At 38.7% G+C, this 121,896-nt stretch overlaps 4 protein-coding genes and 4 non-coding genes across 13 annotated transcripts; 6 read left to right on the forward strand and 2 right to left on the reverse strand.

Moving 5' to 3' along the window:
* The first annotated feature begins 33,362 nt into the window (after nt 1-33,362).
* Nucleotides 33,363-33,434, forward strand: TRNAD-GUC (transfer RNA aspartic acid (anticodon GUC)). The gene has a single exon. It is a non-coding gene; the product is annotated as a tRNA-Asp (tRNA).
* A 108-nt stretch (nt 33,435-33,542) lies between these two features.
* Nucleotides 33,543-33,614, reverse strand: TRNAD-GUC (transfer RNA aspartic acid (anticodon GUC)). Its single transcript has one exon. It is a non-coding gene; the product is annotated as a tRNA-Asp (tRNA).
* A 455-nt stretch (nt 33,615-34,069) lies between these two features.
* On the forward strand, nt 34,070-34,141 carry TRNAW-CCA (transfer RNA tryptophan (anticodon CCA)). The gene has a single exon. It is a non-coding gene; the product is annotated as a tRNA-Trp (tRNA).
* A 6,716-nt stretch (nt 34,142-40,857) lies between these two features.
* On the forward strand, nt 40,858-62,080 carry TMPO (thymopoietin). Of its 5 annotated transcripts, XM_088165085.1 has the most exons (10): nt 40,858-41,272; nt 48,969-49,095; nt 50,703-50,858; nt 52,390-52,490; nt 56,625-56,744; nt 56,855-56,950; nt 57,490-57,600; nt 58,402-58,491; nt 58,796-58,887; nt 60,187-62,080. In XM_088165085.1, exons 1-10 carry the CDS (start codon nt 41,030-41,032, stop codon nt 60,476-60,478), a joined length of 1,428 nt encoding a protein of 475 aa, XP_088021211.1. In that variant the 5' UTR covers nt 40,858-41,029; the 3' UTR covers nt 60,479-62,080. The 5 variants fall into 5 exon arrangements, with proteins under 5 accessions (XP_088021211.1, XP_014745030.1, XP_014745038.1 ...); XM_014889544.2 differs by lacking the exon at nt 58,402-58,491; XM_014889552.2 differs by lacking the exons at nt 56,625-56,744; nt 58,402-58,491.
* A 5,565-nt stretch (nt 62,081-67,645) lies between these two features.
* SLC25A3 (solute carrier family 25 member 3) lies at nt 67,646-77,298 on the forward strand. Its single transcript, XM_014889600.2, has 8 exons — nt 67,646-67,676; nt 67,836-67,992; nt 72,623-72,744; nt 74,962-75,141; nt 75,259-75,440; nt 76,144-76,316; nt 76,745-76,855; nt 76,966-77,298. The coding sequence occupies exons 2-8, from the start codon at nt 67,842-67,844 to the stop codon at nt 77,124-77,126; spliced, it is 1,080 nt and encodes a 359-aa protein (XP_014745086.1). The 5' UTR covers nt 67,646-67,676; nt 67,836-67,841; the 3' UTR covers nt 77,127-77,298.
* On the forward strand, nt 75,613-75,852 carry LOC148223598 (small nucleolar RNA SNORA53). Its single transcript, XR_015804215.1, has one exon. It is a non-coding gene; the product is annotated as a small nucleolar RNA SNORA53 (small nucleolar RNA).
* Nucleotides 77,299-82,673: 5,375 nt separating the features above from the next.
* IKBIP (IKBKB interacting protein) lies at nt 82,674-89,885 on the reverse strand. Of its 2 annotated transcripts, none has more exons than XM_088165087.1 (5): nt 89,606-89,885; nt 88,984-89,083; nt 88,438-88,666; nt 87,633-87,750; nt 82,674-83,696 (listed from the first exon to the last, which is right to left on the reverse strand). In XM_088165087.1, the coding sequence occupies exons 3-5, from the start codon at nt 88,629-88,631 to the stop codon at nt 82,941-82,943; spliced, it is 1,068 nt and encodes a 355-aa protein (XP_088021213.1). In that variant the 5' UTR covers nt 88,632-88,666; nt 88,984-89,083; nt 89,606-89,885; the 3' UTR covers nt 82,674-82,940. The 2 variants fall into 2 exon arrangements, with proteins under 2 accessions (XP_088021213.1, XP_088021212.1); XM_088165086.1 differs by having other exon boundaries at nt 82,674-86,759.
* Nucleotides 89,886-89,939: 54 nt separating this feature from the next.
* APAF1 (apoptotic peptidase activating factor 1) lies at nt 89,940-118,774 on the forward strand. Its single transcript, XM_014889612.2, has 27 exons — nt 89,940-90,032; nt 91,189-91,330; nt 91,610-91,799; nt 92,839-93,036; nt 94,040-94,220; nt 97,133-97,245; nt 97,763-97,894; nt 98,296-98,534; nt 99,087-99,254; nt 100,039-100,170; nt 100,790-100,903; nt 101,464-101,642; nt 103,021-103,147; nt 105,018-105,143; nt 105,743-105,874; nt 106,522-106,647; nt 107,674-107,835; nt 108,102-108,230; nt 108,944-109,069; nt 109,937-110,056; nt 110,692-110,817; nt 111,162-111,287; nt 112,691-112,810; nt 113,143-113,268; nt 114,024-114,149; nt 114,577-114,723; nt 117,134-118,774. The coding sequence occupies exons 2-27, from the start codon at nt 91,193-91,195 to the stop codon at nt 117,275-117,277; spliced, it is 3,747 nt and encodes a 1,248-aa protein (XP_014745098.2). The 5' UTR covers nt 89,940-90,032; nt 91,189-91,192; the 3' UTR covers nt 117,278-118,774.
* The last annotated feature ends 3,122 nt before the right edge of the window (nt 118,775-121,896 follow it).

Genomic DNA, 121,896 nt, shown 5'->3' on the forward strand with positions numbered 1-121,896 from the left:
CTGATGTGGAGAAAGTATCAGGATATTGTCATACTCAATAAGAAATAAATGAAATCTCTAGAGTCACTTTGATGTCATTAGTATTGGCAAAAAATGTTAATAGTAAGAATTTATATGATGATTTTGCTGCATTTTTAAGTCAGTCTATCTCTCTAACATTAAGCTGTCTTCGTGATACCGTAAAAGTTACCACACTGAAAAATTCCAGTCTCATTTTACATACTATTTCACAGTGTCTCTGGATCACTTCTGTGTTTTGTGACGATATGCTAAAAAGGGTATCTTTCTAAGAAAATCTTCCTACTGCCACTTTAATTTTTGCAATTCCACAGGAAATACATTTCTCATATCCAAACACCTCTCAAAAATAAGCGTTAAGTGCCCTCCATCTTTCTGTCCTGAACTCACTCCCAAGTTTTACTTTTGGAAGCATTGTTCTTCAGTGTTTTCTGATTTTCCTTAATTTCATTTTCTTCCTGAGAGCTCACTGTGTGCTTCTGTGGGGAGAGTATTTTAGAACTGTCTTCTTTGGTGACAAGGAGAAAATTACTAATTTATTTGACTTACCACAAATAGTGGGGGAAATGTTACACTTTTAATTCAGGAGAAGTCCTGATGATCTCCATAAGAGGGTTGCTAAAATGTTAAATTAAAGGTACCATTTCTAGAATTCTGCTTAATCTGATCCCACCACAACATACTTCAGATAAATGTTTGGTGCTGAAGACTTAAACCTGCATGATTATCTTTAAACAAATGCACAGTTAATTCAGGAGCCCTTTAATAACTGAAGGGGTACACTGGGACAACTCTAATTGTGATTTGTGTCAATATGTAATCTGCCCTGAGTCAAGGCCTCAAAATAAAATATTCCATTTTTATCCAGAGATACAAATGTTGATGTTTTTGAAAAAGAAAAAAAAAAAACGTAATTTTAATCTTTTGTTATTTCAGTAGCACAGAATATTCTCATGTCCCTGACAAAGGGGTCCTATCTGATTTTAGGCAGGACATTGAGACTAAAATGTTTATACATTATCACTATTTACCTGTTCCACATACACAAAATGTGCAATGTCAGTTCCTTGGGCCAGATTTAGATGCATGGCTACAACTCTATATTAGACCTGAACTCTCTTGGTTCAATAAAATCATTAACTTAAAAAAGTCAGGCTCTAGGTATTTTGAGTAGGGTATATAAGTGGCTGTTGAGTGCTATTGAGACTTACCCTTTCTGTATGACTGACCTACTGCATCAGCCAAGAACCCGAGCTCTGAGGCTGTCAGTAGATACTTGTTAACAAAAACTCCTTATGATATACCCTGTAAAACATATTTTGGTAAAATGTTAAGGGTTTTAACAATCTGTTTTCATGCTTTTTTATAATTTTAAAATATTTCCCTTTTTGAATCATTTACTTTAATATATCCGAACTGATGAAAGTCCTGTCAAAACAAATATTCACACTCAGATTACTAACACCTGAAGCAATAGTTCCTTAGAGAAATGGTGACCTTATTAATGCATTTCAGTGACGCAAATGGTATCACTATGCTACTACCTAGACTAGGCTACATCATTTTCTCAGAATGGTCTAGGCAATGTAAGTCTAATTTATATGCTGCCTTACTGCCTGGCTATAGCTCAGTTTTGTGTTAAAACATACTTTTCTGGCATGTCACTGTTTATGATCAAAAAATGTGGAAGTGCCAAATTTGAAAAATTTTGATCAAATACAGATTCACCTTCTGAATTTAGCTGTACACAGCAGCAAATAAAAAGAAGTGGTGTGCTTCCCAGACAGAAGCTTGTGTACAGTGTGAGAGTGCCTGTCAGTATCAGAGAAGTAAAATATAAGAGCACTTTAACTCTCTAAGAGAGACATTACAGTGTTAGGGTACGTGTTATAAGACTAAACTGAGAATGCTTGAAAGAGGAAATGATCTTCAGGTGTAGTTCTAATCTTAGCTCTCTTCCGCAGCAATACCAGGCTTTCAGTCCTCCCCTCTGTGTACCTTTTTATCTGTTACACAAAAAGAGCTAGGAGCATTCTTTATGATCTGCAGAAGTAAAGCAAAGGATTCAAAGGTTGTGCCAATATAGGAATGAGATTGGATTTTTCCCATATAGAGCTATTCTGAACTCTCTCAGGGCAGGTATAAAAAGCTTGTTGCTCAAAACCAGTGGCAGAGTAGAAAGTGCATCCATTCCTGGATGATTGCAGCATCAAGAAATATCTCAAGAGACAATCGTCTTCCAAAGGAGCCGATTTCCTCAGGTGAAGTAAACACCGTACCAAATTGACACAGGCGGGGAGGAATGTACTGTAAACATGATTCCCACAATTACTACTCAAACCTGCATCAAAACAAGAAACAAAGATTTGTGGATAATTTCTTTTGCACTGTGATTTTTGGTTTGCTGGCCTGGCATATGGCATATCTGTCAGATATGTGCTGGTCAGCAATAGATAACAAGAGCAGGTGTATGAAGAGAAAGGAGGCTTTTGCAACATGGTGTGTGAAGCAAAGTAAATAATATCATCAGTGATTTTAGTGTTTTGATTTTTCACAATGAGTACTTGTAATGATCAGGATTCTTCAACTTTCTTATCTCATATTGTCTGCCAATGTTACTTTTTTTTTAAGGAGTAAAAAAACCTAAGTGTATGGCTATGCCTCCTTAATTCTCTAAGCATTTAGTATTTTCTTTTTGAGCTGTGCTGGTCAGCTTTAATTTGCCAGCCAAGTCACCTGATTTGTGCTGTGCTTGTTTCCTGGCTGAATTCAGGTGTAAATGCTTTCAGCATGAATACTGACAGATGAGTGTAAAAAATTGCTTCCTCAGAACACCTGCACCTGTCACTGTGTTACTTATCACTAGATTTTCATTTTCTGAAAATGTTCAGAAATGTTAGGTGGATTTCACTGCAAGCAAACATAAGGAAGGAAGGGTAAATTCAGCTGGAGGAACATCCCGCTTTACTCAATAAACCCTACAGATCCCGCCTGTGTTGTTTTGGCGGTCTTGAATTTCATAGGAAGTTTCAGAGAGGAGACACTGCAAAAAGTTTTATACGCTTTAACACCTGAGTGTCCACAGACATGAACCAAATAAACACTCTGCTTAACTTATCTGAAATGGGAACAAAACGTCTCTCTTTGCTGCTCATTGTGGTCCCAATATGTGAAAGAGGACTAGTCTTTACTGAGAATTTCAGAGTTGAGGCCAAGATTGAGTTTATAATGGAAAACAAGTTTCGACCTTAGCAATGCAGAGCCAGTAGCCTCTCCATAATACAACTGTCAGTTCAATTTCTGTCAGTGACACAAACATGGAATTGAAATAAGTGTTAGACTAGGATTTGGATGAAAGTTTTAATCAGATGAGCACCTGCACTCCAAGTCTTATTAAACCATTGAGACAGAAATTGTGTGTGAAACATTGCCATCCAGTGGTTGCTTGTACAATTTCCAACCTGCCACAAAAACATTTGTGGAAGAGAAAAATATTGCGGATTATGTCATTGCTCTTCTCTTTTACAAAGCCACAGTGGTCTCTGCATTAGCATCACAATTCTAGGCAGAAAATTCAAAGAGTGATAGACTGAAGTTCCCTGAAGTTTTCATTTTAAGTAAACATTTGTTTCTTACAACAATTAATGATATCAACATTTTTGTCTCAGAAAAAAATGTTACTAATGCATCTACAGTGTATCCATCAAAACAGGAGTTTGCAACTAAGGGGTGAAAGCCCAAAGGAATGAAGCATCAAAGGCCATGCAGCCCAGATCCTGAAATCACAAGAAAATGTTGCTTTTCTAGCTGAATGATATTGCCAAATCCCCTTTATGCCATACTGTCTGTGCCTTGGGTGTCCTGGTATTTCCTCCTTTCTTGACAGACCCACTTCTGATTTTTTTCCTTATGGGGGTTTGAAACTTTTGAAAACTGCACATGCTGCTGTAGGGAACTAATTTCTGCTTTACCAAAAAAGAGCTAGAGCGTAACTGATATTGACTTTTCTTCTGCCACCTTGTCATCCACACTTAGCACTAGTCTGATGGGAATAAATTTGGACTTTATCTCTTTTAAGTCCTCTATCCCTCTGCTACCGTGGGATTTTCAGATGGCCAGAGTGAGGCACAGCTGCAGAAATTCAACCAAGGGCTTAATTTCTGTGGAGAACACTGCTGGTTATCAATAAAAGCATCTGCAGCAGTAGCTACATTTTTGCTATGGGGGTGCTAATCCAAAGGAAATGAGATGGAGTGTAGCTGTATTAGTTATTGCTATGACTCAGTTTGTTTGAGTCATGGCCCACATGAGGTGGAAATTAAGAAGCTCTGCTCCTATTCCACATCCATAAACCACTTGGTTCTACTTTCTTATCACCACATTCATCTGATGTCCACCAGATTGTGCAGATCTGTTTTCTCACCCTACGTCTGTTGCTATTCCTGGAATCCCATGACAATGAAGACCTGATCCCCATTAAGGAAAGCTGATGCCCACAAGTACAAGCATCATTTCACCCAGGTGAAAAGCAGTCTTTGTAGCAGAAGATTAGCTTGTTCCTCAGCTCTATAGAGTTGCAGCATTCAGACTGGATTCTACAAAAGGACATGAGACCTTTGAGAATAAACATTTTGCTCTCTCTGTCCCACCAGGCTGGATTGTGTACAGCAGCTAAATTAAAGGTCACATTTATTACTAAAGAAAAGAGGGTTAGTACAAAAATATAATTGACTTTATTAAAAATAAAAGTCACTACAGGATTGCAATACCCGGGCAAGTAAAACAAAGAAATTAGAATCTTTTAAATAGACCTGAACTCCCAAACTGTTTTAAGGTTTTCCTTTTGGAAGTCTGGCCATGGCTAGCCAAGCTCAGGAACAATCTGACAATCCTATTAAATGCTATCATAACAGAATAAATCAGAAGGACAATAAATAACATGTAGCTCTGGGACTGATTCATGAAGAATTACCTTTTCTTATAAATATACCTTATAGATTATTTAACTAGGCATTTAAAGAGTCAAATTCACCAAGCAGTAACCCATCCCCTTCCATAAAGAAGAGGAACCCACAAGTCTTGCTGTAAATCTGCAGAATATCAGAGGATTATAGTATTTAAACAAAACATCAGAGCCTTTCAGGCTCTCTGCCTTCTTTGCTTTGCTAATTAACTTTTATGTAACTCATTGTATCACCTAGCTGCAACAGGGAGCCGGCACACTAATCCATCTGCAAGGTGACCCCTGTTGTGTGCTATGCAGATTGGGATATTGATATGCTGTTGTGGACTGCAAGACATATCTGTTTCTGTCCCTTGCCTGTCATTTGTAGATACAAAGGGAGGAATGGCTGAGTGTTTAACAAGAGAGTTTGATCCCACTGTGTGTCTAGGCTAATGCAGGGAAGAATAAGGCTGGGATAACCATCCTCACTTAGACATTATGGTGATTGGCTTCGATGCCTTGCCTACAATTGATCTGTGCTCTGAGAGACTTAGTTAAATCAAAGCTCTAAATAGATACAGCTTTTGTGATTGTTAATTTTAAGGCTGGACTCAGTGTTTTTAGCTCCTAGGCTTATCTTTGCTCTCTCTGCATTTGACTCTATATAATCAAAGTCCCTCTGGGAGCTGTGACTTACTGCAGTCAGACTCACTGCAATTATGGAGACCCACAGAAAAGATCAACACTTTTCCTTAAGTCCTCTGGACTTACTGTAAAGGCATCTGAAATGATGATCACTATAAATATTTTTCAGCAGGATTTACTCTGCTGTGAAAAAAAAAAAAAAGCAGGTGCTAAAGTTATTAGAAGTACGTCGAAAGTTTGCCACTTAATATCAGCCTAGAGGTATGTTTACCAATGATAACACCAAAAATGAGGAAAAAAATTCTGCAGGAATTAGGATTTGTCAGGTTATTTCAGAAAGTTTGGGATCATTTAGGGAAAACCAATTTTTAGCAGAGAAGGCTGTATGAAAGCAGCATTTCAGCAGTCAAGACTCTCTAAATCCAAAATGTAAGAAATCTTTCTTGCATGAAATAGTGTGTTTCAGTTTCTAGTGATATCTTTTAAAGAGTCAGTCAAAGATTATAGAGTTTACTTGCCCTGGGATCCCCAGGTGACAGCAGAAATGTGGACAATGACTTGTAAAACGTCATCTTTCACCCACACAGATCCTGGGCAGAATCAAGACTTTCCTGCCATTTCCAACACACAATTTAAAATATACACCTGAACATCTCTCTTGTTTGTACAGCATCCCACCTTTATGCCTGCCAGAGAAACAGGAGTAGTAACAGATCTGAGAGCCTGTTTATAACTACATACAGATTATTCTCACATATATTATACCCCATCAAAACAGTACTGCATATTCTTCTGTCCCTAGCTCAATAAAACCCACCTCTTAGTTTATTAATTCCAAAAGAGCTATGCACAGATTTCTAGTAATGACTTTTGCTCCTGCAATTGCTACGATGGTCTTTTGAGTAGCCAAAATTTTGTAACCTATTGGAGTGGGGGGAAGGGAGTTAAAGGCCAAAGTGATGCAAATTAATTCTCTGGAATGTTTTGAAGGAGGGTTTGAGTGTAGATTTCCAAGAATGTGCTCTTTTAGAGAAAGAAGTGATTTTTGCTGAGAGCAGTGAATGTTACTGATTTACTGAAGTTGATATTGACTAAGCTGCCTGGTTACAGTCCCAGGCGCAGAATTATTTGCGTTCCAGGCTGCCAACATTAAGTCCTTCAACTCATCTCTATTTACTTCAGACACAGTCCAGGAGGTAGGAAAAGAGATGCAGACTTTCAGAAAGAAGTCAAGACATAAACAAACAATGCTTACATTCACTAGAAGTTCCAATTTTCACAGATTTGTTCCAAATGCCACAAGGCCATGTCCGGATCCTATGGAAGAGGATACAGGGGAGTATTGCAGGGTCTCAGATTGGATGTCATGCAAGCAGTTCTTTGTAGGTTGTGTTTATTATGGGAACTGACTTGGTAGACTGAAAAATCTGGTAGCTTGATTTTTTTCCTGATACCTAACCAAAGTAGTGTTTGCTGAAACTTCTGCTGCCATTTTTCTTGGTTTGTGGTGATGAGCAGTGAGAACAATTATTATTGTTCTCTTTCCTTATAATAATCTTTTAAATTTTGCTGAGTTAAAGTTTATCAGCATTATCTCTCTCCAATTATAGTTATTTCTCTTCCAAAAGATAACAAATCCTTTTCTCTTTCATTTCTCACAAATAACACTTTTAAAATGCCTCTGACTATTCTCATTGCTCTTTTTGGGCATGTCTTCCTTTTAATGTCTGGTGCTTTGACCTCTCCAAATAATGTCACACCAGCACTGCAAAGAGCAAATTCTGCTCAGTTCAGTGACACTCTTGCTAATACATCCCAGAGGGAGATTGATTTTCTGTATCACAGTATCTCACTAACTGGCTTTTTTTTCAATTTGTGACCCAGTATAAGCACCAGACCCTGTTCTGCAGCTCTGCTACCTTGCTAGGCATTGGATATTCTGTGCTTGATTTCATCATATTATCATCTTCTACACTTACTTCTACTAAACTCCACTTTGTTGACTTTAGATCATCAGTTTCTCCATCCAGGGTGGCTCTGCATTTGTTAAATTGAAACATTTACAGTTGCAGGCACTGTTTTTACCTGTAGAGATTCTGCCGCTCAGCAAGTGACCCAGAAAAGCAGAACCAAAACTGGAGCTGGGCCCTCCAGGTCTGGGGTCCCTCATTAAGGAAGACCCCTTAGGACCATGTAGAGGAGAAATGGCAGTAATGTTAGACATGTAACACTCTCTATGATTATATTTGTTTTCTTTTGTTATAACTCTAAGAGAAAAAAAAATTAGGAAAACCACCCAAACCCCACCTTTGTTCTTCGGCTGGCAATGTCCCTCAAGTGCTTTGGTCTTTCAGATATTAACATCTGCCTGCAAACCAAGGACTGGGTCCCATGCACACTCAGTAGGTCACAGCTGAACGGACCCCTTTTAACTGGCAGCCTTCTGAAGGCAGTTCACACACTCATGGAAGAGAATGTCTCAGTCCAGGAAAGTCTTTGTAGCTTGATAGACCTACCAGCATTTGACAGCACACTTTACTGCACTGAGTAGAGCAAGTTGCTTTTAAAATACAGCTGTTGCTAAGACCTATAGATACCAAATGAGACCTAATGTATGACTTTTAAAAGTGTTTAAACCAGCAGATGCAAAAATTAAAAATAATGCCAATGCCTGTATTCACCAGATCCTTGGATTCTAGGAGAAGGTCATTTCCACCAAGGACCAGTAATAGAGAAAAGGTACTTTGAACTTCTTGAAAAGACACAGCTGGAATATGTTACTGTAATAGGCAGGAATCAGTCTAAATTGCTGTCCCAGTGGCCAAGTGGTGCTGCTAGTAAAATGCCTGCATAGATACCCTTGTCACAGCAGGTGACATGAATATTTCAAGTGCTGAAAGGAATGTTCTGTTTCTCCACCCCCCAGCAAAAAACAGACACTGTTTACTGAAGTACTTAATATATTTGAAGTACACTCACTCCTGACTAAAGAAGAGCCTTTTCCTCTTCTGACTTATCCTAACCTCCTTATATTTTCTTTAATAATAACTACTTTCAAGCATATCTTGTATATAAGAACTTGAGCCAAGTGTGTTTGGCTAAGTGGGTCTTCATTTTATAAAGACAATTTATAAATAGAAAGGTACATATATGTTTCTTTTCATTTATGAACTGTGCCACAACTGAGTTTTTTCAAACTACGTTACACTGCTTTAAGATCCTACAAGTGAAAAACTATCCAGAACTGCATTTTACTTTATTACAGAGAGCATCTCAGGCATAGGCAGGGAATTTCCCACACTGTCTCTGTTTCTCTTGACTTCTTTTCATTCACTGTCTAGAATAGACAGGGAAGTACTTACATATAATATTATTCTACTTTTAATTTCCTATAGCTTGCTTTGGAGTTTGGCTCTTGTTTGGATGATAGACTGAATTCTCTGTAGCTCATAACAACTGAAATTCCAGTCCAGCCAAAGGAGAATACCTACTTTTGCTGCAGCCAAGGCCTTAATATGCCCCATGAAAAAATTACTCAGACACTTCTTGATATGCCTGCTTTGTACACACACCATCACTGCTTCTAGTTAGAATGTGCATTAAGAATGGTATGAATTCTATTTTATGGATCAATAGTTACTAAAAAAAAATTACACAGCGTTAGGCAGCAGCTACTTCGAAAAATGTCATTATCACAACTGCTGGATTAATCTAAAAAGGAATACCAAAGTGATTCATTTGTATTAAGGGGGAATAGGCTGCAGGCTTTGATTTCAAAAATCAATTTTTTCATACACAGAAATAAAACAAATGTATTAAAATGCAGAGGCTTGTTACAAAACAGTCTCACACAGTTCTGGTGACATGTTGTTAAACCACAGATGGACAAGAAGAGCTTGGTCAATGGTACTTTCCAGCCATCCATACTCTGGGACCAGCAGCCATGGCAAGCATCTCCTGAAAAGTTACCCTGCAGGTTCAAATATGCCAAAAGGCATATTTGCAGTACATGGGAGTTTCATTCTCATAGATCTGTGTTATGACTTTCAGGGAGATTCTTGCCCACAGGTGAGGCAACAGCAGCAGCTGTGTGGTGGCTCTCAGCCACTGCACTTCAGACTCTGGTACAGCAGCTTCTATCTATCCTTGAACACAAACTGTGCAAACTAATGTATCAGGCTTTAAACCAGCTGGGAAGCCACAGCATAGCAGATCCTGAGCTACACTGTGCCCACCAGTGCACTGCCTACAGCACCTCCTACATCGCATGGGCAAGGCAGACAGTCCCAGGCAGCGCTGCTGGAACAGCCACAACAGCTTCGCCTGCTGTGGCACTGATAACACTTCATGCTTTGGACTCCTGTGCTATTTTGGTGGTAAGAGATAGCAAAGGCTACAGGGTGGATGGAATGGAGGTCAGGTTGAAGGTGAGATAAACCAGTGTAGTTATTTCCCCTACCAACAGTTCAGTGTGAGACATTGTTTTTTCTGTGAAAGCACAGACTCAGAGTGCATACAACTGTGCCCTGCAGATATTTGAATTCTGTCTAGCTTTGATTCATCGGTTAAATATATTACATAACACACAGAATCTGTTATACAAAACCTGAGACAGAACTGTCTAATTTCATGCATTCCTTTCAGTGTAAATGTGTGAAACCCAAAGAAAGCCATTCCCAAACTGACTGGGGTATGAGATAAACCTAAAGATACATTTAGGCCATGACTGTGCAAAATAAGACTATTTTCTGTTGGAAATGTGATTAGACATGCGTTAAATATGTGGTTATTGTTAGATATGGTTGGTATGTTAATAAATTGAGCAATAACAGACTAGCAGAGGATCATTCTCTGCAGCTGGAAGAACTTTTATTTCATTGCAGTTTGGCCTGGTTTCACATTTGTTTTTCTAGTTCCTACAGTTGCCCTCTTTGCGTTGGCAAAAAAATCACCTACAATTACTTTTATTTTCTTTCATTATGAAAAATACAATATCTCTCTCTCAGAAGAGAAACATATACAACCTGCAGTAGAAGCCAATTGTGCAGATTGACAGAAAATGGTTTAAAACAGCCACTGGAAGAATAAAGTAAAATAAGTCCTGGAATTTAAACTGATCATGGAGAAAAGCACACATGGTTTTGGAGACCCTACTCTATAATAAATGTAGAGGACAATAAACAAGAACTTGTTAGTGGGATAGTCTTTCCACCTGAAAAATACACTGAAAAATTCTAATTTTAAAAATGCAAGAATTAATGTTCAAAGATCAAAGTCAAACCAAGGAAATGTTACATTTCAATGTCATATGAAGAGTTCTAACAATAGCAAAAGGATAAAAAACATATCTATATATAAAGCCTGTAAAAGGAAGCAGAAGAAAATGCTCATAAAACATCATAAAACAAAATTGTCCGTGTTCCTGTACTCATACCAGTATCAGAGGCAAGTGGTTTTTGTCTTCCTTAAGCTGTATACTGAAACTAAATCCTAGATGGAAGTAGACTAAGCAGAATTTTTTTTCATTAGTATCCCCATATATATTTTCCAGACAGATTAATAACAGCTCCTACTTCTTCAGCAGCCTAGCTGAAATCTGTACAGAATTCTGAAGAAAAGTTCAAGTTATTTTAAGCTACAAGGATCAAGGTTTCAAGGTGGTCTCTTAGGCAGTAGCAATCTCCATTAGAAAACTGTCTTAAAATTTCTGTCCACAACTCTCAGCTGCACAATGCCACAGGAGCTGGACATGCTGCTAAGGGTACATCACATCAGCAAAATTCATGGCCACTAATTGCATTACTGATGTTCCTGTAATTACTTCTGCCCTACTGTGGTAGTGCCTGTAGCCTCAGGATCTCATTACATTCAATAGTGTATAAGAATATGAAAATTAGATGGCCAGGTGTTTACATCATGTTAATAGAGGCAGTGGCAAAGGGTGCAAGGAAAGAGTTAGGTAGTAGTGCTCACTGGTAAAACAAGTGTGCACAGAACAATGGGTGTCATCCCAGTCTTGGGATTTGCAGTGAAGAGCTTAAAACAGAATTGTGGTGTAGAAGTTTAAACAAAATACCTTTGGACAGCAAATGAAATAAGTTAGCAAAATATTTATTTATATTATAGTGAACTGATATATCAAAACAAATGTTTAATTTCAGTGATTAAAACTGTAAGGTGCACATCTGTTTACCCCATCTACAGAATTGAGATAAAACACAAGGGTCTACATTTTCCATGCTAGTCTTTGTCAGATCCAGAAAAAGCAGACTTTACCAAGTTCAGTCAGCATGCCCTTCATGTGATTAATCTCACCCTTCTACAATAGAGTGTCAGCCGATCATATTTATCTATTTTAGAAATAGATATAAAACTGCGAAAAATCAGCCTTATTGTGGTAGACTTTGAATAAACACAATGTGCCGGTTTAGTAAATACCTTTTAAAGTGCAGAGCAGGGCTTTCTCCTGCCAGCCCCCAGAAAAGCCCAGTATGCTTTACATTGCTGTTCCTCGATTTTGCTCTTTTCCTCCATCCTTCCGTAGCCCTGGTTAAAATGACAGTCATTTTTGATAGTGTGTTTTCCCAGATTCTCCTTTTCCCCTTGGACACATTTCCCTTTGAGGATTGGCTGTGTCTGGGCAGACAGAACTGTACAAGCTGTGAGCAGGAATCTTAATGATTCCCCATAGTGTGAGTGTACCGTGCCGGTCCCTGTGCAGTGTCCGTGCAGCACAGGTTCAGCGTGTCAGACATGAGCAGAAACAGTACTTGCAAGAGTCTCTCTGCCAAGGGCATCCCAGGCAGGCACGTGAGAGTCCATCCTGATAAATTATTATTTTTATACTCCTGTTCCTGATGCTGCAAAGAGCCCAATGCGTGTCCCTGTGAGGACAGCAGGACAACGCAGAGAATTGGTGACACCATCAGCTCTGATCAACCTCTGTGGGCAGACAGCCCAGAGCCCTGCTGCTCATCCCTCCTTATCCACGCCACCACACAGCACTGCTTCCAGTGTGTCCCAGCTGCCTCCTGGCCCTGGTTACTTCTGAGGCACGTGAAGGGGCCCATTCAGGCTGCTCCCTTTTCAGCCTGATCCTCTTTCATCCTAACCCCATTCAGCTCAAAAGCCTGTAAGGCCAGCCTGAGTACGGCCTGTGTGACCACACTGCGGGCTCCATTCTTGGTTCACAGGCACACTGAAAGAATCACAGAATGATTAATGTTGGAAAAGACTCTTAAGGTGATTGAGTCCAACCCTTAACCCAGCACTGCCACCACTAAAGTTCAGCACTAAACCATGTCCCCAAGTGACACATTTATATGTTTATTGAATGCTTCCATGGATTGTAATTCCACTGCTTGCCTGGGCAACTTTTTTCAATGTCTGACTACTCAGTGAAGAAATTTTTCCTAATATCCAATCTAAACGTGCCCTGGTGGAATTTGAGGCCATCTCCATTTGTCCTACCACCTGTAATTTAGGAGAAGAGACCGATCTTCATCTTGATACAACCTTGTTTCAGGTGATTGTAGAGGGAATTAGGATCCCACTTGTGCTTCCTTTTCTCCAGGCTAAACCACCCCAGCTCCCCCAGTGTTCCTCATCACACTTGTGCTCCAGCCAATTCACCAGCTCCATTGTCCTATTCTGAACACACCCTAGAACCTCAAAAACTTGTCTTGTTTAGAGGGGTCCAAAACCAAACATGGTATTTGAGATGTGGCATTCAAATCACTGAATGCCAACAGCATCCAGCTTGAGAGGCTTTGTTGTGCTCCCTGCCTTGGGCTACATTTCCAAGGCAGGTTTTTATCCCTGTGTCCTGATGCAAGTTACACCCTGTAACTTCCCTGCTGTCACAAAATACCCTCCACATGGAGCAACTTTCAAAGACTCATAAATTAAGCTGAATTGGAAGGGACTCGGGATCATCGAGTCCAACTCCTGGCCCTGCACAAGAGTCACATCACGTCTCTGAGAGCAATGCCCATACACTTCTTCAGCTCTGTAAGGCTTGGTGCTGTGACCACTTCCCTGGGGAGCCTGTTCCATGGCCAAGCACACTCTGGGCAAAAATCCTTTTCCCGATATCTAGCCTGAACGTCCCCTAACTCAGTTTCGTGCCTGAACTTTGCTGAGGCTGATGGCTGTCGCTCCCGGATGTATGTCAGAGAGAGACTAAGTCTCTGCCAATGCACACCCATCGCAGAAACGCGATTTTTTCATAAGCCCTGGACTCTCACAGCTCGCCCAGCTCAGCTAGGAGCAGGGAGGTGTCTCCTGCGTGTCCAGCGAGGCCGGGCAGTCCGGGTGGTCCCAGGCGGTGCCTGGCGGCGGGCGGCCGGAGCGGGCTCCCAGCGGCCGGAGCGGGCTCCCAGCGGCCGGAGCGGGCTCCCAGCGGGCGGAGCGGGCTCCCAGCGGCCGGAGCGGGCTCCCAGCGGCCGGAGCGGGCTCCCAGCGGGCGGAGCGGGCTCCCAGCGGCCGGAGCGGGCTCCCAGCGGGCGGAGCGGGCTCTCCGAGGCCGGAGCGGGCTCCCAGCGGGCGGAGCGGGCTCCCAGCGGGCGGAGCGGGCGAGCTGCCCGCGCTGCCCACCAGGTGTCCCCCCGCGCCCGCACAAGGCCGGCTCGGAGCCGCCGTGGCTCTGCAGGTCCGTGCTGGGGATCACCTCTGCTCACTCCGCCGTCCGGCTCCGGGGCCCGTGTGCTGAACCACGGGCAGCCTCTGCCTGGCGGGCTGGGACTGCCAGCGGGGCCTGTGCAGTCCCCGCAGCACCGCAGGGGTTGTTCCACTCTGGAGTGGTGCTGCTGGGCTTTGGATAATGAGATAAATGAAAGGCTTTATACTAGAAACAGTAAAAAGACAGAGAGCAAAAAGCGTATTTAGCAAAATATTAATCGTCTTATTTATTAATTGACTCTGATTTCTATTCATGCCCAGATTTTGCAGATCAGGCTGGTAGGAATCCTTCCAATTGCTCTATGCTGCTGTCAGCCAGAGAGACAATAATTTCTGTTCAAAACCGTAGGCAACATGTGACAGGCAGAGGATACAGAACAGAACAAACCAAAGCAATGCCACTGGTTTGTACATAGGGTCATATCTCAGCCAGAGCACGAGGGTGACGAGCAAAGCCACGGGAGTGTGCTGAAGGTCAGTGCCAGCATGGGGCACCATCTGTTTTAAATTCTCATTTGAAGCTAACACTGCTTGGCCTCTGTACTCAGCAACCAGAGTTTTCTGTCCCTGCAGGCAGATACAAGTGGGTAGAGGAAAGTGCATCAGTTGGTTTTGGATATGGTCCAGTGAGCCCAAGCCCAAAATGGATGACCTCCAATGACTGTGAACTGATCAATTTCATGTATTCAAACAAAAAAAAAAGGTAATCCTGCCTAACCTTTCCAGATTATTCACCTACAGCTATGGAAATGTCACCACATTCTATTTCTCTCCAGTGCAAAGTTCACATGACATTACATGGTATTCACGGCATTGGCTTCCTTTAAAAAACGTATTTGCATTCAAGGATAGACAAGGGAATACATGTCTCACTAAAATAGGAAAATATGTCCAACTGTTTTATAATTTGGGAGTCAAATATCCTTCACTATTGAGAAAAATGCAGAAATGTGGTTTAATCATCCCAAATTTAAACTAAAATTTGAATACAACTCTCAGTATTTCAGCCGTAAAAGACCAGTAGTAGCAACACTTATACAAATGCAAGAGTACTGTAGGCAATATGAAAATGAACTATTTAAATACTAGAAAGATAGAAGGGAAAGTTATAAAAATTTGAACATTAAAGGCATCCACTCTAGTTCCTGGTATGCCTGTATTAAATTCCACATATAATTAACCATTAAGGATCATAAGAAGTTTTCTGAATAAGTACTTTCCAAACTCCTGGTTGAGAGTAGAACTTCACGGCCTGACACAGACTATGAAAATTTCGTGTCCAACGAAAGAAGAAAATCAAGATCAAATGTGAGGTACCCCTATATACTCTTTACTTCTCCAAACAGGCTTCTACATTTGTAAAAAGATAGAATACTTCTTATTTTAAAGATCAGTATCATAACAACTCTGTCTTTACACATTCATAAACTTCAGATTCCCAGAACACAGGAATATGTATTAGGAACTGCAAATCTACACATGCACTTTTCTCACATTCCTTTCCAATTTCTCATAAACAGATGTATTTTGACCAATCAAGAATTAAAATTCTTATGCTATTGCCCAGCATAGTTCAAGGAATGTCTGATAATCACAGCAGGATTTTCAGTGTGATTACTGGGAAAGTAGCACAAAGTTTGAATGAACTGGTAGCCAGCAGCCTCGAGAAAGTGAGCAGCTACATTTTGATAATTGTTGCTCCTCGCCTGAGCTTACTCATCCTACTCTTCCTCCTGGCACTTTATAGGATGTTTTAGATAGCTAGGGCAGGTCCTGAAGAATCCTGAATATAGACACCAAAACAGTAAACTGAACTGAACACTATAGAAAGTGCTTATAAGAGACAGGAGGCAGAGTCTGAAAGGGAGCACTGATCCATCCTGTATCAATCAAATTTTCATTCTTTACTGATCAGAGTACCTAAATCCTGAAAGTTTCAAGTCCTAACAAAAACAGCACTGTAAAGTAGCCAAGATTTACATCATTGTGTCACTTTAAAAAAGAGTTAGAACTTCGGGGGGAAAAATAAAAAGCTTATCTTGTGTATGTTATACAAATATTACCTTAGCAGTGTAATTATAGTACTGTAATTGTGTAGAGAAATATTTAAGTTATCTTCGTGTCTCTCTTATTTTATATAACTCTTCAGTATAAAACAATATTTAAAGCAATGCTTTATAGTTTAAAAATATCTTGAATAGGAGCTTGTGTTGGCTGCCAAGCAAATTACAGAGATGAGTACTCTCCTTGGGTAAGAACAAAAGAGGCAGTTCAATAGCAAGCTTGTTCAGGGAACTGAGAGGAGTTATTTCACAGCTTCTGACCCTAGATCTTTAGCATCACTGTTCAGAGGAACAGAGAAGATGCTCCGCTTGTGCCTTGTGCAAAGGCAAATACAACAAGGTGAAACTGCAAGTCTTAAATGCAGCAACCCAGAGATGGAGAGAGCAGGACAGGGGTGTGTGTGTACCCCAGAACTTCTGTGAAAAGCATATAGTAATGCATGCATTCTTAAATTCCTTTAAAAAATTGTATAACTGCAATGTGGGATTTCTATTTGGTAAGTCCATACCATGCTGCTTGTCAGCATTTTCCCCTGGTGACTGCTGCTGTGTTTCTCATAACCTCTCTTTTTATGTCTGAACTAGATAGGGTTTAACAAGCCCTGTGCAGACAGCTGAGGAAAAGGGAAACTAATGCTGTATACATACATTTGCAGCTATTACTGTCTAGTCACAGGAATTTTTCTGGTGAGAGAATGGAAAAAGCCTCTTCTCTTTCAGACTAAAAACTCAAATTGTCACAGCAGAGAAATTTCAAAATCATGTTTTTCAAAAGTACAGCTCTCTTTGTGTTTTTATCTTTCCACAAAGTTCCCTCATGTTCCCCAAGCCTTGCTACACCAATGTTTGGGGTGGCTGGGGAGTTCAGAGCTGAACACTAAGAATTTCCCCACTGGTGGTTCCTGGCAGTCCTGAGGTGGGTTTGTAAAAGGTGAGAACAGAAAAGCCGAGTTTGCAAAGAGCCACGTGCCTGGCTCCAGAGCTCTTCTCAACTTTCCATTGCCCCTTACTCCATCAAACTGGCAGATTCCCCTCATGCCTCCTCAGCAGACAGTTCTATTCAATTTTTGCTAAAACGCCTTCCCACAAAACACTCCAATTCTGATAAATCAGCACTTTTAGATGAAAAGTAGTTCTACCTAAAAATAAACAACTAGCTTCAGCTTTGAGAGCTGTAGATTAGTTAATTGTATCAGCAAGTGCTGACTTTGGAGCTTAGATACAAACACTTCTTTAATACCCAACCAAGCTCTGCTAAGAAGAAAGCATGGTTTATAGAGCAATGCAGAAGCTGGCAGAGCCTGAGGCTTGAGATTAAAGCCTCTCTTAATACTAGTTGATAATACTGCATTCTGTGACACCCAGAAGGGATGATACAATGCAGCAGACAGGGACCAGGGGCTTTTGGTCACAGTGTTTTCTGTTCCTGTTAATTATCTCCTGGGTCGAGGTGTATGTACTCTGCATCTGCATCTGCTAATGACAGAATATGTTACAGTCACACTAAAAACATTTTGCAATCTGACCTGAGTAATAAGACAGGGCAATGTTATGCTTTGTTTCACAAAGAATGTCCTTCTGTTTGGTTTCATTTCACCAGTTACATTCTAAATGCTTTTATCACACTCTATTGACTCCTAAAAATAAACTCTAACATTTTGGATTTTCTGTTTGGATAATATGCAAAAGTCTACTCTACAAAGTGTATGCTAATCATCCGACATTTTAAATTTGTTTTAACTTCAAAATAAATGAAATTAAAATTAAATTTGGCAATATCATATTAATCATATGCAATATCTTTTACATATATTATTCAATGTGCATAATATTTCAGAGTCTTTGAGCAGCATACCAAAATCTCCACATCACAAAAGGCAACCCTCTTGGCATCTGAAGGGAGGGGACATCAGCACAGAATCCTTCTGTAGCCCTTCAGTCCCGTCACATTGCTCTGGTGGCTGAGGGTCAGACCACTGCACAGACACAGTGCCATTGCTAACCCATCACACACAGCGTGACACAGTAGCAGCAGAGCAATTTCAATGGCTCATGAATTGCCCAAGGCTCTCAAATCCCACTTGAACAGAGGATATGAATTATGAGAAGTTTGTGAACTTAAGTCAGTGTTAGTACTCACCAATGAGCAATCTCCCACCTGAGCACTAGGTGAAGGGACAGGAGGCATTCACTGTCCCAAAGTGTCCTGTAGTTCAGCCTACCCACAGAAGCTGTGCTGGTCTAAAAGCTGGAGTAGTCATTTTGGTGATATTACTTATTTAGAAAATACTCAAGGGAATTTCATAAGCCTCTCTGGCCCTAATCACCCCTAAGTTTGTCACAAGACTATTTTCTTCAACTCCTACAAGCTGTGGCAAGGCTGCTTAGGTGACACCCATATGCCAAGGCACCTCAGGATGGTGCACAGTAGCCTACCTTGCCTTCATTGCACAGCAAAGTCACATCACCTGCTGCACCTGCTGCAATCATAAAGAACTGCTTGCCCCAAAGCATACTTTGATCTCTATTACTATTTTTTCTTTCGTTATTCAGAAATCTGTTTTTCTTTCTCCCAGATCTCTCCTAACTTCTATCTGCAAGAATTAGCTACAGAACAATTTAACTATCCCTCTGCAACATTTTTGGAGCTATTAAAGCAGGCAGAGATACAAAAAAAGGAAGAAAATCTGGTCCAGAGAATGGAAGAACTGTTGAAATCATGGTGCTAACGTTTCGAAATTCTCCTTGGAAGATATACATTGCTGGGAATACCAAATATATGTGCTGGTTATTTAAGAACTCCCTTCTTACCTATCTTTGCCCCTGCCAGTTAATGCTTACATTTTTGTTAAACACTGCTACTTTCTTGCCCAAACCATGTTAAAACTTAATTGGCAATGTTTCTTATTTACATATTTTTATTTACCCTATTTTTCTCTTCCTCCAGGCCAGCTGGGTTTAGCCATAACGCCTCATTCCACTAACGTCAAAAACAACCCATTCCTTTTTACATCTTCATTTTTTCCTGTTATTGTGCTGTTTTATCCTGTTGAGTTTTTATTCCTCTCCACCTACTTTATAATTTTTCCTAAGCACCAGCATTGCATAGGCTTGAATTTTGAGGTAAATGTAATAACTCCAAAGAGTTTGTACAGGTATATCTGTGTTCTGAGGCCTTAAACTAGAAATGAGCACCAAAGTTAGATCAGATCAGTTACACAAATCAGATTTTTATGTAATTTTTTTGCTGGTATCCTGAGTATCATAGTACCCTGTGGTGGCATATGCAATCAATAGAAGCCAGTTATGTCTGTAACACTCACTGCAGGTTAATAAAAAACAGAAGGAACACACTGAGATCTCATTGTCTCATCATTGTCGTCTGTGTCAGTGGTGAAGACCTGGTTGTAATTAGAACCCTTAGATCTTCTGAATGTAAGTGTTGAAGGGCTCTTTAGAGCTTTGGAAAGACTTGCCTGGAAGGATCTGAGAAAGATCTGGAAAAGAGTCCTTCCTCCTTATAGCTTGTTAACATAACCATTATGGAGTGAATGTATTCTGTGTTGGTAAAAGTCTATACCTTCTGTTCTATCCAGACCTTTGAGTGAATATTAAATTCCTGGCTCAGACACAAAGGGAAATGGTGAAATTCTTCAAAACATACCGGAATCCACTGGTACCTGATGAGCTAAAGGCTTTTTCCTGAGCAGAACGAAAAGCAATTAATAAAATGTTACATTCAAAATACAATATAGGTAAAATAGTTACATGCAAAACCTTAAGACATATTTATGATACAAGGCAGGGACCCACATATACACAAGTAAAATTAGGATGTTTTCTTGTTAAAAAGCTGCAGTTTAGTTCAGTCCAAGTTATTTGTGTCTTTTGTTTTGCAAATCTTGATTACAAATGGCTTTTCCCTGAAGAATGCTTGACTATCCTTGATCATTTATTTGCCTTCCAATATTCTTCAAGGCCAAATGCATTAGCTGTTTCCCTGAGTTAAAAATCAAAATGGTTCTCTCTTGCCTCCAAATAGCCAAGTTGCAAGAAAGATGCTGCCTGACCGAAATGCCCTCAACATTTGGATCAGAAGAAAGAATTTTGGATGCTGACCACAGTCTCACCAGTAAGTATTTATAGACTGAATATCTAGTTGGATTTGTAATGGTTGAACATGGGTTGGCTTCCTTACAATTTGTCTTTCCATCATTTCCATTAACATTTTGTTTGCAGGTTAAGCATTAGCATATGGTGCCCTATCACACATTTGCTGCATAGTGAGGCTAATGAACACAGAACTATTTTATCAACTTCATCTATTGTGAATTTACCAGTTGATAATTGCCATAATGGGGCATTTGCTATTTTGATCTTGTAGAGCACAAAGTCCCATTACATTCATACACTAATCTGTCTATCAGTCCCTGCTCACACCAATAACTGTTTGCAAGCTCTGTTCCAAAATACTTTGCCCCATGCTCTTTTTTCCTGTGGTTTCTGCTGCTTCCAGCACTCCAGTTGTCTAACTCTCATACTTTTCCCAAACCCCTCTTCCTCTAATATGTACTCCTCCTGTGAGTCTGTCATACCTGGCTGTGTATAGGAGAAAATGATGCTGTTCGCAGAGCAACAAAAAATCCTCTCCCACCACAGACTGCAGAAGAGCAAATAGTGGGTATATGAAAGGTCAGCTATTTTAAAGCACTTCAAAAGATGATGAAAAATGTCTCCCTTTCAGATAAATCTGGGAACCATAGCCAGACGCATGATAGAAGAACTCCTCCTAATAAAAATATTTCCAAAACCTTTTTGAGTCTTTCTTCTCATGCTACCTTCTGCTACAGACTTTTTCTCTATTCCAGTTCTCCTGCATTTGGATTAGAGTCATACAATAAAATTAAGTCATATGACATCTTTAGTTGCTTGACAGCAGTCTTATCTATGAAACTCAGCCTCATGTATGAAAATGTATCTTTGCAATTTCAAAAGTTGATGAGATGCTTACATCTTCTGGAGAAAAATGCAGTTCAGTGACTTCAGCAGCTACTATTTAGGCATCTGCTGTACAAATGACACAATCACTGCATGAAAAAATTAGTCCAGCTGGCCAGAGTTTGTTGCATAAAACGATCAGTTCAGCTGGCCAGAGTTCCTACGTCCTTTGGATAGGGTCTTTGATGAACAGACCCTCTAATTTTTCATCTCCAATCTATTATTAATAACATTCTCTGTGATCACACAGACACAAAGAATTAAGACAATAACTCTCTAAGTGAATAACAGAGCCTTAGCTTGCCCAATGGAATAGCAGCCATTAAGCTTCTGCCAAAAGATCATTGCTTCAGACACAAGGATGAGTAATTGCCATAGAGGCTTGGAAAGTGTTCATACATAGTATACTAAGCTAAAACATTCCCTTTTCTTGGGAGTCCCTTGTGGTAGCACAAAATGCATCAATTAAATTACCTAATGAAAAGCATTTCAATATTAAACAATCTTCATTCAATGTAACTGTCTCTGTTGTAATAATATAACAAGAATATACATTAAAGTTTTGCTGTATGACAATCTTCCTGCAGACAAGCCTAATGAAAAAAAAAGGTCAAGGTAGATAATATTTCTGCATCACTAAGACAATAAAAAATTCTAGAAACTAACTTATTGGGACAAGGAGGGATATATGAAACAAGAAACAACTATTTGCTTGTCAACAAGCTTTCCTTTATCCTACCTGGCTTTGGACAGGCAGCCCAAAATAGCACTCTGCTAGCCTCACACTGAAATGCTGCTTCTGTCTTTCTGCAGTGTTGTGGTTTAACCACAGCCAGTAAAAAAAGCACCATGCTGCTGTTCACTCAATCCCTCACAGTGGCAGGAGGGAGAGAATGGAAAAAGTGAGAAAATTCAGGGGTTGAGATAAAGAGAAATATTTTAACAGATAAAGCAAAAGCCACAGACACAGGCAAAGCCAAACAAGGAATTAATTCACTGCTTCCCATGGAGGTATTCAGCCATTTCCAGGAGAGCAGGACTCCATCATGTGCAAGGCTTCCTTGAGATGACACCATCACTCCAAACGTCCCTCACTTCCTCCTCCTTCCCCCAGCTGTTTATGTGACCATGATGCCACGTGGTCTGGGAATACCCCATTAGTCAGTGGGGTCAGCTCTCCAATTGTATCCCCTCCCAGCCCCTTGTGCACCCCTGGCCTTCTCCCTGGAAGGGTGAGAGTCAGAAATGGCCTTGGCTCTGTGTAAGCTCTGCTCAGCAATAACAAACACATCCCTGTGTTATCAACGCTGTTTCCAGCACAAATACAAACCACAGCCCCACAGGAGCAACTATGAAGAAAATTAACTCTACCCCAGGCAGAACCAGTGCAAGTGCCCATACAGAGAGGAGTGTTCACAGTGCTCTCATCGAGGATTGCAGTTAGAAGCCAGGACAGGAGCAGCCACAATGTGGGCATCACATTGTCATGCAGAGAGGGATGAGGAACTGAGATGTGACTTCCTGACAGTGTGCATGGCACACCTGCTGCTGTTGGACAGCCCCAATACCACCACACATCCCATCCTTGTTTTGTACCATATCCATCCATTTAGGACTAGCCATTAAACTCCCCATTCTTCATGTGTAACTTCATGCTGTTTTCCCTTTCAGAAACTGGCCTGTCAAAAGGAGAGAGCACACTGCACAACAATAATTTCTTTTGTATTATTTGAACACGTGGAGGAAATACGGTTTATGGGCTGCAGAAACTGGAGTTTCAGCCTTCCAAGTTTCATATCCTCTTCACATGAATTCTGCATGTATTTTCCTCTTTATAACTTTCACTACCTTGTCTTTTTAAAACCCATGAATCCTTTTTATTTCACTCCCCAAAACCTCAAACTAAGCAATTGTTTCACCACAGAGGAAGTTTAAATAGGCAACTAGCACAAGGCAACACCCAAATTCAGAATGCATCCTGAAACACAAAGGTATTAGAATCTGAGATACGTATCTATCCACAACATCCTTCTCCCAAGTATCTCAGCCAAAGTTCTGCATCCGGTCTGCAGAGCTGCAGTGCTCTCCTGACTCTCCCTAAATTGTAAGGAAACTCAGGTCTAGATTTAATCTTTACACACAAGCACGTTTCTTGTTAAGAGAACAGAAATATCACGGGCCTGGTAGTTCCCATTTTTGAGTTGTTCTTTCACTTGCAAATGTAAGGAAAACAGATTTCTACACTGCAGTTACAGGAGGTGGTAAATGATAAGAACGAAAGCTGTAATAGAATGTTCATAATTAATTTACCTTTAGTAATTAATATTACTTTTAGTAATTAATAATTAATTACTAAAAACCCCCCAAACCTGTATATTTCACATTTTAATCTTTCATCCAAAGAAAATACAATGTAATTCAACAAGATAGTCGAACTTCAGGAACTCTCTCCTGTGCATGCAATGGGTTTTTTCTGAATAAGAGTGATGACCAGAAGACTGCTCAATGAATCCATTGATCTATACAGCTTCTGCCCTGAATATACATCTTTTGGTCACATTCCCGGACTGATCTACATAATCTCACAAAGTTGCATCCCGTAAACTTTTAAATGTTCTATGGGGTTGTACCAGTTGATGGGCACTGTAGAAATTATTTTAGGTTTAGAGATTGACACATCCCTAAGAGTTAAATACTTTTGTGCTTGTCTTCATGTTTGCCACTTATCCTGAAATTATCCTTAATATAACCCAGGTCAATACAGAGCAAAAATGAAAAAGCTTGCCTTCAGCATTGTACTGGAATTGAGCCCCTATACAAAGTGTTTGTTTTCCCTCCTTTGCTTGAAAAAAATGCCTTCAAGAAAATATACATTCTGAATTTATTAATCTTTATTTATTTGATGGGGAGGGGGTTTGTTTATTAGTAGTAATAAACTACTATTAAAAATACTACTATAATTATTCATTATAAGTAAATTTTAAAGTATTACTAGTTTACATTTTTAAGTCTCTATAGGAGGCAGAGTTGCTTTACAAAGAGTTGCTGACAATTTTACCTATTTTAGTTCTTTTTGCCTGCAATTTTACGATTTTGTGTATCTGAGCAATTTAGACATGCTTTCTTGTTTCTAAATATTATTTTCATTCTTCTTCTCTTTTCTTGCACTGTACAGGTCTCTATAACATGCACCTAACCTAGGAGTGCACTATCTATCAGGTTCTCTGATTAATACATATTGCTCTTGACAGTGCTTAGCTGAAAACCCAGCTTTTAATCATGCTATGAATGTTATAAATGACTTTCAATTTTTAATGCACAGTTGCAGTAACTTTTGCCTTTTAAACACAGCTGAAATTTCTTACATACTTTCTTGGCACAGAAGCTAGATTTATTTAAAAATTTGTAACTTATGACTGGTTCAGTTGATTTTAAAAATAAAAAGGCATTGTCCAAAACTAGTGAGGTTTGTAAATGTAAAACAAACATTCACTGTGGAAATTTCAGGTAAAGAATTTGCTGAACAACACAGGACTTCTGCATAAGAAGAAACAAGACTTAACATCACTAAAGTCTGTATCAAATGTTTGAGTTACATGTTGACACATGCAATATATTACTTATCTGATGTTGTGTGTCTCACAGGTTGAAGAAATGTTCCACGAACTTTGAGGTGTGCAGAATTATATACACTAGTCACAGCTCTTGCAGCTCTTACTCATAATACTGTTGATTGTGGAGTTCTTGTGAAAACCTGAAATAACCTGTTGGAAATAATTCTGAAAACTGAAGTTTCAGACTCAGTAGACCAATAAGTTAATTTTTAAAAGTTATTAAATAAGTTTGTTTACATTATTTTACTTGAACAGAGAAGTATGTAGGGTAAGGATTTTTCCCATATCAGACTGAGCAAAAATTTGGTATCTTCAGCAGAATTTTGCCAAAAGTGTAAAATATTATTGCTATTTAGCACTGAAGTCTTCAAACAGCTCACTTTTCATGCCACTTAGAGAACAATGGTTCTAAAAAAATCTTCAGCATTTCCCTTTTTACCTTTCTTAAACTATGTCAGAAAAGACTGTGGGCCTCTCGTCCACATGAACAGAGGAACCTATATAGTTTCTTCCAATATGAACACTTCATCTACAGAAAATGTTGACTTTTTCATGTTTTCTTTTCTCCAAAGTTTCCAAAGTACTATAATTAAAAGTATATCAGTGTGTCAAGCTGAGAATGTTTATAGAGCAGAGTGAAATTGACAAAAAGTACTCCCTTTCTTTAGCTCCAGACAAGAATTCTTGAACCCTTGGTAACTATTAAAGGCAGGAACATACATTAATTTGGGAAACCTATCATGTCTAGTAATGAGGACTTACACTGCAGAGACAGGGGACTGGAATGGAGTGATGATGCAAGTTTAAGCATTGTTTTCCTCACTGTCAGTCTTGCTACACTGAGAAAGGGCAACCACACAGTTACTCAACTCTAGGTGAAAGGCTTAGTTTCATTTTTTTGCAAGGTCCTCAGAAATGTAAGTCCTTCCCACGTGAATAAACAGGGGAAATAGTCTAACAGTTTCCCCATTTCCTGCTCCTCTTTATCCTTTCTTTTCTCTTTTCTATATTCACTATTAATAACAAATGGACGAATGAGCTGCACATCTGGTTCAGCTCTGGTGAGACCTCTCAGGATGCAAGTGGCAACTGCTGCCAAGTGACTTAATATCAAAAAGGAAATTCTCCTATGAAAACTTTCTGTGAGAGACTGACTGATTTTTGCTGCCAAGTGAAACAGGCCAGTTCCATATTTATGACATATTATTTAACTACTTTCCTTTCCAAACACATGCTAGCAAAATGCTATCCATGATTTCAGTTAAGAGAATGTGAGGGAGGGGAAATGAAAGCAGTTTTCTCCAGCCATTTTGATCCAGATTGCTAAAATTTCATTCTATGAGCTCATTTTGTGTAAGTGGAATTGGATTTATGAGATATGATTCTCTTTTTCCCCTATTTTTAATGTAATAATTATATAAAACAGTAACCTCACTTATCGTCTATCATACTAAGTGTAAGTCAGTAATTTTACTGGACTGTAAAGTAGAGCACTTCGGAATTCCACCAGAGGGAGCCAGTGCGATTGAAAACTTGAAAATACAAGTTCCCCCCCCCAAAAAAAAAAAAAAAGCGAAACAACAACAAAAAAACTCAATCAAAACCGAAAAACAGTTAGGGAAAGATCATTAACCTGCAAAATAGCAAATAGCAGACTGTAAAGAAATAAAAACTGATCTTCAGAAGCATCGTTTTTCTGTCTTTTGAGGCGAAATTCTTCACATTCAAAATAACACTTACTGGAGATCGATAACATAAACTTTAAACAACCATGCTTATATGTTTTCCCGTGGGAAGTGCATTATTTTGAATTACACCTCACTTTAATAGCTCCTTATTTTGATCGTTTATTATCAGCTTGACAATGTCACCCTTCATATTTTGCCCCACACCAATTCCTCAGCCTTTTTCTCACCTCTTAAAACAGGCACCTCCTAGCCGGTGGTGGCTGATCACCATCTCCCCCACATCAGCTGTGACAACGCTGTAAAATGCCCTGTGACCCTACCTAGCAATGCATCTGATATCTTTTCTTTGAACACTTTTTCTTTGATTTTACTACAATTACTTACAATTAAGAGTATTTTGGTGATACATTGCAAATGCACAGTAAAGATCTGATTTCAAGTAGCTGTGCTCTAAGCACATAACTCTCAACAGTTCCTCATTTTTTTGTTTTGGATATTCAACTGACTTTAAATATTCATCTCTTCTTTCAAATTTAAAGTGCACTGTAATCAATTTCTTCATGTTTTTTTAAGTGTTAGGCTTTTTACAATTGAGCAAGATAGTTAACCAACAGTCACATCTTGAGCCACCTTTGGTGAACGTGCATATTTGGTTTTCTCTGCCATTAATAACTTCGGAAATAACATTTAATTTCTCTAATGGATTTTTAATATTTTATTTTATATTATCTTCATTTTTCCATATGCTAAATGTAAAACCTATTCACTTCCCTTCTACTACTCATTCAAAAATTGTATCAGTAGCCAAAGAAGCCAATCCCAGCACTGGCAGACTGAACAGGACCAGGAGTTTCTTCAAGCCTTCAGGTCACACTTTTGCACTCTCATGACTTAGATAAGACATAGGGCATTCTGGTTTTTCTGAAGGAAATAGAGTCAAACAAAAAAAAAAGGAGGAGGCAGAGGAAGAATTGTGAAAAAGAAGATGAAAAAGCTTCTCAATGGAGAAGTCAGAAGTAGGAGTAATAGTACAATACGTGGTAAGGATAAAAATCAACTTCTGAAATGATATTGATGCCTGACTGGTTTTTACTAGTTATGAGGACCACTGGGGATTTCTCAAGGTTTCCCTGTGCATATGGATTACCACAATCATTGGAGTATACCCCTAAGTAAGGAAAAGAAGAACCTGGTATCCATGCCAATGTGGTTCCTGTATCATAAGAAAGAAGAAGGGAGGAAATTCTTACTACCCTGTGAAGCCACGGTTTTGTCTAAAAAGTCTAAAAAGGGAGTGCTCTTCTCTTCCCCGTGCACAATACAATGAAGTAGCAAAAGGTGGAGCCTGGAGGACCAGGAATGCACAGTGAAGAAGCCTGCACTGCAACAAATTGCTAGAGTGCTGGTAGCTTTGACCTTGTTCGGTTGTTAAATAAGTTGTCAACTTTGCCTTTTGCTGAGACTGTTCTTAGCACTTTTGAGCGTTTTAACATTTTTCTTTTTTCCCCAAAACATTGATCAAATTCCAAAGGTCTTCTTTAGTTGAACTCCTAAAGCAAGATTGGTAACAAAAATTATACTCTTTATATAAGCTCCACTAACTCATATACCATGCAGAAGATTCCAAACTGTCATTTGTTATGCTTTCTACTTTGTGTTCAATGTTTCCACAGACATGTACCTGATGATGCACTGTGATGTTACAGTATCTGCTCACAATCCTGCTTTCTCTCTCAGCTCCAGTGTTTTCTAAACTCTGAGTTTTGTGTGCCCATTAATATATTTTTCAGTGATGCACGCCTTTCTGTCATGCTAGAACTTCTCAAAAACTTTACCAAAGCAGCAAAACATACAGAAATTTCCCTTTATACTTTCACTACACATTCTGACAGTGTTTTCAAGGTGAGCTCAGTTTACCTGAACTAATAAAAAAATAAAAAGATAAATTAAAAAATAGATAAAAATCAAACTAATTTCTATTCATTCTTGGCTTTGCACCTTGATTTTTCTTTACTCTCTGATTTTTCAGTATTACAGCAGGGCAATCTTTCAAAGTTAGAGAACAGCAAGCACTGTTTAAGATCTGGAACATTAGTACATTCTGAAGTGGCAGAATGTGTGGGTTTTTTTCCTGTCTTCTGCAGGGTCTCCTGTGTAACTATTACTTTGGACCTTAAGCAAGCACCAAGGTTTTGATTTTAATAGCAACTCCTCCCTCCTCTCTATGCTCATCTTTGTTTACATTGACCTGTTTCCCCATTGTAATAATTTAGCCTGTACTTGTCCATGAGGTCTTTATTGGAATGCATGAAAGTGTGATGATTTCCAAGTTAAATTCATTGCATATAGACTCATTTATAATTTTGTGAAACCAGTATATTTAAAAGCCTCCCCTTGCTCTTTACAGTATAAATAATTTCTTTGCATGTGCCTTTATCTCATGACATCTTTGTTGCATTACCTAACATCAATATATGATGCTTTTTCCTGTATTACTTTCTGTGGGTATGGCTATCCCATATTTTTCCTGTCTCTACACTTCATTTAGCTTTATTATTATCCATGAATGACATTCATGATTCCTTTTTTTTTTTTTTGAATGACAGTTTTTTACTTCTAGAATGGATATGATGTGAAAGTCAGTCCTGATTGTTATGCTATAACTGTAAATTAGAGTATTTGATTTTTTTCTCGTTTGTCCCTAGAATTTTCCTTCATAGGCATTATTTGACAGGTCTATTTTGAGGCTAATCATTGACAATTTCAAGATTCTAAGAAATGCCATATTTCAAACCAAGTCAGACCAACAGTGTAATTTTTGAGTTTACTGCAGTCTTTCATCACAGCTAGAAAGTTATTATTATACTTGTAGTCATTTGGTAGACATACTGTGGTATCCAGACCTACATTACACAGGAACACTTAGATCAGTACCCAATCTATTTGCATTTTGGAGTGTCCTGATATGTATCTAAAGATTTTGCTGCATAAACCCTCTTTTGAGATTATTCTGAAACTATGAAATTATTACTATGAAATGTATCTCATAAACAAAGAGAGGTTTATTCTGCACACAAATCCTCTTTGTTTTAATTACCAAGTCTTATCATTCTATTTCTAAGCAGGACCTCTCACAGTTTTTGCTATTGTAAAGTTGAAATTATTCATTAAAACCAGCCAGCCTCTACTTTTCCTGGCTTTCATTTTCCAATTTTTATGGTATTTCTTTAGCATATTTGTTTGGCAATCCCTCCTGAGGACAAGTGATGAGAATGCAGATCCCCTCTGAGAAGGAGTTTGCTCTTATTGGAAGTACCCACTGGATGTAAACCATGTGATGTGAATAAAAATGGCCAGGTTCAACTGTTCAACTTTTTACCTGAACAGAAAATGCAATTCAGCATGGGCACTTCTTTTCTATTTAATTTTAAAATTCTTAGGACATAAATATTGAAGCCCTGAGATTTCTCCAGCAAGTTTCTAAAAGGCTTCATTTGTTAGACAATTCACGACTCACCATGGAGGGGAAGCTGCCCAGCTCTGTGGCTGCATTTAGTACTGAACAACCTATGCTAGGTTAATAGGGGAAAGCCCCTTAAATCCCTCCTCCCACTAATCCCCCAGGCACTGACGTACAATGTCACAGTCCTCTTTAGCCAGAATTTTTTCAGCTCTTCAGCTGTTAATTTCATGTGTGATGTCTGATCATTCCTTCCTTTAAGAGATGTAAATTGATTTTTCTAATAACTTCTTAAACTTCATTTTAGTTAAATCAAAATACATTGGCATGGAAAGAGATCACTGAGCCTCACAGTGAGGCTCACAGAGCCCACTATAAACCCATTACACTGGACAGAAATTGTGTAAGGCCAAAACTATACAGAAGGAAGCCCTGTAAGTTAAGATGCCATTTGATAACTCATATGTTCTTACTGAAAAGCTCATTAAATATTGTGCTGTGAACTTCTGTGAACAGATAAAAATAAAAAGCAAAATAAAACACAAAGAGCAGATGGAGTGTTGGATATGTGTGAATGGGCAGGAATAAGAGCATACAAAACAGCTATGAAGATTAATCAGAATCAAATATATTCAAGTAGCAGCAGCTGTTCAGGATTGTGGCATCCTAAAGACCACACCCAATAAAGGGTTTCCCTCTTAATCTAGGATTTGTGTTTTTTTCATTGATTTAGAATAATTAATTTCTGCAGCTACAGAAGGCTCCATCACTGATCAGTGATGAACCTCAACATGCCCATACCAATGCCTGTTATTTGCCAAGGCAAATAGGTATTGGCAGGTGACTCAGGTGGATGACATCAAACTGGGGGAAGCAGATGATTGCCTCAAGGCCAGGGCTGTCATTAGCAGGACTGAAAGGCTGGAGACGTGGGCCAGTATGAATTTCTTCCAATTCAATTAATGCAAACATGAAGTCCTGCACCTTGGATAGAATAACCCAAGCAGCCAGGAGCTGACTGGGTAAACAGCAGCTTCACAGAAAAGGTCCCACAGGTCCCAGTGAACAATGAGGACAGGCCTGAGTGAGCGACTGCTCTTATAGCAATGAAAATTAGTGATACACTGGGAAATATCAGTAACAGTCTAGCTAGAAGATCAAGGGAAGTGATTACAGTCCCCATTCCCTTCTGGCATTTGTGAGGCTGCCTATGGAGAGCTGTGCACAGTCTGGGGCAGTGTGAAACAAGAAAGATAGCAACAAATTACAACGAGTCTAATGAAGGGTCACCAAAATAATAGAGCTGGAGCATGTGAAACAAGGAGACACTGAGACAGGTTGGTTTGTTCAGGCTGAAGAAGAGGAGGTTACAGGATGATCTGACTTATGTCTTCAGCTACCTGTTGGGAGGGAATAAGGAAGATGGAGCTAGACATTTCTTGGAGGTGAACAGCAAAATGATCAAATTGCAACGTGGCAAATTCCAAGGAGGGGGAATGTGGAAATTCTTCACAGTGAGGGTGGACAACCTGTAGTGACAAAGAGGTAATGGAATTTCCCATCCATTATGAGATTCAAAACTCATCTGGACATTTTGCAAGATGAGCTTCAGGTAAGAAAGCTGAAGTGGGGGTAACTAGCATCCAGCTACAAAGATGTGCTAGATCCCAGCCCTGCTCCTGCCTATGGCTGTAATGGGCCTCTTACAGGTGATTTCCATCAGTCATCTTTTAGCAGCCACCAGGGACAAGCTAAACACAGAGCTGATGTAATGATGAGGAAATCATGCAACAAGATTGTTAGAGCTGGACACGTGAAATAGCTGCATGTAAGATCCTGAGGAGAAGATGGAGCCTCCACAGATCTTGGAGCATTGATGGTAGTCCCCAGTACCTGTTCTGCCCTGCATTTGCATGTCTCTGTGACAAATCAATAGGGAATGTGTTTGCTCTAAAACTGCAAATCATTGCAGCCTCATAATAGTCCATCCAATTCAAAACAGTCCTTTTGCTGTGCTGACTCACACCTCCATGTCTCTTCTTGCTCTCTTTCCTAGGTATTTTTGTATAAGTCATCTTCTTGTTTGGGGTACATGAAGATGGTTGAAGCTCAATTCCCTGACCACAAGGGTTAATGAACAGAAGGAACTGAGAAATTGCAGGCAAAAAGATCCAAAATAAGTGTGTGTGGTCCTATAAAATGCAAACTGGCAATGTTTGATCTACCAGAAAGCCTCCCAGCTTCAAGCAAACCATTAACATCTTTTGAATAAAATTTGAACATGCACAGCAAATGTAGATCAGCCTGGAAACACTGGTCTTGATCTTGCTCTGGGAGGTTTAAAGCCTATCACCAGATCACAGCCCTACAATATGACTCATTACACTACATGTAAAGTCTTGATATTGCTATGAGACTGGGGTTGTTATTTTCACTTTTCAGGACAAAATTTCTATCTGTTGCATCTACTGAGAAACACATCCAAATGTTTAAATGAGTAGGCCAATTCTCAGAAATGCACTGTTTACAGGTCGCTTATATTTAGAAGTCTACATAAAGGATGCTGTTGGCTCTCTAGCTATGATTACCTGAAAAAGCTAAGCTGGGGTTCATTTATGCAAAGAAATACTAGCAGTAGTGCAGGCCAGCAAAAGAGAACACCATTTGCTCCAATCGCTTGTTTATTATATGATGTTAATTCTTCATCTCAGAAGTCAGCAAATTAAATATAGTTTCTTATCTAATGTCACTGTGATACAAACTTACAACCATGTTTCTGCTGACCGGGTCAGCATCAAGCCAGATGGTCAGCCCATGTGCTTCGGCCTTTTACTCTCAAATCTCAAAGTAGCTGGTTTCCATTTCCCTCGTTCCTTTTTTAGGTAGGTAAGGAGCAGGTGCTCCGGTTCTTTAACCTCAAGGACTGCTGACTCCAGCACTTCTCAGGTTCCCGTAAAAAGAAACTCTGCGTGAACGAGATGCAGAACTCCAAACGCACAGACACCCGAGCTGCCGGACTGCTCCGCTCCCCCCGCCTGCGGCCGGGCAGTTCCCTCCCGCGGCAATTTCCAGGGATTCGTGTCCGCAGGCCCGCGTGCGGGGCCGCAGTGGGGACAGGAGGTGCAGAGCTGTCCCTGTGTCGGGTGGGTGCGGAGCTGTCCCTGTCCCTGTGCCCGCCCGCCTCACACTCGCCCACACACACCGGGGCGGGCGGAGCGGGAGGGGCCTCCGCGGGGAGGGAGAACTCGCGGCTCCTCGTTAGTATAGTGGTGAGTATCCCCGCCTGTCACGCGGGAGACCGGGGTTCGATTCCCCGACGGGGAGAGCTGCGCTCGCGCGCGCTTTTTATTTTTCTATTGCCCCGCCCCGCGCGAGCCGTTGACGCCGACGGCAAAGGCGCCGCCTGCCGGCAGCAAAAATAAACATTGCGGCCTCCCCGTCGGGGAATCGAACCCCGGTCTCCCGCGTGACAGGCGGGGATACTTACCACTATACTAACGAGGAATTGCCTGACAGAAGGTTTTGCGGAACTCCTTTTATGCGCAAATCCGAACAACCGGGTCCTTCTGGCTAAGTACAAATGCTGCGCTGCGGGCGGAGGGACAGCAGGGGAGACGTCTGGCAGCGGGAGTATGGACCCACGAGCCTGCGTAGGGCGGCAACGGCGCGGGAAGCGAGCTCGGCACCAGCAGCGAGCGGGGGCGGAAGGCCCTTGCTGCTGCGGACCACTAGCGGGGGTGTGGGTGGGGAGAGTTAATGTGCTTGCGCGGGAAGGCGGTAACGGAATAGTGGCGGAGCAGATGGGCCGGCGCAGGGGCGCGGCCGCCGCGGCGGACGGGCAGGGTCCTCGGCCGCGCCGGCCCAACTTGACCCCAGCCCTGCCCCTCCGGGCACAGGGGCCGCACCGCCGGCGGCCCTGGCGGCCGAGTTGTAATACTCTGCCCACAGCCGCCCAACAGGACCTCGTGGCGCAACGGTAGCGCGTCTGACTCCAGATCAGAAGGCTGCGTGTTCGAATCACGTCGGGGTCATCACCTTTTTTTCCGATCTATTGTAAGCTTTTACCGCTTTCCTCCCGCAGGAAACCGAGGAAGGCTGTTGTTGGATCCTCTTTGTTTTCCCCTACAGCTTAGGGTCTCCTCTTTTGCTTGAGACTGAGAGGGCAGCGCGACACAGAGGGATCAACGGAGGTCAAAGCACAGGAGTGCTGCTGTAGCAATGTAATCCTAAAGATCCCGTTGGATAAAATTGGCATGTCTTTGTTTAGGGTCTTTGTGTGTATAGGATTAGGTGTATATAGGTCTGATTACATGCTTAAACACAAAAGGCAAGAACGTGTCAAAGGTTTACTTTATTAAGGCAACTGACTGTGTGGAAATGATGAAAAAACTTCAGAAAGTTGTATAGAAAGAAAAACTTCAGATTTTAAAGGGGACAAGGGCTCCAAAAATGACAGAGATATCATGTTTTCAGTACCGAAATTCACAAACAAGAAGTAAAAAGTAAAGGCAGAGGCAGCAAGTGGTCTGATGGAGCCAAGAGTTCAGAGATACTTGTCTTGAAAAGAATAAAACCCTGACAGGAGAGAGAGGGGACCAGGGGAGGTGGGGAAAACCTCCGAGGGTGATGGGGTTAGGCTGCGGAACAGAAGAGTTTTCTCAGAGCAGCTATTTCCACATGCTGAGGTTGACAGATACCCACAGCAGAAAGGCACAGAGAGGACTTAGCTTTGATTTAGACATGAGATAGCAAGTTTTAGAAATAATACTTTAGTGATTTAAATGGACTGGAAAGTTTGACACTTGATGAAATTTAATTGGGAAGAAAACAATAGTTTGTGAAGGGCCTGAACTGAGAGACAATGCCAGAGATACAATTCTCACTTTGTAAGAACTGATTATTAGTGTTGTAAACCATAGAAGAAAATGAATACAGAAGTCTTAGAAATCAGATGCAGCAGGGTCAACAAATTATGTGGGGGTTTTAAGCCAAATACTTTGGCTTTTACAGGCTACTGTTTGTTCTATATACTCTTAAAACCTTTTAAATACAGAAATTCTGCATCTTCCTTAAGTGATCTGTTCCAGTACTTTGCTATTCTGACAATTACAAAATTGGTATCTCTAGTTTAACCCTGATGTCTCTTTGGCCTCAATTTAAATCCAGCCCTCATGTCATTGCACTGGAGAACAGCTTATTCCCTTCTTTACTATAGCTACTTCTTACATATTTGAAATTTGTTATGTCTCTCTATAGATGTTTCAGCATAACAGACTATGTTTTCCAGGCCTCTGATTATTTTATCACTTGCCTCTGGAGCCTTTCCAAACAAGCTGCATTTTTAAGCGCTCAGAACTGGTCTCAGTATTTCAGCTGACTCAGATTTTACCAGGTCTGAATGGACAAGGAGAATTGTCTGACATGCTATGCTGACAGGAATTCCATTTAATGTTGTTAGTCTCACTTTTTTTTTTTTTTTTTTTTTTTTTTAATGCACAGTCTGTTAGATGGATGCATTTTGTATGAGATGCATAATGTTAGATGTTTCCCTGGTTCCACACAGTATCTTATCTCTCAGCCTCACCACCCACCAGAGAGCTGGATGTATAAGCAGCAGCAATCTGTTTGCATTCCTGTATCTCTGCCAAAGCAGGTGCCCCACTCTAAACATTCCAGAGCGTTGCCAGACAATATCTCTGGCTTGCAGTAAGGGTAATATCTGCTTATAGGAGTCAAACTTTTCAGGGTGTGGTTTCACACTAGTATACCTGACATGTGCAGGTTGTCACAAAACAGTCCATCTCGCTCTGCTCTGTCCATCCCTGCCTGTGTGTTTCCCTCCTTCCACTTGGATCACATCTTGCAATGGCATTGCAGCAGCTGCCAGCTCAGCACGTGAATCTGGTAGCACAACTACTAGATCCAACACAGGAAAGGCACCAGGAGTGCATGGCCTGGGACAGGATAGAGAGCAGGATCATCCTCTTCAGCAACAACCACAAATACCAGTTGTTCAGTTTAAGATTTTGTCAACTGTTCTGTGGGGGGAGAGGTCACTGTCTCTAAATCAAAATCATCTAGTGATGTTTCAAAACTAAATGAAAGAATTAAACATGCCTTAGCTATGTACAAACTCTCTCACTCCATTTCCTATTGGTGAAGTGGGGATAATAGTTCTCTTTGACCTTACAGATGTTTTGTCAGGTTGACTCCATTCATTCCAAGGCATCTAAGTAAGCTAGTGGGTATTTGTCTCTCACCAGCATTTCAACAGCCCATGTGCTTCTGTGCTTTTTATCTCTTCCTGGCTTTTAAATACTGCATTTCATAAACTGACCTCTTAACACAGATGCTTTTTCTTATAAAATTTTTACTAGCTGAATATAGACAAAAACTTAAATCCACTTAAGCTTCAAAAAACAGTGGAGCTGAAGTAATAGCTTATATATGGTAAATATGGCTTCTGTGTTTTACAGAAATAAATATCCAAATAATTCTTGTTTGGAAATGATTCAGTGTAGGAAACTACCCTGAAAACTGTTCGTTTCATTTTTGCCAGCGTACTTAAGCAGGAGCTGACACTTCTGTTTTCAGCCCTTGTCAGTATAGGCCTTCACTATCACAAGATCAGCAGTAAGACGTTTCAAAGCAGTTGTACAAATTTCCTTCCCTAGGGACAGCCATATAGTGCTGGGCATCCATTTATTCACCTGTTCACTGTGTCAGGTGACACTGGCAGAGCAACTTTCCTGGTGGCTGCCAGCTCTGGAGCTGCTCTAGAAGCAATATGCTCCATTATACTAAGGCATGCTTGCTTTCTTATCACTTTTCCCTTTCTACTTCAAGACCAGACATTTCTAATGAGAAAACTACAGTTATTTAAAAGCCACCTAATTTTTATAAATTAATCAAGATTGTGGAAAAGAAATAATTGACTCTAGAAAGTATAGTTATGCTGTGCTAGATATTAGGGAACTGCTTATTTTATTTCCAGCAAAGCTTTCCAGTTTATATTGCATTTCTCAAAGGGAATATCATTTTCATAGTGAAACCTGCCAACACTCAGTTAATACTTCATACAGCTTTTTTACATTGCCTTATCAGCTCAGTCTAAGACAAGAGCATGTCTATAACACTTGCTTAAATGCCTTTTCTATGAATTTATAGTCTTCACAATGTTATCTGTTGTGAGGCGAATGTTACATATGAATGCAAATTATACATCTATACTTCATTATAGGCTGCTTTACAGACCCTCCACTTAATTTAGGATGCTTTTTTGAATGCACATATATAAAAAAATCTTTTTTTTCAGCATACTGCAACATAAACTATTTGTTTCATTTTTATGGGTGGCATTAGAGGTTAGAAATCACAAACTTAGGGAAACCCGAGCAAGAAATCTGAGACAGTTTAAAAGGCATTCAGTATTTTTATGCCAAAGATGAATGTATGCTTGAAAAATCTCTTTCTCACACTCAGGAAAGCTAAGAAATTCCAGACATTTGGGAGGGTCCTATAAAGGAAGGTTTTTTGGCTTCTCCTTTCAGCATATTTCACATTTTTAGGCAAGCTTGGAGCAGTTTTTTAACCACCGGAAATGGCAATAGTCTCACAACATTTTAACTTTTTTTCCTAAACTTTGCTTTTGTCAGCATTTATACTGACAATAGGTAAATTGGAACTACCTGTTTCTCAGGTAGAGGCAGGTATTCTGGTTTTTGAAAACCAGAACTTGCAGTTAGGGATAAATATTAAAGTACTGGAAAGCTTCACAGAAGGCATGGTAAAACAACAGTACCATGCTCCAACCTTTACACAACAAATTCTTGAATAGGCACATGGACCAGAGACTTCATATTTGTGGGGTTTTTTCCCCCCACTGTAACAACATTAGAAAGATCTTTTGAGCTCATTCATAGGGAACTCGTTCCCTTAATTCCTTCGACTGCTGCCTCATGTTACAAAATGTGACTTCCTTTGTCCTTCAAACAGAACAAAGGTGCAGATCCTCTGCTGTATTATTGTGGTGACACCTACAGGTAGGTTCCAATGTCAATCATCATGTATGTGCATGCTTAAGTGCTTTCTTATACTACTTTCCCTGTCTTTACCTTGCCTGGACGATGCCTGTTGATCCCAAAGTGTGACAGTAACAAGCATTGAACCAATAAATGACAATTTTGTGCCAAGGACTGTTTAGGGACTTGGCTTCCCAGAGAAATCTATTGCTCTGAAGAAGTGACACTGAAATATAATGTTGTACTTCTATAGTTTTGGCTGCTTTGGAAGCAACTAAAGGTAACCAATAAAAGAATTCTGTGTCAGTTACATCAGGGTAACAATGTAACAAAGAAATTAATTCACAATACTTTTTTTTCTTTATAGCTGAGGAAAGTAGCTTTCAAAACTTCAATGGACTGTAAATATGAACTTTAAGCAATGTTAATCAGACCCACAACCTCAGTGGCTCCACAACTGTACTAGAGTCTGAACAAATAGCCAAAACATATGATAAGTTTTTGCTGTCTTTATGCTTCTATGCTAGTTTGATCTGACAGCAAAAGCAGAAAAACACAGAACCAAGATAAGGCAAATCGGCCCATCCATTTGTTATGACCAAAGCTGAAGTGTAACTGAAGGGATTTACTGCTTCATACCATATTCCTGTAGGAGTTTTTAATGCTACACTTAATGCATTAAAACCAGGACTATCATCAATGTATTTAGACTTCAAGCTCACTAGTCGTACTTCCTTCCACTCCTGAATTGTGACTGACAAGAAAAGCCAGCACCAACTGTATTGCAGGATCCGAACAGTACAGTGAGCTGCAAATGGTGCCTGCACTCTTCTAAGAGGTACTGCCAAAAAACAAGCTTCAGGGCTATTGTACCATTATTTTCTGTGGGGATGTTAGATGGTGACTGCATCAACTTTTCAGATTGTATTTTCACTTTGGCTAAAATTTCCCAGACACAGCTCCCCCTTATGCTGCTTTAAAACATTAGACTTGATACAAGTTGAAATGGTTCTTTTTTACATCAGCACGATAGCTGAAGAATCTCTCTAAACTATGCTGTGCAACTCATTCCATATCTGAAAAAGACGCAAATTATTAAAGGCAGAGGAAAGACTATTTTCCAAGCCACCTAAAAGCTTTTCAAGGTGAAAAAAATACTATCTATGCTCTAAATTAGTACTAAGTACTTTTAGTTTGAAGAGGAATTTAATTTCCTTTATGCATTTCCAAAACACCTGTCATGTAATACCCATGTACCTGGTAAAATTTTGGGTAAGATATGATGAAAAATAGGTAGAACCATCTGTTTCATTCAACTTAAAAGTAAGTGATAGCAGTCAATCCACATTGATACATTACTTTTTACTGTGTATTTGTGTGGTGTTAATGGAGGAAGATGTTTCTACCCACTCTTCAGCCTCGTTGCCAAGCGAACTGAACAGGTTAAATATGTAAGTAAATATGTACGCTTTCAGATACAAATTATAATGAACTTCAAATGACTGCCACCTCACAGAGCTACTGGCACAACAAGGTAAATTAAATGCCCCAAGCTAAGCTTCGCCCTTGTCTTAATTACTTTGTTACACCACACCAATTCTTCAGTGAGAAGCGTCCGGCTGCTTATGGGTGGGTCTTTGATCTGTCTCGAAATTACCTGCCATAAAAAAATAACCCTCACCGCCTTCATCTAGCTGATACTGAGGCTACGGTGAGGTAAATAGGAACAACAGGCACCACAACAGCTGATGGAGCACAGATCAGTACTGGAAATCCCTTTCCCGAAAAGTAATTTATAACTGTCTCTGGAACACAAAGGGGAGTAGGTGCAAACACCAACAATCCTGTTTCAGATTGATGACTGATGGGAAAATTAAAATAGCCACATTTAAAATCTTATCTGCGGTACTGCAAGGCAGTTTTCAAAAGTATAGGATACATAGTCAAATCTAAACACTAAACCCTTCCCGTCATAAAACAGAAGCAGTGCGTGTTTCCCAGCAAGCCGCGTGTAAACACAGGATTTAACCCGCTTGTTTAAAGACTGCACTCTTGAACTCAATCGAACTTCTCCAGCAGGGACACTTGTGACGTTTTGGAAGTCGCCTTTACAAAAAAATAAATAAAACTACTATGCGCCTTTCAAACTGTGGTACCACAGATGCAAGTTTGGGGGTTTTTTTGCCTTTAAGTCACCGTAAGGGTGGCAGTCACACTAACAGATTAGCTACGGATTTCCCGGCTGGATTTCTTCTGAAGCCCGACAGCTAAAGGGTTGGGTTATCCTGGAGGACGGAGAACTCCCGTGCCCGCCCGGCCCGCGGTGCCAGAGCGCGGGAGGGACGGCCGCCCGCAGTGCGCTCCGCCAGGGCCGCAGCTACGCACAGGCGGCAGGTGTCGCGGCAGGACACCGGGATCACAGCAGGTAACTGGGATCGCGCTAACCGCCTCCCCCGCCGCTCGCGACAGGGAGGGGCGCTCCCGCCGGCGGGGGCACACCTGTCACCTGAAAGGGCCCCGGCATACACCGGGAGCCGCGGGGCACTGGCAGCACCCTCTCCAGCGCCCATGAGCGCCGCCCCACGCGCCTCTCCCGCCCGAGCCGAATTTAAACTGCGTTACTGTCCCTCGCGCAAAGCACCAACGCCGCTGCTCCCGCACGCCCCGCCTCTTTTCCGCCCGCTGGCCAATAGCGAGGCCGATTCGTTGCTCTCCCCGCCAATCAGGGCGCGGTTTATTGCCGGCTGGGAAGAAGCGCTCGGTGCGCGCGCCCGCCCGCTGTGGAGCTGGTCCCTGGCGCGGAGCAAGCGAGTCTTCCTCCTCCCGCTCCCCGCCCCTTCTCCCCGCGCTTTGTTGGTGCCTCTCCCGGGAGAGCGGCGGCGGCTGCGGCCGGTGGCGATGCCCGAGTTCCTGGCGGATCCGTCGGTGCTGACCAAGGAGAAGCTGAAGAGCGAGCTGATCGCTAACAATGTGAGCCTCCCGGGCGGCGAGCAGCGCAAGGACGTGTACGTGCAGCTCTACCTGCAGCACCTCACCGCCCGCAACCCGCCCGTCCTCGCGCAGCCCGACTTTTCCAGCGACGAGGAGCGGGAGCCCACACCTCTCGGTGCTCGGAGCCGCGGTGCTGCCGCCGCCGGGCGGGTGAGTACCGCTGCCTCCCCCTCCCGCCGCCTCGGCTTTCCGGCAGCCTCGGGCCCGCTTTCCCGCCCGAATGGGGCCGGCCGCCTCCGCCCGCTGGCCGCGGCTCGGAGAGCGGCACAGCGCGCCGGGATCCCCGCACGGCGTCGGGAGAGTCTCCGGCTCGGCTGAGGGCGGGATCGTGCCCCGCCGGGACGGTCCCGCTGCCTGGGAGAGAGGGACAGCGGCGCTGCCGGGCGGCCGCTCCGCGTCGGGGATGAGTTGGGACGGTGGGTTGGTGCCGGGGACTGCCGGCTGCTCCTCCAGGATGCGTGCTGCCCTGAGCGCCTTTCGGAGCGGCTGGCTCGGGGGAGCAGGGGCAGCGCGGCGGCGAGCGGGAAGTGGGACAGTCCCCCGACTGTAAATTGGGAAGCCTTTACTGTAGCTTGACGAGCGGTCTCCTAAGTAGGCTGTTTCGGTGTTGGAGGAACGAAGCAAGAGAACTGCACGAGGTTGCAACTTGCTCAGGAAAGTACTCCCTTCCGCTGTCTCGGTTGTAAAACACTCGGTGTCAATGCCCCTAAATGAACGGATGAAGCCTTGAGGGAACAGCTGGTTTGTTTCGCTAAATGAAGTGGACTGCTTAGTGTAAAGAGGGTCTGTGTAATGTAGATGTCCTGCTCATACCTCTAGGATGTGTTTTATAGCAAAGCGCCTCTGGTGTCTGTTCAGTTCGTCTACTGTACTTGTTTTCTTAGACTTTACACATGTAAGGAAAAAGGGAAAGCTGATGCCATTTGGAATTTGTGTATTTGGAAAAATGTTATTTCCTTCTTAATTTTTCTTAAGTGAACTCTAAATTTGCATATATTGAGAGAGCACTCTTGTAATTGATAAGTGTAAGATGTCTGGTCTCGAGAAAAGACTTGGATAATAATTATCAGCTTCCGGAATCCTAATGTGTGGGATAGTACAACTATTTAATTGTATCTTAGATACTGTGTATCAAAGGTCATTAGTTAAGCGAGTTCTGAGAAACTGAGTCCTTTGACGGTCTTTCACGCTTTAACCTTCAGAAGTCCAAGAGAACAGTTCTTAAATTAAAAAATTGAAAACTGCAACTTCAAGAGGAAGAGTTCTCTAAAGCCAAGTTATTTACCTTAATATCTGTCTATTTCAGACACTTAACTGCAGTTACAGTGAAACAAACATTTCTCTGGCTTAGAGTGTTAGCTGTTAGCATTCATAAGGTGTTTTTGAGTAAAACAGGATGAGCTTGAATCTGACTTGTTTCATGCTTGTCGGAGGAGGAACATCTCAGAACTGTTAGTTCCTATCCTAGATCTGAGTTTTCCTTTCCACAGTGGTTAAGTTTAAACAATTATGGGTGACTTTTTTGATGTTTACAGAATGGGTGGTACTCCTAGTCTTTTGTTAACAATATCTGGAAAGCTCTGTGCTATTTATGCTTATCTTGTGTGTTAGTATCAGAGAACTGTATCATCAGAAGTTCCAGAACTTCAGCAAATAATGTAGTGAGAGTTGCTCACATTTGGGTCCGCTGTGCCCTGTTATGTCGCCCTGTCGCCCTCCCCTCGCCCCCCCCCCCCCCCCCAAACAAACAACCTCAAGCCAAAACGTTCAGAAAAATCCCAAACAATACTTGCCAAGCAAAACAAACTTAGATGATGTGTGCTTCTTTTCTTCTTTGTACCACTTGAGTAGTTCTGAAGCTGTTTGTAGCCTGAGTAACTGTTGTCCCTGTATGTCTTTTTGCATAAGGGTGCTTCTCTGATCACCTGTCCTTCAAAAAGATTAGCACCCGTGTCTCCACAGCGATTTGCCCCCAGAACACTTGGAAAGAAGAGGAAGAGTGAGGGAAGTCTGACGTCCCAGGAGACTGGGATTCTGGTGGAAAATCAAAGCAAAATATCTTCTTAAGAGAGGACAGGAGGGAAAACACTCAAACGCCTGAAAGAAGTTAGAAATAAGGGGCAAGGGGGGAAGCTGGAACTACGAGGACTTATGGAAAGGAGGAATAAAATAAAGGAACTGGCCTTCCCCCACCCCACTCTGGGCCAGTTTCGCCCTTTCCTTGATTACGAGCAAATAGAAGCGTCTGTGAGTGCAGTCCCCGCGTGTGCCGAGCAGTCGGAGGGTGGGGCCGCGCGGGCGGGGTCGGGCCGCGGGCAGCGCTGCCGGCGGGGCCGGGCGCCAGGGGGCGCGCCGGGGCCGGGGCCTCGCCCCCAGCGGCTCCTCCCGCGACACCCGCGGGGTCACTCGGTCGCCTTAGGGGGTCCTGAGAGGGGGCAGGCATCGCTGTTCTTGAAATGGGTATGGGCAACGAGTGCAGAGGAATAATCTGGATATCCGTGCTGCAGTCACTGAAAGCTACACCAGGTTTCTTAATATTGGCATTAGCGTATTGACATGACTGTAGTCATTAGTAATTTTGAACTGTCTACCCGCTCATTTTAGTGTTTTTTTTTCCTGATTTCTGAGTATTGGATAATGCATTTAGGTGCTTATTTTCTGTTGATAAAAGCTGTGCAGAGACAAAATCCCATAGTTTGAATTCTGTTGCAAATTATGTGTTTTGAATTCATCAATCTTCTGGCTTAGCCCTATCCAGCCCAAGAACATCTAGCTCACTTCGGCTATATATTCCTACCAGAAGAGGAAAAGCTTTTAAAATCATGCCTTTTTTTTTTTTTTTTTTTAATCATGCATTTGTTCCTTAGTCTGATAACATTGTGTGGAGGAGCCAGCTTCTCCAGCTCTACTAATGTTTTTGAGCAACTTTTTTTCCCCTAAGCCTGTTTAGCATAGTGGTGTGTGAGGACAGTGACTAGGTATGCAAGACACTGTTTTGCTGCAGGGTGAACCATCTGCATATAAATGTCCCTTGTTCTGGTTAGTTATGGGCTGAATATCAGCACAGATATCTCACAGGAAAAGTAACTATGAAATTACATTTTTGCCTCTCTAGGACCATTATTTCAAAGCATGTACCAAAAATATTGTCTAGAAGCTGTTGTCAAACAGGAACTGTTCAGAGCTTAGAATGTGTAGATTATTATGACTGAGATTATTGTGTATTTCATGTTCTGGAAGAATCACTTCTAAAACATATATTGAGTAATATTTTTGACCTTTAAAGTGATTATATGAAAAAGATCAGTCAAATGTCTCCTGTTAATGAAGGTATGATGAGAACATCTGGACCTGAAGGGTTTATTTGAAAGGTCATACAAGAGACGTATCAGGTAAAGATACTTGTTTTGACTGGGGGATGAAAGAAGAGTTTGAGTTGTTCGGGTTTTTTGTTTTGATCAAGTAGCAAGTAAATAACCAGCTTCTGCTCTTCATAGTCAGAGTGCTGTGGTTGTGAGATCTGTAGTTGAGGTAACAACAGCTTCAACCCCTTCTCTATTGGAAAACAGAAAGCAATAGTAAAACTGGTAGTTTATGAGGATTGTGTACTGGATAGGTGAGGCAGTGTGAAGCATCTATGCATTCCCAGGGAAGGTAGAGAATCTATTTGGTGTTTCCTGTGTGGCTGTATGTCCTAATTATGAGGGTGCCACACAAATGTCACCCAGACTACAGTTTAAATCCTTTGTGGCCTTTTTAAAAGTGCACATCTGCTGGCTGAGAGAAAGCTGTGGGCAGCAGGGATGAGATGACCAAAGTAATTCTCACTACAGTGAGAAGTCCTGCCATGCTGTTCTGTACCTTCAGATTTTGAGTGGGTACATTTCCTTCACCAAGTAACATGGGAATTTGTGTCTGGGAGGAGAAGGGGGTGAAAGGGTTGAATAGTCCATTATCTTATCATTTATGACTGTTACTGTACATAGGCTTGGAAATTCTAAGTCTGACAATTGCTAATTATGGTTAAAAGGTAGTGAATTCCTTAAGTTGTGTGTATCAGTATCTTTGAAGTGCTACTGCATAATTTCTTTTCCATTGTTTATTTTGTCTGTCCTGTAGCTTTGGTAAATAGTGTCTCCTGACCTTTAAGGTTAAAAAGTTGAGTAGGGCTTGATTTTTTAAAAAGAAAATTGTGCATGGTAGAATAAAAAGTATAAGGGGAAATAAAGACCTATCTATTTCACAGTATAAATCTATTATTAGCACTTTGCATATCCAGTTCCTTATCTTCACCTCTCCTAAGAGAAATAGTTATTTGTTACCAGAGGGATCTCTGCAAACTGGAAAATTAAACAGCATTCTATTGGTGTGATTTGGACTTCCTTAGCATATCTTAACCTCATTCTGAGAAATGGTAAATAAGCACTGACCCTTTTTGCATCTTGTGATGAAGCTGCACCTGTTTGAGATTAAAGTCATTGTGTATCCTGACGTAAATGCCATTTAACTTGGGATTTGAAAATAGTTTTCAGATTATGTCCCATAGTTGTTGGTTTTATTATTTAACAGCTTCTTCAACGTGTTTCTTATGCTTGTCTTTGGGACCGTGCTAGGACTAATACAGGTGCTTATGAAGTTTGTCTGATTAAGCTGGTCTCTGGCTGTTCATTTCTATTCAGCAGGAATGCCTAAGGTAAGGTAAGGGGTAGGTAGCTTCCAAGTTTGAATTCTGGTTGCTTACATCTTCTGCTCTTGCTAGCATAAGAATGTGTAAGCTTTATGCTGTCAAGAGATGATACCTGGAGAAGATGAGCTTCTCTTATGCTGCTGTTTTTATGTGGCTCTAGTACTGAGAATACTGTGTGGCAGCCCCATGCTTATAATTCACTTCAGTACTTGCTTGATGAGTTAGTTCCTAGGCAGTTGGAAACTGAGCCTGACAGATACCACTACCAAATTGCTATCTCTGATGTGAACAAATCTCTCTCAGGTGAAGTATGCACACAGTCTTCCATCTTCTGTTTTCTAGAAAACAGCAATGACTAGAAATATTTTTTTAATGCTGTGAGCTCTGGATGGGATTTGAAGATCTTCAGATAAGAGTTTATTGATTTGAGTATATCATTGCAAAAATGTTTACATAGATTTGGGTGTATTATTACAAAAATATTTACATTGTGGGCAAAGTGGTCAGCAACACCACCTAGTTTGGCAAATCCTGGATATTTCTACAGTTCAATTTTAAGCGCTTCATCTCTGCACCACAGTAAGACAAATTTTACTAGTGATCATAGAACAGGTAAACGAGGGTGTGGGGTTTTTTGGGTTTGTTTTTAATTTGCAGTGTTAAACTCTTAAGCTAGCTCTTTTGATCTGTGTCATGGTGTAGTCTAGTGGATAAGTTGTCACAATGCACAGGAAGTGTAGTGGTGCATTATACTATAACAGTAGTGGTAATTAAAGCTAGTGTTGTTGCCGAAGTTAATGCTGTCATACCACACCTGAGGTATGAGAAATTTTTCTATCCTGCCTTATGCTTCTAGGGACTCATCTTGTGGTCCACTGAATGGTTAAATGGCAGCTTTCTGCTTGTACCAAGAAAGTTATTTGCTCCTGCTCTAAGGAGAATGGGTGTTCGAAAGTAAAAGCTGTGGTCTTGTAGAACACAAAATGAAGGCATCTGGTCCACTTATTGAAGAACACAGATTTCAACTTTCTTCATCCCCTCCCTACTCTTTTTCTTTGCTGAAACTGGCTATTTTGATGATCTGTTTGTGACAGTAGTGCAAGAAAAGGTGAAACGGTATTTTGAAGGAAAAAGCTGCAAAGAAACCATGTAATATGTGAGTTTACTTGTAGTAGAGTCCCCTTGTACTCATTAGTTGCAGTTAGATTTCTGATGGCTAAGATTTCTGTAAAGCATCCAGAATGCTGGTTTATATTGTTATAGTATCTTCTGTGGTCTCTAAGTGAACAAAGGAGGAGAAATTATATTAGGCTTCCAGTTTCTCTGAAGTGTCATTGCAATGTCAATTTCCTGCACTACAGTAGTTTTCTTCTGAAATATGGAATAGCATCTTGGTTAATCTGCTTGGTGGTGTGGGCAGACACCAGAGCTGTCATTAGTCTAAACAGAGCTCAACAAGAAAACCCAGCATTTTTCTCAGAACTTTTTTCTGTTTTAGTAGTTCAGTAGTCAAGAAAAAAAACGCATTGAATATGAAATTGAACTTAATGCAATATTTAATGTGGCATGATGTTATGACCAGCATGTTCAAAAGTGAGTAACAGTCTCGTGCAGCTGCAGGTTAATTGCTTCTTGTGTGCTATGTAAAAAGGCTCAATTGCTTCAAAAACTAATTAGGAGTGGACTGATTGATAAAGTGAGTTGTAAATCTGATTTTAGTGAAATCTGTCACTTCAATGACCCTTTACTTTCTTCAGACTGTTTGGAGTCTATTTCTTAGAATAAAGATATACCATCATCTCTTGGAGATTCTGTTGCTTTTCAGCAGTTGATTTTTAAGTTCATCGTGCTGGAATATCCATGAGTCAGAGGAAAATTTGCAGTCAGATATATTTGGGAAACTTTCATACAGTCCCTGCTTAACTTTAAAATACCAAGATATTTGAGGCAAGACCAAGCTGGCATGCAACAAATACTGAAATGCCATTAATAGCTATATAGATACTGTTGGCTCATGTAAATAATCTTAAATTGTTTTGTTGCTATCTTAAAAGATGCAACAAGAAAAAAACATGTTAATTGCTACCGAGTGTTTATAGCCTATTTGTATTTTGAATTTTAGTCTTTTGTTAGTACAAAAAAAACCCCAAGCACTCTGAACAAGTGAGGTGAGAAAAATGCTAAGTGCAGGAATTTTCTGTTTTTATAATACAACTTTGAGATATAGATATGACTTATTTCAAAGCAGTTATCAAGGTCTTTCTTAGTAAAGTGCATACATGCAAGCATGGTTTTTTCTGTCTTACCTTGACACTTTCACAATATCTATTGTAGTAACAGAGGCTTCCCACGCTGAAGAAATGTTATGATCACTCTGTTTGGATCGAGCGGAAACTCCTAATTTAGGAGTAGCATCTCAGCAGATTATTTTGATACGCATCTGTATGTGGTGATGGTGTGTTGCCAAGTGTTCAAGTAGTGTTGCTAGAGTTTGGTTTAGAATTTGTTAGAGCTACAAGTAGCTCTAACAGAGGCCTAAGCAGACAAGCAGGATTTTGAAAATTTGAGACTGTTTCTGTTTTTTGCCTTTCCTGCACTTGCGTTGTAGCATCATGTAATCTCACAGAGAATGACAGGACAAGTAGGAATAGGGGTTTTGGAAACTTGGTTGAAAGTCTATAGATGCTAAAGAACTTGTTCCATATCATTAGAGGAAGGAATGTTGTCCTATCAAGTAGAAAAATTGTGCAAAGAAATGCAAATGTAACATAAATATTTGTAATTTTGTGTAGGGATGGTGAAACTGCTAGAAGCTTGCTTCTCCAATCGCAGTCTCCTCCCGCTGTATACTTGAACTTCAAATTAGAGCACAAGACCAGAATTATGAGTGATTTTTTTTTTTTTTTTAACTCTAGAGGAGGCTTGTTATGGGTATTTCCTTCCTAAGTAGAAAACCTGTGCATGTTTTTTTAGTAGGTGTAAATGTTTGTACTGTTTCACATAAGCTTTAATAGTGATCATGGGGGAGAACAGAATTAATTTCTTCTGGGTTTATACGTTTAGTACTCTTATGTCTTCTGGCTCCCTTAGAAGAAAAAGGTGTGTTGTTCAGTATTAACTGGAGACACCCTGTCTCTCACTTCTCCCTCCTGCTCTCAGAAAGCTACAAAGAAAACTGACAAACCCAGACCAGAGGAGAAGGATGACCTCGATATAACAGAGATGAGTAATGAAGACCTTCAAGAGCAACTTATGAAGTATGGAGTAAATCCTGGCCCAATTGTAGGTAGGTCAATTGAACTAGTAGATACTAACTTTTTTTTATTTCTCACTAAACCTCACTTGTGAAGTTTCCCTGATACAGTTACTTTTTATTACTGGTACTGTTGCAGTCATACTTCCCACCTAGGATACTTTCGGTGAACTGTTTACATTGAGAAGTGTTGAAGCATTGCAGGTAGGCAAGTCTGCAGTCTGCTTCAGGTGTTCTAGGCCACCTGGAGATGTTCCAACTTCTGTTCTGAAGCTGTGTAACTATTAGTTAAAGTTCAGTGCTGGGATAGTTAGGTCTTCTGATACAGAGGTTTAGATCTGGGCCCACTTAAATAGCAAATACATCTTACATAATGAGCTCATAGTATTGAGAGCAGAATGAGAACAGGGAACTTCCCTTTCCCTAGAGCATTTCCTACTCACTGTATTGTGCAGTAATGTTTTCCTTTGCTAGTGTTTTTTTTTTCTAGCCTAGCATTCTGTCCTGTGTGCTAGCCTATGTCAGGAGTAGTCCTGACCCCAGCCTAATCTCCTGCCTTGGGCACTCATCTGTGATGTGGGATCAAAGCCCGCCTTTCACATTGTGCAGTAGCCTAAAGGCAAGGGAATTTGATTGCACAACTCTTCAAAAAACAGTTGTTCGTAGTATGCAGAGCCTTCTGTGGAATGTTCTTGAAATTCTGGGTGGATGGAAGTGTCCCTGACTGAGCCTGCAGTCCTGTGTGTATTCAAAGTCTTATCTGTAATACTTTCAGCTGGCTGATTCTGCATGCCTTTGCATTCATCCTGTACCTCTTGGACAGTGCTCAAGAACCTATTTAGTCCACTGGAAAGGCATTTCCATTTGATCTAATTTATTGCCTTTAATTCTTAGAGGGTATGGACTCTTTCTTGAGAGGCTGCCATTTCTTTTAGGTGGTGGTTTCCTCTTATCAGAAAATTTTAAAAGTTAGAATTTCTTTCCTGCAGCTAATAGCTCAGGTACCAGTCATCTCTACAGATTTTTGCCCACAAAGTCCAGATGTAGATGTATGTGCTAAATTTAAAATGCTGTCCTCTTAGATCAGACAAGCCAGCCTGATGGCTAGATGGCAGCAGGCAAAACATTCTGTTGTTGCTGCTTGCTTGCACCACTTCTGATGCTTATTGGTGGAATTTGCCAACAAGGGAAAGGCAGGGGCATTAATTTCAGGGTAGGGAAATTAGGAGAATAATAGTGCAATCTGCCTGGAAATTGTTGCCCTTGCAATATCAAACTCGCTAATTTTTTTTGTGAGGGAATAGCAATTTGTGTATTGCAGCATATGAAGCGAAACATCTAAGAAACAGGTGAATTCTCTTTTCATAGATTTCCTTTCTATAACTTCCAGTGTACGAAGAGGTATAAGTTTATCTAAGAATTTTCTTAAACTGAAAAGTTAGAAGCCTTAGAGGCAGAGTTGTGTACCTAGAGGGGGTGTATGTTTATCTATATAGACCCTCTGGGCCATACAAACTGATTAAAAATAAACAAAACATTATGTTCAGAAATTCCCAAAGAATATGTAACTGCCAAGTTCTATCAGTTAAGTCAGGAAAGGTTAAAACTGTTTGTTTAGCATGTGTCCTTCCTTGTTATAGCTACTACTAGGAAACTTTATGAGAAAAAGCTTTTGAAACTGATGGAACAAGGTCCTGACGTGAAGGCACCTGTGCCTCTCCCAGCGATTTCAGCTACTGAGAACACCAGACAGAATGGAAACAATGATTCTGACCAGTACAGTGACAATGAAGAAGGTAAGACCTGCATGGGAACGATTCAAATTATACATGAGTAATACTTGCAGTAGAAACAACCTAAAGAAAGTATGATCTTGCTGTTGGATGAGGCTGTAAGATGCTGCTGTGGGCCATGTCAGTCAGGCACTAGATCATGCAGTACCAGCACAGTGATCCAGGTGCCTGTTCTGGAAAAGGAAACCTTTTGCTACTGAACCTTTTATCCATTTTCCCCCAGCTGGAGCCTGTAAATGCAATAGACAGGAGAACTGCATATTGGGTGTTTCAAAGTTCTGCACACTTCATACTTGAGTACCAGTCTGATTTTGTCTTATGGTACTCACAGTAGTTATTTACTATGGAATAGTGAATAGATATTTGTTTATTAAACGTTTGTTCTTTTTTGTTTAATGTCTAACACTTATGATTCAACCCGTTTTATGCTTAGTTCCTTATGGACTTAGTTGGGGGTGGGTGGATAGGTTGGTGCTGGGTGTGTTTTTTGTGGTTTTAATATCAAGTTTGTATCAAGAAAGTGTAGTGGTGGGGAAGTGGAACTGAAAACACACCATTGTGCAATTTACAAAAAATAAAAACAGCACAGGTTTTAAAGAATTACTTTAATGGAGTGTTAGAAGATGCTTATTTAGTGTGTTTAGAAGATGCTTATTTAGTGTGTTTGGTTTTGGGAGTGGGGTTTTGTTTTTTTTGTTTCTGCAGGAATTTCCATGGACATAGGACAGAAAGGGTTGAAATACAACTAGTAATTGATCTCCCTTGCATACTTGGGCTCGTTTTTCAACTTTTGTCTCTTGCACTTTTAAGGGGGAAAGGATGTTAGAGATTGGGCTCTTGGCTGTCCCAAACATTAATAAATCAATCACAACTGACAGCTAACTTATTATAATTACATATGCTTCATATAATTACTGAACTGTTCACACAGTTGGGGACAAAAAGCTCAAACCCAAATATTTCCCTTCTCCCCTACCAAAAAAAGTTTTTTTATAAATAAATCTTAATTATGCTGGTGTAATGCTACTAGAATTTTAGAAAAGCAGTAGAAATAATGCATCCTCTTATTGGTAGGATGACTACTAATCTCTCCTTTCTACTGCATCAAAAATGGGGTTTTATATAAAAGGACATATTAGAGGAAACTAAGCTAACAACTTCAAAAAGCATTCACAGACTTCAATACCTTTACTACAATCAATAGAATAATGATACTTTGGTTAAAGGAATTGCAATTTGATACCAGTTTCTAAATGGAACTGCTGGATTGGTCAAGGCTTATCTGAAATAAAGGACTTTTGCACAAAATGTAAATATGTGGATCGGTGTTTAAAAATAATTTTAAGGTTATTCTTCAAAATCTTTTGTTCTTACACATTTAGTAGAGAAATATACCTGTTTCACAGCTTTTTAAGGAAATGGTAACTCTTATGAGTTACCTCTTCAAATGAATTTTTATTAAAATACATTTGGCTTTAATTAGTACAACAACCAGTAGTATTATAGAAACTAGTTATATTAAAACTTGTTGCAGATCCGAAGACTGAGCTGAGGCTTGAGAAGAGAGAACCTCTGAAAACCAGGACGAAGACGCCAGTACCACTCAAACAAAAAAGAGTTGTTGAACACAACCAGGTAAGTTTATCATAGCAGCAAATGGAACAGCTACTAACTGCAGGTGATGTGCTCACTACACACATTACTACTTTTAACATCACATTTGACTAAATGATCTATGCTGCTTTTTAAAAGTTCTTTTAGAAAGCTTGTTCTAATATAGCATGAAAAATCTTGTGAATTAACTATAGCAGCTGTTTTTAGCATGTCTGATAATGTTCAAAGTTATGGTCTGCTAAACACTGTTTGTCTGACTTGCCAGCTGCTGTAGCACCTCCTAGAGAAGAATAGTAGGCAGCCTTAATATGTTTAGTGTTGGAAATGTGACAGATTTTTAAGTCATATGGGCTGATGGCTTTCTGTTGGATGCTTGTAATCAACTTGATTTAATAAAAGCAGTGGTTACTCAAAAAAAAAATTTGGAAAAAGGGATGTGTAGTTTTTCTGGGGGTTTAAGAAGTGTTTTTGAATGCATATATATGGTTAGATAGCTGTAAATATAGGTATACATCTGTTTAATGACTCATTTAAATGTAACATGTGAAGTCCTGTATTTGGGTACATGCCAGTATGTATAGGTGTGTGTATACGCATATGCTAGCAGTCTGTATAATATTTTTTCTTCAACTATGTTTGTAGCAGCAGTACTAGAGTAGACCTCAATTTGTTGAAAAACTTCTCCTATGAAGAAAAAGAATAAATAACACGTGTAGACCAGGTGCTTGCTGCTTTAGATATGGATGCATGCTTTAGCTATGGATGTCACTTAAAGCATGTAAAATGCTGCTATATGACCTTGAGTAATGGAATTACAGTTATGGAGATCCATAACTAGTTTGCTTATTTTATGTTGGAGTTTTAGGGTAAAAGCTGAACAGATTTTATTTCAAAAAATTGAAACTCACACATAGTTTAATGCACCAAATATTCTTGAATTTGTTCAGGCAACTTCTGCTTGTAATGGTCTTTATAATGAGCATCTTAATCTTTAGGTTCTTGCATTTTAAGAATTACTTTTTTCAAAATGGTTATTCTGCCAGAAATTCCTGCCAGTTTCAGTGTAATAATGATATTTAATTCTGCTGTCAACAAACAAAACTTATAGTCTTCAGGAACTCACAGAATAAAAGAGATTTAGTGAGGTATTTTTGTGGCATTTTAGGTGAATGATTTGTTTACTTAGTTTTTTGTCATCCAGTTTCACTGTATTAGTATCAGGACATTACTGTTTTGTCTTGCAGTTGTACAGATGCAATATTTTGCAACTTGCCTATTTTAATTACCAGGAGTTAATCAAAGGAATAATCAAAAAGTTACCTAATTTCAAAATTTCCAAATTTCTTAGAAGCTCTTTAGTTTATTAAACCTCTTACCTTTGAACTTCTGATTGTTTCTTGTTTTGTTTTTTTAAGTACAGCAAAGAGACAAAACCATCTAAAAAACCCAAAACAAACAGCCCCACCCACCCCAAGTAAAATTTTGCAGCTGCTTGAAGCCAAGAACAACTTAATGCTTTTGGCTAGCAAATGTGTGTAGTCATGTATTTTACTGAGAACAAAACCAGAACGTGGAGGTTTTTTTCTTTCCAATGTGTCAAGGGACTATGCTCATTCTGCAGAACTATTTCAACTGTTGTGCACTGTGTGGCATTGGCTCAAAGATGGAGTGTCTGAAGGATGGTGAGGCTGAGCTGGTGGGCAATGTGGTGTGAGCAGTTACTAGTTACGTCTAGGACCTGTACAGCACTGGTGTTAGACCAGACATACATAGCTGACAAGACTCTTTGTCATTTGATATGGCTGGATGTAGCTGTTCTCTTAAGAAGAAAGTGCAAATAGATAGATAGTTATTAGGCAGACTGCTGCAAAAGAAATTGGGTGGGGAGGTTGAGCAGGCATATGGGTCTTAGCAGTCAGCTGTGGAGGGCTGGATGAACTTGAGGTCAGCTGTTTATGTTTAATTACCTCCTCATAGTGAAAAGTTGGCAGAAAACCCTAATTTAAATACCCACTTCTAATCCAGTAGGTGAATCTAGAGTAGGAGTTCAAAACTGAGCCTGACACATCATAGTATATGGCATTGGACAGAAGGAGGCAGGCTAAACCATGTACATGTTAAGAAGCAATGTAGAACTAGTCTCTCTCCTGAAACTTTGTACCGTGACATTCTGCGTGTGCTGTGTTCTCCTATTCCTCCCTGTATATGTTTTTTTTTTTTTTTTTTTTACTACCGGTATAGTAACTTGGTAAGTGATAGCTGGGGTAATAATTTATAGCTCCACTGTTCCTGAGTTATTTGACAGTTAGAAGCACGTGCTGAACACTTCTTGTGTACCACACCGTTGTAGTTTCTCTGGTTACATACAGGGTATTGGTGTACCTAACATGAGTGTTACATTTTCATAGGATTAGAGCCCTGCTCCTTTGACAGTGAGGATAATTATAACTGTAGACAACAAGTTTTATTTCTTCATTTTTTGTCTGTTGACTGTGTTCTACTGAAGTCTGGTTTTATGCAGTAGATTCTGGCTTTTCCTAGACTTTTCATGAAAAAAATATTGAAACTTGGTACTTAAAATATATGATTGTAGCATCTGAAGAGGCAGGTATTAGTGAAGTGCTTCTAACTTTTCATTAGAAGATAAGTAATTCTTAATCAAATAGTCAAGAATGGGGAGCTCTTTGTTACTAGTATGAGTGAATTTGCCTTTCTGCTTTCCTGAGTGGATTATATTGGAGTAGAAACATTCTGAAATTAGTATTATTTTTCTCTAAGCTTCTAAAGAACACCTCTCAAATAGAAAGTGTATTGGGTTGAGGTGCTGAACTGTGATTGTAGGTTGCAAGAAGGAAGACAATTCAGTATCTGGTAAATATTTAAGAAGAGGTTAGGAGATGTTTCATCAAAAGTATGTTAAAATTGTAAAGAATTTTTGAGAATTAAACTGAAATCTACAATTAAAAAAAAATCTGAATCTGTTTGGACCTGAGGTCTATGCATTTGTTTTATGAAGTACTTTAGTGACTTTGGATTGAAGTGAAACACTGTGCACAGAGTGCTCCCTCTGCTGGGTATGTAGTAGCTGTTATACAGAAATTATCATAGAACCATAAAGCTGCTCAGCTTCTAGTTTCATTGTCCCCTCTCAATTAATAAATACTTTTCAGCCTGTTCTCTTAACACACTGTTTTGGGGCTTATGCTGTTCTAGTGAAGTAATTTCCACTATTTAATCTGTAACTGACAATTGCAGTGTATAACTTTATTCAGCAGTGAGTGTAACTTCCAAAAACTCGATAATACATCATTGTATATTAATATGCAAAGATAGAAGTATTAAAAAAAGTAATAATTTTTATTTTTAAACTTAACCAAATAAAAAAAGATCTTGTGTGTAATCTAGAAGAAGCAGATCTGAATCTCCCTTTCCATCTTGGAATTAGTTTTGAGGGGAATATTTGCTTTGAGCATGAAACTTGCAGTACAGCATAGGGAATGATGTGTTTGTTACAGGCTATAAAAGTTTGCTGCTTCATGCTATTACTTCGATTTGTGAGAGATCTGTGTCAGGCTAGATTGTTTAACCTGCTGTTATATGAAAATTGTTAGTTTCATGCCTATATGCAGAAGCTTTTTAAGGTCATTGTCTTTCCCTGACCTCTGTGGCTGAAGATTAGTTCCTGTTGAAATGTAGGTGGCTGTGCATAAACTGTGCCCAAATCTGCTTGAGAGAATAGAACCCTGTCTGTGTAAAGAGCAAGGTGATGTTTTCTGCTTATGCTCCTAGATTCATTTTTGTGTGTGTATGTAGGAAATGTAATGGGCCTGAAAACTTCATGTCTGCTGTCTAAGACTTGATATAACTCCTTGTAGTGTTAGCTCATTCTAGGGCAGTGAGCAAATTAGCAGTTTTACTGTTGGGCATTAGCTATTCAGTTCTGTATTTGAACAACAGTGTGCTCAAATCTAAGTATTATGGTCAACACTACTAATCTAGCTAGCTATTCATCATTGAATGTACTAGGATCCACAGTTTTTTTATTGTAGACATGTTGCTTTTGGAGTATGCATGCTATTTTGGCTTTTGGTTGTGAGTATCCAATGTTTGGAGCTGGTTTTCATGTATATGATCATGTGTTTGATACTTGAATAGACCTATTCTCAAGATGGAGTTACTGAGACTGTCTGGACAAGTGGATCTTCAAAAAGTGGACCTCTGCAGGCATTTTCTAGGGAGTCTACAAGAGGGTCAAGAAGAACACCAAGAAAAAGGGTGATGAGAGGCTTTTATAATAGACAAGCTTTTTTTTTTTTTCTCTCACTCTTAGGGTCCCAGTGGCTCTTTTATTCAATTGTTGTCTTTTGTTTGTTTTAAACAAACAGGTGGAAGCTACAGCACAGTTGCCTATAGATGATGCTGTAATATCAGAGAGTACTACCATAAATGAAACTATATTGGCTGCAAGCAACGAGACCCTAGTAAATATGTTTAATCAATTGTGGTATTCTTCTATAACATATCTACACTGACAGAATCATTCTGTTTTCGACCAATAGACTACTGTTTTAAGGGAAGTAAGACTGTTCAGTAGTCTTGGAAAACACATTCAGTATCTGTTTTAGTACCTAATACTGTTCACTTTGAGATGAGACTAGGTCAACACCTAGGTCCCATCTAATGTCTTTTGCGGGGAGGGCTGAAAAGAACCACTTTAAAAGCTTAGATATTTTCTTAATTTATTTAAGTACATGCAGAATATTTGCTTTTATATTTGGCTTTTCTTGTGAACTAAATAGCTTATATGTTCCTAAATGGCTTAAAAGAAACTGCTTGGAATGATAAGCAGTGTGTTTCCTTTTGCTTATCTTGGAGTCTGTTACATAACCTTCTTGAGTTAACTTCTAACATGCATATATTCAATGCACTTAAAGGTTTTGTTGTTTGGTTCTGCCACCTTGCCCCTTTTCATTTTGTATTTTGGCTGTTTCTGAGTTTGAACAATTTTGAATCTCGGCAGGTTGGCAATAGGGTGCCTGGAAATTTCAAGCATGCAGCTCCTACACTGTCAGTCAGTGAACTCTCAGACATGCCCAGAAGAACACCAAAGAAACCACTGGTGACAGCTGAAGTAAATAAATTAAAACTTAGCTTGCTCTTGCTTACTCTGTGAACAAAGTTCTTGTGTGTATGTGCTTACTTCTTAGTACAGAGGGGGTGGAGGATGTCATTGCCCAGGTGACACCAATCAAAATAAATTAGTGTTGTCATATGACATAAAAGAATATAAACTTATTTTTATCTTCTTTCAGATTTTTGGGGGTAGGGGGATGTGTGTGTGTGTGAAAATCTGTTTTTTTTCTTTTTTCCTAAGACAAATCTGTTTTAATGTGTTATTTCTCCTTGTGCTGCTGTTTTTCTAAACAAAATGTATATATTTTTTTAATTCTTTGAATAGCTCAAAGTAGAGTAGACTTAGGTTATATCCCTTTGAGCTTGTAAATCAGCTTATCCTGAAAAAACACAATGTGCTTTAATTTAGGGAATCAAGTAGTATAATTACTTTAGACCAAATGCCTGAATTAAAAAACATCTGTAGAGTCCTGTCAGTTATCAACAAAGAGTTTTTACTGTTAACCTATTCAAGCTGTCAAAAATTATATCTCTTGGAGAACTGTCTAAAGCACCTGCAAGTATATGTAATTGTATTGATGTAATACTGTAATGTTGTGGAATTTTACATTGCAAGATGCTGTTTGTCTGTTCATGTAGCTGTAGATAAAGCTGCTATTAACACCTCATTTACAGTATGACTGCAATGTAGACTTAGTTGTCAAATAGAAGGTTGTGAGTAAACTTGATGTTATATTCCAACTTGCTGATGGGTTTTTTCAGTCAGTATTTTACTGTAATGTGGTATGGTTTATTACAGCAAGAAGAGACAGATTGCCCACGTCAGTGCTTTTTAAATCAGGTTAATCACAACCAGTCCTGTGATGTGCTCAACACAGCCATGATAGAGGTGATGGTTAAGTTTTTTTGATCATCTACATCATCGGCTGGCAGGTTTATAGGATTTACACAACTTATTCTTTATCTTAAAGGAGACTGAGGAGATCACTGAATGCTTTAAGACACCAAAAGTGACCAGCTGCCTGCCAATAATTAAGGTTAAACAAACTTCTAAAATGCAAGAAGTAAACTTCTTGAATGTCACTGGGTGATTCATTCATGCTTACAAATTGCACATGGTTGTGGTCACTGAGATAGCTATGCAGAAGCTTTTTGTTTTGCTGTCCAGCCTCTAACTGTTTTTGGTTTTCTAGGTGCTGGAGCGAACTACAGAAGAAAGAAGAGTAGAAAGAGATATTCTTAAAGAACTGTTCCCTTATGAAGTATCAACACCTACAGGAATTAGGTATTTCTAAGGCTTATGGGGGCTTTTATTCTCAGTTCTTGTAAACCTATTTAAGCTGAGAAATATCTTTTGATTATATAGATAGCTTTCTGAGGAACAGTTTTTGCACTCTGGCTCAGTGACATTTGTGACCAGCCACCTGTTCTTCCATTCTATATACCTAGATTTGTTACCAAAACAGCGCCCTCTTTATTTAAATTAGAGGAGGGAGAATAGGGTGGTACTATAGTAGGAATTATTACTGGAATTTCTGGATGGTGAAAGTTAAATGGAAAGGGCTTTTCTGTAGTAATGGCTTACAATATTTAAGTTTTGGGCTAGATGTGACTGCTGTTAAATTAAGGAAAGATCTCACAACCTATATTTGAGTTTTCTTGTGCAAAGCCAGAAAGAACTTTCAGATACCCTATTTTTTACTTTAAGTGGCAGTCATGTTGATTACTCTTGGTGTGAATAAGCATGGCATCTAGGAAAGGCTAACTTGTGTGTTTTGGGTTTTTTTTTTTTGTTTGGGCTTTTTTTTTTCATCTTTAAATAAAGATTGAAGCAACCCTCTGGTTAATTAGGCAATTTAAAAAAATATGCTCTGTTTAGAGGATATGAGAAAAAGTTTCCCAGTGTTAAGCTGTGAAACCATCTCCTGTGTTTCCAACACATTAATTATAGCTTCAATTTAAACTGCAATTGCATAAAGTCTTAACCATAAGGAGAATATATAGTGCCAGTTGCTACTTCCATAGTGGATCTGCTGACCACTCAAGTTTGCTCTCCTGTTTTGAGGTCTAGTTAAATCCCTACCACTTTTTTCTTTTCTTTTAAATAAAAATCATATATGGGTACTCCTTGTATATATAAGAACTTGGCAGTGTACATGGGTTTTTTTAATCCTTACTGCTTTGCCTTCTGGCTTTGTTTATTGGCTTAGCCATCAGTCGATATTTTACTGTCCAGAGATGATCTTGTGTTTAGAAAACCCAGTGGGGCTGCATAAGTAATTGTTACAAAAGTAAATAGAGGGAGAAACTTTCTACAGATTGATTGCCTATTATCCTTTCTATGTGGATAGGGTGAAGTAGCATTTGAGATTTTTTTTTTCAAAGAGTGTTTGCTTGAACACTGAATTTACTTTAACATGTCTATCATCTGTCAAGCTTCAAAAATAGTATTACAGGTACTGTATTCACCAGAAATAATTATGTTCTTTAGTTATACTAAAACTTCCCTATGTACTTTAGATTGCTCTTTTAAATATGCAATATTTCAACTATTTTTTTTTTTCAATTTTTTTTTTATTAACAGTGCTAGCTGCCGTAGACCAATCAAAGGAGCTGCAAGCCGGCCTCTAGAGCACAGTGACTTCATACTGGAGGAAAGTTACTCTAAGTATGCACCAAAATATGGTACCTCGGCTGACATCAAGTCGGAGAAACCACCAATAAAAAAAGAACGTCCAGTTGCCCTGTGGATAAAAGTTCTTCTCTTTGTTGTTGTTTCAGTCTTCATGTTTTTGGTTTACCAGTCAATGGAAACTAATCAAGGAAATCCTTTTTCTAAATACCTGAAAATGGTCACTCCGGGCAGTGCCGAGTGAATATCTTTCTGAAAGGCACACCCGATTTGATCTCCTGTTTTTTAATTGTAGAGAACTCTTCTGCCCTCTCATCGGCTCAAGGACTTCTTACAAATAATGTGATTGGAACCTGATAAATTGGATAAATGAAGAAAGATAATATTAAATGGACATCGGTAACTTTCTGGACTTTGGACAAGTAGGAGATCACTGCCATAGGAGTAACATTTTTTAAAATCTTTGAACTTTTTGTAGGCTTTATTTTTTTAATGTGGACATCCTTTAAATTCACTTTTGAGAAAATGTATATTTGTTTTTGCAAGAACTTGGAAGCTGAGAAGGGCAAAAATGTAGTAAAATGTGAAGCTGTGTTTTTAAAGCTTTTCCTTTGTACAGAAAAGAAGTTGTACTTCTGTCTCTAGATTATAGCGGAGAAGGATTTTAACATGGGATAAAGGGAAATGCATTTCTTTATGCATTTTTTCAGTAACAACGTAACTGAATTTGATCTCTTAGGATGTAGAGAGAGTACAACAGCAACCTTTTCTGTAGATTACTGTAACTTTTTAGTAAATGTAACTGTAAACCTGTTTGCATTTCTGTAAAAGTCTTGGTATCATATTGGTAACTCCGTTTAAGTGTAACTTCATTTAAATGTATCACTTCATTTTAGTGCTTACAGTGTTGTAGGAGCTGAATACAAATCTAATTGGCAAGAGATGTCTTAGAGGAACTTATTTATTAGTAATATGTGTGGGAAATAAAAACTACGTCATAATAATTTGCTACTAAAATACTTTTTGGGTCAAGATTGTTATCTGAAGCAGTCTAAATTCCAACCTTACCAGTGGTCTTTTTTCTTTTTTAAAAAAGCGAGGTCTTTCCAACACAGCTTTATGTGATTATCTTTAAATATTCATGTAGAAAAGTATTCTCCAAGTGTGAAAATTCCATATGAAGTTTTATTCTTGTATGAAGAGGGCATTGCTGCATTTTCTGCTACAGTTTCATCTTTTTAGGTGAGATTTACTACTTTCATGCCATTGACTATTTTTCTCAGTGGAAGCATGCTGAAACACTCTCTATTGTGTAACTTGGTTGAGCAGGCAGCTGACTTCACTACTACCAATGAAGAGTGATAAGCAAAAATTTTTTTAAAGTGAATGTATACATTTTTGGTGTGCTTAAATCTGCAGCATACAGATGTTCAGTCTTATTGCTTGGTACAAAATTGCAATAAATCATACTACTTATTCTTAAAGTGCTACTTATAAAAAGCTGAGAATATTAGATAATAGTAAATATCTTTTTACTCTAGGTACAGTTATTGTGTAGATTATAGCTATGGGGAAGCTTTACTTTCTGTGAACTTTGGGACAAACATGGTAATTTGTAGCAAAGCAATAGTTTTGGGGTTTTTTTCCTGTTTAATGTTTTTTTTCCTTCTAAACTGCTTTTTTGAGTAATCCAAATAGTTAAACTTGTGTCCATCCTATAGGGAATTGTAACATAAGACATTCACTTTTGGTGTCAAAAATTGAGAAAAATAAAAATGATTTTAATGTGTGTGGATTTTCCTTATCAAAATAAATGCATTGCTGAAAGGCAGCAAAAGCAAGACAAGTGATGTATCAATGGTGTCATTTTGTGCTGCTACAATCTTCCATATTGAAAAAGAAAATTAAAAATCTGATAATAAACTCAGGTCAGTTCATGTCACTTGGTGGGAGGAATATTCTTCTCATTTGCAATATCAGTTTGGCACCATAATCCTTTAGCCTGTCATGCCTTTAATTTGAATGGGGGGAGATGATAGCTTTCATTTGTTTTTCAATGCTAATGGAGCTTTCTTTTCACTTTAAATTATTTCTTATACTACTTTGGTGCATTTGAATGTAAAATACATCTTTCTTTCCTAGTTACATCAAATACTTTCAGTTGCCCTCCTCCAAGGATACTATTTGCATCATCAAAGAAAAAAAGCAAGCCACAATCAAAATAAACTGCGAACTGAATTTTGTTGCAGTTAAATGTCATAATTCTTTCATTTTTGCACTGTTTTGGAGAATGCTCTCAACTTCAGTGTTACCTCACAGATGGTAAAGCGTTTTCTAGAAAAGTTCCTTGAAGTAACCCACATCTAGTTCAGTTGTAGTTGGAAGGCAATGCACCTTCAAGAAGGGAATGGACTTTTTAATATTTCAGACATTTCATGTGCTAGGTAGCCCGGAGACAAGGGTCTTTCTCTTGTCCCCAAAGATGATTCTTTCATGGTATTCTAAGAGTAACACACACATAGTAGTGCTATGAGCTGTATGTGCTTCAGGCCTTCTAAATACTGCTGTATAAATTAAGCTGAAGTATATATTACACTGTAGTCTTTGTATCAAAGTGCTGAAGCGATAGGCACTGATGTTCCTTTCTTCCTTCTACACATTCTCTCTTTTGTTCCATTAGTTCATCTTGTTTTTTAGACAGAGCCAGCTTGAACTTTCAGAACCAATGACAAAATAGAGCAATTTTATGGACTAGTATCCAAACTCCAGTTGCAAAAGTGAGTGGAGTTCTGATGTAGTAAGTATTGGTTAAGAAGTCCATTTTAGGGCAAGGGTTATAACAAGCCTGGAAAAGGCCTGTGGAAGTTAATTGGAATGACAACATTATTTTGGGTTTGGTGGGTTTTGTTCTTATGATTGGTCATAGTGCTCAGAATGCGGTGCTGAAAACCTGGCAGTTCTTGATTTCCTGTCTGAAATGGAGCTACCATAGAGCTTGTATTTTTCCCTTTAAATTCTGTGCTAATCTTTCAACATGCCTCCAGTTTTAGGAGCCTGGTATCAGGCTGTGGATCACTAGAGGATTTCACTTCCAGCCTTGAGATTAATCTTACAGCATCTGATTCATGGTGAGAGGTTCAGTAGTGTCTAAGACAATAAATTTTCAAAAAGGATCATAAATTTAACTTCTCTGTGTTTTAAGAACTTAATTTGTATTTGCATAAGAAACAGTGTGAAAGAACTTCAAGTTTACTTGTTAACAGCATGCTCAGAACTGTCCTACAAGGTGATTTTGGATCCTTCCTAGGCTTGGTCTATCTTTTGTTTTGTTTCCTGTGACATAACTTAGAAAACTCATTATGGTATAAAAATTCCTGCTAATTACCTTCCCTGCTACTTTTGTGGACAAGATATCTTTAAAAAATATGTTAACTAGTTTATGCAGAGTCAAAGCAGAAAAGTTGAGTGCAAAAAAAAAAAAGGCTTTAAATAATACAGGTCCCAAAGAAGACTCAGCAGTAAAACTTACATAATTGCAAATGAAGCTGGTAAAATTGTGTGGCATGTCTTGTGCATGGTACACTTGGCTTACTTTGATATGGCTTAAGTAACATTGGGTGGAATAGATACAGGGGTGTGTTGTGATGTATGATTTTAAATTTTGTGTTTGCAAAGGTAGGTGTTTCAGCATACCCTTTGTTGTCTGTTAATATGGCTTTTATTGTGTGTTTGGTAAGTCTACCCATCTTTGTCTAAAACTGTCCCTTGACTTGCTTTTCTTTTTCCTGAGAGAATTTACCAGGCTGCTTTGCAACAGCAGGCTACTACAGTGGATATGTATATGCATATTTCAGTCAGCACAGGGTCTCCAAGCTAACTGAACTTAGAAAGCAGTCCTAAGGTGCTGTAGATACCTGTAAGTAATGTGTATATGCTGATATATAAAAACAAAATCCCTCAAGTTTTTTGTTCCACCTCACTTTTAAGTCCTTTGTTAGCATTGGGAGTCTTGTGGTTAAAGCATAGTCACTTATTTATTTTTTGTTCTTTAGGGAAAAAATTGTGATGTTTAATAGAGATAAACCATGTAATGTGTGAGGAGAAATTTTTAAAAAATAAATATTATTAGACAAGTGTTATTCATGACAGCAATTGATAAGAACAGTGATTTCACTACTTTCTGTGTTGAGAACATGTGACTGCAGTTGTTCAACATGGGAAGCTTTGGATGTGAAGGAGACGCTGCAAATTAAGGTTTCCCTTGAGCTGTAAAACTTGATCCATTACTGACTCTAGAACCATGGTCTAGTAGTTCTGGTGTTGGAACAAGGAAAGTGTATATAAAATACAAGTTTACACCCCAAGCAGATGCTGCTCTGGTAACCTGGTTATCAAAGGTATGGATGGTTGTTTCAGTATCTCGTATATTTTTGGAAACAAGATCATAAGAGCTTTGATTTTCCTTGCAGTCTTCACCAAAATGTTAGAACTGTGAAAAGTTACTGTAAGACAGGAACTAGCCTGCATTTTCTTGACTGTATGCATTTTGAGGTGAAATTGAGGGGGTATGTGGGGGTGTTACAATGAAGGATAGATTAAATTAAGAACACTGTAGTTGCAAACTGAAATTTTCCTAACCTCATAAAACTTGAAGAGCTGGTGATTAAAAATATGGATTTAATTTACCATAGCTCATTTTACTGTGAATTGGACAGGTTGACACCAGAAGGCAACATCTTTCAAGTCTTCACCTATTATTATCTGCAATGTCTCACAGAAATTAATTAAATTAATCTAGATGGTTTGAATTATAGGCTATTGCTGTTTTATTCCTTTACATCAGGGAAAAGTTGTAGGGTGTTTTTTTGGTAAAATTATATGTATTCAGCAAGAACATATATTATCTCTGCATTTTCATGAGGCTATGTTAGACTAATGTTTAGTAGTTCTTGTTAATAGTACAGCTGTTGGATGTTGATTTTCACTTAAAAAACAAACTCAGTTTGTTCCAGAAAAGTTCTACAGACTAACTCATAAGCATCTATATAGTTGTGCACACAAACTGCTATTAGATGTCTATAAATAGTCATCTGCACATCCTTTATAATTGGAAGGAACAGTGGTTTTCTATATGTTAAAAATTGGGAAAACCTGCAAGAATTGCAATCATTTATAGGCAGTTTCAAGGTAAGAGCCCAAATCTCTATCATGTTTAGAGGTTACCATCTAATTGAAAATAAGTGTCAGTGCTTGGCTTTTAAATAAAACATTGTTACCAATAATCGTTTAGAGGCAAGTGAGTAGAGCAGAACAATAATGGCAAAACGAGCAATTCTGGCTTGTTTTCACTGCTGCCACTGGCAATGAATTCAACAGCACTTTGGGCTCTCAGCTGGTTGCTAAACAAAAATATTTGAAGAGTATGAGTTTCATTTGACTTTTTCGTATTTGAGCAGCTGGAGTGTAGTTCATTCAAGAGGCACTTAAGCAACCTTGGCATCTGTGACAGTGCTGTTGGGCACTTTTGTCTGTGTGAATCTAGTCTCCCTGGATTCACAACTTTGTTGTGAAGTAGAGCCAGGGCCTAAGGACCTTCTTTGGAAGTTTGATAGGAACCCTTGAGCTGACCAAAGCTGGGGTGTTTCTTCAGTGTGGTGCTGCTGGTGTGTTGTCATTTGCCCAGAAGAGCGAGCTGGGATGTTCAGCACATTTCTCTTACTTTCCTGGTGTGAAAAATGAGGTCCAGTTTCCTGGTAGATTTTTAAAAGTTTAATAAAAGACAATAACAGAAAATAAAGCAAAAGGTTACAGTGGCTGGATGCTTGGTATTCCGTCAAGAGCACCCATTAATTCAAAAAACACCTGTTCCATATTCATAGACCTTTTATGTATTATTTAAAATCACCCCTCCCCCCAACCTGTAAATCAAAATTTTTTACTCTTTAAATTTTTTTTCCTTGTGGCTCCTTCTTGTTGGTGCACTCCCTGATAACAGAGATCAAGAAATCATTTCCCTGGAGTTCTGGTATTCATCACCCCTGTCTTCATCCAGATAGGATAATCCAAGAATGTGAAGAATTTCCTAATTATCTTTTTACCATTCTCTGAGTTAGTTATATGAACAAAAGCTTTCTACATCACCGTGTTATAGTCCAAAAAAATATATTTATCACACTACTCTTTCTAAGTTTTGTTAATAGCAGAACTAAAATAAACTATATTCATCTATTCATTCAAAGTTTTCCAACATATAGCATTCATTTTAATATTCGCGAAAAGCCAATAATATAATATGTACTTATAACACTGGCTTCTGCGTGTACGCTGTTGCAGAGCACTATAATCAAAAGAATATTATCAAAACGATGAAAAAGTGGAGTTATTGCCTCTTCGGTAACTGGAGAGCTGAACTTGTCTGTGCTAGTCTTGTACTATGTGAGTCACTAAAATGAGTGAAATCACCCTGTGTTGGAAAAGGCACAGTTAAAGGTAGGTAAGACCAAGCATGAGTCTCGTGTTACATAATGCTCTGCTTTTAACAAACCGGTAAGAAACAATTCTGTGAGCAGCTGCAGCCCTTATAGCATAACCTATGTCATGATGCCCTGCAAGTTTACCCTCCGAAGGGGGAGCTCGGCTGAGGAGTCTGCAGGCAGTACTTGGTGCTGGATCGGACCGTGCTCGGGTTGACAGAGTTCTACAGCCGGATCTGGGGAGAGGGGTGAGCTTCCTTCTGAGGGAGTTCTATCCTGTGTGTTTACCAGACAGCGAATAGAAAGTACCACAAGATCTGATTACCAGATGTTGATCCTGGGGCGCTACGAGGACTTCTTTAAACTAATCTCAAAAAATGGGTGCGCTGCTAAGGGTTGGACTTGATCTTAAACATGTCTTCCAACCTTGATGCTTTCATGATTCGGTGCGAGTGCTGCAAAGCACGGGTCAAGGCCAGCACGGGGAGTTCGCGTTCGGGCGTGTTTCTGCTTTGACATTGCCCGGGGCAAGGCTGCGGGAGGCACGTGGCGCAGTTGGCAGGCGCCCCGAGCCGCGCGGCGATAAGGAAGGAAGAGAAGCTGGGGCGCGGTGTTTATGGCGGTAGGCAGCGCTCACAGAACCCGAGCAGCGGGTCCCAGCGTGCCAGCGCCGCCAGGGCTGCAGCCACAGCCGAGGCGCTGAGGGGCGGCGATGTCTGATGCGTGCCAGGGCTGCAGCCACAGCGGGGGCGCTGAGAGGCTGCGGCCTGGGCGCGGCGCGAGCGCGCCCCTCCCGCGCAGGCGCGGAGCGGAAGGGCGGTGGGCGCGCGTGCGCGGCAGTTGGCATGGCGCCTCCGCCAATCGCGGCGCGGGTCGTTGTGCGGCGGCCCCGCCCCCGGCGCGGCGAAGGACAAGGTGACGGCGCGGGGCCCGCGCTCAGTCTCTGCCGCAGCGGCTCCATCTTGCGAGGTGAGTTGGGGCGGCGCGGTCCGGCCGCCCGCCCGCCAGGAACTGAGTTCATCCTTGGGGCGGTAGGGCCGCCTCGCGGGTGCAGGGCTGGGGCTCGGCGGCCGCGCTGTGGCAGGGTTTTCCGGTCCCAAGCCTCTCTGCTCTTCTCGCCCGCCTCAGGTCGCCATGTTCTCGTCCATCGCGCCGCTCGCGCGGCACAACCCGTTCTACGCGCCGCACTTCCAGCTGGTGCAGGACGGCGTGAGAAAGCGCCCGGCGGAGCCCGCGGAGGCTCCCGCTACGCGGCGGGGCCTGGCGGCCGCGTCCGCCACCGAAGGTGAGAGCGGGACGGAGGGAGCGGCAGAGGCGAGGCCCGAGGGCGTGCGGGGCTGACCGTGCCTGCGCTGCCCCCGGCATTCGGGCCTGTGCCCGCCCGGGCGGCGCAGGGAATGTCAGCGCTCAGCGGGGATCGGCCGGGCCGGGAGGGGCCGGCGCTGGGCCTAGGCGCCCGCTTGGAGGACGAGGAAGGGCACGGGCGGGGGAGGCGCTGGCAGTGCTTCCGTTCTCCCGGCGATGTGTGCTGAGGAGCAGGAGGGAACCGGGTTTGCCGGGAAAGGACATGGCAAGGTTCTAGTGCAGAGTAGTCGCAGACACCCCTGTAGATTCTGTCTTGGGGAGCAAGGCCTGTAGCCTCGGACCCTGAGGTTGTAGGCCCGTACTTCTTTCATCGGTGGAGAAGAGCAGTGAGCGAATCTGTGGATTCGAAAGACCATCCCTCCCATCCTTTTCCCTTTTTCTCCTATTGTTTTCACCAGTTTATTCATAGCTGGGTACTTGAATATCTAGATACATTAGGGGTGCTTGTTACTGTTCTTTTTTAGTTTTTTTACTAGTTGTGGGGCTTACACCAGATGAATTGCTATTTAAGCTACAGGGATGCACTTAAGAGTTAAGTGCAAATGCTTCGTGTGTGTTTCCCAGTCAATCTGTTGACTTCTGAAGGTCAGACCTTTATAGTACCATAGAATGGGTGTAAGAACCACAGTGAGTCATCGTCATTGTTACAAGTCGAACTTGACTGCTAAAGCAGGGTCATCCTGAAGCAGATTGCATAGGATTGTGTCCAGATTCTTAAATATCTCCAGGGAGGGAGACTCCACAGCCTTTGTGGGCAGCCTGTTTCAGTATGCGCTCACCATAGTAAAGAAGTTCTTCCTTGTATTCAGATAGAACTTGCTGTGCATCAGTTTCTGCTCATTGCCTCATGTCCTGTTGCTTTCCACCCCTGAGAAGAGCCTGGATCCATCTTCTTGACACCCCCCCATCAATACTTACAGACAGTGATGAAGTCCCCTCTCAGTCATATTTTCTTGAGAGTGAACAGACCCAGTTCCTTCAGCGTTTCTTCATAAATTAGGTGTTCCAGTCTCCTCCTCATCTTTGTAGCCCTCCCCTGGACCTACTCCAGGAGCTCCATGTCTGTCTTGTACTGAGGGGCCCAGAACTGGGCACAGCACTTCAAATGTAGCCTCACTAGGGCTGAGTAAAGGGACAGGATTACCCTCGAGCTGCTGGCAGTGCTTTTCCTAACGCATTGCAGGATACCCCGTTGGAGTGGCCTTGTTGCCCACACACTGCTGGCTCTTGGACAGCTTGGCTGTCCAGCAGGACCCCCAGCTCCTTCTCTGCAGAGCTGCTTTCCAGCAGGTTGCCCCCAGCCTGTGCTATTTCTCCTGTGTGGGGCTGTTCCTCCCCAGATACAGGACCCTACATTTGCCTTTGTTGAATTGAATTCAGTTCCTCTTTGCACGCCTCTCCAACTTGTTGAGGTCCATCTGAAGGAAGGCACAGGAGTAGAGGAGGATATTAAAATTCTAATTCTTTTAAGCTGTCAATAACGTAAAAGTGTCTCTGGTTTTACTTAAAAAAAGTATGAGTTAATTTCAGCAAGCTGCCACTTCTGAAAAGTACTTTGATTATTGAAGTATTTTAGTAGACTTATGTGAACATTCATATGTAATACATGAGACAGGTTTACTTAGGTTTTACAAAGTTTTCAAGAAATTATTTGTGGCTTTCAGTGTAGTAATCCTGCTGCCAGCTAACTAAAGCCCTAAATCGCTCTTTGGTATGCTAAATATATTCAGTAGGTGCACTTATTTCTTTAAAGCATTATGCCTAATCTTCATCCTGTTTGTTGGCAGCTGTGGTCAAAGGTGGCCAAAGATTTTCAGTCTTTATAATCTTTTCTCCTGCGTTCATTATTTCATGTGCCAGTTGGTTCTCTGGCTTTTATGTTGAGAACATAACACGTTGCAGAAGATATCTGAACTTGCACAAGGTCACACAAAGTCAGTACAAGCCACACGACCTTCTGAGATCAGCTCAGGGCATCAACCACAACAGAGCTCAGAGACTAAGTGTTTTATGACTGGCTCATGGAATTTGTCCTTGTTAACATGTCAGGTTGGAACCAGAGATATGAAATAGGTAAGATGTAGCTGTCTCAACAGAGTAGATATATTTTTATACCATATGTTTATATTTGTGTACCTTAAGGGTGCTTGTCTTAAATCACTATCTGGAAATGTTAGAATGACTTTCTTGTCCTCTCTGCTGCATATTCTGCTGGTTCTCAAGTTATGGTTTCTAGAAAATTTGACTATTTCTGAAACAGAAAGTCCAAGATCATCTGTGGCTTTATTTTCCTAATATCACCGTACCACTACAAATCTAGGCACCTCTAAAGAGCTAAAGTCTAATTGATACTGGCTTTCTTAATTACTGTACTTGAACACCAAGTTGACAGGTCAGTCTGAGTAACACTGTAATACAGCACATACATAAAACTCTACTTTTTTGTGGCTACTATAAAGGTCTGTTCCTGTCATTTGAGGAGTACGACTTCTAAATTTTCTACTGTGGAAAGGACAGTGAGCAAACAGTTCTGAGATCTGGGCAGTGTGGTAGCTGCTGCAGGGCTGTGGTGCTGTTGGCCAAAGACACAGCTAGAAGAGCTGCCCCAAACAGACCTAGAGTCTGTTCTCTGATTACACCTGCCTGATCTGTCTACCAGCCATTCTGGACAGTTGTAAACAGACTGCTTCTGCTGTCTGCAAATCTGCTAGCATAGCCTAGCTATTCTATTTTGGAGCTATGTGTAAGTCCCAGACCAGCATATTTACAGGCTTTGGCAGTGTTTCAATTAAAAATAAGTTATTCTGATAACTGATTTCTAGCTTTTAACTTAGCTTCACTATGGCATCTGTGATTTGATACTTATAATTTTAAATAAAAAATTATTTTTTATTTTTGGGTAATTTTTAGGAGTACATGAAAAATGTAAATATAAAATGTAATGTAAAATATGGAAAATTTATGGGAAAGAGTTCCTTTAAAAGTTATGTTAGCAAAGTTATGAGCTGGATATGCCTGTTAGTGTTATCTGTTGCTCTGCTGGTGCTGTTGAACATCATTGTCAGTGTCTGTTCATTTCATAAACGAGTTCAGAACCAGAAAGATGGTAAAGAACCTCTGCATGAGATAGGCTTTTGATGTCTTTTAATTTTCATTAGTGTTTCTTGGAGATAATATAATGGAATAAACATGAAAGCATTATAACTTAATAAGAACTAAGTTACACCAGTAGATGTAGTAGCAAAAGTTTGTCTTTCTATTTTGGAGAATATTTTTACATTGTGTATTATTTTCTGTATGCTTATCCAGTATATTAGTTTTGCTTTTACTTATTTTTTTTAAATATTGTGCATAGTAGCAGAACTATGCTGCTACTTTATGCTTATTTTTTACTGCTTGTTGTAAATTTGAGCGTTTTTTTGTTTGCACTCACTCATAGCCTCTGTAGCTTGTTCAAAATTGAAAGAAGAAAATGGATTCTTTTTTTCCAGTTCCTGTAACTTTTCGATATAGGAATATGTGAAAATTAATAACTTGTTTTAAGATTGGATGGTTTTATACACAGTGTATACACTGTATAGAACATTGTATATTAAGTATCTCGGTTAAATGTGATTTGAAAGATTCTTTAATTAACCTTGTGTATGAGCATTCAATGGGACAATAAATAGCAATCTGCAGTTTCACTAAACAAGCTGTATACAATTGAGATTCTCTATTTGAAAGACAATATACAAAAAATCTGTGTAAATAATCTGAGAAATACCTGAAAATATATCAGCATATCTCCAACACCAATACTGTAGATTTTTATAGTCTCTACTTAAATACAGAAGTTAAACTGTTATAGAATATTTAAGGAAGGAAGTGTAGTCTTTTGAGTACTAGAGGAATACTATTCTTCCTTAGTTCTAGGATATAAGAAATTGTTGGACATTGCAACTTCGAGTAATAGTTTCTGCTAGTAACTTCCGGCATTAATTTCTATGGCTTTAGTGTGCTGCGAGCTAAAACTTCATTGTTTCTTCATTTGCTTATTTAAAGGAACGAATTCACTTTTGAAGGCTTAGAATCAAATCTTGTCAGTCTAAAATGTTTTAATTTAAAGAAAAGTAATTATTTTTCATTGTAACACTATATTCAAATAATACAGCATGGGAGATTATTTCAGTTCAATACTTTTGAGAAAGTAGCACTTAGTTTTGTTTCTTTTCTGATCATTGTTGCCATTTATGATAATCGTATATATGTAATTTTTTCCAATTGACTAGAATACAGCTGTGCCTATGGGTCAAACAGATTCTTTATGCTATGTGGCCTTGGTGGGATTATTAGCTGTGGAACAACACATACGGCACTGGTTCCTCTAGACCTGGTTAAATGCAGAATGCAGGTTTGTTCTGCATGTTGGTATGTGATGACAGAGCATGTTTAGTGTGATATATTCAATTACTAATAAACAGGAGGCATAAACGATACCCTGGCCATCACTGTCCAACAGTGCATGGAGTTTATATAAAAGCATGGTGTGTCTTTATTTTTTGCTGCAGAATACAGTTGTGAATATGGCTCGCTCAAGTTTTATGCTCTCTGTGGCGTTGGTGGGGTCCTAAGTTGTGGCCTGACACACACTGGTGTCGTACCTCTGGATTTAGTGAAATGTCGTATGCAGGTTTGTATAAACTTAAACTTTTCTTGAACTTTTGCTTTCTATCTAGCCAGCATATTAAGAGTTGGCAGTAGGGATGCAGTCTTTTTTAGATGACAAGAAGCAAGTAAACTTGAATGGTACTTTATCAAATCTACTGGTGTAAGACTAGCAAAATACCACTTTCGAGAGAAGTAAAGGTATACAGATAATCTGGATGCATTATTTTTGACAGCATTTAAGGCATGTTTAACTGTTTGCTAAAAGGCACCCACCACAATGTACTCTACTGGCTGGTTCGCTGTCCAGCATTACTGCAGTGCTTTTGGACTGAGGAAATAGTTTTGGATCTATGTTTTTTAGTCTGGACTGACATGCATGTGTTATTTGATCCATTAACACCATGGATATCAGTGCATGGCTTATAGATTGGATATTTTCTAATGATGCCACTTTGAGCAAAGTGGCTAAAACTTGATTTGGTATCAAGAAGGCCATTGATGCTTGCAACTGCTTTCCTTGAAGTGGTTTTTGATTAAACTGAAAAGAGCATCGTTGCATTGCACTTATGACGCATTAAAATAATTTTGTGAACAGTCATGGATGCAAACATACTAATGGATTTATTCAGGCAAATCTGCAATTATGAAGCATATTAAAGCACACTTGCAAATTTCTGGAAATATAGTAGTTAATGATTTCCCTATTGCATAGGCTGACACTGATTATAAAAATGGTCATTTTGTAATTACAGAACTCCTGAAATTAGAAGGGAAGTATGAATTAGTCAGGCCTCCTTGTCACACTAGGAGTATGCACGTGCTGTTCTTCAAAACTGTTCTTCTGAATGACCTTTATTTTATTTAACAACATTTACCAGAGAGACTTTTTCACATTCTTGAAAGCACCTGAAATTCTGGTCTCAAACTAGGAAATCTGTAACACATCACACATGCTCAGTGTGGGCTACCAGTTCCGGTTCATTATGTGCTAAGGGTGGTGATACTTCCCCTTCCCCCTCCAGCACTTAGAGGGAGGTTCAGGAGGGGGATTCCATGTGGATTCCAGGTGTGATCTTGTAAAACCTGTCAGCATTTATCTCTTCACAGATCCAGTACAGAGCATGTTACTAATGCTTCCTAAGTTCTCCAGGAAGAAACCTGTTGCCTGCCCTCTCATGTCTTTTTAAGAAGAGGTCACCTTTGCCATGGTTTAACTGAAAGTGGGACACCTGTTACACGCCTAATAACTAAGCATGATTGAACATAGTCTCGTTTTACAGTGCCCGATTAAATATCCAATTTTCTAAAATTATGTCTCATTTTAAAATTGACGTATTTAGGTGAACTAGATCTCAAGTATGTTGTTCCTAGACTGCAAGACAGAATACCAGTCATCACAGGTTGGCATGCATGTCCCATAGCTCTTTCTGAAAGCTTTGATGGGCATCCAGTTTGATATCTTCCTTCTTATCCTCTGAGGAACTATTGGATGATGTCAAGTATGAAACGTAACAGTGGGATGTGACTTCATTGCCTTTTGAAAAGTTTCTGCTAAATTACTTCTTTTTACCTGAAACGAAATTATTCAAGTCAGCCTATGTTAAATTTCTGATAAGTTAATAAAATCTCACTCAAAATTTTACAGGCAGAAAACAATTTGTATGTCACCTTTATTGCCAAGTACAAGTGTAGAAGTTTTTGAGTACTCTTTGGTCTGCTTTTTCTCCATCTGTCTTACTCTGACTGTGTGGAGAGATGACACAGGAAAAACAACCTTCTCTGATTAGTAATCAGGTGAATCGTTAGGTTTCTGGCAGTGCTTGAGTGTACATAGACATAGCGTGTAAAGTAGATGAGATTGCTGACAAGACCCACTAAATTTTTTAAAAATCTATAAGTAGTTGCATCAATACACCACTGGCAGTGTTGGAACAGTGATTTCAGTAAATCTTTTCATTACAGTTACGTTGTTAATTTGGAGAATTTAAGTAAAACAAAATTCAATTTCGTGTTTTCTGAGTGTTGAGTAACACACTGGCTGTTAAAGTAAGTCAGGGTTTGAGACTAGCAAGTAACCATTATGGTTACATTAGTGTAACTTTGTGATGAGTACATCATCTGTCCAGGGAGTTAGAGGAAGCTGGCTGGCTGAGGAATAGAAAAACTAAAAATTTTGGATGGGGGTGTGAGAAGGAAAATAGTAAGTTATATCAAACACTTAACTGTCTATTCTGTTTAGGTTGATCCACAAAAATACAAGAGCATCTTCAATGGATTTTCAGTGACAATCAATGAAGATGGTGTTCGTGGCTTGGCCAAGGGATGGGCTCCAACCTTTATTGGATATTCCATGCAAGGGCTTTGTAAATTTGGTTTCTATGAAGTTTTCAAGATCCTGTATGGCAACATGCTGGGAGAGGTAAGCCTTAAATGTTTTATGTAAAGCTATATGTCTGTAGCATAATAGTATTAGTGATAAGGAGTAATGACAATGGCATGATTCAATAATAAAAATACGTGTTTAAATTCCTTTCAGGAAAATGCCTATTTGTGGCGTACTTCCCTGTATTTAGCTGCATCTGCCAGTGCAGAGTTTTTTGCTGACATTGCTCTGGCTCCAATGGAAGCTGCTAAAGTTCGTATTCAGACACAGCCTGGATATGCAAACACTCTACGGCAGGCTTTACCCAAAATGTTTGCAGAAGAAGGCGTCTGGGCGTAAGCATCCCTTCATTTTAATTGCAGTTGTTGATTTTCAGTACATTTCCTTAATGAAGAACTGGTGCTATAACTAATTCTGGCCTTAGCTTGTAACACTTGTTGGTCTTTGTATTTCAAGATAAGAACTTAACATACATCAGGGAATCTGTGCTGAGCTGGCTGTTAATTCCACATGCTCCTTAGATCCATCTTTGTGAGTATCTTTGTGCTGAGTTCTGCTAGATAACTTCAGTTTCTAGCAGTTCCAGTCAGAGATATTCAGCAACTTTCTGGTTGTACAGTCAAAGATGCTTGAGTCATTGGCATGTGAGAGTAATATAACTGCATGTTAGCTTTCTGTTCTGATAGAAGTGGCTGTATATGTACAGGTCATGTCTCACTATCAGGACTTGGCTGGTATGCAGACATTAGCCTTACTGCACTGGTAGTATCAGTACGACATTGCTGCAGTGTGTTGTAATCTGTAAAGTGAAGATACTGCTGTGTAGCCTGGGGATCAGGAGAATTTCAATTTGTCTTGCTGTTTGAAGTTAGTACTCAGCAACTAACACAACTCAAATTTCTGTAGGTATTGACAGCATTACAGGGTCAGTATACAGAAGCTGTGTAGCAGCAATAAATAAGTTAATTTATTTCAGGTTAGAAATATACTTTAAATACTAAAGAAAATGAAACTAAGATTGTCTCTTCTCTGATTAAGTTTCTATAAAGGTGTTGCTCCACTTTGGATGAGACAGATTCCATACACAATGATGAAATTTGCCTGCTTTGAACGTACTGTTGAAGCTCTCTACAAGTATGTTGTTCCCAAGCCACGAAGTGAATGTACAAAAGGAGAACAGCTGGTAGTCACATTTGTTGCAGGCTATATTGGTAAGGGATCTTTAAGTCCTACACTTCATTAATGGATTACTGCAAATCTAGAGACCTGTTGCTTTTCAGAGTTTTAAGCAGATGTCACTAATATGGGAGAATTTATTTGCAACTTGAAAATGTGCAGGGGAAATAACTAATCAGTCTGTTAGGGGAAGATGGTTCTGTAATGGGACACTGCTCTTAACTCCTCATGTGTTACCAATGTTGATGGCCACATTTAAAATCTGCAGCTGATTTAAGTGAAAACTTGCATCTTTTTCAGTCTTGGGAATCTTTGGATGGAAGGGGATTTTCAGTAACCAAAGATTTAGAAGTTTTTTTCTGGTTGTTTTCTTCTGTTCAGAAGTTTCAGCTAATTGTACTTAGTGCACACAATAGTGGTACAGCTAAAACACCGCAGAACTAACGTCAAATTATTCTTTCAGCTGGTGTGTTCTGTGCAATTGTTTCCCATCCTGCTGACTCTGTGGTGTCTGTGTTGAACAAAGAAAAGGGCAGCTCAGCTTCACAGGTTCTTATGAGGCTCGGATTCAAAGGTACATACTTACTTTCATGTATTTTGGATCAAGTGTTTCTGGTGTTTTGGGGAGGATTTCTTTTTGTCGTTCCATTTTATGCTGCTCACGCTTTACGGTTTGCTCTCCAGGTGTATGGAAAGGCCTGTTTGCTCGTATCATTATGATTGGTACCCTGACTGCACTACAGTGGTTCATCTACGATTCTGTCAAGGTTTATTTCAGACTTCCTCGCCCACCTCCACCTGAAATGCCAGAATCTCTGAAGAAGAAGCTTGGTCTAACTGAATAGACAACTCATTGACTGACTGCTGGCTGTCCCAGTGATGAGTTTCATGAAACTTTTATATATTTGACTATGTAGAAAACAAACTCTATACAATGTCATTATTGGTTGTGCCCTCGTCTCACATGAGGGTTTAAATTTTACCACTGTCATTGCCTGAAATAAATGAGAAACAGAGTGCTTAGTGTCTGTTTACTACTGCATATGTAAGCTTCATTTCATAGTAGCAAATACCTCAAATGCTCTCCTGGCTTCCCCCTCTCCCCCAAAAATATTAAAAAAAATATCCCGTTCCATACTTTAGAAACTAGAGAAATGTTACTCTTCCACTTAAAAAACAAAATTAGGCTTTCACTGTTTCCTGAGAAGTGCCAAGAATCTGTCCTTGCACTTTAAACCCACTGATCGTTTGCCTGTAATAAGCTGTTACCGTGGAACAGCTGAACTCATGAATGGCTGAGACTGGAGTCTGATCAGGTATCCTAGTCATGATATCAGTGTTCCCCACAGAGATAAAAGGAACTTTGTGCATACTAGAGCTGTTTCTGCCTTGGGATGGTCATCTCAACTTAACTTAGACTTACTTGACTAATTTCTGCTTCTGTTGGCTTTGAACCACACCAAAGAACATGGCCCTTCCGATTGTCCTGTGGAATTAAACAGTAGTTGCTACCTCTTAACTAGAGAAAAGCTGATGTTAATAAAGATTTTCAAATATATTTGACTACTAATGGCGTACTTCAACTTTACAATAAAATAAAAATGGCTTGTATTTTGTTCTAGAGTTTGAAAAGCTTGCGAGCTTTTCCCTACATTTGCTACAGCTGTATTTTTTATTTCATTAATTTCTTTCTGAATTAGTTTAATACTGAATTATGGTTGAAACATGTATTTTTGCAGCACAGGGAGCCATATGAGATTTTTTGGACCTTGATGTGAAGAAATACATGCTCCTCAGCTCACAATAGGAGACAATTAAAGCAATGTGAAGGTATTTGTTTTTGAATTTTTTCTCAAGTCTTTTAGTGAAGGATGATCATGCTGCCTTCTGCATTTCACCTGTTCAGTAACCCAGAGTTGGTAATCACTACACCCTATACAGTTCTGCTTTGCTCATGAAGTAGAGCTAGAGCTGATGTGGTTTTTTTTTTCCAGTACTGTGGATAGGCTGCCTTACAGCATGTGAGCTGTTGATACTGAACTTAGCTTGGCACTCACTTATGCTATACTGCTTCTTCCTCTTTACTTGGCTCCTTCAGAGCCAAAAGGATAAATCAGGCAGGTGCCATTGGAATATCATAAATGTACTGACTGCTGCATCTTGCTGGAGTCAGATGTGCGATGTGCCTGCTATTGTAGCATAGAGCTTCTCACCTCCTGTGAAAATCCTCCAACTTCCAAGATTTTGAATGATTATGCTAAACAAGAAAGCTGGGCCTTAATTTGAATTGTTGCCTTTCAGAATGCGGAGTAAAAGCTAAAACTACACTGTTTCCCTGTCACCGTGACAATAATAAAGGCACTCTTAGAGCAGCTGGTATTTGCATTATGCAGCAAAGTCAAATACCCTAAGTCCGAATAAAATACTTGTACAGGTACTTTGTTGTTGAATTAAAATTATTTATTGCTAAAAGTATGTAAATCTTGTTTCCCCATCGTGAATGGGAAGCTCCAAAATTATTTAATGAGTCATTAAATACTTTTAAGAGCTTCCTTGGAGAAGAGCCTTTACTAAGACTTTATCTTCTATCAAGACTGTTGATGTTAAATCACCTTTTGAAGTTATGTGTATGGTACAGCTTGCTAGGCAGAACTGTCACTTTTGTGTACTGGATATGTTTCTTTAGAGGCATGCAAACTTCGTAGATTTTTCTTTGTTTGCTGAAAGTTCCTTCTAATCCTGGGGAAAGTGAAGCACTTCTGTCAAATTTTAAGGCTGGCAGAAGAGCGAGACAAGCTTGGCTCACGTAGTGAGGTAGTCTGTCAAGCAATCTAGTGCTGAGCTAAATTTCTCAAAATCGCACAATTTTTCTCTGGGATTGAGTCAATGTTGCACAGTTGTTACAAACACGTACAGTAATAAGAGAATCTTAATTCCATTTTTTCATTGCTCACTGGTAGACCTGAAACTGTCTTTTAAAGATACTCAGACAATTTTATCAAGGTATATCTGAGATAAGACTACAAGGAGCAGCGAGCAGTTCCCCTTCTGTAACTGAGAAAGGGAAAATACACTGTTACAGCAGTGTTGTGTTTCACTGGAAAACCCAAGAGGGGGAGAGACTTGCCTTGCAGCTGCTGGCTTCATTGACATTCAGCCATAGGATTGTTCAAATGCTCGTTAGGAAAGGGTGTTGTTTAAAGGGTTGCCTGCTGGTATTTTAAATTAGCTTCAGTGGGAAAAATATAGTATTAAAATGCATTTAAAAGGTCAACTTGGTCATTGTTAACTGCTTTGTGTATAATGCCTGCTACATTTTCCAAAGGTTGAGATGGAGCAGTGGTGCTTTTGATGGATTTGCACTTCCATTGCAAGGGAAGTCCTGTATCAAAAAGGGGTACCCCGTTTTGAACTTGGGTAACTCCAAACCCATCACTAAACCCTGGAGTGTTCTGTAAAACATGGATTATGTATCTGCTGCTTGTGTATATTTTGTGAAGGAGAAAACATACTTTCTTGCCGGTTTTGGAGCTGAGATGAGCTTTCTGGTTTAAAGCATACAGTATCTATAAATTTGGAGTAACAGCTGCATTTGCACACGGTGTTTGTATGAGGTTGTACTACACATGAAATGTGCTGACACTGATACTCGCGGAAATATCTGTTGCATATCATTTTAAAATGGGCTGTAATAATACAAATAGTTGTAACTCATTTACATTTCTACGTAGCAATGATGTAGTTCACAATGAAAACAATAAACGTTCTGCTTTTTTATAGCAAATATGAGTACCTTGGGTAGATGAGCCTAATAGCTGCATGGTCTTGTTGCAGAATACAATTTTTGTAACTCAGTGCTGGGGAGAAAGACACTGCAAGCAGGAAATTCTTGGCTGAGCAGATGTTCTGGTGTCTAAAAGTAATTTTTATTGTTTTCGAATTACTTTGCTCATATGATTTTTCATCACTGATCACTTAATTCTTTTTCTGGCTTTTGGGTTGTTTTTTTTCCTTTCAAGTTGCTGACAAGTATATTAATAGGCCAGTTTTGTACCTGAAAGCTAAATTAAAAGCAAAGATGGCCTGAATGTCACTAGAGGTTGGGCTTAGTGGTCTGTTTTAAGTAGCTAGCTGTAATTTTCATTATTACCTGGATCTCTCAGTCATTTGATAAAATTGCAGAGTATGACAGCATGACCCTAGAAATGATCTAAGGGGTTGTAGTTTCACTGAGCCAATACTCTCCCCACCACTGACAGTACTAAAACAAGGAGGCAAGGTTACCAGTCTGCTTTTAACTTTCGAAAATACCTCACTCTCTGCTCACCTTTTCCACTGGAGAAAGGGCTCTCTGCTTAGAGCGGTCTAATTAAAAAGCTGCTATAAAACTTGCATTTTTTAGTACAGTGGAGATGTGTGCCTGTAGGGCAAACAGAGATTTCTAACACCTGTGTGTTATGGGAGAATTTCTGATCACTCACCTTACTGCTGAGGTCAGTATGGTGGTGTGACAACTTTAGATACAGATTATTCTAAAATATTTTTTCCAAGTAAACTTTACGTTTGTGACTTAATTGTCATGTCTTGTTTGCAGCACGAAAAGTTTCTGAGAGGATTATCCTGGGAATGAAGGGTAGGAAGTCTGCACACATCTAAAGGGAAACAGAAATGAATGGTCCTGTAACATTTTTTGCATGCTTAACTTCCCTTGGAAACCACACACAGGACTGTACACTCTGCTTTTCACTGGGAGATGTGTTCTAGAATTTGGAGGTTGAAAGTGAAATCCACAGTTGTTTATCCTGGCTTGTTTTCTGTTTACTATTGCAAGGAGAGAGTGCACTCTCTTCATGCAGACAGATCTCTGCTGTGTCAAGGCTGCTCAGATTAACTGTGCAGCTGCAATGTATTTTCCACATCACTTGTGTAGATGTTTCTCTACTGGTTCTCCAGTTCTGCCTCTCCAGATTCTTACTGGCTACTGACCACAAATGATGCATTCATAAAAATGAAAACAAAGCAAAGAAAATCACTGTAGCCTATGATGCCCTTAATCCACAATATTTTTATTGTGTAACCCTCAAATTCCTAAGGTGGATGTGCATATGTACATAGATTGTTTCAGGTATGATATGCAATGCATAATTTACCATGACTGTTCTTGAATTTTGCTGCCCCCTTCAAATGCCATGGTTATTTTCAGGGGTTCGCTTAGCTGTGTGGAAGAACAAAGGGACTGGATGGTAGAATATCTGTGGATGCTTCTAGGAAAACATGTTTTTGACAGGCTTATTCTTGCCATCCTGTCAGGTGGACTGGAAAGGGGAGATAGGAATGGACCTATACCAAAAAGAAGAAAACTAAACAAAGGTTTGGAGGTTGACTGTGGGCAAATGAAGCAAAAAAGGTACAGAACTCCAGCAACATGAAGCAGACCAAATGACATGGAATGCTGAATGAGGATGAGAATAGTGGGGGAGAGGAATGCTTGTCTTGATTGTCTTCCATACAATCAAGGATCTAGAAGTTGCAAGACATTCAGGTATGCCCAGCTAAGAAGTTATAAAGGCCTTACTGTATATTTCCACTTCTTGATATAAATTCATTTACAGGGATTTTCTGAGTTGCTGTATCACTTCTAATTTATAGTACAAATATACTATATATATAGTATATATATATATATACTTTATAGTAATTTTTATTCCCATTTTCTTCACTTCCCTCCCCCACCTTCTTCTGCAAAACCATTCCCACTATCTTGTTAATGCCTGCTTCATTTTCAAATGTCTCAGATAGTTGATACTGGAACTCAAATAGTTCCAGTAGTTCAAAGCAGTAGCCTTTTGGGACATAAGTAGCTTCTCTTTGCTAATTCTGCTGCTCATCACAGTATTTAACAGACTAAGAAAGAATGAATGAATAACACTGTTAGGATCCCTAAGCAGACTCTGTGACATGGGATAAAGCCATTAGTAGGTCTCTCAGAGCATTGTCCTTATAGAGAGTTACGTCTTTTAAAGATAGAACAGTGCTGCACAGTAATTTTGATTTACAATTATAAAGACTCACAAAGCCTTATACACATTATTCCATCTAAATGTGTGACAGACTTTCTGGAAGGAATCAGCAATATTTCCCAGCATTTCTTGTTTTGCTGCATTTACCTTGTTAAATATTGTTAAAAAATAAATTAGTATACAAAAATCATAGAGTGAATAGAGACAAAGTGCTACTGCTATTTGACTACCTCTTGTTTAGCTAGAAACCACAATTCTGTTCCTTCCTTTGCAGCAGGAAAGCGAAACTGCAGATCTGTCATTCTTGGGTCCTGCTTTCTTCATGAAAGCAAACTCTTAAGCTAAGAACATAATTTAGTGCTTTAACACGGCTTTATTGTACAAAACAAGCAATTTATTAAATATAGCATCTGTCATTGTTCAGAAAGACAAATACATGCAGAGAGATATGGTTTCTTTCACATTATTATTTCTCCCTTGAAATAAGTATGACTTTTTCCTGTCCTGTTCAAAGGAATAGAACAAATTTCAGGTTTAGGTGAGCTTCTCAATGAAGCCTTTAAATATTGTCTATCTTCTCAGTACTACACATGATAGGAGTTAACACTCCCCAAACACTATTCTTTAGGCAGTGGCCCTTCAGTTAATGTCTGAAATCTTGGTTATTTCATCTTTCACATCCTTGATCTCGGTTTGAACTCTTGTTAGATTGGCCAATTTCTCATTCAGTAAAGCAATTTCCTTCTCCCGTCGTAACACCTCCTCCACTAATCTTCCTATTCTCAGTGTTAGGTCATTTATTAAGGGCTCCACGATGGCAAACTCCTTTTTAACTTTGTATATCTTAGGTTTTAAATCATTTGCAAATGTAACTGTCTTCAGAACTTTTGCTCTGTCACCTTCGAGATTCAAAAGTCTGTCAGAATGCTTGCTAAAATTGTTCCTTAACTCAGACAGTGCTGTCTTAATTTGCTCAATTTTTCTTGCGTTACTGGATGCCAGGCTTTGTATTTTTGTACTTCGGTCAATGCTACTGGTAAGTAGGTCACCTATATTTTTTACTGTTGCCTTTTCACCTTCTTCTACTTTACCTTCAAGTGTTTGCAGAGAATCTGTCAGTGCAGTCATTTCTGAGACCAGGCCTGAAATGCGCCTTATGTCAGTTTTTACTGTCACAATTGTCAGTGTTACATTTTTTGCTACGGAAGCTGCATTCTGTTCAGCACTTGAAACTGCATGAAAAAGGCTTGTTAAATTCTTCTCCAGTTCTTGTTGTTTTTGAATAATGCTGCTAGACCACGTTTTCATTGTATAAATATCTTCCTGCAGATATTTAATGTGAGATATTATTTGAAGATCTTCCAGCTGTTTCATTAAGTTCCACGTCTTTTCACACTAGAGGGATACAAAAATATTTCTAGCTTAACTACTCAATGTCAAAATTCAAGCTATACTTTAATGAAATATCTTACTATTCTGACATTCAAATTGAATGCAAACCCTGTCTCTAGGAAATAAACTTCTGTTACAAGACAACCAGTTTTTTTTTCTTGTCAGTATACATAAGAAATGTTTTATTACAACAAAAAATTACAAGAAGGTGCTATGTGACTTTCCAAGGTGACCTCTGAAAACACAAGTCATGAAATGGAATCTTCTTCCATATATAGGAATTTTTAAGTCGCCATAAGAGCTATTTTAGTGAAGGAAACCTCATGCTACTACTGGATTTTTGTTTTGATTTGCTAGTTCACTCTTATTTTTATATTCTCATTATTGGTTCTTGGTTTTCAAATTTGAGAGGAAAAAAGGAAATTATCTGAGTGATACTATCCTGTTCAATCCCCAGTATGTCAGGGTAGAACTTAGAAAAAAACACCAACAGGCAAACTGAAACACATTCTGAGAGGCTAGAATTAGTTTCATACTAATCCTTTTCTGGACACTAACAGTAAAAATATCATCCCAGAAATCAGTATTTTTAACTCTTGAATAATGCTGGTCATTCCTCAATAGCTCAAGACCAAAATTTAGGCTGTGGAAAGTTGTGCTTGTTTCCTACTTAATGCCCTCCAAGAATGAGGATTTTATGTTGAACCTCCGGTATATTCAGCTTTCCATAGGTTTGAGGTTGATGAAAGCCCTTAGATTAGGGGTCATACCACTGGCAATCTAACCACCCTGCCCCAAAGAGATACGAAGTAGAAGCACTAGAACTGGAACACACTTGTGAAAAAGTATTTAAAAAACATTTCCTTATATAAAAGATTTTCCTACTAGGACATGGAACACTAAAGTATTTACTCTGTACCCTTTCTGGAAGAACAGTTTATTTTGAATTAGATTATGCACCAGGACAAGGAACTTCACTACAATATATTTTAATTTTGAATATCACTGTAAACAGAAATTTATACATAATTATTACTTATATGAAACCAACATGGCTTTATAACATTGAGAAACACTGGTTTCATAGTCTCTTGAATGGGCAATTTTACCTGCTGAGTGAAGATTTCAGTGGAGTTCTTGAGAAATGAATGTACAAACCCAGATGAATTTAAAGTAGGTCTGATTAAGTCATAAATATATGTTCATAATGTTTCTACTAAGCAATCTCCTTTCCTGAGAAATACAAAATTATCAAGACAATAAGTCTGCAGACAATTTGCGTTGTCCCTGAGATCAAAATTTCAATGAGCAGCTGTCAGGCCTATTAAATAGTACTACATCATGTGTAAGTAGGTCTATGGATAAACTGGATATTCCCTGCTCCCAAGCATACAACTCCACTGATTTCATTAATTACTTTTGCAGCTCTTGGTTCAGGAAACTTTGGGAAACAATGTCAGTGACCTGTTAAAATCTCTTTTTCTTTTCAAATGCAAAGCAATACGAGATGTACCAGGTAATGCCTTACAAAGAACATCCTACAGAAGAAAAGGTTAAAATTTGTTTCTAAAGCACCAAAACACCCCAACCACCATCCCCCCCCCCAAAAAAAAAAAAAAAAAAAAAAAAAAAAAAAAAAAATCAAAACAGCTGCTATGTAAGTACCAGCTGTTTATAGATACCAGAACAAGACAAGGTTCTAAGTAGAGGGAAAACTTTACTAGTGTTTTCTCTAAGGGTGTTATATCTAAGCTTCAGCTGTTATAAATGCACCCAGTGCTTTTCTGCAGCACAAAACCGTTATGGTGTACAATACATTACAAGCAAGGTATAGCTATTTCTGCTGAGAAATAAGTGATTAATTGTTCACTGTGCTACAAATCTATGGAAAATAATACACAAAGTAACAACAAAAGAAACTAAGTAGTGAAAATTAAATACAAACTAAAGAGATGAGCTTTTTCCCCTTAAATCTAAATACTTTGCTTCAAATTACTTTTAATTAAAAAAAAGATTTTTAATAAATAAACTGAAAAGAATATTTAATTTAAGAAAATATTCCTTTCCTTCTTTAACAAAGTATTATTCTCTTCCCCTCCAACCTTTTTCTCAACCTTTCAGGCTGTTCCAATGTCTCTTTCAGATCAATGACAATACCTCAGCTATCCTTGACATACGTTTAAATCACATTATTTATAAAAAAGGTTTTTCATTGATGAAAAAGCACTAAGTCCAAATTCACGTGTCCCCATTCTGGTCATTTTCTAAGTTAAAGCTTTCTAAAGTTACTTCTTTTGCTTTTGAAGATACTGCTATGTCAGGGCCTGTTTCTAGAACAGACAGTCCATGCTGCACTTTGAACAAGCTGCCACTGGACTGTAGGCCTTCAAGAGCCTTCTGCATCACCACTGTATCAGAAACAGTTTTCAACATGTCTTTTTCCACAGCGTACAGCTGTGTCTTCAAGTCCTCTATCTTTTTTTCCATACCAAGCAAGTCACTGGACAACCTAAGAATAGAGTGAATAGCATTTTCAATTGTTGGCAAATGGGTCTTGCACTCCTCAATTTTAGGTTCATAGTTTGCAAGTTTCTGATTCAGGTCTGTGTCCTTGGCTACCAGACTATTCTGTTCTTCTTCTAGCTTTTCAACTGACTTTGCATCCAAGTTTAACTTTTGTTCAACTCTAGAGAATTCATCATCTTCTTGCTTTTTTAGTGTTCTGATATTTCTGGCTGTACTGTCTTCCAGATCTCTTACTCTTTCTGAAAGGGATTTAATTCTTTGGTCAACTTCATTAATTTTGGAAGTAACTTCTGTATGTATGAACTTTGCTTCAGATTTTAAACCACTAGCATTTGTGTTCATTTCATCCAGGCTTCTTCTCCAGGAATTTGTAACATTTTGAAACTTCTCATTAATGCTCTGCATCTTTAGAGAGAGAGTCTGTTCAGTGTTCTGAATATCATTTATGATGTTATGAAGAGAAGATATTTCCTGCCCAAACTCAGTCATCACAGAGATAGATGAGGCAGCTTCTCGCAGGATACTTTCAGAAGACTCAAGCTGCATTTATAACACAAAACAATGTCTGTGTCTACTTAGCAAAAGAGCAGAAAGCCATTTCCATTTATTAAGAGAGAATAAAGTCCCTTAAAAGCCACTGTACTTGTTACAAAGCTCCTCTATGTTGTGTTTACATGTTTCATGTTTAAAATACTGTTGATAAACCTAGCATGAAAAAAATCACAGAAAAACGGTATGTCTGTTGTTGAATTTCTACAGCATATATGCAATTTTCCATGCTTGGATTTTTTGTCCAAAAATACAGTAAGTCCCATGCAACATTTTTCAATCTTTAGTATATAAATATCCATTACATCATGTATAAATGACATTATTCTGAGATCAGTGCTGAAACAAAACCACTGGCATAAGCCATGCTGTGCTACCATCATTATCTGTAAGGTGTCAGGGATAATTCAGCAGCCAGCACAGATTTTCTCCTTGATAACATCACACATGGTAATGTTTTTTCCATTACTATCATATTTTCTCATCTATCACTTTATTATGTCTTCATATTATTAGAACAAGTCTGCTACATCAAAATGCTGGTAAATTTTCTTCAAATGTATGTTAGAATTTCACGTGAAAGAGGACTGGAAGAATGAAATGTGCATGTATGTAAGTTATTCAAAATAGTTCAGTTTCTAAGAAATAATACTGAGATGCAACCACTGTACTCACATACTGGAACAATGGCATGGATTGACATGCTTTGTCACATGAAATAGTCTCTAAAGGCCTATTCACAGGCAAGCAAAACACATTATGAAAACTTATTTTAAAACAGTCAGTTAAATTAACAAAATAACAATGAAGTAAATAATGACAAATGTTCAGCAAAGATTATACAATTAAGATGTTAATGATTACCTTTTCAGAAACTAAGTTTACTTTATTTCCCACATCCAGGATTTTTTCAGCTTCTTGATGTAAAAAATTGTACTTCCTTTCCAGATCAGCAAATTGACCTGACTGCTGAAATAGAAACCTGCAAATTTCAAGTAAATAAACAGAAAGCATAGCTTCTTAATTAGCATATATTAAGTATTCCACAGCAAATTGTTACCAGAGGGATTTGTGTTCACAGAATTTACTAGATCAATACATGACAGAAAAAAAATTAATGAAATTGATCTGTTTTGATACTGGAGTTATCTTCCAAAAGAGGTATGACAACAAGGAAGCATCCATAGATGTCTTTGCTTTTACACTGCATGCTAAGGTAACTAAGGCACTGATGCTAAGACACTTTAAAACATCTTTAACAAAGGTATTTGACCTTCACTTAAAGACTTCACCTGATAAACAGTTTATTACACTGCTGAGCAAATTATTTACAGAAAACTCTATTTAATTTCTTCTGTCCAATTATTTATTGCCTGCCAAACGAGCACTTACTGTCAGACTAAGTTGCTCACCAGGTAGATGTAGTCTCCAAAGCAGGTATTTAGAATTCATGAGCAAGGCACCTTCAACATGATATAAAAGATGGAGCTTCTGTAGTAACTCACTGCACACCCTTGTTTCCATGCTTGTGAATACTGCTGCTATTTCCTTGATCCTTCTGGCTTTAACAAGTTTCTATAGACACTTAGCCCAAGCACTCTGTTCATGTAAATCATACAGCCCACAGAATACAGAAGAAAGTATGAAAATCCTCTTTAGAGTTACCTACCAGCTCAGCACCAGGCAAACAGCAAGGGAAACGATACTCAAACTTGTCCTTGAGTCCATGCAAAACGAATTGTGATTATTGCTGGTCCTGGGACTTGCCAGCTTCCCATAATTACTGTGCTTCTCAGCCTTCTGTGTACCTTCACCGGTCTTGGATGAAGAAATACCTTTTTTCCTTGGCTTAACTTCAGACATTTTGTGGTTTTAAAAAGCATAAGCAAAGGAGAGAGCTGGAAAAAAACCCAGAAAGGACTAGTTTTTACTTCTTACTTTTTACTTTTAAACATCCTCAAATATAAACTTTAAGTACACAAATACACCCCCAAGAATGTTTCTTTTAGTGTTCACTTTGTTTCTTAGTTATGTGAACTTTTGTAAAATATCATAATACTTTCATTTGCTTTCTATATTACAGAGCACTGCTTTCAAGTTTTCTCCAACTGAACTGACTTTGCAAGCTCAAGCTAATTTCACCTTTCCAAAAATATTTCGTTTGCTTTAGAATAAGCTATTTTAAATATATATGTAAAAGTATGGAGATACTTACATAGCCACGTACAGGGATAAAAGGCTTTGTTTAAAATCCAATCTGTCATGCAGGTATCTTAGAGCTGTTTGAGCCACAGTACTAGAAAGCACGCTGTGAGCTTGAAGTATGGAGGAAAAAAAGATTTTCATTAAAAAAAAACAAAACAAAACAAAACCCCACAAACAAACAAATAAGCAAAAACAACAAAAATTTCACCAAAACAGAAAAATTGTATTTTGAAGCTTTTAAACCATCTTTGGGTTCGAGAGCACGTATTATGAAGTTAAAGTGAAGAGAAGAAAAAAAAAAAGAGCTCTGAATAGTAGTTAGGAAAAGAGTTTAAGAGAGAAAAGCTCTGCTTTAATAGGACAGCGCACAGCCCGGTGCGCTACAGAGGGATGAGCCGCAGCTCCCCAGAGACCCTTCCGGACCTCCGGCCGCGCTGGGTCCGCTCCCCCAAAGTGACCGACTGCCCCCTCCGCTCCTCTAAAGTGACCGACTGCCCCCTCCGCTCCCCCAAAGTGACCGATTGCCCTCCCCGCTCCCCCAAAGTGACCGACTGCCCCCTCCGCTCCCCCCAAAGTGACACACATCCCCTCCGAGCCCCCATCTCCCCCTCCCTGCGGCCGCTGCCCCGTACCCTCCGCGCTCCTCCGGCCTCAGCTGAGGGGGCGGGGGCGGGCAGGGCCGCCTGGCCCCGCAGGCACCACGTTTACAGGTCCCGGGGCCCCTCCCCTGGCCGCGGCTGGCGCATCGCCGCCCGGGGCGCCACGTCCGGGGCCCGCCCGCCGCGGGCAGGCAGGTGGACAGGCAGGCGGGCAGGCCGGCCGCCCGCGATCCCGGCACGAACAGCCTGGGCTCGGCGGCTCCGCGCCGGCGCGGGAGGCAGCACGGGGCTTTGTCGGGCGGCGAGCGGGCAGGGCCGGGCCGGGCCTTCCCCGCCCAGGCCCGGAAGGAGGAAGCGCTGCCGGCACCGCCTTCCCGGGAGCTGCGGGGCAGTGGCTGCGCCTCGGGGCTCGGCTGCGGCTCGGGGCCGGCGGCTGCCGGGGCTCCGCGCTGCCCGCAAGGTGAGCGGCGTGGCGGACACGCAGGAACGGACCGGGCCGGGCCGAACCGAACCGCGGGGGGTTCCGCCGGGGCGGGGTAGGGGTCACGGTGGCGAGCAGGGGGTCTGAGCGCCTCGGTTGCTGTTCGTTTGCGGCTAACCCTTTGTTAACCCTTTGTTTTGAGTGTTTGTGGAGCGTTTTGTTTTGTATTTGCTTCTGTTGTGGTAGTAGTATTATTATTAGCTATTTTTCGACCGAGGAGCTTTAGCATCTCCTTTCCTCCGCGGTGCGGTGGGATAAAGGTAGGGTGGAAGACTTTCCTAACTACGTAATTTTCAGTGAAAATAGGAAATTCCATCAGCACGGCGGAAGAGGCGCTCCATCATGGGCTTATACAAAGGTACCTGTTCTACATGTACCCAGCTTATGCAGGAGAGAGTGCCGGAAAAGGTGAACGCTCTGCAGGCACCTGCACAGCTGCTGTGTGGAGGAGTTTGGACTTGTTTATGGAGCTTTCCGGGCAGGAGTGTGAGCGGAGAGAGCTTTTTGATCGACTGGGACTCTCAAACTCGCTGATCAGATCTGGGAAGCCTGTAGTCAATAGTTTTCACTTTCTGTTTTCTTCAGACATTTGTTTTTTATGATATGGAGGAAGAATGCAAATTTAAAACTGTGTGTCCAAATGCTGATAAAGGAAGGCGTAGCGCAGTTAATGGCAGTGGTGGGTGCTCCGTCTTCCATCAGGTGGCAAGATCCAAGAGTCCTTTTATGGAGTCTTGAACTTGGAGACAACAACGCGTTTATCTCACTGCGTTATGCAGTGAGACCAGTCCTCTTTCTCTTCCTGTTGTCTCAATCACATGATCCAAGGACTTAAAAAAAATTGAGGGATGTAGTGAGTGGGGAGAAGACCTTTTAATAGAGACGTTTAGCAAGTTGCTAGTATATGAGAAGCTTGTAGTCTTTGGTTTTGTAATTCTGAAAGTGTTCATAAACATAAATTCGTAGGAATGGGGAAAATAATTTTTGTTTTCAGAATTAGCAGGTGCTTTGCTGCTCTTTCTGATTTTAACACCAAAATGTATAAGCTGTTTAAAAACTTTTTTCCTCATGCTTACAAGTTATGTTCTCAGTCTGACTTGACTTCCCCTCCTCCCCATTCTTTTTCACACTGAAGAAATATGGATGTCAAGAGTAGAAACTATTTGCTTATGAATCGTCAAGCACTGGAAAATGACATCAAGACTTCTTATATTATGGATCATATGATTTCTGATGAAGTACTAACATTACAGGAGGAGGAGAGAGTGAAGCAACAGGTAAAATTATCTCTTACTGCTATTTCTCTTCCTCATCTACTCACTTATTTTACCATCCTTTTTAAAAATAGTAGTATCTGTCTAATTCCTGGATTTGTCAAATTCTAAGTGCATGCCTAGCACACAGTTTTTGTTGCTTTTAAAAAGGTTAAGGGCTTGGTAAGTTAAAGGCTGTTTCTTTAACTAAATAGTCTATAATTTACAGAATCATAGATGAAATGATTTCTGAAGTTTCTTAGTTTTGTATAATACCTCTTGTAATTTTTTATTTTTTACTAGAATACACAGAAGGAGCGAGCAGCTATGCTAATAAACATTATTCTTACAAAAGATAATAATTCATATAGATCCTTTTATAATGCACTGCTCCATGAAGGCTACAGAGATCTTGCTGCGCTTCTTCAGGATGGCATCCCTGCTGTCTCATCGGGTAACAGAAAGAGTTCGATGGATGGAATGACTTCCTACGGTCAGTGTAACTACAGCAATCCCTGTGTGCTTGAGTGTGAACACAAGCTGTCTTTTTTATTCCTTAGAAAGTGGCTATGAGTAATACCTGTGCCAATGAAAAAGGGGCAGTTGGTGCATTTGTTTGTTTTTTGGTAACTATGTCTCTGTTTCACTCCCTTAATATGGCAGGAGAGTTGCAACAGTTACAACTTTTATAGGTCATCTTGAAAGTGTTCATACTGAATACTGCTTATTTTAAAAGGCAGGAGACCTGATGCTCTCACGGTTTTCTCTAATTTGTAACATTTTTGTTTTAAGTGAAAGGAAGACTCTCGTTTGTATGTATTAAAAGAAAAACTTGTAGCCTCCAAAATTCTCATATTTATCTTGAAGAGTAATCTGAAATTTCTCAACCTACATTGATCTTGTTGATCATTGATAGGCACGTGGAGTCAAGGCTATCTTAGATAATCAAAGTTTTTCAGTTATGTTATCCCATATGGCCACAAAGTGGGCAGATGAAGTGCACATTTCCTTTCCTGTTATACTTTACCTCTTTCAAGTCGTGCTATCTCAGCTTAAATCAATGGAAGTCTTGCTTGGACTCCAGTGCTGTGCTGTGAACTGCCAAGGAAAGGCCTTACACAGCATCCTTTCTTTTCTGCTGCATGTACATTGTGGTGACTTTTGGCTGAGAAAGTGACTTGACTGTTGGGTATAGTAATGTTGAGCTCCTATGTTTGCCACGGTTTCCATGGGAGATGTTAATTCTCATTTCACTTGTAGGGAATAATGTAACAAGCTTTCCTCCTGCAGTTATTAATTTGAACGCTGTTTTAGATAGGGGGTTAGTTACATGCTAAGTAATTTATTTCTAAAAAGTAGTATTTTTTCAGTATTTGGTATTTTGAGTCCAGCAGTTTTTAGGTCATTTTTATGACATGAGGTGGGGAGGGAGCCCACTAGTTATTTTGGGTGAAGAGTTATTTGTTTGGGTTTGAAGAGGCATCACATTTAGAACTCATGTTTTATTTTGATGTTTCTTGTCTTGACTTTAGTGAAGACCATTCTCTGCGAAGGGGGCGTACCACAGAGACCAGTTGTGTTTGTCACTCGACCAAAACTGGTAGATGCTATTAAAAAGAAACTGTACTGCTTGGGAAGTGATCCAGGCTGGGTCACAGTTTATGGAATGGCAGGCTGTGGGAAGACTGTTTTAACAGCAGAAGCTTTAAGGGATGCTCAGCTCTTGGAAGGTACTTTCAGAAAAACATCTGTATTTTTATAAAAATCACTATAGGCATACACATATTGGACATGTATGGTGCAATATCATATGACACCTTGAAAATGATTCGGGTTTCTAAATTTCTTGGGTGATTCTGAAATATTTGCTTGCAACATGCAACTTTCATAACCATTTAGTGGTGTAGGACCACTAAGTATTCTATTAGTTTGTAGAAAAAGACTTTTAATAGCTTTTCAGCTTAGAATTTGCTTTGGTTTATGAGAGTAGATGCATCCTTAATTAACTTGAAATCGTTATTTGTTAGTGCAAAATAATAAATCTAATTATATTCCTTTTGGGCATTGCTTGTAAGGTCTTCACATTTCTCTCCTTGCTATGTGAGTTTAAAAAAATCTTGCTCTAACTTCTAGATATATTTTAATAGTGACAGGCATTTTTGAGTGATTAGTATTGCCTTAGCTTAAAGTAGATCCTAGATGTAATTGTTTAATGGCATTTTTTCTATTTTATTTTTTTTCCCTTGCATAGGACACTAGGAGGAGAAACTGGGACTTGGCATTAAAGAAAAAAGTGATGTAGTGATAGAAACTATAGCATCCTTTGCTAGAGCTGACTCTTCTAGGTATATTCCTATTCATCACTGTTTCAGGATTATTTTTACATCCCAGACTCTGAACTCCTGCAGTACTACACAGTTAGAAGTGTAAATGGTAGGTCAGACTAGCAGAAAGGGCTGTGGAACGACAGGAAGGTAGAAAGGAGGGACAACAGCATCAGTGATTGTGTGAAATTCCTGTGGGTACTTGCCCTATAGAGTCTGTTCCCTTAAAAATAAACAGGAGGTCTTATAGAACCATCCTTTGGTGTCAATAGTAGAATTGGAAAGTTGGCTTGCAACAGACTTTACAAGTTTGTGTTTTAATTAATGCTGACTTACTATTGTGACTTGTTATTAAATATATAAAATTATTTAAAATGTATAGCATGATTAATATTGCTTATCTTGATAGATTACTTTCCAGGAGGAGTTCACTGGATCTCTGTTGGGAAACAGGACAAAGCAGGGCTCCTCATAAAACTTCAGAATCTCTGTAGTAGGTTGGAACATGACTCCACTCTTTCACAAAGACCACTTAATATTGAGGAGGCTAAAGATCGTCTTCGTTTGCTGATGTTACGCAAATACCCCAGGTGATGTCAGTAAAATCAAATACTGTTCTTTTAGCTGATAGAACTTTGCAGAGTCACTTTGATCTAATCATCTGAGGTGTCTGTGTTGTGGTTACATGTGCCTGTGGTGCATATTTTGTTTTTTTTAACCAACTTCCTAACTTATGCTAATAAGACTTCTATCAACAAAATACATTAACCAGCTGGGCAGGAGTCATATTTGCTTGAAAAAGCAAATAGTGAAATAATGAAAGATGGGATTGAATAGTGGAAGATGGAAACAAACAATTGGAAATAAGGATTTCTCTAACTTTCATTCTTCTCATTGTGTGTGTAGATTGCTTTACTGATATGTGAGGATCATACAGCAGAAAAAAAGATGTGCATGTGTCACTGCAGAATATTCTTCCTTTCCAGAATAGCTGGTGTCTTTAAAAAGTGTTTGGTCTGGAGGTACCAAAATGAAAGCAGGTTTTCATGGTGTGACCATTTATTGCCAAGAAACCAGTGTCTTGCTTAGTCGTTGCACAGACTTTTTCACCTTTGAGCAATAGTTTTTGTTATTTGCTGGGGATTTAATTTTTCTCTAAAAAAAAGTTTCTTTAAACTAAATAAGCCTGCTTGTCAGTGAGTTATCTTGGGAATAATACTGCAGATAAGAGAGCAGAATATTGGCATTTCTGTACAGGGGAAAAGTCTTTATTGTGAAGAAAAGAGGTGGAAAATACTGACAGGTCCTGAAAGAAATCTAAAAGCTGAAAGTGCACTTTCCCTTGAAGGATGTGAAGTGGTTGTCTCCACTGATGCATTTCCATTGTTATTTCTTGTTTATTAATAAACAAAAGAAATCAAAACTCTTCAATACAAAAGTGGGCAAGGGAGGAAATAGAGGGGAATGTGCCTGAGAGTAAGGTTCATAGAGAGTGCAAGCATATGGGAAATAAAGCTTCACTGCAGCTTGGGAAGCAGCTGACTCTGCTCTGGAATTCTCTTTGGCAACAAGAAGTCACTTTAGCTATATTTGGATTCAGACAGTCAACCTAGTACATCTCTTGGGAATAAAGTATCAGACAAAGGATTCAGATTTTGAAGCCAGTATGTTTCTTAGGATTAAATTATTAGTCAAATGAAAAATTGAAACTGGTATATTTTAAAATAAGAAATTACTGTATTTAATCTGCTATGATTGTTATCACAGGGTTTTATTTGTTGCTTTGGGGTGCATTTTTGTTTGTTTTTGGTTTTTCTTTATTTTAAGGGATTTTTTTTAAATAATCCTAATTAGAATTTAAGATTTGTTAGTGTGACTGGAGAAAAATATCACTGGTGCCTAATGAATGAGAGGACTTTCTAGTGCTCAGATTAATTAAAAACATAAAATCAGCCTGTGCTTCGTGCCACCCATCACATTTTCAATCGTGACAGTGTCACAAAATGAGTCCTCTATGGCTATGATAGTATTCTTGTGAACCCTCTGATGTATCAAAAGGTTATTAATAGAAGATTTCTATAAAAATGAGATAGGGGTATCCAAGACTTAAATGTATCTTTGAGAATGTGTAGGCACTTCTTTAAGGAGGATCAAATCCTTATTTATAGGCTTTGATGGTGTAAGTGCCACTTAGCTGAGCAGAAATGCAGAAGTTTTGTCATGCTTCAGTGAGAATTGGACAACTTAAGCAGTAACTAGTGGAGTGGATAATTCCATCCCTTAATAAAAAGTGCAGTAAATGTAAACAATTTGTAGGATTACATGTCAATAACTAAAGCTCACTGAATGCAAATAACTGTTATTTCTTTTCATAGATTTGCTTGCCAGCTCATCTTTTTGACTCCTTGCTCCCTTAGACCCAATCCTTTCAAAAGTTTTTGGTAACTTCTCTGTCATATACAGGCAGGTGTAGGGAAGTCTACTGTACAATATTCTGGTGAGATTCCATGTAGGAACCTACAAATGTGGCTGGCCATAGCACTGGAATATGTAGTCATTATGAAATGCCATTTAGGCAAGAAGACCCTTGCCATTCAAGACAATTGCTTTACAAGAGGATTAGTCTCATATAGCTTTCCAAAGATACAAGAACAAAATTGAAAACTCTTGAGTCAAAAGGAAACTTAAATGCTTTCCCACAAAGCTTATCACTAGCCTGTGTCAGAGTTATCTAGTTTTATACAACTCCTTTCTTCATTTATGAGATGTAGGGACTTAAAACCAGTAAATATTTCTGTTTTTCCTGGCGTCTACTAATGGAAATGTTTCTCAAAACATTGTATACACTTCAGTTGTAGCTATGAAATAATAAATGATAAATATCTTTTTGAGATAACTGCATTCAGCTTCTTGCACAGTGTTTAATCACAGAATCATCAAGGTTGTAAGAGACCTTCAAGATCAAGTCCAACCATCAACCCCACACCACCATAATCACCCCTCAACCATATCCCCTGAGTGCCACCTCCAGATACTTCTTGAATGCTTCCAGAGACAATGACTCCACCACCTCCCATGGCAACTTAATCCCGTGCTTAACCACACTTTCAGGGAAAATTATTTTTCTAATATCTAATTTGAGTTGCCCTGGTGCAATTTTAGGCCACTTCCTCTCATCCTTCCATTTGAGACACAGCAAAGAGATCAACTCCCACCTGGCAACAACCTCCTTTCAGGTCATAAAGATTGATATGGTCCCCCCTGAGTCTTCTTTTCTCCAGGCTGAGCAACCCCAGCTCCCTCAGTGCCTCTTAGGACATTTTCTAGACCCTTTACCAGCTTTTTTACCCTTCTCTGGATGTACTATTAAGATATTCTACATACTAATATAAAAAAACTATGCAGTGATACTTTGTAAATTCTGAAAATGTTTTTCTTCATTAAAATGCAATACTGTATTTTAGCATTAATAGTTGATCTGAAGTATTTCTTCTCGCACTAGGTCTCTTTTGGTCCTGGATGACATTTGGGATTCCTGGGTGTTAAAAGCATTTGATAATCAATGTCAGGTACTCATCACGAGCAGGGACAGGAGTGTAACAGATGCTGTGGCTGGTAAGGAGCAGTTTCCTCTCCTGCACCACAGATTTTATGTGTCTGTGTCTGCAGATTGTTCATGTGAGCTTTCAAAAGAATCTGATAGAATCTGTCTATCAATCTGTGCATAAGTGGCAGGGTTTTAGAATTCTGCTTTCTAAGACTTTATGCTCTTTGTGAAATAAGTGTTGTATGTTATCCTGAAAGTTACATGTTTACATTGATGAGTACAGTAATTCTCAGCAGAATAAATTAACCTCTATGACACTGATGCTGTTAGACTGATTATCTCTACACTATTCACCAGTGACTGCCTGTAATTAATTTGTAATTATTAGCTTATAGTTTTTTTTTTTCTACATATATACCTCTAATGCAAGCAGATTCTGATAAGTAGAATTTATACTTTTCTTAGTCCTGTAAAATACTATGCAAAAAATCATGAACCCTTGCTCCAGTTTTATTTGGAAAATACTTTGAATTTCTGTATGGCTTTATGCATTCAGTGAATTTTTTTCCATGTTTCTGTTTCTAGGCAAGAAATATGAGGTTCATGTGGAAAGTGGACTAGCACATGAGAAAGGACTGGAAATTTTATCCCTATTTGTGAATATGAAAATATCAGAACTTCCAGAACAAGCTAACTCTCTTGTAAGAGAATGCAAAGGTATTCTAGTTTCTCTTTGTCATACAATTTACCACTGAATGTCTTTTTTTTCCCTTCTACACTTTGACTTAAAAATAGAGAAGGGAACATCCTTTAATACTGTATATGTTAAGTAGAATACAAATGCTTGTTAAATATTTTGGGGTTTTTTTAAGCTTAGCAGAAGTATGTTGATTTTTGGGTAATTTTCTTCAGTCTATTTTCTCTCTGCACCACAGTTACACTTAAATTTGGTGAGTTTGCAAATGTCTACATGGAATGTGTCTTTTATTTGTCTCTGCTCCACACCTCAAGAATTTAATCAGTTTATTGGGACTATTACCTGTTTCAGTCATGTGACCATCAACTGTTGGATTGTGTTCCTTGATGCCCTCTCAATTTCATTTAATCTTTTCCTCTAGGTTCTCCTCTTGTGATATCCTTGATAGGTGCATTACTACGAGACTTCCCTAGCCGCTGGGAATACTATCTCAGGCAGCTACAGAATAAGCAGTTTAAAAGAATAAGAAAATCTTCCTCATATGATTATGAAGCCCTTGATGAAGCAATGTCCATAAGTGTTGAGCAACTGGATGACAATTACAAAGACTACTATAAAGATCTCTCTATCCTCCCAAAAGATGTTAAAGTACCTACTAAGGTAATAAAAGCAGTGCAGAAATCTTGTGATTTTGGTGAGATACAAGCAACCACCTTAAAGAATTCTCAAAACTTGTAATTGTCATGTATAACTTCTACGGTGCGTAACTTAATTGTTAGATTGGGTAGATTTGTTCCATTATTGCATCATGACTCATGACTTCCATTGTTAGTAGTGAAAATAAAATAATCATAACTGAATAAACATATTCATACTCTAAGTTTAATCTGCAATCTGTATTTTGTTTTTTAATTAGATTGTAACTGAGCTCACTGAAAGCTTAAAAATTGTTACGTGGAATTTGTCTCCTTTTATGGTCACCATAAATCAGCACAAATAGACAAAAGATAGGTTAACTTCTAATATCTGTCTAATATCTGTGGTTTGGTATGAAGGAATTGGTAACTTACTGAATTGATAACCCTTTGTGTCTATATTTGTTAGAATGCATTTTGTTGACAGTTAATTTGGTAGCCTTTTATAATATTCATAAAAGTCATATTATGACTTGGTTCTGATTCTCTTCTCTGTTAATGGGTAAATGTTTTTTAGGTTCTCTGTATTCTTTGGGATATGGAAACTGAAGAAGTTGAAGATATACTACAGGAATTTGTTAACAAATCACTGTTGTTCTGTGATCGTAATGGGAAGTCATTCCATTATTATTTACATGATCTTCAGCTTGACTTTCTCACAGAGAAGAATCGCAACCAGCTTCAGGTATCATATCAAGTGATACTTACATTCAACTTTGCTCTCCAAAGCTGGGCATTTTTCAGAAAATGTTTCTTTGTTAAATGGTACCCTGAGTAGCTTCATAGCATAGGTCCAAATTAAATTTAACTTAAGGCTCACTAATTAAAAATATATATTTTCAACTTGAAACTGTGGAGGGGTTTCTTGATGGTTCCATCTGCAGCTAAGAGACTAAACCGAGAGAACCATTATTTCTCTGTCAGATGTTTTCAGCAGCAGATGTAATCTTCCACTGTTGATTCCAAAGACATGAAGGGCCTACCAGAATAGGAAACTTCTTTAATCCAGAGAAATGCTTATTGCTCCCTTTTTTTCAGTTTAAGGCAATACTTTCATGAAGATGGCCTGTAAGTTGGGCTCTTTCAGTTCTGAAGGACAAGGCAGAAAGAACAGATATGAAGAAAAGGCACGGTTTTTGTCCTGCTTTAGATCTACATATATAAGGATCCTTATTTTTTTGTTAGCTACCCACATTTAAGATGAAGAGAGATTTGGTAGCTAATCTCAGTCTGAGAAGGAGGGTTAATAGCTTGCTTTTCTGTCTTTTAATATACAGAGAATGTTTCTGGAGAGGTCTTTAGCAGTAAATTAGGTTAGGTGTACAATTTTAGAGGGTAAGCTTTTTTATTTCTTTTGTTAATGTATTACAATTGAGAAATAATATTATACCTGAATACTGTTTACAATGTAATAATAATAATACTTATAATTCCTCAATGCCAAAAGTATGTTTTTCTTCACTTTGCAGGAGCTACATAAAAACATAGTAAATCAGTACAAGAAATACTACAAGCTTAATACACCTGTTCTGTCTCAAGAAGATTGCATGTACTGGTATAACTTTCTAGCGTATCACATGGCAGGTGCCAAAATGCAGCAGGTGGGTTCTGACAGGTGTCCTTTTCTTCCCCTTTTCACCCATTGTTACCTTTGCTTTTCCCTCCAGGCCTTTTCCCAGTCCCCTCATTTGGAGGACCATGAGTTTGGGAACAGGGACTTTTCATTTGTGGCGACAAATGTGAAATTGTAAGGGACTGGCTGGATTGGTTGAATGTTCACAAGTCCATAGGGCCTGATATGGTACAATCCAGAGCACTGAAGGAATGAAAGGATGTTATGGCAGGAATCCCTTGATCATTCATCAATGGTTTTACGAGTTTCACATCTCTTAGGGAGATCAACAATCATTATTAACAGTGATCTTTCCCAGACTGGACTAGAAGAAGCTTTTTAAAAAAAAAGTTAAAAAGACAGATCTTGTATGCTGCAGAAGTCAAGAATTGCTCTGTACCTCCTCCTGTCTGACCAGCTGTATCAAAGAGCAGTTTAAAATAACAAACTTAGTCTTCTATACACTGAACTTTTATAACTGAACAATTAAGATGCAGGAAACCAAAATGTATTCAATACCTAGTGTATTTCCTGTGTTTTTCTCTTGCCCCCTAAGCAGATTCTGTTGTGAAACTTACACTCTGAACTTAAATTTGTATTTCTTTTAGGAGCTCCGTGATCTTATGTTTTCTTTAGATTGGATTAAAGCTAAAACAGAGTTGGTAGGGCCTGCTCATCTGATTCATGAATATGTAGAATACAGTTCAATCCTGGATCAAAAGGTATGATACTAAAAGGTAAATGATCAGTTGGTTCATTTTGTTCATCAATTAATCATTTTGTTGGATGTATGTATATGGCAGGTATATAGAAAGCTTAAAAAAACCAAAGCATGAAACCAATATTAAATTGAGCTTTAACTTGGAGAAGATAAAAATGAAGGAAACTCAGTTTTCAGTTTGTTTTAACTTCAGTGTGTAAGTAGTTGGCCATGGAACTCAACTATAATGATCAATACCTAGTGATGGGTACATAGGGTGCTCTGTTTTTGAGGAGGTGTAGAATTATGCTGACCACTTGGAATAGTCTTTGTGATATTTCACACTGCTTGTTGAATAAATCGCTATTGCTAGTATTCTTTGTTTGAAAAATAAAGATATTATGCCTTCTGAATAGGATAATGAAATATTTCCATCTATTGTATGTATTTGCTAATATAACTTAAGAGAAAAACGGAACTAAGGGCTTCTGTAAGAATATTATCTGTACAGAAATTTTAAAAAGCAAGGAAATAAATCCTAAGATAAATCTATGTTGTCAAATGTCTGTGCTCTGTATTTAGGATAGCACAGTGCGTGAGAATTTCCAGGAATTTCTGTCTTTAAATGGGCACCTTCTTGGACGGCAGCCGTTTCCTGACATCATTCAGCTGGGCCTTTGCCAGCCAGAGACATCAGAGGTGTATCAACAGGCCAAGCTACATGCTCAAAGGCAAACAGGAACATTTTATTTGGAGTGGATGTAAGTAGCTGCAGTCTGTCTGCTGATATGCTAATCCTTTGACCAAGGAAATCATTTAATGTACAGCTAAATACCATGTATGGTAATAAAAGGATCTTTGTAAGAACTGCTGGGGGTTTTGTGGGGTAAGAAGGTGTAATGATTTTCAATAGCTTGTGGGAGGAGGGGAACTGTGTATATGTAAAGTGACAACTTAGTAATAATTACATAAAAATAAATTGAAACATAAAAGAAATATATTTACTTCTGTATTCAATTCTTGTTCCTTTTAAATGACAATGCAAAGATGAAAATATGATACTTTGAATCTTCTTTAAATGGTTTTATTTTAAAGTCAGAATTGTAGTGCAAGTATTGGATGTTTTTAGGTTTTAAAGTAAACTGTGACTTTAAAAAGGAGAGCATTTGTGCTAACTTGCAAAGTTTTATAAAGTAGTGAGATGGGAAATTGTAATCTCTACATAATCTTGACATTTCTCCTATTTGAACAATGCTGTTACTCTACTTTTGGAACTCATTTAAGGAAAAAGTATGCAGATCTACACATTTTCCCAGCCTTGTCCAATAGTCAGTTGACCACATAACTCAAATTGTTTGATATTTCTCTTCTGATGTTTGTAGTACTCGGTGCTTATAAAACAGAGTGACTCTACGTCAAACAATTATATTAAGAGCAGATTAGTCTCCTCTTTGAATATTTGGTTATTTTATGCAGCCAAACTACTTGGAAATTGCATGGTTCAGAAGAGTCAATATCCAGTTAGTTCAGGAGAGAGATGTTTTGGTCATTCATTACCAAGTCATCTCATTACAGTGCCAGCTTTCTGTGCTAAGATCTGGCTAGACAGGATGATTGTGATTGCTATTAACTCTTAAGTTTTTGTTGAAGTGAGGCAAGAGTTACCTGTGTTAGATCCTGTAACTAATCTCTGATTGAAAAGTGGTGATAGTCACAGATCTTATTTAGCTATCTAGTGATAAGAATTGAGCCATTGTCATGAAAGTTAAAGAAATTTGTGAAGATCTAAGCAAATTTACAAATGTTTTTTAGTATGCTTGAAAAGGAATTGTTGCATCAATTGCAGGAGAACAAGAATTCTCAGGAAAAAAGTCGATATTTAGAAATAGCATATTTCAGATAATAAAAACGTTATCTCTTGGTCTCTAAGCTGTAACTGTTGGAGCACAGTATAAACCTCTGAGTGAATGTTGGAATTTGTACTTTCTTTATTAGTTCAACAGAGAGGTAAGGTATAGTGGGTTGGTTGTTTAGTTTATAAAGTTTGCTGCTCAAGATGTGTGAAAGAGTGTTAATCTTCTTAGAGATTATTTTGAATAATACAAAGGCACTCACCTAAATAATTATCTTACTCTGTAGAAATAAAAAATCCTTGAAAAATCTCTACCGTCTGGTTGTTCGTCCACACCGAGATGCAGTTTACCATGCTTGCTTTTCTAAGGATAGACAAAGAATAGCATCATGTGGAGCTGATAAAACACTTCAGGTAAGACACCCATGCATGAGTCAAATAGATGCTGTGTACCATTTCAGAAATATTTGTTAAACAGCCTTGCCACTGTTCTTCTGTTGCCATGTGAAAATACTTGGATCTAGATCATAATTGGAGACAAATGATTGAAAAGGATGTATTATTGCATAAACATCAAGTTGCATGTTCAGAATAGTATGCATTATCTTCAAGAGCTGAATGGTGTGATTTTAGGGTTTGTACCTTCACTGCTCTAATGTGTGAACATGAGATGATATGGAAAAGGTCACAGCCCAGCAATGCACCCTATCTTATTTAATATTTGCTTGCAAAAAATGTTATTTCCAGCCACAGTAGACCTTCTACAGTACTGAGAAGCAGTAAGATGTTTTAGGTTCAGCTTTGCTATTTATATGGGGTGGTAGTGGACATTATGCTTCTTTGGTGTTTAATTAGTGAAGCCCCTTAATGCAAAAGAAATATATCTGTGGAGAAAACACCTGAAGCTAAGAACAGTATTAAACTGGAAACAGGCCCAAAGTGCTTAGAAAGCAGAGACAGAGAGGAACGTGACTAATATAAATTTGCCAGCAGTCTGCCTGGAGGGGAGTCAGCCAGCTCTCAAGAAAACTAGCAATCAGCCAGCCAGTAACCTGGTAAAGTACCCATATTCCAGACAGCCAAAGGTAAGGGAAAAGAACAACTTTGCTGCAAACCTTTGGTATTGTTTTGGATGCTTGAGAAGTTGAGTACTAAGCTGCTGTTCATTTGGCTACTTACTGTGTTGTTACTGGGTTTTGTATTTGCTTATTTTATTTGCTGGCCTGTACAGAATTATGATCATGGCATCCACTTAGGAGATGTCTGGTGGGATGTACTCATGCTGTGCTGCAGTTGCTGTGCTGGGCTTCTGTACGTAATGGCCTCATTATTGACACTGCAGATTGCTTATTTTTTTCTTCATTTTACACCCCCAAAAAATCTGCAATTGCATATAAACTAAACTTTCATTGAAGAAATAATAGGAAAATTAGCCATAATCCTTATTTTACCTTTGAGCTTATTAATGTTTTTTCTAATTGCGGCTTAAGCTTTTCAGTTTTCAAGGCTACTTAAAAAAATGATTGCTGGATTAAGAACAGATACTCTGCAGAACTTACTGTGAAGGTAGATTTCCTGTTATTTCAGTAGTTATGTTCTTATTTGAACAAATAGCAATTTGTCATTAGTATTCCTATCCGATTAAAAAATAATCTGAGAAGTGCTGTAAAGAACACCTTGTGGTTCTTTTTAGTAATTAAGAATATGTAACCTAAGATTGAAAGAGACACCTGATTTCCACCCCCTGCTGACCCCACACTGTAAAATTAAATCCCAGAATTTGAGGAAATTGATTAATGTGTCTTTTCCCCAGCTGTCCTTTCATTGCCTATTTCTAACGAGCCTGAAATGTGTGTAATTCTGTCAGTATTTCCCTACTTATTTTGGGGTTTTTGTTCCACCAATCATAAATTCTGTTGAAATTCTTACTTTATATGTATGGGTATCCCATACATGTAAAACTGGAATTTGTGGTTTTTAGAACTTATATTTGGTTAAAAGATAGTGCTTTGCAGTTACTATTAAAAAATACTGTGAAAGGGCATGGCTCTTGGCTTAAATAGTATTTTTAAAAATCAGTTTTCACTAATTCTCTCTCTTACAATTTCTATCATCCTTGCAGAACTTTATAATTATGTTATTGTCCCAGAAATGATGAATGCTTTCAAAAGTCAACCCATTTTTTTAAGAGCTTATGTAAAGAGAGCTGTTTGAGATGATAAAAGAAACTTATGTGTTTCCAAACTGTCTGCAAGTTATAAGGTTTTACTGTTCCTTGGTTTAGGTGTTTAAAGCAGAAAGTGGAGAGAGACTCCTGGAGATAAATGCCCACGATGATGAAATACTCTGTTGCGCTTTTTCTGCAGATGATGAATTTGTAGCAACTTGTTCAACTGATAAAAAAGTCAAGGTAAGGGAATGAGGACAAGACGATTCTTTTTTTAAACTTGTAATTTGAAGTTTTGTTTAGCTAACTCAGCACAGATTCTTAAAACTAAATTTAAACTGCCTTAAATATTATGTGGATAATTTAATACTTGACAAACAGGAAAGTCCCACTTGTAATGTAAAATAAAAGATACTTTAACATCATGCATGCAGAATTAACTATTTATTTTATTTGTATTATCTGATGTTTCTTTTTAACTAGAACATGATGTGTGAATCCAGTCCTATTCATAACGTGAGATAAATCTGTCCATAATTCTTTTTTTTAATGCTTCTTTTCTGTTACCTGTGAAATAATTGGAATTTTTGATTCCTCATTGTAGTAGCAAAATCTTGTTGGACTTCCAGAATTTATCAGATTCTAATATGAATTATGCCCTTTCACTTCATAATGTCTTGCTTCTTTTTTTAAATATGTAATCTTTCTTTTCAGAATATTTTCGAGGTATTATTAGATATGTTTTAGGACTTTTTCTGTATTTCAGCATTATTTTCAGATTTTTAAAAAATAATTATTTCAAATATATTTAAAAGTCTTTTTCATCTTTCAATTCTGCCTAGGTCTGGAATTCAAGAACAGGCCAGTGTAAATGTGTATACGAAGAACACTCTGAGCAGGTCAATTGCTGCCAGTTCAATAACAAAAGTGGTCAGTACCTTCTGGCCACCTGCTCAAATGACACTTACATCAAAGTAAGTGGAAAAGATTGAGATTATTCTTGTGCTGTTTGTCATATTCTTGATGTATAAATATATCTAAACACTGTAATGGTTTTTTTTTTAAATGAGCCTGGTAGAAGAGACATGGCAACAGATCAAGAGTATTGACTACAGCTCTGTAATCAGATTTCAGCAAGGCAGAATAGAGGTGTTTGTACTCAGCAAAGGAAAATGGGCAAGTTCTCTGTTGTTAGGGCATGAAGGTGAGGGCTTTGACCTGATGATATTCAGACTATTCAAGACTAACTTCAGAGATTTTATTTTTGTTAAAGTGAGTAACTCCGCAATTCTAATTTAGGAAGCTGGAAAGGAAGGAGGCCGTTTCAGCCTGAGGAAACTTTCAGTAATTTTGTGCTGGGCAGTGGTCTTGTCTGCACTGTACAGAAAGTTTTAATTAGATTTATGTAATTCTGATGATAATAGTTTTCATGCATCTCAACAGATAGAGGTAAATTGTAGGGTAGCCTGGGGCATGGCATCCATCCATGACCATGTGGGTAAAACTAAGAGAAAATAAAAGTGGTTTGGTTGCCAGTGTATGATTTTCAGAAGAGCATGAATGATCTGTCTTTGACTAATTCATGAATATGATGATATTGATATGTTTATTTCTCTTACAGATTTGGGATTTGAATAAAAAATATTGTAGAAATACGATGATGGGTCATGACAATTCTGTCAATCACTGCAGATTTTCACCAAATGATGAATTTGTTGCTAGCTGCTCGACAGATGGAACAGTAAAGGTACACAGTAGATTTTTAAATCAGCCCTTTGTTTTGATGACGGACGGGCAGGTTTTGTATCAGTTGCAAAATATATATAAGAAAATTTTGTGTCTGCATGATCAGCTTTAATGAATTAAATTCTGAGCCAGTCGATTATTGGTCCCATTTGCATTGCAAGATTTTGAAATGGTTTTGTCCAGTACCAGGAAAAAAAAGTCAACTGCTTGTAGTTGCAAATAAATTCTAACTAGCCTAATTTTGAATATTTTTGTCCCCTAATGTGCTTTATCAAGAAAATTTGAGTGGGGAGTAAATGTTTAACCAGAAGTAGTAGTAAGTTTTTAGGTTAATTGAAGGTTTTGTCATCTCTGAAAATGAATCATCAGGAGACATAAAAATTAAAGGCAATTTCCATATGCTGTTTTCTTGTATGCACTAGGAGAAAACTGAGAGGTTTGTGTTTTTCTGAGAGTGCAACTATTATTTTTATTGCCTTTAGTTGCAACAGAAGTATGCTATTTCAGAATTGGAATTCTTAAAACCCTTATGTTTCTATGTAGTTGCTAAATCAGGAAAGAAGGATTGCTGTAGCTGTTGTTCATAAGGAAAAATGTGGTGAAGGCAGGTCCCTCAATGAAATTAAGGTGCAAAGATAGATGTATATCAGATTTCTCATGGTGAGTAGATTGTTTACAGAGTTCCAGAGCAGGTGTTATTTTTGGTTTTATTCTTTTTTTTAAGTAGAAGTTGAGGCAGCATTGTAGCTGGAATGATAGGAGGGAAAAACCAAGGAGAGGGTTCTGATGTAGCATAATCCTCTTTGTGGTTTGCTTTTATTTCTTAATTTGTTTTTCTCCTCTTATAAATATAGAAATAATTTGGACTTGTGAATATTCTAATGCTATTTGTGGACTTCGGAAAGTAGCAAGGGGCCTTTGTATTTTATTCCCTGCCTTTTTTCATAAGAAGTAGTTGGGATCTCTCTCCTGTTGTATTCGGTACCTATTCAGCCAAGAGATTGTGTCTATTTCCTGTTTATTCCAGCTTTGGGAAGCACGCTCAGGAAATGAACTAAAAAGCATTGAGATAAAAGATTTCTTCAAAAATGCAGATGAACAACCAGATGATGTGGAGGTTTTAGTAAAATGTTGCTCTTGGTCGGGAAATGGTGAAATGATTTTGGTGGTAGCCAAAAACAAGCTTCTGGTAAGTACCTCACTTTAGTAGTCTTTTGGAGGTAGTGTATTACAATATAGGTGGAAATTGTGATTAGAAAAAAAATTCCAGGCCATTAAGATCTTTCAGATAGAAATGCCTGATTTCAAGTGTGTGTAAATAAAAATATGTGATCAACAAACTTGTGACTAAGAGAAATACCTTCTGAATTCAAGAATGTACAGTGTTGAGCATATAAGCTATTTGTCAGCAGTGAAGTAATTCAAACAGGGTTTCTGTTGTGATTGTGTTCACAGCTTTTTGATATTGAAACATGTGGTTTAATAAGTCAAGTCATTGTAAGTCATCACAGCACAATCCAATACGGTGACTTCTGTCCTGGGGATGAATTAGTAGCAGTTGCTTTGTCTCACTGTTCTGTTGAGGTAAGTGTCTGCAGTTAAACCACGGAAGACTACTTTTAATTTAAAATGTTACATTTGTCCTAATAGTTTCTTGTATGCGGAGATAAAACAAATGTAGCTATTTTAGCAAACTTTTGATATGCTCCATTCTTTTTAATTCTCACTCGCTTCTTAAATTTAAAATATCATCTGTGAAATAATGTTTTAAAGTTACATGTTAATTTTGGACAATGGAACCCACATTTATCTAAAACTAGACTGCTTTACTAAGTGAATCTAAAGCTGCTCTTGTAACTCTCAGGAATATTGTTTAACTCAAACCAAACCCTCCTTCTGTGTGCTGGTACGTAAGAAGGAAGGAAACATCTAGAGTAACTTTGAGGCTAGCATGGCTAGAGTAGGTCTGTACAAACATCAAGTTTGGGGTTGAGGTTGGTTTGGGGTTTTTTTGTCATTGTTTTAGGGTCGTTTGGGTTTTTGGTCTATATGGTCCAGTCAAACTTGTATTTTTTTTTTTATACTATGTCTTTTAAAATCATAGCAGTCAAAGAGGCTGCTGGTTCAGTTTCCCTGACCATCGAAATCTGATAAGCAGGCACAGTTCTTGTTATATCTGATTTCAGAATAAGAATTAAGAAAATACTAGAAGACATAGTAATTAAATGTACTTTCTTATTTTCACTGTAAATGCAATCTAAATCCATGTGAGTTTTTATTTCATATTTTTATTGTAGTTATGGAATATTGAGTCTTCATCAAAAGTGGCATATTGCAGAGGACACACGAGCTGGGTTCACTGTGTGACATTTTCACCAGATGGATCTTTATTTCTGACTTCATCTGATGACCAGACAATACGAGTAAGATAACTTTTCTTTTTTCAAATAATCTGAATTTAGATAGGTATTAAGTCACTTGTTTAAGGAATTGTTTATTGTAAAATCATATATCATATAAAATACATTAAAAAGTACTTGTGTATTTTTTATGTAAGTTTATAATCACTATAAATTTAAATATTTGTTATAAAATAATTTATATGTACAGTAAAATGTGCTGGATTTTTTGCTTTATTTACTGTTTATCTAGATTTCCTCTGTATCTATATGATTTTTTAAAGTCTGGTAGCACTTCAAGAGTAATTATAACCTTCTATTTTGTTTTACATTTTATCTGAATTGGGAATTTTGAGGCTTTTGGAGGATTCTAGCAGACTTGATATGTTTCGGTTTTAGATATATTTGCCTGTTAATATTTAGGGTAGATTTCTGTAATTGTACTGTCTCATTAAAACCTGTGAAAATAGAGCTATATCTTACCAAGGTAACATTTCCATTTCTCCCAAGTTAACATACATTCATTAAATTTTGAAAACAATTGAAATGTAAAAATCTCTATTTCATAATTTTTGTAATTGGATTTTAATGCTGCTGTTTGGAATAGAAAACTTTGGATGTTACAGCTATGATTCTAAACACCGGGGAGTCTTGTAGCTAGCCTGGAAAAAAAAAGTTCTATTTAATCTGTTGGAATCAGTATAGCAATTGCACACTAAAAGTTCTGATACTTTCCCTAGTATCAAAAACAACAGAAGCATAATTTTCATTGCTTTAAAAAGTCAGTGTTACTTACAAGTTTATAAGCCTTTGGTTTACAGGTGCTGTTACTCAGCAAGTTTTATGTCTTGTTCTTTAATAAAGCTAATGAAATGCTGTGTTCTTCAACAGATCTGGGAAACAAAGAAGGTGTGCAAGTCTTCTGATGCTGTGCTGAAAAGTGAGCTAGATGTTGTGTTTCACAATAGTGAAGTGATGATTTTAGCCATCTACAATCAGAAGAATTTACAAGTAAGATGCATTTATCAATATATTGGTACATTTGAATGTTACCTGAAAATCTCAGTAGAAAACTGAGGAAGCACTGAAAGAACCTCTTGCTCTTGGCTTTCAAGGGTTGAATCTGTAGCAGATGACTCAATATATGATAACATTCTTGTATCTAGAAACTGTGCCTGGTTTAGTAAGTGAAAACTTTGAGGGGAAATTTCTACAGTGATGTTGAAACTGAGTCTGGATGCAGAGGACCAGAACTCTTATCCCTTCATGATGGGGGTCTGTGGGCCCTCCAAGTGGCTCAGATGTGCACAGCAGTGTGTAATGTGTGCAGCACCTATAGACCAGGTGTTGCACAACAAATTATGCAATGTTTCAAAGCTCTGTGTAACAGCTGAAGGAATCATCTCAAATTGGGGCACTGAGAGCCCAGATTTGTGCTAAAGAAAATAGTGGCTCCACTCTTACTTTGGGCCCTGCTGCAATGAGTGCTAGGTACACCAACATCCAAAGTGGTTTTACTTTTGGAAAGTAACTCATAATTTAAAGTTCGCAACTGTTCTCTTGTACATTCTCAGCTCTATATTGTAATTTATTTAAGTTTAAATTTTAAAACATTGTAATACTCTAATTACCTTCCTATTTTACAGCTTATCAATGGAAATACAGATAATGTTATTATGCAGACAGCAGCCCAAGAATCCCCCATTTCCTGCTGTTGCTTAAGTGAAGATCTTAAATTTGCAGCTTTTGGACTGGACAGTGGAACAATAAAGGTATTAAATCCTAAATCTGATTTTAAAAATAGGAAAACACTCTTCTTTATGCATTTTAAAATGAATATCATTTGGATGACTTAATACAATAATAGTCTTCAATATAGTAATTCAATTTATATTTATGAGTGATGTCTAAATTAAAATAACTTAAAGGCAATGCTATTAACCTAGCTCTAAAATTCATTTTTCCTAGACTAAGGTACTAGGAATTTTTGGTTGTTCCAATCCAGTGACTTAAAATCATGTATTTACAATCTCATGTTATTAAAAAAAAAATTGCATATTCTTGTTTTCCTCAAGTGTGTTAAATAAACGCAATTATTACATTCTTCATTGTAAAGGTACTACAGTTGTCAGATGGGAAGGTTCTGAATTCCTGGGAGGCCTACAGGACATCTGTGCAGCACTGTCGATTTACACCTGATTGTCAGACTCTCGTCTTAAGTGCTCGTGATTCAGTTATGCAGGTTTGGGCAATATTAAAAAAGATAATGCTGTAATTTACTTAAAATAAAGGGCTTTTATACTATAGATAATGTAAACTCAGTAAATGACCACTGTATTCTGTGTTGCTCCATTCAGGAGCCAGGGACTGTAGAAAGTGTAGCCTTTGTTTATGCCTTATGTGGTAATTACAGAATATTACAGATTCTCTCTTTTTACTGCTGTGGATGATAGAAAGGTTTTGAGAAGAGTAAAAGAAACATTAGTTGTCAAACAAGGTGACTTATCAGTTCTGAAATGAGAGTTTGGGATGCTGTAGGTCTGTCAGTGTGCTTCCTTCCACTGTCTTGGGGAATGATGTAAAAAGTCCCTGAGCGGGCTGGTGTGCTCACCCTGTCCAGTGCAGTGCTGAAAACCAGCTAGAAATAGAGTGGCTGCATTAATGTGGGCTCAGATTAGGAGCCTCTGCCCCTCTGCAAGGTAGATTTGCTCTGGAGGTGCATTCTGGCATGTCTGTGTTAGCATTATTCACCCCAGGGGTGCAGTTCTGCAGTAAAGATCCGTGTCTCAGTTTGAACTTGCTGAGCCCTGGATTGTCCCGCCGAGCACTTCAGAGTGCTGACAGGATCCCTAAGGAGCCTTCATCCCACACAGCCGAACCTGGGGTTTGAATAAAACCTCCAAAGCGCTCCTGGGTGCTGATCCTCAGCCTTGGGATCCTGCTCCTGGCTCTGCTGTAGGAATGGTTTGTGCTGGTCCTCAGCTCCCTCTGGTGGGCAGCGCCTCCTTAAACCCCCAGGACTGCACACGCTGCTTTCTGTTCACCCTGCTGCAGGAAACCTGTCCCTTTGAAAACCATTAAATCATTGCTGTTTAAAATTAATTGATGTTTAATAGCTTCTGTTGAAAAAATTACACTAAACTCATTTTGCAGTGAATAGTTGAATTAAAAATAGAAGTGTAATTGTGTTATAAAAAGGCAAAGCAAAATGGCAGTTCATTAAAAATGCCCTTTAAAAAAAAAATCTAATTTAAATAAGCAACCATGAGGTCTGCCAGGTGAAATAAGTCTATATGTTGTAATGATCAAAGGTTTAAAACCCCAAACTACTGAGGTGCCTGAAAGTTATCAGTTTCCTTCTTTTTTTTTTTAAATTACCGGTGAATTTTAAATATCAAATTCACTTTGCAAATAAGATTATGTGTCTATTATAGGGAACTCTGTCACAGGTTGACCATTAAATACTATGGCACCCTCAATCTTCAGCATCTCCATTATGGATGACTTCAATAGCTAACATTTTAATTAATCACCTCCATCATAACAACTTGTTATTAGTCTTGTTACTGAAAAATAAAGTTGTTTCATGTTTCTTATGTTTGCTGTTTCACTTTTTAAAAAAATGTGTTTGACTTTTATGATTAGGTATGGAATTGGCAATTGAATGAATGTGTGTTTCTAAGAGGGCACAAGGAAGAAATCAAGGATTTTAGACTTCTGGAAAACTCAAAAATTCTCTCTTGGTCATTTGATGGAACCGTTAAGGTGAGTAAAAGCCTGTGAACTGAGATATCACATCAAACACATTTGACTGTCTCTTGTAACATTTGGTATTTCCTACATTTTATGTGGGCACACATTTTAATGAATCATTTGTAAAGTGTAAGCTGACTTTTAAGACAAAATTTTGGATTTTCTATTTTCAGTAAGATCTACACTGTTGTATCTTAACTATACCAGTGAATATAAAAAATGTCGGCCACATTAGAAATATCTAGCTGAGTTTTATCCCTTATATATTGTTGTGTAAGATGCAAGTGTTTTAACCTTTTTACTTTGTTAAAAAAAGTAACCTTTTTTTTCTGTATCTTTGGTAGGTTTGGAATATCACTACTGGAAACCCAGAAAAAGATTTTGCTTGTCATGGAGGTGCTGTTCTTTCCTGTGCTGTTTCACCTGATGGTAGTAAATTTTCATCTGCTTCTGCTGACAAAACTGCAAAGGTTGGTTAGCTTCTGTCCAAATGATGCCTTATTTGTCCTGAGAAGTAATCTGTATTTTACATTTTGAGGCAACTAGTGATTATTCAAGTTATTATTCCTGTTGTATTTCTAGTTTTAAATTTCCTGTATCCATCAACATGTTTCTCAAGCTGTTGCAGTCATTCACAATTGATCTTGGATATAACTTAAGCCCAGTGGCTTCTGTACAAATAAATGCTTGTTTAATAGCTTTGTGCAGAGCACTTTGTTTATTTCTCTCTATCGATTTGTTGATTGTTTGAGCCTGACAGTCTTGATTTGTAAAGTTAAGAAAAATTTCTGAGACTTCCAGTGAAGTTTCTGTTCATAGGTTTGTATGTTCAGAAGGAGATGCACAAAATAGTGAAGTGGGGCTGCCCCATTATGTTCCTAAAGCATTCCATTCGATTTCTAAAATAAAATTTTCAAGTGATTGATGAATCCTATTTCTATGAACAGTTTTAAACTTTCTTGTAAATATATAGATTTCATTAAAACTTATATTCCAAGGAAAGATACATACACTCAGTTCAGTAATTCATAGCAAGTGCATTCTTGTGTGATTCAGGTAATAAAAAAGAAAATCAGACTCTACAGTGTAATAATTTACATAAATTCACATACAAATATTGCATACTTATAAAAAGTCTTATGCATAGTTTATTGCTAACACCTTTTTAGAAAGAAATCATTATTGGTTTTGAACTTGTCTTTCCTCTGTAATGTTTTCCATTTAGATCTGGAGCTTTGAAAGTTCATCTGTTCTTCATGAACTGAAAGACCACGAAGCCTGTGTGCGGTGCTGTACTTTCTCTCCTAATAACAAACTATTGGCCACTGGAGATGACAAAGGAGAAATAAGGGTACTGCTCGAATCTTGATGTTATTTTATAATTCAGTTGATTGTCAGTTCACAGACAGAAATGTTCTTATGGCTTGTGCTCTGCATGTCTAGTTTCTTAGCATTGGGGTGAAAATGGCAGTTTGCCACATGAGGCAGTAGCTTGTAACCATATTGATAGATTTGTGTTTTATGAATGCTAAGGAACTGATTTGCATGATTTAATAATAATTCTATGGTGAAGTGCATGTGTGATTAAATCCTCTATATAAGATACAGTTCTAAGACAAGACTTTTAAAAATTATTTTGTCACTTCAAGTAGAATACATATTTGCAAGGTTTTGGATTTTTCCCCCTAATACAGAAAAATGCATTTCAGGTTTCCTTATTTGACACTTTTTTTTTCCTCTTAAACTTCTTTCTATAAATACTTTTTCCTCTCTTCTAGATTTGGGACGTTTTAACAGGTGCATTACTTCATTTCTGCTCCCCAGTTACTGTAGATGAAGGAGAACCAACACATGGGGGTTGGGTAACAGACCTCTCCTTTTCCCCTGACAGTAAAATGCTTGTGTCATCTGGAGGCTATCTTAAGGTAAGCCTTGAAATAATAAAATATCCTGTCATACCTTATCAAATGGCAGTATTCTGACAATTAAGACTAATGCAATAAACAGACCTGAAACAAAGCTGCCTCATTTTTGTGATGGTCTAGCACTTTTCACTTCTTATATCTCCAAGTCCCCTGGAAAAGTCTTAAGAATTCAGGTTTCTTTTCAAACTCCATACATTCCATTTTTATTAACTTCAGATTTTCATTCACAATGTACTTCCTTAACATCTTTAATTTTAAAGATCTCAGTATTTTTGTCTGTCTTAATATCCACTCACTTCTGACAATTGTTTTCTTTATAATGAGCAGAAAAATGCTCTTTATCAGGTGCTTTTTTTTTTTTTTTTTGAGATACTGGGGTTTAAATTTTATCATAAGTAGAAATTCAGAAGAAATTGCAGGTGATGATTTTCTGCCTTGAAAGACATTTTATAAGCAATACTTGGAGGAAATCAGTGTTTTCATCAATCTTTCATTGGTTCAGGCATCTACTGGGCATATGTTTTTCTGGAAGGGGGAAGAGGTGGCCTTTTTTTCATTCTGTGGATGGTTCTTTGTAATTTTAAATCTCTCATGAGATTTTGTGTTGGCTTTTTTTCCCTTGTGATAGCCAACACCTGTTATTAGAAAGGTGTTATCTGTATGTGTGTGAAATGACAGGTGTCATAAGTTCTCAACTCAGAGGGATGGAGTTTAGTTGATTGTTGGTCAGTGTCTAGCTGTTAGATATGCTATCAGACTAATTCTTTGAAGTCAGTAATTGTGTTGAAATTTCTAAGTTAGTTTTGAAAGCACTTTCTGATGTTCATTTTATATTAAAGAGCAAGACGCACTTTGTTTCTAGCATCCTCCTCATTTCATCTTGTGGTTGCACAGTATGGTGTTGTGTTATTTCTTGGAGTGTGGAATGGTTTAGGATGTTAGGGACTTCTGAAATTCTTCTAGTCCAGCCCCTTGCTAGAAGTAGTTTGCAGAGTTAGGTAAAATTGTTGAGGGCTTTGCCCCATAAAATACTGTCCCCAATTCAACAGGCTTGCCTCTGGGCCCTGTAAAGAGGGTCTGACTCTGTTATCTTTAACCCTCTTATTAGTAGTTGAAGACAGCAGTTAGCCTCCTAAACAAATGTAGTGCTCTGTCTTCCATGACATCTGTTCTAGGTGTCCATCCACCTCAATGACCATGTGCTGGACTTGCTCCAGTTTGTCAGTGTTTTCCTTGTACTTGGGCAGGGGTCAACACACAACATCCAGAACATTTCAGGAGTCTGGACCCCTAAAAGCTGGACTGAGCTGGACTGTAGAGTTAGGTGAGCTTTGAATGAATGAGTCATCTTAGTCACACATGGGGTGTATCCACCTGTGTGCCATTGAACTTGCTGCCTGAGTGGTACCCACTGGCACAGCACCTGCTCATTTATTCAGAACAAAGGTTCCAAAGCTCATTAAGATCCATTTTTGGTTTGGTTATTTTTTTTTTGTTGTTTTTTCAGGAGGTCTCCATCAAATAACAGACATTTTAGGGACTGTTTTTAATCAGAGCATTGTAGCTGTGTAGTTGCAAATCTGTATTATGCACACAACTATAATGTTATATATTTCATGAGATGAGTAAGCTGAAAAATAGTAATACCATCTGCTTTTCAATGTGATCAAAGCTGAAGGTAATCTGTTGTGATATTTTGCTGCTGCACTCAAATGCTGCTGGAATAGAGGGTAGACTTCTTACAGGCACAATGGAATAACAGCTTTGTGCTGTGTTAGGTCTAGTTTTGCATTGATCTACAGTTTTTCTGAGAAATGTGAAATTTCAGACTGTGGTAAATTGATGGTTGAAGGTTTATTGATTTCTTTGTTGTTAGTACTTACTGCATATTCTAAAAAATTGTAATCTCACTGAAAAAGAAGTCAGCCCTTTTAAAAAAACTGCAAGTGTTTTCAAACATGACCTGATCAGTCCTCTTGTGTGTCTGGCTAAGTTTTAAATTCTGCTATAGTTTAAGTTATCTGGCACAGTGTTTCATGTATTCATTTGGTTATATGAAAATATACAATTTTTATAAGTTTGGACATATTGCAGTTTATATCTATTGATTGCATTTTGTGATGGGGTAAGGGACAATACCTGAATTTATTTTGTATATTTTCTTGAAATTTAATAGCTTCAGTCTTTTTGAAGTTTCTTTTAATCTGAAAGCCTTATATTTAGTAATTAGTCGTAAACTTATTCTACTTAAAGATTGTTTATTTTTAATGTTAATTAATTTGATGATTTTATTTTTAGTTCTACCTCTTTGATAAAAGAAGTCATCTGGGCTAACTGGCAACCACGTTAATAGATTTTATTCTAAACTTCCTTTACCTAACTGAAAATGTCTTTCTATTATTTTTTATAGTGGTGGAATGTAACTACTGGAGAATCCTTACAAACCTTCTACACAAATGGAACAAACCTCAAGTCAATACATGTGTCCCCTAATTTCAGCGTATATGTGACTGTTGATAGTCTTGGTATTCTTTATGTATTACAGAAGTTCTGATTAGAGGGCTGAGCACTGCAAAGATAACTATTTTTTTAAGCTGGAAATAAAATTCTGCTTTGTCTGACAGTCATTAAGCTGTGAATTATATTTAATTGTTGTATTCATGTATATTTATGTACTTTTATGCATGTTTTTTTAAATGAACTTGCATTTAATCTTGCTTTTAATAAGCATTATTATAATCCTTAAATCTTGATTTGCATCTTAAGTGTGTTGCTTCCAGTTTTGTAAGAAAATTATATTAAGATTTATTCTAATTAGTTGAAATTAATATTAATAGCAGTGAAGAAAGAATAAGCGTGTAATACTTTGAAATTATATTTTATGCTAAGGCTGATGGCTAAATGCTCTCTAGCCACGAACACAACTGTGGAAGATGCAAAAAGCCCTTTTTTTGTGTGTGTGATGCAAGGATTTGAATTTGGTACAGAATGGGAAGAAGCAGGGGCATTCTTCATTTGAAAGATGAAACCAGCCATATTGGTGCTTGATGTTCAAACCAAATTAAGTAGATGTTGAGTTTACAGCAGCTGTGCCTCCCAGTTGCTTCAAACCTGTGGAGATAAAGTGCATTGTAGCATGTACGAGCTGTCCCTATTAAGGGAAACATCCTGAGTCTTCTTTTCTCACAGCAAAATCTGAAATTCAATATTGTAATTGAAGTGGAAGAGACTGTGCCACATTTCCAGTCCAAGGATGAGAGATGAGTAGAGCTGGCTAGCTCAAATGAGAATGGAAATGGCTTAAAAGTTATGTATTGAAAATTATAAGAACGTGTGAATTTTAGTGTTTCTTTTTTTTTTTCTTTTGGAAATAACGTTCAGTTTATACTATGGAGACACTTTACTGTTGTCAGCTTTGTTTACATGGGATTCTATGCCCAGTTGATCTCTTGCCTGGTAATATGTGATTTTATGTTTTTTTAATTCTTTTGTAATTTTTACAGTCCGGTCTATTTCTAGATTGACTATAGGGTAGAAATATCAATGTTTTGTACTAATTGTATTTGATAAATGCTTTCTAAATAATTGAGTAGCAATGTTTTATTTGGTACCTAGTAAGCCTTTTTCTATTCAATTGCCTCTCAACTGCTATGAGCAAATGCACAAGCATTAATATGATTTTCATATTTTTGTGGCTGGCAGTGGAACACTGTCTAATTACTTGATTGTAAAAAGTACTGTAGCAAGTATCTCAACTGGTACTGAATAATGAAATTTTTACTTTTAGTATTTTTTGTGTGCATTTCATAAAATTTAATAGCCATTCTTAGTATTTCCCTGTTTTTGACAATCACTCGTTTTTCCTCTTTTCCAACTTGAAATTCTACTCTTTCTAAGGTGCTGTTGAATACGGGTCAGTATAATCAAAGTACTGCTGGCAGAAATGTAAAGAGAAGAAATTCAATAGAAAAGACCATAATGTTTTGTATTCCAAGTATGTACAGTACTTAATAAAGATGATCCGGGCAATATTGGCCAAAGTTGTAAATTATTTTGAATATGTGTGTCAGTTTTTTTTATACCTGGGATGGATGGGTAGTGCTGCATCTTTTAATGTGGTTTTGTTTTCAATCTAAATATAATACTGCTTTACAAACTGCATCAAAAGTGCTTTGATAGGTGAGCAACAGCATTAAATGTGGGTGTGGAGAAAAAAGGAAACAGAAGGAAAACAAAGTTTTGGAATATGTCCACATTGTCCAGGACAGAGTTGCTTCTAGTATCTGGTTTGTAGAGAGCCCATCAGTACCCCCTGAGTAGCTGAAGATCCAAGGAGCAGGAAGCTTCTCTTAGCCAGTATCCCTCTATCCCAGAGACTGTGCTGTCCTTACTGCTTGGGAACCTGAACTTAGAGACCCAGCCAGGTTAAAACGTACAGGAAAAATATTTCCTATGAGGAATCAGGGCAGAAAGTTCTTTCCTCTGAGAACATTCATGAAATTCTGATAAGAAAAAAACCCAAACAACTGATCACAGTTTAATGCAAAAAGAAAATGGTGCCTGAGCAGAGTTCAGAGATAATTGCAGATTTTGAAGTAACTAGGAAGCAATAGCACAGAAACTTGAAGAAATGTGAGATAATACATTCTTGATGTTTTGGAAGAATGACAGTACAGAAGCATTGTGCTTGCTGCTGGAACTGAGGAAGCTGTTCTTCACAGAAGGTGATGTTGGGATGGTTGCATTCACATATGTAGGAGTCTGGAGTTGACTGTAAGTACTTGAAACTGAGGTGGAAGAAGAGGAATAGTGATGAAAATGTCTGAAGAGCCAAAAAATAGATCTGATTTGCAGGAAGAGTATGTAAAAATTCAAGTGAAAAATCATTAAAATAGGAGCCAGGAAAGCAACTTCTTCAATTCAAAATATTTAAGAATACAGTTTACTGTAATAAAAAAAATAAGCCTTGCTGTATCATCAGATTCGGCTGTTCTCTGATGTTACATGTATTGTTAAGGAAACAAAAGAGAATTTGACTAAAAGCAATTTTTATGTAGACTGAACATTAGTGCTTCCATTATCTTGTTTAATATCAGATCAAAACGAATCAGCCTACATTCAAATTTAACTAATGAGCATTGCCAATTTTATCCAGTTCTATAACTGAAATTATAATATGCTTTTGTGAAAACAATTTGTATACTTCTATTAACCATGCCTGTCAGTTTCTGTAGAAGTTTTGAGTCTCTTTATCAGTTAGACCTACAGCTGCTTCACACATCTCTCTTTTTCTCTTCCTTTGGGAATTGTACCCATGTGTGATACATTCAAGAGGATGCTTTGTATTGCCTTAAAGTGTACCATTCCTCCAACTGCAGTGTTCTCCTTCCCCCTCTCTTATCTTACACAGTTATTTGAAATAGAACTGTGCACTGGGTGCCTGAGGTTTTTCCAAATAGAGATCTGGAACGGGGGGGGGGTAGAACTGGAACTGGAAACCTGTTGCCAGTAGAGGACTATCCCCCACCCTGAAATTATTTTGTGTCCTTTTGAAAATTATGCAGTTAAACTTCCTATTACAGAACGCTGTTCAAATCGCTGTTTTGAGGGGGTTTTTACAATTTTTAAATTCAGTGAAGTCTCTGTATGGGGCCCAGTTCCCAGGTTGTATCTAGCCACAACAGAGTCTTTGTCCTTATCACTCACTCCCGAGGTGTTTTGCAGAAGCTGATGCCCCTGCAGGTTTCAGGGGAAAGCCAGGCTGAGAGACTCCCAGAACATTGCAGGGAGGCTGCTTGCCCTCATCTTCAAGAAGCCACCAAATCCAGAATGGCAGCAGATCGCAGAGAATTCAGGTATGTTTTTGCAATTGCAAGTAGAACATAGCCCTCTTCTGAGCTGTTTGGTTGCCCTTTCTCCCTCATAGCAAGTACAGATTCCATGGCAACGCCCAGGAGTGGAAAAGTCATCCTTGGGGCTGTATTTCCCTCTGATAGGACACCAGCTCTCAGGTGTATTTGTCCACCTTGTGCTTTCCTCCTCCTTGTGTCTATTATGGAGGCACAAATTTATTTGGGTTCATAGATGGTGATGATGATGCCCAAGAGCTCTGAGGGCTCAGGACACCTTATTTCTATTCTAAATATTCTAAATATTCTAAATATTTCTTATTTCTATTCCAAGAAAAGCAGAAGCCAAATAACCTTTATGTTTTGGAGACCAGAGAGGATGCCAGATATTCTGAACACTTTCAGTATGATTTTTTTTTTTTCCTTTTCTGTGCTCAATTTCACTTAGTTCATTGTTTGCTCATTATTCTTTCAAGCTAGGAATGGAGCCCTCACTGGCTCTTCCAATATGCAGTAAGATGTTATGCTGAGACCAAGCTTGTTTGTGGCTGAAACTCTGCAATAGATTGACAGTAGATTGATTGTGTTTTTGAGCACTTCCAAAGTTTTCATGGGGTGTGCTGCTACCCAAGTCTATGTTGATGCTGGTGTGGGCCTTTTTTGGGGGAGTTTGGGGCCAGTGGGTTTGGCTTTCCTTGGGTTTTAAGAGGCTTTTCTTCCAGATTAATTCACTGCACAGCGTTCTTCTAGGAGGGTTTTTTATGGGAAACCTTGCAACTAGATTTAATAGAGGGCAAGGCTGAGACTGCTAGGGTGCATCCTGGAAGTATAAAGGAGTAAGATATTTAGTCTGCACGTGTCATTGACAGCTTCATCACTTCCTATATCAAATCCTACAGTTGCACTTGAGAGATATAGCAAAACTGAGTGATAATTGGACTAGAACGATTTAAGCTGTCTGTCTGTGTTTGTTCAGGAGGATGAGAAAGCTAAAGTGTCTTATAAGTGTTTCAATAGGCAGTTTCTCTCTTGGGGCCTGATTGTTTACAGAACAAATTAGCTTCCTGTGCTTGTTTCCATTTAACAAACCATATGTTGTACATAGGAGAAGTGCTCTGAGAATGGTTAGATTCATGTCCTTCAGGCTAGAGAGGATTCTTGTTCTGTACTCAAGAGGCATTCTCTGAGTACTACTTAGGATGCTGCAATTAGATTCCATGTGTTTATGTGGTATTTTAAATTTCTTACTGTATTAGCTTCCTTCAATTTATTTGTGTCTCTGATTTATTTTTAGCTTTGTTCGCTTTCTCTAATAATGTACAAA

Source organism: Sturnus vulgaris, chromosome 5 (genome assembly GCF_052056855.1).
Source record: "Sturnus vulgaris isolate bStuVul1 chromosome 5, bStuVul1.hap1, whole genome shotgun sequence".
Classification (NCBI taxonomy): Eukaryota; Metazoa; Chordata; class Aves; order Passeriformes; family Sturnidae; genus Sturnus; species Sturnus vulgaris.

Coding starts and splice junctions, on each gene's coding strand:
- TMPO (XM_088165085.1), top strand. CDS start 41,030: ATGCCCGAGTTCCTGGCGGATCCGTCGGTGCTGACCAAGGAGAAGCTG. Junction 56,951..57,489: donor CTGCAAGCAACGAGACCCTA/GTAAATATGTTT, acceptor GAATCTCGGCAG/GTTGGCAATAGGGTGCCTGG. Junction 58,492..58,795: donor TCAACACAGCCATGATAGAG/GTGATGGTTAAG, acceptor TTGGTTTTCTAG/GTGCTGGAGCGAACTACAGA.
- SLC25A3 (XM_014889600.2), top strand. CDS start 67,842: ATGTTCTCGTCCATCGCGCCGCTCGCGCGGCACAACCCGTTCTACGCG. Junction 75,142..75,258: donor ATGGCAACATGCTGGGAGAG/GTAAGCCTTAAA, acceptor AATTCCTTTCAG/GAAAATGCCTATTTGTGGCG. Junction 75,441..76,143: donor GCAGAAGAAGGCGTCTGGGC/GTAAGCATCCCT, acceptor TCTCTGATTAAG/TTTCTATAAAGGTGTTGCTC.
- IKBIP (XM_088165086.1), bottom strand. CDS start 88,631: ATGTCTGAAGTTAAGCCAAGGAAAAAAGGTATTTCTTCATCCAAGACC. Junction 87,751..88,437: donor GTTTGCCTGGTGCTGAGCTG/GTAGGTAACTCT, acceptor TGAAATTTGCAG/GTTTCTATTTCAGCAGTCAG. Junction 86,760..87,632: donor TAAACTTAGTTTCTGAAAAG/GTAATCATTAAC, acceptor TTATAAATGCAG/CTTGAGTCTTCTGAAAGTAT.
- APAF1 (XM_014889612.2), top strand. CDS start 91,193: ATGGATGTCAAGAGTAGAAACTATTTGCTTATGAATCGTCAAGCACTG. Junction 98,535..99,086: donor ATGTTAAAGTACCTACTAAG/GTAATAAAAGCA, acceptor AATGTTTTTTAG/GTTCTCTGTATTCTTTGGGA. Junction 110,057..110,691: donor ACAATCAGAAGAATTTACAA/GTAAGATGCATT, acceptor CCTATTTTACAG/CTTATCAATGGAAATACAGA.